The following is a 144,179-nucleotide window of genomic DNA, read 5'->3' on the forward strand; positions in this document are numbered from 1 at the left end:
AGCGTTTCACATCCACTCGACACAAACTAGATCATTTCCGGACTAACATATGGTTCAATTTTATTTCGATAATTAGCTTGTGTGTAGGGCTTTTTAGCAGTGGGAGGAAACCGAAGGACCCGGAGAAAACCCACCTACACCTTGTCACGTTCAAGCCATGAATCCACACAACGCCACTTGACTTCATGACAGACCTTGTAATTTCATGCACACGCACCCCGAGATTCCATTCCCACCCCCTTCCAGTTTTGGAGAGAGAGAGAGAGAAATGGGGTTTAACGTCCACTCGACACAAACTAGGTCATTTCGGGACTAACATATGGTTTTTAAATTTATTTCAATAATTCGTTTGCGCGTAGGGGTCTTTAGCAGTGGGAGGAAACCGGAGGACCCGGAGAAAACCCACGAGGTTGGACAGGCGACCCTATTCCTTGTCACGTACAACCGGGGTTCCAGTTTTGGACTTATATTATTTCTGGCATAGGGTTCCGTCCGAACAAGGGGTTTGGATGGCCGAATGGTTAGCACGTGCGCGCTGTATCATAGGGTCTGCCATTGAGTCAACTGGCGTGGTTCCGATTCCCTGGTTGTACGTGACAAGGAGTATGGTCGCCTGTCTAACCTCGTGGGATTCTCCGGGTCCTCCGATTTCCTCCCACTGCTAAATAGCCCTACGCGCAAACGAATTATTGAACTAAAATTGAACCATATGTTAGTCCCGAAATGACCTTGTTTGTGTCTAGTGGACGTTAAACCACTCGTATCACATATTAAGACTAAATAAGAAAATTGTTTATACATAACACACAGGTAGTTTATATATATTTTTTATTCGGTGTAAAAATAATTTTGAAGATAAATGGTGTAAATAGAAAATTGATTTAAAAATTCGAAAAGAAAATTAACAAAAATTAAGAACAAGACGTAAATACGAAGAAGATAAAATGCACTTTGTTTTGTGTATAATTAATAAATAGAAGTAAAAAGGTGTAAATATAAATATTGACATAAAAGGGGAGGGAACTCCACCAGCTGTCTTCCCTTGTCGTATCCATCAGATATTGTCAGATATCCTCTCACAGCCTCATATAACAACTCTTGATCTTCTAAGTAATTATTAGTTAGCATTAATTCGCCCGTGAATCACTCGTCACTTCTGGCAGTTATATAGAAGGATAACTCGTATTTTCCTTCGGGTTCATCATCCCTTTTTGAAAGTTTCACCGCGCACCTATCTTAGCAATGATCTCTGTGTCAAAATTATATTTTGAATGTGTTTAATCAGTTCTGTCACATATATAATAATGACTGACACCAAAATTGTCCTTTAAAGGTTGATGAGACGTCCTGTATACAAACTGTATACATATGAAAGCTCCCTGGATAGAGGGGTGCTAATCGTAGGCAGGTTGGGGTGGGGTATTTCTGGAGTCTAAAATGACCGCTTTATATAAATGAGTATTTAGGGGAATACAACCCTAACCCTTTTAAGAGGGGTAAAAGGTAAATTGGATCCAATTTCAGGGTTAGGGTTAGGCCAAATATTCCCCCAAATTGCCAAATTCTCATTTATATAAAGCGACCATTTTGGTCTCCGGAAACAGCCAAACCTCCCCAACTGGCCTCCAATTAGCATCTCACAATAACCTGGATAGTCAGCTGTAAATGACGTCACGTCAATTCCTACGTCACGGTGCTATTCTGATAAACACCCCTGTTTAGAAATGAGATGGCATATTGTTCAGGTCTATCCCACAACGAGGTTTATTGTCCAGTGAAACTCGTTATATTGTTCGCGCACACATGGTTACCCAATACACGGGACATGATGATTGGTTGATTTCCCTCCAAAGATAAATACACTGTAGGAATAGTGAAAGATTGATTCAATATTTATGACACGACATTATAATTTTGATGAAGTATCAACCTTGGTTGTGGTTGATCACATTTCTCCTGACCATATCGAGTGTAACATTCTGTTTCTATGGATTTAACAGCCGTAATATTCCCTGATCGGTAATAACACAGACTTAATAGTTGATATGGACGGACACGGGATGAACCATGGGATATACAGGCTCGCAGACGTTCAGACGACTTCCGGTAATGCCCAATGGTTAGCAACCACGATCCTTCATATTCAAGCACATCAGGTAGAGGCGAAAACGAATCGTTCATCTTCCTCTTTGTTTTAATCTTTATGTTTGAAACTTTTTCAACGGGTTTCGTTGGCAGCGCCAAACGTCTTAAAACATAGAATTGTGAACAACGGAGTGTCGCGTCAAAATCTAGCGAATAAAAGGCTTCTGGGTCTTTGGTTATGATGTAATTATACTGTCTCTTGGTTGTCAAGGTTTTATGTAAATAATTTGTGCTTAATGTATGAATAATATCCGACATTCGATTCATGGCTCGAATACCCGGATCAAGACCGGACCTGTAAAGTGGTCGATCGGATAGATCGTACTCGTAATATTCGTGTTGTACTCGTGTAAGTAACGGAACGTCTTTATTAAGAAGAGAAAATCCTCCGGTAGCGTATAACGTGTAGTCTATAAATAATCCCGTGAGATTACCCCTCGCACTTGTCTTCTCGATACAGTTGTTTATAGCTGCGGAATCCTGTATATTATTATGACTCCATTGTACGGTTGATTGCGACCCAGCGGTCGGGAAATCCGCGTAGCTATCCAGAGCAAACGCACAGATAATCAAAGACACCATGGCAGTGGACAACCACCGGTATTTCCTTAATTTAAACATATCCATAGCGGTTCGTATTGCTACCGCCCACAGAATACAAACAAACACATACACATTATGGATCAATCGTAACTCCTTGTGCCACTGCATACTGTAGACGACGATCATGGTGGTCGCTGTCATTATGACGGATACTGTCGACCATTTAAACTGACTACGATGTAAAGTCAATAGAATTACTACAGACGCAAACGCGTTCAGCACCGTCGTCGATCCATTCATGTTGAGACTTTGTATATATTCCATTGGAAAAGTTTTGCCAAAATATTTCGATGACATGTCCCGTATGAAGCTGAAGCGAATCCACTGAATAGGTGACAGGAACCAAACGCCGTAAGTCAGAAAATCGACATAGCCCCCGAGTAAAAGAGCCGCGGTTATACCGACTTTAACCCATGTGTATCTCTTCCAATAGAAGAGGAAATTCGTGATGTATTCCGGATGGTGAATAATCTCCATGACAACTAATAATATCAGCGGTAGGAGTAAATTGATTTTAACGTAAACCACGAGACCCAAAATAAACGACGAGATGATGACGCGGTAACTACTGAACTTGTTCACAGGGTCTTTCTCTATATCGGCATCCACTTCCGGTTCTTTCTGGAACCAATTCAAAACAAATATCACATATTCTATAACAGTTCCAATTTTCTTAAATTTCGGCGACCATTTTATTTTTGATTCCATTTTTTTCTCCTTAGTTACTCCCGCGTTGTCATCTTTATCAATAAAAAATAAAACTTCGGATAAAGTCAAAAAGAAGAATGGCGCCACGAGACTGCTAGCTAGACAATGTGTTCCGAATACATTGAGCTGTAAGGAGAAGGCAACAAATGCTGACGTCATTACAGCAATATCCGCCGAGTTGTAAAGAGCCCTTGTGAATCTGTAAACAGCTAATGGCAGAAGTGAAGACAAAATGGCGTGAATTACTTTACAGACCTGAAATTACACAAGAACAATATTTATAGATAATAAAAAAGATGGCTGCATGAAGGGAGGTAATAAGGTTATGACATTAAGTAGCGTCAAAATATACTCGTTACAGCTATTGAGATCTTCTTTAATGAATATCTCGTCTTCATTCGTCACGTTAATACAACAAAGTTGGACATTAAACCATGTTTCATTCCATAGAACCGAAAATGAAATGGGGTTTGACGTCCTACTATTCTGCAACGACTGGGATAATGAAGAGGGGTTTATGAGGGAATTTTGGCCGGGCAGTGGCGCTACGGCTTACTCCGAAATCAAATTCCAACTGCCAAGGGATTTTTGTACGTGCACGTCAATGTGTACACGGGGTATCGCTTTTTGGCTCTACCCCAACGACTAATCGTTGTCCCTTGCTGTCGGGGGCGGGGGCGAATAGTTACCGCGTGCGCATTGTATCAAAAGGTATGTCATTGAGTCAACTGGCATGGTTTCGATTATCATTACCCGGTTGAACGTGACAATCTCGTAGGTTTTCTCTGGGTCCTCCGGTTTCCCCCCACTGCTTAATACCCTTACAAAAAAGCTAATTATGGAAATAATATAGAACCATATTTTAGTCCCGAAATGACCTAGTTTGTATCGAGTGGACGTTAAACCCCCTCTCCCCCCCCCTCTCTCTCTCTCTCTCTCTCTCGCTGCCAGACCGTCTGTCCTACACCACTGACTAAAGGAACCACGTGGGAGAACCCTGATGACCTTTCTCAACTAACACAGGGATCGAACCCGACCCTTCATGGTTAGAGAGTGAGATTTATAATTATATAGTGTTTGGACAATGAATTAAATTCTTGTTATTTATTAGTTCCACTGTTATTAACCGGTGACTCAGTGCTAACAGCCCTTCATCCCACGATTCTCCCTTTTCAGCGTTACACTTCAGACGATTCGATAAACCAATGTATATAGCATTAGCTGTTGGCCGATAAAGTTCCTCGGGATTTTCAAGCGTGGCTCCTCCTTGTAAGGGTCCAGATTTTCCGGCGTGGCTCCCCTTTGTCAGTGATGCAGGACGGAGGGCATGACAAGGACAGCTGTCTACTCCTTCGGATGAGACGAGAAACCGAGGTCCATTGTATACATTGGAATGCACGTAAAAGATCTCTTGGCAGATGGAATTCGATATAAGAGTAGGCGATAGTGCCGCTGCCCGGGCAAAATTTCCCTCATAGCACACTGTATGGCGTAGGCCTATGCCCGTCTTCATTAGCCCAGTATAGGAGCAGAACAGTAGGACGTTAAACCCCATTTCATTTCATTTCATTTCCTTGTAAGTGGCGCAGGACAGAGGGCCTGCTTCTAGTCGTTTGGGTGATCAGTAGGCCTAACGCCACTGTCCGGGCAAAATTCCCCTCGCAGCATACTAAATGGATATTCGTCTTTATTAGCCGTGTTGGACATAAACGTGTACATTACACCCATTAAATGTTTAACGGTTGGATAATCTAATGATATCAATATACAGCACGAGCAATCTGTTTTATTTCCGGTTGACTGGCTGTCTTGACGACATCTATACGGCAACATATTGTATTAATTCAATTGATCATAGACACTTGTAGAAATCATTCATGTCAACCAATTATTCTGTGATGATAACGTTTGATTGTGTTGTACCATCAGCAGAACAGTAGGACGTTAAACCCCATTCCATTTTATATCTAGGAGCCACGGTGGCTAAGTGGGTAAGACGCTGGCTCGCTAGCCTGGAGGTCACGTGTTCGATCCCTGGATTGGCCGAGAAAGTTCATTGGGATTTTCCGACGTGGTTTCCCCTTGTCAGTGGTGCAGAACGGAGGGTCTGACAAGGACAACTGTCTAGTCCTTCGGATGATACGAAAAACCGAGGTCCGGTGTACACATTGGCGTGCACGTAAAAGAACCCTTGACAGTTGGAATTCGATATAAGAGTAGGCTGTAGTGCCGCTGTCCGGAGAAATTGTTCCTCATAACATACTGTATGACATATGCCGCTGCCAGGGCAAAATGTCCCTCATATCACACTGTATGACATATGCCAGTCTTCATTAGTCCTAATGCTGTTAACAGTAGGACGTTAAACCCCAGTTTTTCGTTTGTTCTCATCAAGCAATTATGTAGTAACACCAGACAACACTCTATATATAATATTGTGTACCGATGATCTATAATTAGTAACATGTTATTTTCCTACTAGTGTAAACATGTAATATATATCTATATAACACGTATTGTCTGGTCAATATATCTATATAGAAGATGGTCTGATCAATCTCGTACTATTGTTCATCTTCTACTTGCTCTCCTCATCGCCTCATCCAAATAACCCTACTCCTAACTCATCAACAGAGAGAGAGAGAGAGAGAGAGAGAGGGAGAGAGAGGGGGGGCTTAATGACCACTCAACACAAACTACATCATTTAGGGACTAACATATGGTTCAATTTTGTTTCCATTATTCGCTTCCGCCAAGGGGTCTTTAGCAGTGGGAGGAAACTGGAGTACCCAGAGAAAACCCACGGGGTTGGACAGGTGACCGTACTCCTTGTCACGTACAAGAGGGGAATCTTGTGATTTAGTCCCGAAATGACCTAATTTGTGTCAACTGGACGTTTAACCCCATTTCCCCTCTCTCTCCTCCCCCTCTCTCTCTCTCATAAACTTATAAATGTCAGCCATCTTGTACAGAGTTAAAAGAAGGCTTTCGCATTACCCCCGTGAAACAGATTGCTACTACTTCTCGTCCAAGTAACTGTAATAATCTGATAATCAAATAATCGCAATGTGTCGACTCGAGGATAAACACAGGTCGAGAAGAATATTAAAATATTTTTAATTAACATTGACTTTAGATAAACAGTCGATCTGTATAAAATCCAAATATAGAATTCAATTAACTTCCAAGTATTAACAAAAAAATCTATTAAACTCGCACACTCGATTAAATAAACTTTACCGTGTGTTATTTCATCGGTCTAGATTAAAATAAGGGTGATAACTCGTCAAAATCTATCTCTCATTTCTTAGGTCTAAATGTTAAGGTCACTTGCAGATTTCGTCAAGGTCAAGAGATGTAAACATGGCTAGCGCTAACCCTAGACCTAGCCCTAACCCACAATCCTCGGCAACAATCACGTGCCTTAACCCTGTTTGACATGGCGAAATCTGTTGGTGGCCTTAGTATTAGACCTGGCCGTCAACTTGGCCTATTACATATTTTTGAACATTACGTGTTAATGGAAAGGAGTCTAGTCATTTCTTATGATAACAAAAGCCGTGAATTTTATTTTTTTTTCATAAACAATATTTTTATTCAGGATGTCTGAATGGATTGGGGAACAGGCTTAGCCTATGTAAAACCCCTCTCCCGGGGATACCCTTGGGACTCATGTTTTTATGCATCTTGGGCGCGATGTTCTTCGAAAAAGTCCAAGCCTCTGCCAATTGAAGTTAAACTGACATGAAACATAGCATGTTTGTTCCATAGACAATTGCGCACTAAATGATTACGATTTTTGATGTGACGTCACAATTACAAGATGGCGGCGATGAAGCCATGCTCCGTGTCTGGTCCAAAATCTATTGAACCTGTTATAAACAGATTAAAATAGCTGACGCCCCATTTCTTTATTGGCAGGATCCCAGGCCTTCACCCGGGGGCCTGTAATTCGATACCATATGTGGGGGTAAATGACGGCGACGAAGCGTGATGGGCGAACATGCATACAGACATCTTTGATTTTGTTTATATACATAGATAAACATTATATCAACGATATTCACGCTCCTTTCCATGCGGACACCCATTTCCTACGACCGTACTATGTCGATCACAAACCGAGCATGAAGTCCTCGCAGACATCTTGGAATTATTCCTCTCGCGCTCCTGCCCCGCCACTTACCACACCATGTCTGACCTACGTACGAGCGTATTATATAGAACAGGAACGCAGGATGACGTCATCGCGGCCATCTTGGAATTGTCACGTCATATCAAGCATGCCAAATTCCATGTCAATCGTGAAGCCCTGGATTATTTTTACGGAACAAGAAAAACAAAAAGATGGATGATGCGTGGGGTCCAGATCGTGCTCCAAAAATGTTTATATATATATATATATATATATATATGTACGTATATTTTGAAGTATATACTTACCAAGAAACTGTTGACCTTTAACCCCATATACCTCGTGAGATATAGAAATGGTGTAAAGAGGTAGGGATACAAGAAGGATCTCATACTGTATATACCGAGACTATATTCCTGATCCTCCGCGGCTGTAGTTCGGTTCAGTGGTAACGGTGGTAGATATTCATACATTCTAAAACCATATCCATTAACAACAGAATGTGCAACTGAAAAGCAAAATGTTTCGTTTTTTATTCAAATCCATCATAGTTCTAATTACATGAGCTGTCTGAAGTGATTAAGGAATGCTTCACATATCATATTTTATCTCAGAACATGGAACGACAGGCTGTGAATGTTCGGGATCAATTCAAAAATAGCACATTGGTTTGTCGCTCTCACTTCCACCTTTTGTCTCTCAGTCAACTGTTTCGGGAATTACATTTATTTCAGTTTTCTCAAACATTTTTATGGAAGAAAATTACATTATTTCAACTTTCCATCAATAAGCTACAAATAATGTCATAATATGACATAATATGTAGTAAGTGGGGTTGGATGGCCGAATAGTTAGCACGTGCGCGCTGTATCATAAGGTCTGTCATTGAGTCAACTGGCGTGGTTTCGATTCCCCGGTTGCACATGACAAGGAATAGAGTCGCCTGTCTAACCTCGTGGGTTTTCTCCGGTTCCTCCGGTTTTCTTCCACTGCTAAAGACCCCTACGCGCAATTGAATTATTGAAATAAAAGTGAACCATATGTTAGTCCCAAAATGACCTAGTTTGTGTCGAGTGGAGGTTAAACCACATTTCCCTCTCTCTTAAATGCAAAAAACAATATTTGACCAATCTGAACTTAAAAATGTTTTTGCACATAAAGTGTTTATAACAGTTTTTAAAGTAACTATTGAGGCGGATGGGTGATGGGGGTGGGGGTGATGGGTTGGGGCGTGGGAGCGGTGTGTGTGTGGGGAGGGGGGGTAAGATATCTGTGTTTTTATCACCAAGGAATGATTAGATATGACGTTGAGATATGTTGAAGTTATTGTGTTCATTAGATATGCATCAAAAGTCTTTTCTAGTTAAGGGAGCCACGGTGGCTAGGGGGTTAAGACGCTGGCTCGCTAGCCTGGAGGTCGGGTGTTCGATCCCTGCATTGGCCCGGGCAAAATTTCCCTCATAGCACACTGTATGATGTATGCCCGTCTTCATGAGTGGACATAGCCACCGATCTATACACGGGTGTTGAACCCACGACCCCGTGTATAGTACAGAGTCAGCGCCTCATTCGCTGAGCTACCGATCTATACACCGGGGTTGAACCCACGACTCCCCTGGTTAGTACAGAGTCAGCGCCATATTCGCTGAGCCACCGATCTATATGATACACACTTGACGTGATCAGAGATCAATAATGACTAGCATGTATTATTGAATAATTTACAACATTGATTATTATCTAGAGTTTCTATGTTTTATTACGAGTAAACGGAAATCAATTAACGTTAAAATGAATTATTGATCAGTGTAGAGAATATTCATGTTTAATTAATCTTTTAATTTAGATTGTACGTCATGCTGGTTTATAATTGTCATATGTATGAGAGAGAGAGAGAGAGAGAGAGAGAGGGCTTATAACTAGAAAAGAAATGAAATGAAATGGGGTTTAACGTCCTACTCCTATACTGGGCTAATGAAGACGGGCATACGCCATACAGTGTGCTATGAGGGAAATTTTGCCCGGGCAGCGGCACTATCGCCTACTCTTATATCGAATTCCAACTGCCAAGGGATCTTTTACGTGCATTCCAATGTATACGCGTGACCTCGGTTTTTCGTCTCATCCGAAGGACTAGACAGCTGTCCTTGTCAGGCCCTCCGTTCTGCACCACTGACAAGGGGAAACCACGTCGGAAAATCTGGATGAATATTCTCGGCCAATGCAGGGATCGAACACCCGACCTCCAGGCTAGCGAGCCAGCGTCTTAATCACCTAGCCACCGTGGCTCCATGCTTGTACCTAATTCCAACTGGCAATGGTTCTTTTACGTGCATACCAATATGTACACGGAACCTCGGTTTTTTGTCCCATCTGAAGGACTAGTCAGTAACATTGTGATGTTATTGATATAATCCTACTGATCGTTCGTCTTTAATCATATGACTGGTTTAAATGAAGGAAAGATGGCCGTCATGTGAACTCGTGGCCTAATAGTTATTTATCATACAATCATCCAATAATTCACTGTATTTGTCAGACGTGAAATTAGTAATATCACTGGGACCACAGCTAATTAACCCATGGGGAGGTCATATCCTCGACAACTAGCCAATCAATACAAGTTTGCCGGGATCCTAGTATTGATGTGTGGGGTATCTGTAATAGATTGACCGTTAAATTCCCTAGATACACTTTCACAATAATTGGTTCGGCGAATAAAACTTGAACAGCTTTAATTTAGTGAATTCTTTTGGGAGGTTCGAATAATATAAAACTAGTTATTGTGTAGATGGCGGGTTTAAACTACTGTGTTGTTATCACAACCAAGATTCCCTCTTCCAATACGGCTAAATTACAGAGATACGGGGTTTTTTTTCTATCAATCTGGGGGTGTAGGGTGGGGTGTGTGGTGGGGTGTAGGGTTGAGTTTGGTGGTAGGGTGGGGGCGTAGGGTGGGGGTAGGGTAGGGTAGGGGGTGTAGGGTGGCCGAATGGTCCAGTGCGTGGGCGTCTGTCATAGAGTCAAGTGACGTGGTTTCGATTCCCAGATTTTCGATCCCTGGTGTGAGTGTATGTGGCTAGGAGATAGGGGCGCCTTCTCAGCCTCGTGTATCTTCTCGAGGTACTATCCGCCCCCCCCCCCCCACAGTGTGCACTAAGATAATAAAAATAATCGGAGGGAGTGTATTAATTTACCAACCTTCAACTCCCTGGAATACTTCATCCGGGTGTAATATCCACCAGTTCTTTGGTTTCATGACGTAATGAACACGTGACACCATATTGAAAAATACCAGAAACCAAGGCAGCCATGTTGGTAGTAAAAGCTTTGAACCGGTTTCTTCTGTAACTTTAAAATTATTTTTGTGTTTTCTGTTAGACGTTGAACGATCCGGGGTATCAGTGCTTTGATCAGTGACATGTTCGTCCGCTTGATGTTGTGTTTGTCGTTCTTGGAATAGTCTTGACGGTACACGAAACGCCTTCTTTCTTCGCTGTGTCATTCTGAAATCACATATAGGAAACATTATTTTAAGTGCATTGCAAACTAAAGGAAGGCAATCCTCTTTGGTTCTAGGGGGTAGTATGGCCGAATGGTTAGCACGTGCGCGCTGTATCATAAGGCCGGTCATTGAGTCAACTGGGGTGGTTTCCATTCCCCGGTTGTACGTGACAAGGAGTTAGGTCGCCTGTCCAACCTCGTGGGTTTTCTCCGGGCCGGTTTCCTTTCACTGCTAAAGACCCCTACGCGCAAGCAAATTATTGAAATAAAATTTAAAAAAAAACATGTTTGTCCCGAAATGACCTAGTTTGTCGTTAAACCCATCTCTATCTCTCTCTTTCTCTCTCTCTCTCTCTCTCTCTCTCTCTCTTTGGTTCTATCTAATTATTGGGGAAATCGCGGTGACTCAGTGAGTATAAGGCACTGGCTCACCAACCAGGAGGTCTACGGTTCAATCTTGGTGTTGGTCTAGAAAATTCCTGGGATATCCTAGTGTGGTTTCCTCTTGTCGGTGATGCAGGATGTTTTACCACTGCGCTATCGTGTTCGCCACGGTGCCACCGTGTTTACCACTGCGTCATCGTGTTTACCACTGTGCCAACGTGTTTAATCACTGCGCTATCGTGTTCACTACGGTGCCACCGTGTTTACCACTGCGTCATCGCGTTTACCACTGTGCCACCGTGTTTAATCACTGCGTCACCGTGGTTACCACAGTGCTATCGTGTTTACCGTATCTAACTGTATGAGAAAAGAAATCATCGCGGGGGTTTAATAGTAGACACACCATATATGTTTTTTAACTTTAATCAAATACGAATAGTAGGTTACTCAAACAACATCACAACTAGTGGTTAACATTTATTCAGCTGTCGTATTTAGTCATTTGTTTTATATAAAAACATTTTATATATGAGAGAGGAATGTTCTCACCCTGTCATATTTATCAGAATAATATTCCAGTATTGTATCAATACAATCATCTCGTTTTACACAAATTGTCCGGGCCATGTTTCTCAAAATCTTAACTAAAGATAAAATCCAAATTTTAGTAGATTCTTCAATTTTGATTGGCTAAGCACTAAAATCAATCTAATATTATCCAATCAAATTACTAAAATTTGGATTTTATCTTAGTTAAAATTTCGTGAAACAGGTCCCAGGGTATTCGAACGGCTATCGGGGGATTGGATGGATTAATGGTTAGCACGTGATCCCTGTATCATAAGATCTGTCATTGAGTCAACTGGCCGGGTTTCGATTCCCCGGTTGAACGTGACAAGGAGTAGGATCGCCTGTCCAACCTTGTTGGTTTTCTCCGGGTCCTCCTGTTTTCTCACACTGCTAAAGACCCCTACTTTGAACCATGTGTTAGTTTGTGTCGAGTGGACGTTAAAACCCATCTCTCGCTCTCGCTCTACCAATCCCTTTCTCTCTCTCTCCCTCTCTCCCTCTCTCTACCCTCCCTCTCTCTCTACCCCTCCCTCTCTCTCTCTCTCTCTTTCTCTCTCTACCCCTCCCTCTCTCTACCCTCCCTCTCTCTCTACCCCTCCCTCTCTCCCTCTCTCTCTACCCCTCCCTCTCTCCCTCTCTCTCTCCCACTCTCTCTCTCTCTCCCTCTCTATGTCTCTCTCTCTGTCTCTGTCTCTCTCCCTCTCTCACTCTCTACCCCTCTCTCTCTCTCTCTCTCTCTCTCTCTCTCTCTCTCTCGGTTATCAAACCAAAGAAACTAAACGTCTAGAAAGGAACAGGTTATACCATTGAGAGCACGCTAGAGATACCCTGACAGCTGTAAGGTCAAAATGTCCCTTAAAGCACACACCATTTTCATCATCCCGGTTGATGCAGGAAAGTAGGAAATAAAATGAAACAGGGGTTTAACATCCTCCTGTCCTCGGCCCTTATTCACCAAAACTTAAACTAATTTACAACCGAAATTTTAAGAAATACTGCAACTTCATTGGATATATGCAAATTGATTTTACTGGTCAGTCAATCGAATTGCAGTATTTCTTAAAATTTCGATTGTATCTTAGTTTAAGTTTTCGTGAATAAGGGCCCAGCTCCTAATGGGCTAATGAAGACGGGCTTACGCCATACAGTGTGCTATGACGAACAGTTTGCCCAGACAGTTGCACTACGGCTTACTCTTATGTCGCATTCCAAGGGATCTTTTACGAGCACACCAATGTGTACACGGGACATTGGATTTCCGTGCCAAACGAACGACTAGATAGCTGCTGTCCTTAAGGAGAAAAGTAGGACACTAATTTACCTGTACATTAATACACCTGGGAGTATGTGTTTATAAGTGGCAACAGGTAATTATAAATAAATATTATTATATCTATATTCTTTGATCTGTTATAATATGTTTATATATACGTTCTAGGGTTACACTTTAATAAAAACGCCGAGTTCAGGTGGGTACTCGAGTATTATATTCCATTGATAGAAATTGAATTACACCTTTATTACCTGGTGACATTGATTAAATATAGATAGATATTGATTATTATATTTATTTCACCACATGTCTGCTGTCTTGTATTTCTATTATTATCATCGACATGTTTCTAGCATTGCCCGTTTTTTGTTTTGTTTCTATCTGTGTTCTCTGCTGTGACATCTTTTGTAAATGAAATGAAATGGGGTTTAACGTCCTACTGTTCTGCTCCTATACTGGGCTAATGAAGACGGCCATACAGTGTGCTATGAGGGAAATTTTGCCCGGGCAGCGGCACTATCGCAGACTCTTATATCGAATTCCAACTGCCAAGGGATCTTTTACGTGCATTCCAATGTATACACGGGACCTCGGTTTATCGTCTCATCCGAAGGACTAGACAGCTGTCCTTGTCAGGCCCTCCGTCCTACATCACTGACAAGGGGAAACCACGCCGGAAAATCTGGATGAACTTTCTCGGCCAATGCATGGATCGAACACCCTACCTCCAGGCTAGCGAGCCAGCGTCTTACCCACTTAGCCACGTGATTCCCCTTCTCTATTATTAATGTTTTACTTCAAAAGAGAGGGTACGTCAGGCTGGTTTATAATTGTCATATGTACGAGAGAGAGAGAGAGAGAGAGAGAGAGAGAGAGAGATGGGTTTAACGTCCATTCGACACAAACTAGATCATTTCGGGACTAACATATGGTTCAATTTTATTTCAATATTTCGCTTGCGCGTAGGGGTCGTTAACAGTGGGAGGAAACCGGAGGATCCGGAGAAAGCCCACGAGGTTGGATAGGCGATCCTATTCCTTGTCACGTAAAAGCCGGGAATCAAAACCACGCCAGTTGATACAACGCCCACGTGCTAGCCACCCTCTGTGCTAATGAAGACCGACGTACGTCATGCAGTGTGCTGTAGTGGAAATTTTGCCTGGATTGCAGCACTACAGCCTACTCTTATATCGAATTCCAACTGTCTAGGGATCTTTTATGTGCACGCCAATGTTTACACCGGACCTTGGTTTTTCGTCCCATCCGAACGACTAGACAGCTGTCCTTGTCAGGCCCTCCGCCCTGCATCACTGACAAGGGGAAACCACGCCGGAAAATCTGGATAAACTTTCTCGGCTAATGCAGGGATCGACCACCCGGTTTCTAGGCTGGCGAGCCAGGGTCTTACCCACTTAGCCACCGTGACTCCCTTTATAAAAACAACTGACATGATAGGATTGTAATGGTAAAATTGAAAGTTATCTCAACCTTTTGGCAGTTCAATGGATATTCATTCATATTTTATTTGTTAAAACTAATGTGATAATGGCGATGAGTCAAGTGCCAACACAGAAGTATTTAAATTATCATTATCACGGTTCACGGGAAACACGACAAATGGTAATGAAAGGGACATTGGTCATTGACAGATGTTCTTACGTCACTCAACGGCCACTGATATTTCCATACGAAACATACGCTGTCTGTGTACAGTTAGCTCTCCTTGAGAACAAACACGAAGATAATTAACCGACATTTTAATACATACATCTACGTTTTTGGTTGAAAACATTTCTAGAATTTTGAGTAGCATTTTTCTAAACATGTTTTTTTTTGTTTAGTCTTTCTGTGTAAATGACATATGTAAAAAAAATTTGGAAATGCATAACAAATTAGTACACTAATCTTTCAATATGGTGGCCATTCAGGGCCAAGGTCTATTCTCAAAGTACATAGATCGCTGTGTGCGCCCGTCTTCAATAGCCCAGTCGCTGTGTGCGCCCGTCTTCAATAGCCCAGTCGCTGTGTGCGCCCGTCTTCAATAGCCCAGTCGCTGTGTGCGCCCGTCTTCAATAGCCCAGTCACTGTGTGTGCCCGTCTTCAATAGCCCAGTCGCTGTGTGCGCCCGTCTTCAATAGCCCAGTCGCTGTGTGCGCCCGTCTTCAATAGCCCAATCGCTGCAAAACCGTAGAACTCTAAACCCCATTTCATCTGGCTGTGATCAGATAATGATATTTCATCTGTCTGTTCTGTGAATCAATGAATTGTTTACATATTGACTGTTATTTTAAGTGTTCTATTGTTTTATTCTGTAGGGAGTGTGTGCTTTCAATCATTAAATGTATGTTTCGCGTTTCCCTACGATCAATACACGAGGTGTATTTTTATTCCTAGAATCCTCTATACCAAGTCGGTATGTAAATACATCGTCCATTATAAAATATATTGATCCAACTTGTTCTTTATTATTTACAATAAATTCAATTCGTTTGGTTAGCTATTAATTAGGAGAAATAATCATAGGGCATAGGTCAATTAAATGAAATAGGGTTTAATTTCCTACTATTCTGCTCACTAGTCCGCGAGTTCATTAGTCCACCGATATCTATTATAGGGGTTGGGTTAGGGTTAGGGTTAAGACACACTAGTCCGCACCGATATCTATTATTAGGGTTAGGGTTCGGATTAGGTTTTTTGATACCCATATTTATAGTATTTCTTATAGCGGCAGACTAGAGAACCCGCGGTCTAGTGAACCCCTCTCCCTGCACCAACCGGGCTATTAATTATTATAAATGATAAGCCTATAACGGTAAATCTCTTTCATCTTTGGGGTATATTCTATGCCCAGAATAACTTGCGGTCTGAAAGTCGGGTGGCTTTGGATATGTATACAGGGGAATTTGGGGTTATTCTTCTGAAAGTTTTTCTTTAAACCAGTAAAGGGTTATTCTTCCAGGGTAGGGTTTTTTTCCAATGAGAAAACATGATATAAGGTTTTTCTTACTGGAATTCTGGGATATTCTCATTTTACGTACATGTAAACATAGACGGTTTATAAGCAAGATTAAGTTCTTTTTCTTAGGTTATTTTCTTTAGTCTTTTTTTCCTCAGCACTTCCTTAGTCTCGTGCTTTATCATATAACATATATACTAAATGAAATAATATGAAATTGGGTTTAATGTCCTACAGTTTTGCTCCGACTGGGCTATTGAAGACGGGCATAGCCATACAGTGTGCTGTGAGGGAAATTTTGACCGGGCAGCGGCACTTTGGTCTACTTTTACATCGAATTCCAACTACCAACAGATCTTTTAGGTGCACGCCAATTTGTATACAGGACCTCGGTCTTTCGTCCCATCCGAACGACTAGACATCTGTCCTTGTCAGGCCCTCCGTCCTGCATCACTGACAAGGGGAAACTACGCCGGAACTTTCTGGACCAAAACCGGGAGGAAACCCGCGACCTCCTGTCATATATAGTAACATAGGCTTAGAGCAGTTACAAATAATTTAGAAATGAAATGAGGTTGAACGTCTTGGTTTCCTGCTCAAACCGGGATAACGAAGGCCGGTGCGTACCATTCAGTATGTTATGTGGAAATGTTGCCCAGGCAGCTGCGTGTCTGCCTTCTCTTCGTAGGTATGCCAAGAGATATTTTACGTGCCCCTAATAAATACGTGGGAACTCGGGTTGTCGTGCAGTTTTTGATAAGTAAAATTCAGCGTCCTTTCATCACCTGGTTACGGTCAGAGAGAGAAAGAGAGAGAGAGAGAGAGAGAGAGAGAGAGAGGGGGGTGTTTCATGTCCACTCAACAAAAACTAGGTCATTTCGTGACTAACATAATTTATTTTATAATTTGATTGCGCGTAAATATATTAATCATATGTAATTTAAACTGAATATTGTTGTATGTATATTGTATCACGTTATCCTGTTTTATTATGTAAATATAGTATTGTATTTCTAGACCGCTGCACATGGACAGATTTATTTGTGTGCTACTGAAGTATGTAATAATAATTATTATTTTTCCAACAGGTTATATATATGTTTATAAATTCTGACGTAACCCATACATTCACCATTTTAACAGAATTTCCAGAACCAGCGAGAACCATTACGCATTCCGTGTGTTTAAAATAAACCTTTATAAATGTTAATCATACATTATACAAGAGCTAAATCTAAGTCTATTGCAGGTCTTTCTTTAGGCCTAAAAATGTTATCTAAATTATTAATTAGACATTTATTAACCTATCCAGACCATAATCAACTCTAGATGGCGTCGCCTGAAATCTTTAGTGGATTATGAGCTGATTTACTGCATAACTTTCCTTTACGATTAAATGATTAAATGGATAATTGAGACTATGATTTTTGTTGTACCGACTTTAGTAATGATGGCCGAGACTAGGCGGAAATTTCAATCGATTAATTCTTGGGTCATAGTGGATCAATTTGAATGGAATTTTCAGCAAATTGCCTTTACATTATCTAGTTTTTAGCTATTATAGTGAGAACTGCCAGCTCTTTATCTAATCTTCCATAATATATCTTTAGTTAGAATAATAGGTTTTAATATTGTGTTATTCTCAACAAGCATTACACTTAATATCATGTGTAATAGATATTGTCCCAACTTTTTTATCTACACGGGGCCTCTGTCTTTGTCCCATCCGGAAGACTAGACACAGTCCCTTGTAAGGTCATCCTTCCTGTAATACTAACAAGGCGAAATCACGCTAGATATTCCCGGGTAACTTGGTCCAATGTTGAGAAGATTTGTCGGTGCACTGGCCAGATACAACCCAGGTGTTGTCCGAGAAAGTTGCTCGGAATTTGTCAGCCTGCTTTCCCCTGTCATGAAAAGCTTCTAGTCTTCCGGAAGGGACGAAAACCCGAGCTCCCGTGTTTTTTATCATTGGCAGCATGTTAACAATTCCCGGACAATGAAATAAGAGAAGACGGTAGAGCCACTTTCAAGGGGGTCCGCGGTGGTTCGGTGAACAGGAACTGGCTCGATGGTTCGATCCCCGTGTTGGTCGAGGACGTTCGTGGGGAAGTTCCAGAGCCAATGACAGTTTCTAGCCGTTCAGATGTGACGCAAAACCGAGGTCTCGTGTATACACTGGAGTGCACGCGACAGAATCCTTGACAGTTGAAATTCGAGATACGAGTAGACTCATTAGCCCAGTCGACCGCACAGAAATGCAGGAACATTTCATTTCTACTGGCAGGAGTAGAATTTCGTTAAAGTTAGAATTTCATACTTTCTAAGAAAGTCAAAACATAATTATTTCTATGTCTTTTGCTCAATAGGTTGTCAACTCACTATTATACGATCATAGGTGTCATTCTCACACTTAAAACTCATTTACACCGGAAATAATAACACAATTACCTCCCAATTACCTCACTTGTTTTGTATTCTCCACCATGGAGTAGCTATATTCAAACGTTTGAACTTGAAGAGGAAATTGATATTTTTGCCAATTTCTCAACTGGCAATAGTGAATTATAGGATTAATAGGATTATTCTTTAACAAGGTAGGACTGTTTATAGATACCATCTATTTTAAGGCTTTTTTTTAATAAATTTTTAAAAAAAAGCGTAAAAATATGAAATTGCAACTTTGATATAGCAACTGTATATTATAGAGCCGGCTAGTGCGGACAAGCAGGATATTAAACTTCATTTCATTCCCTTCCAGTTTACTTTCCGTCAACTTTTAGGGGGGTTGGATGGCTGAATGGTTAGCGTGCGCGCGCTGTATCATAAAGTTTGTCATTGAGTCGACTGGCGTGGTCTCGAATCCCCGGTTGTACGTGACAAGGAGTAGGGTCGCCTGTCCAACCTCGTGGGTTTTCTCCGGGTCCTCCGGTTTCCTCCCACTGCTAAAGAGCCCTACGCGCAAGCGAATTATTGAAATAAAATTAAACCATATGTTAATTTGTGTCGAGTGGACGTTAAACCCCATTTCTCTCTCTCTCTCCGTCAACTTTTCGTCCATTTATAATTCTGAAGTGTTCTTTAACGTGCACGGTTTGATGCAGAAAACTAAGACATTAAAATTCATTATTCGAACCTCGTCTTCGTTAGACAGACCGACTGTTGTGGAACGGAAGAGAAGGACGAGCAAACATTTTATTTTGGTGAAGTAGTCTATAAAAAAATGGAAGATCAACACCATTTTATTTCATTGTTGTGAATTATTATATTCCCTGTCAGAAGAAAACTAAACTTACCTTTTGAAAGGTATATAAACTGTTTCCACTTTTATCTGGGTTTAAATTGTGAAACCGTTCAACGTGTGCTTTTATCTTGTTCCTAGTTAATCACAGACACGGAACAAAGCAGAAGTCTTTTAAATATACACGAGTTATTTCCTCTCGTTCGTTCGTTCGTTCTAGTCCGTGATAAAAGCCTGTTAAAACTAAATATAACACTATAGGCCTGATACAGTCTGTTTTCACCTCACATCTACGTCACAACACTCGATCGATAATACATAGTAAAAGAAATTGTCGGTTTTGACAATGGCACTAAAGCTAATGCGACTTGTAAACTTGTCAGACGAGGTGCGTTCTATATAACCTCTTTACTGGATAATCGATAATAAATATATGCACAGTTTATAAACAATGCTCCGGTGCCGAGTTGGAGTCTTGTTCATCCATAAACAATATAATACACACGAACAGGGATTACCGTAATAGCCTGCCCAATAATCATAAAACTGAGTCTAAGAATTTATCATGTCTTTTCTATTTGTTTTGGAAGCGTGCCACTGAAAATTATACCATTTAGAATAGTGTTAGCTGATAATCTAGGCTCTATGTGTTCGCTAATTGAACTGTTATGTCGCAGACGGGTAAATTTAAGGTGGTTACACGTCAATGTCCACGAAATGACAAATAGAATATCGGTAATTCTAATCTTGTTTGAATCACGTGATGGTGTTTAAAAAGAGAAGATATAAACACGAAAGCGATCATATTGCCCCGGTGTTCTATGCGTCACTGTTTGTGTTCACCATGCGTGGCTAATTAATCTTTTTACTGCTCTGCACGTTCACAATACCGGGGACTTTTGGCTGTCATCTTAAATGTTGTTGTAATATCTTTAGCATGAGAAATTGAAATAATATAGCGTCTTCTAGAACAAACAGAGTCAGTGTTGCGGAATAGGTCGGCTTATAATAATAGACAATTATATGGATCTTGTAGGAAATTAATAATTTGTTAGACGGTAAAGCGGTGCTTTATGTACAAATGGTTGCTTAGAACGAATGACAACAATCCAATTCATAATAAATATAAGCTGGGTTGATGTTGATTTTATTATTTCTTGAAATATAAACAAACGCTTAAATGCGCACATGGTGAAGGCTTCTCTGTGGTATAACAATACGATTGTATAGTGTAGAATTCTTTAAAAAATGTCATTTGTCGGAAAATAAATTACTTACACGTTGATTAAGTTGAGCGTTATGAATGGTAATGCACGGGCAGTGTGTTCAGTCAAAGCGGCATATCGTTTTAACTGGGTCGACGTTATGTGGTTATAAAGTGCGGCTTTAACCGCCACAGACTAGGCGGACAAAACGCTGTCAAAGCAATATTTTCGTTTTTGTACATCGCATGATGTGTGTGTGTGTGTGTGTGTGTGTGTGAAAATGTAATCGTTGTGCGTTTGACAGTTGTGAAACAGAGTAGAACGTCAATACGAAATAGTATACTCATTTTTGAAAATGGTGGTTTATTCAGGAAGTAGAATGTTCTCTGTGTGCAGGGGGGGGGGGGGTGGCCGAATGGTTAGCAAGCGCGCCCTGTAACATACAGTTTGTCATTGAGTCAACTTGCGGGGTTTCGATTCCCGGGTTGTACGTGCAAGGAGTAGGGTCCCCTGTCCAACTTCGTGGGTTTTCTCCGGCTTCTCCGATTTCCTCCCACTGCTAAAGACCCCGAGGAGCAAGCGAATTATTGAAATAAAATGAACCATGTGTTGTTCCCGAAATGACGTATTTGTCGAGTGGACGTTAAAACCCCATTCCCCCTCTCTCTCTCTCTCTCTCTCTCTGCAAACATTTGATGACCATGTAGTTTTATAATGCATGAGGAAATTTAGATTTCTCAGCTGATCACAGACTAGTGCGATTTCTGTTCCAGTTATCTTCTCCTGAATGTTTCATATTGTCATATCGAACACTTAAAGATACATTCCCGCGTACAAACTGGGTGATTTAATGGTATATATGTACTAAAAACATATTCAAACTAATTAATTTGTCATAATTATGCTTCAAATCCTTCTCAAACATTGTAATTGCGAAGGAATGTCCTGCTATAAAAGTTCGACCAAACCAGGTCATGTTTACGTCACGTCTTGTGAGTCAGAGGAGAATTCATTGCATACATAAGACGATGTAGTCTTTATAAATCGCTTACTATTTATTACAAATATCGAATCCTAATTAAATTCTCGGATTACCCACTACCCGCGTCTTTTTCCGTCATTTTTATCTCAGAAAGTATTGTACGTCTAACTCTTCATAAAGTTTATCAACTTGTACATCAAGCGCTCAATGTTCGCTTGTGACCTTTGACATCACGCGTGCAGAAGTTCATAATCGTCGGGCTGTTGATTAGGGGAACCCTTACATTTTTGTCCTGTATACGCTCCATGAGTGTTTTTCGGGGAATCCAGTATTTTTCTAGTAAGATTGGATATCTCTACTTTCCATATATACCAAAATTGCCATACTTTTATTGGAAATAACCCATCTTTAATTAAAGGGGGTGCAGCTCTATTCTTTTGAACCATAAAATAAACGAAGCCGGGTGTAAAAGCACATAATAAACATACATTATGCAAGAGTTAAATCTGTCTATTGCAGATCGTTCTTTAGGCCTGAAATGTTATCTGAATTATTAATTAGACATTAATTAACTTATCCAGACCATAATCACATCTCGGTGCCATCGCTAGTCTGCGATCTTTAGTGGATTATGAACCGATTTACTGCATAACTTTCCTTCACGATTTAACGATTAAATGGATAATCGAGACTATGCTGTTTATCGTACTGACTTTAGTAATGATGATCGAGGCTAGGCGGAAATTTCAATCACTTAGTTCTCGGTTCATAGTGGATCAATTTGAATGAAATTTTCAGCAAATTGCCTTTACATTATCTAGTTTTTAACTATTATAGTGCGAACTGCCAGCTCGTTATCTAATCTCCCATAATGTATCTTTAAGTGTCTATAAAAAGGGATTCATATCCAATTTTGAATTTTATTTTTATTGTAAATTCTAATCAATCTTGTTCAGTGAAATACGTGAACCGTACAAATTGAACGACAGTCTTTTACGCCTGCTTTGTCCATTCTACATGGTTTTTTTTTTTGTTGGTTTTTTTTTTTTGGGGGGGGGGGTGAATTTTTGAATCAGTCATTTTTAATTACATGTACTTCCACATAGTCTTGAAGGAAATGTTTTTCTTTAAGCATTACGAATGGATGGAACTCGAAATCATTATGTCCATAGAATACACGACTCGTGTAGTGATTTTAAAATGTTCATATTGTGTCTTGTATAAATATTGGATACATGTATTTGGTTCCTATATTTTCACAGTAAGATAAAAGATAATAACATCAATATTGATTGAAATGGACCAGTATTGAATTCTAATTCCTGTGTTTAATTTCATGGATAATACTGAGTTAGAGTTTGAGCTCCTTTAACATCTGAGAGAGGGGTGGTGCTATATCACAAGGTATGTCATTGAGTCATCTGGCGTGGTTTCGATTTCCCGGTTGTATACGTGACAGGGGGTTGTGTCGCCTGTCCAACCTCGTGGGTTTTCTCCGGGTCCTCTGTTTTCCTCCCACTGCTAAAGACCCCTACACGTAATCGAATTATTGCAATAAAGTTGAACCATGTGTTAGTCCCGAAATGACCTAGTTTGTGTCGAGTGGACGTTAAACTCTCCCCCTCCCCCTCTCTCTCTCTCGTATTTTTTGACGAGAAGATCAAGATGACAAGATGATGTCAACTGAAATTAAATAAGCATAAAAATAACGAGTGTATGTTAATGATTCGTATGTTGTAACTGTCATTTGTCCGAGAAATTCGCTACTTTATTGACTCGACACCTGTATCGTTGAATTCACGCTAAATCGTTTAAACGACCCATTTCTACATTTAAAAAAAGTTGGAACGATCATGATTTTTTAAGTTTTGGGACTTGTCAGCTTACTGTCAATGTTGTTAAAAATATTATGATGCCTTTTTTTATATACTGCCCCCACCTCCACCCCCACCCCCGCCCGAAACTTTAGAATCTGGTTTTGTCCTTGTGCAATAGAGTGACACTAGCCAGGTGATGTAATGTCGGGTGTTTTGAGATTATAAATACTACTATATTATTTCGAGAATTCGCCTCATAATGTGTTATCGTTCTGGCTGAGAGATTTATATCCCCTCAGTCAGGGGTGGGAATATTTATCTCGACTTAGATTCAACTCGGAATCGGCAGTCGTGGCAACTCGGACTTGGCAGTCTTGGCAACTCGCAACATCAATGACGTGTTTACGCAAAAATAAATTTCATTGAAAAAAAGGCAACTGCATGATAGGTCCACTGGTGGCAAAATAGTGGGCTAAGTTGATTTGCTGGCTTGTTTAATGAACTGGCCACTTGAACAGGACTTGGACTTTGTGAAGACTTTGTGACTCGATCGACTTGACTCGGACTCAATGTCTCGCGTCTTGTTATCACCTATGCCCTAAGCTACTAGATAGGTATATTATTATACATATAATGAACGGAAATATACCACTGGAAAATTAGACACCGTATAAATTGTGCCCGTTTAAACTGTTTGATCATTGTTGACATTTTTCGGGAAACATCAAATTGTCCACAGCACAGGGAATTCAACTAAGTTGCAAGGATATGTATATTGAATATTCCCCTTGGTTTATATTCATTGTAAATTGATAGAGATTGTCTAATTGTCCAACAGCAGTTAACATTGAATCGGTCTGGTGGATATTTGTTAATTTAATTTTGTACAATGAATAGAAGTAGTCGACGGTCTTGACGTAATCTGAATCGGGCTAAATGCCCTATACATATTATCACAGAGCCAATTTTTCAAGTTTTCTGAATTTGAAATTCGTTGGCTTGAAATAAATATCCAACCTAACACTGTTCTACAACAGTGTTTTCAATGAAACAAATTACACCCGCTTTTGTGTAATATAGAAGTGTAATTTATAAAACACCCTTGAGGTGTAATGCTAAATCTACACCCACGGATGTAAGCTATTGAAGTGTACCATTAAACTGTCTTATAAACCTATAACGGTAAATCACTTTGATCTTTGGGGTATATTCTATGCCCGGAATAACTTGCGGTCTGAAAGTCGGGGCGGCTTTCGATATATTCAGGGAAATTTGGGGTTATTCTTCTGAAAGTTTTTCTTTAAACCTGTAACGGGTTATTCTTCCAGCGTAGGGGTTTTTTTCTATTAGAAAACATGATATAAGGTTTTTCTTACTGGAATTCTGGGATATTCTCATTTTACGTACATGTAAACATAGACGGTTTATAAGTAAGATAAAGTCCTCGACTTCGGTTATGCGGGGGAAGACTTCAGAAAAACCCTTCGACAGAAAACCTCGGTTTGCCGGTCTCGGTTTTTCTTTTTCTCTGGTTATTTTCTTCAGTCTTTCTTTCCCCAGCATAACCGACGTCTCGTGTTTTATCCTACACATAATGCAACACTTATCCTAGTGTAGTGTATCAGGCAGTTTACACTAATGGAAGTGGCAACTTTGATGTAATGTTATACACTATTTTAGTTTTATCAGTTTACACCACTAAAGGTTAGGAGTTACCCTAACTTACGTGGCAGCTAGTTGCCACTCGAATTGGTGTAAACTGCCTTATTATTTTTAACAGTGTGGCTGGAATATTCGATAATTTGCAGAAAATTGAAATCTTACTCAGTTATCTCCCTTTATACCTGATAAATAGATTTAGATATTAGATTGCTACTTAGATTAATCATCTTTGGCTTTGCAGTTAGTTTCCAAACTTTTATTAAGAAATACAAGTATTTTGGTGTGTATATTAAAATGATACTTGTTGAAATGTCGTGCTTTTAGAATAAAGCCAGTGATTGGTTCCCATTAAAACCGTGTTCAGTCCCGTATTTAATGTGTTTTTGGATGTGTTTTGGTGGGTGAGTATGTTTGATGTGTTTTGGATGGGTATTTGAGGAGATTTTTGGGTGTATATTACAGGTGTTTTGGATGGTGTGTTATGGTTAGGGTATTTTAGGTGTTTTTGATGGTATTTGATGTATTTTTGATGGTATTTGTTGTGTTTTGATGTGATACATGTCCAATCTAACAGATCCAATCCTTTGGTCATAATATAGGATAGGCTGTTTCAGTGTCATTTAGTATGGAATACAATTCCTGCTTCATAAAGACTAGAGATTCCTAGTGAAACCATCGCCCAGTAATTTTGTATAATTGTGAATCAATTTGAGTCACGAATTAACTAGGTACGAATCAGCCAGGTTATAAAACAGCTCACATTCTGTAGGATATCGACTGATTAGTTCTTGACATTTGTATATACATGAACCACCAATCTTCTGGGTCCACATGAATAAATAATTATGGACAAATTAGTGTATTAAAGAATCGGACATTACGTGTACATAAAGGACTGTGGAGTCTAAGGCTTTTAACAAGTCTGTAACAAAAAGATCGGCTAGCCAAGATCAGATTCAGATAAGGATGCATGACAGTGGCCTCCCCTCTTTCACCTGGACATGTATCATGTATTCCAACTTACTTTTTTGTTATTGGTCTCTTCTCTATAAAATCCCTTCCAAGCAACCCTCAGAACAATGGCCCGAAAAATCCCTAGAGTGAGATTAGGTCTAATCAAATGAATGCCCTCAGAGGGGGTAGGTTTTTTTCTATACAACCCCCATTCTCGACCCCTCTCCATCCATCCCTCAGTTACATGTAGTATTAGTGCCTTCTCTAACCCCACCCCCCTCTCCCCTCTCCCATTAGTGGGGGTCAATCCCACCTTCCTCTCCCGTTAGTGGGGCTAGCTTTTTTAGTCATTCTCTACTTACAAACAAACAAACAAATATCTAAATAGTTTATATCGTGTTTCTTTAACCTGTACTTTAATCTGAATTTGATTGACTACAATTTCACCCATTTATACCCTGCCGGAAATAAAAATTACATGTACATAAGGCATAAGACACACATACATGTTCATGTACAAGCTGCAAGGCACAGCTTCTCATCTTTTCTGTGCTTTTTTTTTTAGTTAATATATTTTATGCACATGTTTTGTACAATGTACAACCAGAATCTTTAATTCTAAGCCCAGGCGAGGCCTATGAATAAATATATGTACACACAGTCACACAGCTAGGCCAGGGCGTAGGGCTATGAATAAACTAAAGACATGTACTATCACAAACAATTTTAAATTTTTAAATTTCAATCCGGATCATCTAGTTCTTCTTCATACAGAACCTTAACGCATAAAGTACACGAATCACAGCAAACAAAATCTAACTGAAACTTCATATCGTCTTTGGTTAAAACATAGTATCCACTGCAGCGGCATGGATGAAGAAGGTTATCATCATCATCATCTTCAAAATCTCCTATCATAACCTCATCTTGTATCGGCCAGTCTTGAGACAAAAGGCGTTGTTTTAAAACGATATCATATCTCTTTTTTAGTTCTGTATCACTTAAAATTTTCCATGCTTTGTCGATCTTAATAAAAGTGTCATTAGAATTGGACGGCGAGGTTTGTTGACGATCTCCAGTTGCGTCAGGCAGTGAATATTGTGGTGGATTTTCTGATGGCACGGCCTTATCGGGGTGATACTTCTTCACTAGTCTTATGTACGACCGCCTTAATTCTTCTGTTCCAGAAAAATCACCACAATCTAGTATACTGTAAAAATTGTCCATGATTAAATTAGACCCCACGTGGTCTCATAAACAAAACAAATAACAACAGAAATCGCAATACAGAATCAAAGCAGCCATGCTTGATCTTCGTAACTAACCGAAAAATTCTCTGAAATATATATTTGTTACCCTGAAATTTGTTATTTACTTCTTATACTCCAAATGATATTCTCATATTAAATTAATTTAAATATCAAACTACATTCTGCTTTTTGATAAATTTTATTTGGATTGCCAAATATCAACTTCTGTTTATCACTTAGTATAGCCTATTTTTCGCCGCTTGAAGATGAGAGTTGTCTCCCTTGGACACATGTTTCCGGTTGTAAAGTTGAAGTCGACTTTACTTGAGAGGAAAGATGGGGTTGAATGAGCTACTGTATGGGACAAGAACCCTGTTAACTCCGCATCATGCAACAAATATTTTCCTAGCTCTCGCATATTTTATTCTAAAAACCACGCCATTTGTTTGCACGTATTTATTTTATGATTGCACTCTAGCTTTGGTAAGTAGAAGTTTTGTTTCGTCTTCGAACCTTTTTTGGGTAAACGTAAACACAAGCGCATTAAAATTTCAAGGTGACACTTCATTAGTGCAATAGTGGCTTCCCTCGTCACAGTCGGTTACTCCGTTACGTAATAAAACAAACGGTGGTTAGTCGACGTGGATCTTTTACAAAAGGTATTGTTGAAATAATTAGATTGCTTCAAAAGGTCATTTTAGGGCCCAAGTAATATTTCATTGAGCCCTATAAGACGTCAAAATGACTCAAAAGCTATGTTGAATGTTTAAATATATTGTAGATTTTTAATAAAAATGTCATCATCATTTATTATGCAGATTTGTTGGACGTATTTTGATTTTCTTTTTCCATGTATAAATAAACGTATTTTATGATATTATATTTGCAGCAAGAATGGGAATGGATAACATTTCTGGGATGTGTTATTGTGTTAAAGACCAAAAAATTAGGTAAATATACTATGCATAGAGTCTTGCAAGCTAAGGGTTTTTATTGATCTGTCACTGTTTTTAAAATTAAAGAAAACTAGAATTATTCGCTTGTGCCATTTGTAGATATTGCGCAATGTAATGAAGATTTGCATATATCACTCAGTGTGCTATGTATGAGGGATATTTTGTCCTGTCAGCAGTGCTAGCTAATACATGTAGCTATGGTCGGTTCTTTCATGTGTCTTGATTTCCAAATGTACAGTGAGATATCTTTCAGGTGCTGTCATTAGTAGGCCTACATGTATACTATAGGCCTACACTGGAAATAGTTGGCCTATGCTGTACACTGGAAATAATAGGCCTACATGTATACTGTACATTGGAAATAATAGGCCTACATGTATGCTGTACACTGGAAATAGTTGGCCTATATTGTGCACATGACCTTGTTTTTATTTTCCATATTATCTGAACAACCAGATGTGTTTCTGTGGCAAGCCGTCTGTCCTGCATCACTGACAGGGATTTACCATTACATATATATAAATTTGAAAAATTAAATTTTGATATTTTTTTTAAAACTTTTTATGATTTATTTTTCAGCATATTTTGTCGACTACATACACACAGCGTGTTTATTTTCAAAAATGTTAAACACAGTCATGTTTTTTAAAGCCAACCCCATGTATGGCACAATATATGGAGGTCTCTGCATATGTAAGTAATCATAAATTATATTTTTTTCTATTATAAATTGTCGTACCATTTTAGTTTACTCCAGTCTGTGCTCATTTGATGAAAAGTTGGGGTCACGGTGGCTAAGTGGGTAAGATGCTGGCTCGCTAGCCAGGAGACCGGCTGTTCGATGCCTGCATTGGCCGAGATTGTTCATCCAGATTTTCCGGCGTGGTTCTCCCTTGTCAGTGATGCAGGACGGAAGGTCTGTCAAGGACACCTGTCTAGTCGTTTGGATGGGACGAAAAACAGAGGTCCCATGTACACATTGGCGTTCACATAAAAGATCACTTGACAGTTGGAATTCGATATAAGAGTAGGCCATAGTGCCGCTGTCAGTGCAAAATTTCCCTCATTTCATTTCGTATCATTTTAGTGTACTCCAGTCTGTACTCATATGATGAAAAAACAAAATTCATTCAACTTGAGTTTACAGATCTAGTGATTTTATGAATGACATTAATGTCTTATTAAGATAAATTTTTGTTGAAAATTGCTAATAATATTTGGGGGGTTGGATGGCTGAATGGTTAGCGTGCGCGCGCTGTATCATAAAGTCTGTCATTGAGTCGACTGGCGTGGTTTCGAGTCCCCGGTTGTACGTAGCAAGGAGTAGGGTCGCCTGTCCAACCTCGTGGGTTTTCTCCGGGTCCTCCGGTTTCCTCCCACTGCTAAAGACCCCTACGCGCAAGCGAATTATGTAAATAAAATTAAACCATATGTTAGTCCCGAAATGACCTAGTTTGTGTCGAGTGGACGTTAAACCCCATTAATCTCTCTCTCGCTAATAATATTCATTTGATGACATTACACAAAATGACCTTAAACAACTTAAAACAGAAAGCTTGATAGTTGATAAAAAATTCATTTTTCAGTACATTTTATATTCCTGCCAGAACCAAGTTATGCTGGACCTGATTATATCACCTATTTTAGAGGTCCCCATCTTGAGGTAAGTTAAGCTCTTAGGTCTGGTCCTACTATTTATATAGACAGAAATATTTACATCATCAATATACACATCTATGGAAGCTAAATGCTTACTTTTAATATTTTACACCACATTTAATAGTTCGTTAAACCAGAAAGTATTTTATCTGTTAGAGACATAAACTACTTATTGAGAAATAACGAGTACCCAAAAAATTAGCTTTTGTAATAAACAATATTACCAATAAAGCAGTTTTTAACCGTAGAATTTTAAGATTTTTCTTACAGATTTTATGAATCGCCTTGTAGACATTAGGTGTAGGATTTTGGCTCGTCAATAAAATATTTCTATCGCAAATGCGTTGACCCACTTTTCCTTTTGTGATGCTGGAAGGTTGGATGGCCGAATAGTTAGCACATGCGCGTTGTATCATTCCTCGGTTGTACGTGACAAAGAGTAGGGTCGCATGTCGAACCTCGTAGGTTTTCTCGGGTATACCTGTTTCCCCCCCCACTGCTAAATACCCCTACGCACAAGAGAATTATTGAAATAAAATTGAACCATATGTTAGTCCCGAAATGACTTAGTTTGTTTTGAGTGGAGGTTAAACCCCATCTCTCTCTCTCTGTCTCTCTCATGTATAAGTAAGAATTGCTGAGATGTACTAAATATTACTATGATATTTTTACAGGAAGAATTAGAAAGGGACAGAAGAATAACGTGGGTTGTAGCATTTTACGCTGCCTGGTCACCACCTTGTGTTACATTTGCACCAATCTTTTCTCAAATAAGCAATGAGTAAGTATTGTTTTAAATATTCTTTGTACTAAAATATTCACTGATTAAAACATCAAGAATAAAGTTTATGGTGATAAGTCTATATAACCCCTGACCCCTGAATTACCAGAATAGAGGTTAGGCTATATTTTTTTGTGTCACCTTTTATATTAATTTTAAGGCCATATACAATTAAAAGTTCTTTATTAAAACAAGGCTGCTTCAAAAATCATTCCATTTTTTAAAGATACATTATGGAAGATTAGATAAACAACTGGAAGTTCTCACAATAATAATTAAAAACTAGATAATGTAAACAGGATATGTTGAAAATTTCAGTCAAATTGCTCCAATTTACACCAAGTAAACAATATTTTAAAATCACTGTAGCCTTGATTGTCATTGATACCACTGTCACGATAATTAATAAATTCTCGATTATCCATTTTTGCGTTTAAACATCAAGGAGCATTGAACAGCAGATCAGATAATCGGACATCGAGAGTTGATTATGGTCTTTTCATGTTAACAAATGTGTAAATAAAGTTTACATTGATTTTTATTCTATTTGACCAGTTTTAAAAAAAAACCAGACAATTTTATAATATAACAACTTTTATTGTTGCAGGTATCATTTAGATAATTTAAGATTTGGTAAGATGGATATTACAAAGTTTCCTATTATTGCTGAAAAGTAAGTATTCGACCATTCAAAATACACATTTTTCTTAAGAAGGGACCAGAAATTTTTCAAGGACGTCAGACCCTAGCTAGACTTGAAAAATCCTGAGATTCTTTTTTGTCGACACCTAGAATGTGGGTGTTTTGGCTACAGCGGCTCCTAAACTTCCAGACATTTGGTAATTTTGTTTTCGTTCTTTGAGCGACACGCTTCAAAAAGACCTACGTCTCCATTTGGAGTAGGATAGCTTGGTCTTTGCCCAATTGCAAATAGATTGACGGACATCAATTTTTAATGACGTCATAATGCTATGATGGCAGTAATGAAGTTGTATTTGCTTGCTGGTTTCCTGTTCATATGGTATAATCGTACTTGTGGATTGACAAATGATGTGAATATTTCAAGATGGCCACGATGATGTCATGGGTTATATAGTATTATCGTACTTGTTTATATTTCAGATTTAAGGTAGATTGTACGTCATGGTCGAGACAGTTACCAACGGTCATCTTATTTGAAGGAGGCAAAGAAAAAATGAGACGACCGCTCTCAAAGGGAAAACAAACAATTAAATTTACATGGACCAAGGTAAGTTAATTTTAATACCATTTAATACAAGTTGGGAGCCGTGGTCAATCAGAGAGTAAGCCACTGTTCACTAACAGGAGATCCTGCGTTCAACCCCGGTGTTGGCTGAGAAATTGCCTGAAAATTTTTCAGCAAGACTTCCGCTTGTTAGTGGTACAGCATATATATATATATAGAGGACCTAACTAGGAGAGAGAGAAATAGGACTTAGCATCCACTTGACACAAACTAGGTCATTTCGGGACTAACACATGTTTTAAATTTATTTCAATAATTTGCTTGTGCGTAGGGGTCTTTAGCAATGGGAGGAAACCGGAGAACATGGAGAAAAACCACATGCGACCCTACTCCTTGTCATGTACGACCTGGGAATCGAAACCACGCCAATTGACTCAATGACAGACCTTATGATACAGTGCACACGTCACGTGCTAACCATTCGGTCATCCAACCCCCATTTCTAAGAAATCAAGAAAGCTAATTGTATGATCCCCAGATGTCTGTTGTTATTTTTAAACACTAAAACAAATATTACCATGTTTGTAGGAATCTCCAAAAGGTAGGATGACATTTCTTCTATGTTTTGTTTTTTTCAGGAAAGCGTGATTCAAGAATTTGACATGAATCAGATTTATGGTGATTGTAAAAAACATCCATTATCAAAACAGAAGAAGGAGAATTAGATCTGATCAAATAAAATACTCAATTTTATATAAAAACTTCCATTTAATATTGTATTTATCATTCATTCATTTCTAATTTTTATCTGATGAGTTTTTGAATGTCATTTCCATTTTTCCAAAAATATCAAATTTTGTGCAACTTAATCTACGCTACAGACTACTTAAATTAATTATTTAATTTAATAAATAAAATCAAAATACCAACGCCAGATAATGTCCCGCGTTGTATTCCATCAAATTAAAAAAATTCAGCAAAACTTAAAAAGGGCATTATGGGAGATTAGATAAAGGGTTGACAGTTCTCGCTATAATAGTTAAAAAAAAACAGATAACGTAAAGAGAACATGTTGAAAATTTCAGTCAAATTGATTCACTCTGAACCGAGATATTAAATTTGCAGGGGGATTCCCCTGTCCCTCTGTTGGTGTTTACATGGGGATTCCTCTATCCCTCTGATGATGTTTACAGACTTAAATCTGGGGTTTAGCCCACATGGCTTTTAGAGTTCCTAATCATATTTTTTTGTATTTGATTTTAAATATACGATATTTATAACAGATGGAAGTAAGATATCTTGGTTACTATTGGTTACCATAGTAGTTCAACACTCTTAAAATGTCAAGTAAACAATTGATTTTAAGACAGTTTAAGTAAACTTCTTTTCTTGAGGCATTAGGGCTGTTATAATTACCTGAAAGTATAATTGTATAGATTATTCAGTAGTATAAAATACTAGATGATCTTGTATAAAATACTAGACTAAAATGTCCAGTATAATTGTATAGATTATTTAGTGGAATGAAATACTAAATGATCTTGTATAAAATACTAGACTAAAATGTCCAGTATAATTGTATAGATTATTTAGTAGAATGAAATACTAAATGATCTTGTATAAAATACTAGACTAGAATGTCCAGTGTATGTAAATATGATGTGGATTGTTGATATGAGTGTAGTTATTGATGAAGAATAAATGTTTTAATATATATATTTAATGGTGGTTTTATTTGTTTCTACATCTATGATAAAAGAGGGGGTTGGATGGCTGAATGGTTTGCATGTACGCGCTGTATCATAAGGTCTGTCATTGAGTCAACTGGCGTTGTTTGGTTTACCTGCTAGGTTTCGATTCCCTGCTTGAATGTGATGAGTAGAAGGTTCACCTCCAACCTTGTGGGTTTTCTCCTGGTCCTCCATTTTTTTCCCACTGCTAAAGACCCCTATGGGTAAGCAAATTATTGAAATAAGGTTGAATAATATGTTAGTCTTGGAATGACCTAATTTGTGTCGAGTGGTTATTAAACCCCATATCTCTCTCTATGATATAACTAAAAATAAACATCTTTGTTCGTTGGCTCAGATTCTCTAAGCAGGAGTTCCAGGTTTATTCCTGGCTTTGGCTGAGAAAGTTCCTTTAAAAATTTTGGGATGGTTATGGCTGAGAAAGTTCCTTTAAAAATTTTGGGATGGTTAATGAAGTATGACTGGGAGGGCGTGGCAAGGAACAACAAAAGTCTGGTCGTTAGGATGGGACAGATGGAATTCAATGAATAGTAGTAAAAACCTTGCTGTTCGAGAAAACTGGTACATCATGTGACCATAGAAAACAATAACTATATGTAAGTCTCAAAATTATTGGAGCCACGGTGACTAAGTGAGTAAGACACTGGCTCGCTAGCCTGGAGGTCGCGTGTTCGATCCCTGCATTGGGCGAGAAAGTTTATCAGGATTTCTGACGTGGTTTCGTCTCGTCAGTGGTGCAGGTCTTGTGTACACATTGGCGTGTACGTAAAAGATCCCTTGGCAGTTGGAATGCAATATAAGAGTAGGCCTTAGCACTGCTGTTCTGGGAAAATTTCCCCCATAGCGCACTGTATCATGTATGCCTGTCTTCCTTAGCCCAGTCGGAGTAGAACAGTAGGACGTTAAACCTCATTTCATTTAAATACAGTCGCGGCAGAACCGTGGGACGTTAAACCCCCATTTCATTTCATTTATTATTAAAATCTTAGTGATGTGTAAAAATGGCTGTCTGTCCGTTTGCATTCATAAACAATACAATCTCTCTGATCATAAATATCAATAGTTTGACATCATTTCCACTTTTTAACAATTGACTGATGTAATGAAGTGACATATTATAAAAGATCTTGTCAAAGTTTGAATCAATCAAAAAGACAACCTGTTGATTAATATTAGATATCATATGACAGATATATGATATGTATATAAAGTTATGTCAACCGATTGATATTATGATATTATGACATGTTATGTAATTTATTATCCCAGTATTGTAATCAATAACATTGTGTATAATATTCACCTGATCAGGCCAAATCAATATAATGTTTAGTTCTTCAGGCCACTTCAAGGTCTTGATAAACATAGCCACTTGAATATCATAAACAATCATTTGGTTACAATGTCAGATCTTAAAGTAAATAAATCTCTAACTCAATATCATCCAAAGTCTTACTCGTAAAACACAAATTATTTGTCAATTTAAATTTAAATCAACATTGATTTTGTGGTCTTCCTGGGAAAAGATGGTCTTCTGATTACCAATATTTAAGACATTTGTAACATATTCCACACGTCATGTCAAATGGTGACCTCATATGCTTATCTTGAGAACATGGGCAATAGACTGGAATAACCAGATGCTAGAGATTGCCATTCGGTTGAGACTTCTGGTGTATTTTGCCAAACATAACTGATTTGAAATGAGAGTAAAAATGGAAATGATTGAATGTAGATCAGTAAATAATACATTCATATTACATTATCATATACGTTGCAACCCATTTGTGTCAATTTCTAGGTCCCAAATATTAGCAATTTAGCTCCTTTAAGAATTCAACTAAAAGCTTTTAGATAAGAGCGACCAATCAGTTATTTAGTTTTTAAATTAATTTTTCTTCCTCTCCCAAGAACTAGGAAGTCAAATTTTACTAGGTGTTCTTGAAAAACAAAACTTCAACTTGTTATGGCCTCACAAAAGGTAGTAAAAGCCTTATTGTAGCCTGAGGCTGATTATGATCTAACATTACCAGGTAGATTAATATGACCAAGTTTACAGGTATCTTACACCTTGCAGACGTAATAAACAATATCCTACCATAAATAAAAAAAACATTAAATATGAATTTATTTTGCAAAGTTTTTGTACCTTATCAAAAACAATTGACAGTGAAAATGTTGAAGTAGAAGCTCTGATCTACAGTGTAAAATATTATACCAATACTACATGAGTGTAACACCCTGGCCCACCCCTCATTCATCATTGTCCAGTTGTTCATCATAAGGTTTGTCTGTTAAGAGACGTGGTTTCAATCCAAATGTTGTACACGAAAACGTTGTCTGCCTAACCTTATAGGTTTTCTCTGGTCTCCTCCTACTGCTACAGTTCCCCCTCCCTCCCCCACTGCTACAGATGCTATGGCTTGGGCAACATTGACTTTAACCACATCAGCTAAATTCCTAATCTTTGTCACATATATTCTGTGAATCGGAACCATGGTATTTGACTCTTTGACAGGTCATTCAGCCCCCCCTAACCCACAAGAGAAAAGAACTCTGAGAATGAAAATCAACATCATTTATTCATTTCTATATATTAATTAATCACACATTATCATATATACTCTATATATACAATTTCTATAAACATTATAATCCCTGAATACATGTAAATTACTCAAATTATTTCATTCATTTCCCATAATATCATCTATTAGTTGATAACCTCTCATAAGTCAAGCATCTGTGTGTGTCTGACGGAGGGAGGGAGGGGTGTGTCTACAAGTAGTCCATGGTGAATGCTGTAGATCATATGACTGTTGATAAGCTTTCATAAGTCAAGCATCTGTGTGTTGCAGGGAGGGAGGGGTGTGTCTACAAGTAGTTCACGGAGAATGCTGTAGAACATATGACCTGTTACCTATGCAAGTTGTTAGTGTGTCGGAGGGTGGAGGGGTGTCTACAAGTGGTCGAACGAACATACTGTAGACTTTATGACCTGTTACCTATGCAAATCGTGTTCAGACAGAAAAGGAGTCAGATTGCCTGCCTAACCTTGTAAGTTTTTCGCAGGCACTCAACCCTAATTCGAAAAATAAATACAGTATTATATATTCATCTGCTAACATGATGGAAATTTTATTTAATACATTAAGAAGGGGTCATGTATGAATTTTTTTAATAATCTGCATAGTCGGAGGAACAGGAGAGCGGATCACATCAAATCCATGTAGTGCGGTTCACTCGACACAAAGTAGGCCATTTCAGGACTAACATATGGTTCAATTTTATTTCAATAATTCTTGTAGGGGTCTTAATTAAGCAGTGGGAGGAAACTGGGGGCCCAGAGAAAACCCACAAGGTTGGACAGGCGACCCGGCTCCTTGTCATGTACAACTGGGGAATTGAAACCACCCCAGTTGACTCAATGTCAGATCTTATGATACAGCCATCCATCCTCACTTGTCACATACAAATGTAGGAACAAAAACCATAACCGTTGTCACACTTGACGATATGAAGATGCCTCTCCAGATGTATAAAGTTTGCGGATTAATGATAAAAATCCAAATCGTATTAACCTGTTCTTCCTTTCTTAAAATACTAACTCTGGAATTCCTTAAACATGAATATAATAATAACATTTATATTGGTTGGTGAGAGTGAAGACGGCTCTCTCGATGACCTTTTATAAGGAAAACAAAAATGAAATTATGCATAGTTTCATGTCGATGGAACTCGAATTAATGGAGTTTTGAGCTATGAGAGAAATTTTGCTCGAACAAGGGCACTACGTCCTACTCTTATATCGAATTAGTTTGCGGATAAAGGATGAGACTTCAAATCCTACTGATTTCTTTTTTAAATGCTAACAATTATTTTTTTAAATATGGAATTCTATGTTCAAACATTATCTGTGATCTGTGCCATTCAGAAAATTCACAGATATTTTCAAATTATTATTTAAAATAAATTACATTAGTATTTATTCGTGAGAGTTTTAAAATGAACATTTGATCATTTATATTTGTTGGTCCGAGTTATAACGCCCATATAAACTCCTACATTGTTTTAAAATGATAATTTGACATTTGAGCAACACAGATAGACATATTGGACTGTTGTTTAATTTTTCATATTAAATTCTTTCAATAAAGCACCAGCTATAACGAGCCGTTGAATTTCACTCGTTCCCTCGTATATTTCCGTTATTCTAGCATCACGATAATGTCTTTCAGCAGGCATATCAGTCACATAACCCATTCCACCCAATATCTGAATACACTGAAATTAAAACAAACAGTATCTTAAAACACAAGTCTGGGAACAAAACATGTTATCATTATATGTACATGTAATTCATTCAGGAAAATATAATACAAAATAATTACCACCATTAAATTTCTAGATAAAAATCCTATCATTATTAATTAAGTTATTTTAAAATAACCTTTTGGGTTGACTATAGCAAACATAACATACAAACAAAAAAAATTCCCTTTTATTTTATAGATTTATAATAAACATAAAAACATAATATGGAACACAATAACTATTTGAATCAAAGCGACATTTCGTAGAGAGAGGTTATCTATCAAACAAATGATGAGATAACGTTGAGATAATCCTTAATCAAAATAGTAATTGTGTCAATTGCTGCTCAAAGAAAATAAATATTTATACTAGACACACTTAACCAGTTGGGTGTTGTGTCAATTACGTTTATTAACAACAAGCCACACCTCAAGCCAAACATCGAGCAACACATCAAGCTTGTCACTCGATATCATAACTATATGATACATTTAATGTAAAAATTCTACAAACCTGGTGAGCTATATATGTAGCTGCCTCTGATGCTGCTAATTTGGCCATGGCAGCTTCCTACAAAACACAAGTAATATTGTAATTAATAGCGGTCAAATTCTAATTTTACAATTCAAATGATTGATTTCTAGATTTTTATTAAATTCATTAATTAAAATTTCTAGAATTTGTGAAACTTTCAAATAAATCTTCAGTTCTGAATACCAGTTGACTTCATTCAATGTTTTTGAAGATAATAATATGTTCATTTATAAAGCACTAAATTCATAAAACATTCTAATGGCGTGTATCTCCGTGATTAAGTAGCTAGCTGGGTGACTCAGATTCGATCCCATTGTTGGCAGAGAAAGCTCCCCAGGTTTCCCCCTGTCAGTTGTGCAGAACAGAACAGAACAGGGCCAAAAATCGTGGTCTGTTGTCCTATGTACACATCGGTGTGCATGTAAAAGAATCCTTGATTTTTGGAATTTGAAATAAATAGTAGGCGATAGCGCTGCTGTCCAGGCAAAATTTACATCAAAGCACATGGCAAGGAATAACCCTGCCTTCATTAGCCAGGTTGGTGAAGAAAAGTATGACGTTAAATCCCATCTCATTTCACAACATTATTAAGTTTAGATGAACATTACCATAATATAAACTCACCTTGGTATAAGGTCTACCAGCATCTTTTAATAAAGCTGCTTTATAAGTTAATAATCGAGCAGATTCTTGTTTTACCTCCATATCAGCTAATTTCATCTGTAATACAAAATATTACTTCATGTAACAACAAAATATTACTTTACATCAAAATATAACTTCTCATCAAATTATTACTTCACAACAATTATTATTTAACAACAATATATTACTTCACATTAGATTATTACTTCATGACAATATATTACTTCACATCAAATTATTACTTCACAACAAATTATTACTTCACATTAAATAATTACTTCGCATCAAATTATTACTTCATATCAAAATATTACTTCACATCAATATATTACTTCACATCAAATTATCAAAATATTTCTTTGCATCACATTCATCATTTCACTATACAAATAGAACTGGGTGTAATGCATGAGTTACCATATGCCTTGCTACTATATCGAAAATCCGATACCACTTAACATTTTTGTGAGTAATGACTGGACGATCCAAACACTCGATCATCCTTCAATACATCCATTACTCACTATCATCCAGTCTCAATGCTTCAAGTAAATCTAAACCAGTCTGTGAGAAACTTGACACAAACTACACCATTTCAGGACTAACATATGGTAAATTTTATTTCATTAATTCTCTTGCAGGTCCATGTAGGATCTTTACCACAGGGATCGAAACCATGTGACTTGATTCAATGACAGACTTTCTAATATCAAATACACCAGTTAGACCACTTGACCAGCCAAATACACCAGTTAGACCACTTGACCAGCCAAATACACCAGTTAGACCACTTGACCAGCCAAATACACCAGTTAGACCACTTGACCAGCCAAATACACCAGTTAGACCACTTGACCAGCCAAATACACCAGTTAGACCACTTGACCAGCCAAATACACCAGTTAGACCACTTGACCAGCCAAATACACCAGTTAGACCACTTGACCAGCCAACCCATTTTCATTTAAAACATAACTCTATAATGTTTACTCTTACCTGTATGGCTTGCATTTTTGATATAGGAGAACCGAACGCTTGTCTTTTTGTTGCATAATCTATAGCGCAATCAATAGCAGCCTGTAAGATACAAAATACCTGTATTACAAAACATTTATATATCACCTGTCTTTACCTGTTCCTCGATGTGCTTTACATACAAAAAGTACTAACAAAATATCAGATTGACAAAATAATTTCAAATAAAACATAAATTGGCTATTGTGTAAATCAAGGTGTATATATAAATATTTACCTGACCAATACCTAAAGCCTGACTAGCTATTCCTATTCTTCCTGCATCTAGTGTTTGCTGAAATACAAACAATATTTTGTAAACACTTCCAATTTCTAATTGTAACATTCTAATTCACATGAATACCTGTGAATTAATTAAAGACGGTATATAATCAGGTGCTAGACGGAAAAGTAGTTCAGCTGTTCAAGGTGCTAAGGGCTTTAAATTATCTTTAAAGTCCATTAATTATACTTAAGGCGTTAAAACTTCATTTAATTTCATTTCATTAAATATGCACAATTATTGCTATTTTTAAATATGTAAAACTTACCACTGCTATTTTAAAATATGTAAAACTTACCACTGCTATTTTAAAATATGTAAAACTTACCACTGCTATTTTAAAATTTGTAAAACTTACCATGGCTATTTTTAAATATGTAAAACTTACCACTGCTATTTTAAAATATGTAAAACTTACCACTGCTATTTTAAAATATGTAAAACTTACCACTGCTATTTTAAAATTTGTAAAACTTACCATGGCTATTTTAAAATATGTAAAACTTACCACTGCTATTTGAAAATTTGTAAAACTTACCATTGCTATTTTAAAATATGTAAAACTTACCATTGCTATTTTAAAGCCGAACCCAGGTTCTCCGAGTAAATTTTCTTTTGGTATTCTACACTCATCAAATATAAGATTACATGTGGACGTCGCTCGGATACCCAACTTATCTTCTTTCTTGCCTAATGTTAAACCAGGAGTTGGTTTAGGTACCAGAAAGGCACTGATTCCCTGACAAAAACAAATATAAAATTACATGTTGACGTCGCTCGGATACCCAACTTATCTTCTTTCTTGCCTAATGTTAAACCAGGAGTTGGTTTAGGTACCAGAAAGGCACTGATTCCCTGACAAAAACAAATATAAAATTACATGTTGACGTCGCTCGGATACCCAATTTATCTTCCTTATTGCCTAATGTTAAGTCTACGAATTACAAAATTGAATTGAAATGTTAGTTTTAATGACCATTTCACTATCCTTTTCTCAACAAACAAACAAGACATGCTATCATCGCTGACATCTTGGAACTGTGACGTCGTATCAAAAATCACAGTCTGTTGATCAAAGCGCAATTGTCCAAGGCAAGATTCAAGTCGATCGTAGATATAGTTAAACTGGTGGAGCCACAAGATGTGTAAGGCTTAGCAACCATTTCCAGGTTCAAAAATGTTTGTGAAGATGAAAAGACAGGTAAAACATAAAGAGTCATTTATTACCTTGTGTTTCATATTTTTATCTGTTGTGGCGAAGACCTGAAAAATTGAAATAAGGAATATGGTACATTAAAACAATATCTACCCTTACTTATTGTATATACATATTATCATTTTTTATTTCAGTATACATGTAGATATTTTCTGACAAACTGTAATACACGATTAATATCTACATGTCTTTAAGACTGTTGAACATGGTTAATTTACTGTAGTTTGCAGACACAAAATCTTCAGTTTTCCCTACTATACCTCTGATATACTCATGTATGTATACTCATTGGAATCTATACTAATTGATCCAAATGAACTGACCTCCTACCAGAACAGAACTGTTGTAGTCACTTTGGAACTAACATATGGTACGATTTTATTTCAATAATTCACTTCCACATAGCGTTCTTTAGCAGTGGGATGGGACCAGACATTCTGGAGGTCACATTTTGAGACTAACAATATAGTTAAATCTGTAATAACTTACTACTGTAGCTTCAGATTCATAACCATTTGTAATCCATGATTTTGTTCCATTTAAAACCCACGAATCACCATCTAGTTGCGCTGTTGTTGACGCTGCTCCGGCATCACTACCATTTCCTGAATAAAACAAATGTACAGTACACCAAATCTAAATACCGACAAAATGATTGACAAATCATTGAAACAATGGGAAAATATGATTTTAGATTAAGGTGCTACATGTACAGTAAATGAATTATTGCCATGTGTGTGTGTGTGTAGCGCTTGGACAAACAGAAACCACTGATCTCTCTACAGTCACATTTATAGCTGTAAACTATTTCAGCATCAATTACTATTTGTTTGACTCTGGGAGTTCGATGTGGTCTACGAAGCAATATTTTCAAGCTGTTTTGAAAATAAGCTACAAGCTTCCATGTAGTATCGGGGAATCATGGTTGTCAATGGTTACAAGTACCAGGTATTAGAGAAATCCTGGTTGTCAATGGTTACAAGTACCAGGTATTAAAGGAATCCTGGTTGTCAATGGTTATAAGTACCAGGTGTTAAAGGAATCCTGGTTGTCAATGGTAACAAGTACCAGGTATTATAGGAATCCTGGTTGTCAATGGTTACAAGTACCAGGTATTATAGGAATCATATGGTTGTCAATGGTTACAAGTACCAGGTGTTAAAGGATGGAGGTATAAAACTAGTAAACTGTTCCAACACATAATCCTTATAAGTAAATGAAATGAAATGGGGTTTAACGTCCTACTGTTCTGCTCCGACTGGGCTAATGAAGACGGGCATACGCCATACAGTGTGCTATGAGGGAAATTTTGCCTACACTTATATCGAATTCCAACTGCCAAAGGAACTTTTACGTCCACGTCAATGTATGTACGGGACCTCGTTTTCCGTTCCATCCAAACGACTAGACAGCTGTCCTTGTCAGGCCCTCCTTCCTGCACTACTGACAAGGGGAAATCATGTCGGAAGAAATCAATTAAAACACTTATATGGATATTCTACTTCTGTGTGTTTATTAACATGCTAGGTTTCAACATCTTGCATCACATTTTTGTTAACTAATTATTATTTGCTTGATAATGATACCTGTACGTGTATTGAAACGTAGCATGTTAACTTCAGAAGTAGTATATCCATATGTTATTTTCCCAATCATACAATGCAGCACATAGTCCTTATTTCATATACATAGCTATATTTATTGTTGTCATGTTGAAGAATAAATAAATATATAAATAAATAAATGTTTTAATTTTCTTCCAACACAAGGCGAAAGAGAGAGAAAAATGGGGTTTAACATCCACTCGCCACAAAATAGTTCAATTCGGGACTTAAATATGGTTTAATTTTATTTCAATAATTCACTTGTGCTAGGGATCTTTAGCAGTGGGAGGAATTCCAGAAAACCCATTAGGTTGGACAGGTGACCCTCCAAAGACGTAAAAGAAGAAGGTGAAAAACGATTGTCGTTACCTGGTTCACTTAAAGCAAAACATCCGACTCTGTCACCGTTTAAAAATGGTTTTAAAAATTTTTCTTTCTGTGCTGGAGTAGCAAAATTTTTTACTGGACCTAGATACAGAGACTGAAAAATAAGAAAACAGGTATCAATAATTGTAACGTCAGTTAACACTCAACTACACCATGAATAACTGACCCTCGGTATGAAATCAACTACACATTCACAGAACTAAGATGAAATAATAATAATAAATAATAATTGATTTATATAGCGCCAACAATTCAACTCAGCCAGCTGACTCAGCCAGCTGCTCTCGGGCACTTTACGTAAGTACAACTAATATAAAATTACAACAATCACAACACATTAATCCATTAAAAAAACAAAAAACAGAGAACATTATTTAGTACACATGGTAATAGTCTGACACAAACACAGCTAGAACCGTATTCAATCAGTTGTAAATTTGATTAAAAAGTTCGGTCTTGAGATACTTTTTAAAACCTTTAATAGAATTTGCACTTTTGGTTTCGTTTGATATTGAATTCCATAACTTCGGAGCACCGACGGTGAAAGATCTATCACCGCAGTTGGTTTTTGAAAAGGGCTTAATAGAGAGGTTGCCTGATTGTGATCGAAGGTTTCTGCAAGGTTTATTGGTGATGAGAAAGTCTCTAAAGTATTGTGGTGAAGAATCGTCAATTAGAGCAGAATACGTAATAGACAGTATTTTAAAATTGATATGTTGATGGACTGGAAGCCAGTGGAGATCTTTCAGAATTGGTATTATATTTCCATTTGGTGTCGTCTTGGTTATGATCTGGGCAGCTTTATTTTGAAGTTTCTGAAGTCGTTTGATTTTATTTTCAGGTAGATTGTACAAAAGTGACCAATATCAGAGGGTCTTAGTTTTTAAGCTTATGTTTTAGTTAACTGCGATTCTCATATCAACAATTCACAACTTTCTACCCAGTAATCTACTAGAACTAACCATGCCTAATAGATTCTGGATATGTTGAAATATTCAGATCAGATTAAGAAATGATTGTGTGATCAATTAAACAAAATGATTTCATTACGACTTCAAATTAGTTTCTTTTTGCTAGTATTACAAACATTCATTCTATTATTTGACTGAATTTAGATTTTAGCTCCATGTAGTTCTTAAAGCGATATTATGGGAGATTAGGTAAAGAGCTGACATTTCTCGCTATAATAGTTTTAAAAAAATAATGTAAAGGGAAATTACTTCACTCTGAGCCGAGGAATACTCATTTTAATAACACTGTAGTCTCGATTGTCATTGTTACCGTTATTACGATAATAAACAATGTCTCAATTATCCAGTTTTACGGTTAATCATGAACCACTATTGAATCGTTACGCAAATCGGAATAAAATCTGTTGATTGTTAAGTAATGTCTAATTAATAATTTATATAGCATTTAAGGCCTAAAGAAAGACTTGCAATAGGCAGATTTGTAGGACTATGTGTAGTGTTGGGGGAAAAATATCGACTAAGCAATGATAGAGAGAGAAATGGGGTTTAAAGTCTACTCGGCACAAATTAGGTTATTTCGGGACTAATATATGGTTTAATTTTATTTCGATAATTCGCTTGCGCGTAGGGGTCTTTAGCAGTGGGGGGGGAACCGAAGGACCCGGAAAAAACCCACAAGGTAGGACAGGTGACCCTACTCCCTGTCACGTACAACTGGGAATTCGAAACGCCAGTTGACTCAATGACAGGTCTTATGATACTGCGTGCACATGCTAACCACTCGGCCACCCAACCCCCCTGACTAAGCAATGATACTGTCTGATATTATCTTGAAGAGGACAAATAGTTCACTTAATCACTTACTATTGTCCTTATCAAGAATAGTCAAAGTGCATCTATCTTTATTTTACTTTGAGTGAAGACTGTATCACTACAGGCCCGGGACGATATATCACATTGAACACTTACAGCTGGCCCCTGGATCCATTCACTTGATTTCATATATTATTATTATTATTATTGTTCGATTTATATAGCGCTTCATTACACGTGAAGTGTTTCTAAGCGCATATCACAAACATATACTTCAAACACACAAAAACAATCAAAATCAGGAGAACATAATTAAACACAGCTGCCTGTTAGGCGCTATTATTCAAAGGTTTATATCCAACAAATCAACCGGCTAATCTCTATATTGAACTCAGTCGAGGTATTACCTGATGAACACCTACACCAAGTAGAGTTCAAAAATAAAAAACGAAGTTTAAAAGAATCAGCTTCATTAACAAAAATTAAACAATCAAAAACTAAACAGATAAATCAAATTCAAACGAAACAAATAAAACAAAGAAAACAGATCTATTTTTCATTTCGTTTTTTTATACTTTCGATGGCCTACACTACATGTAGCGATAGTTCGCGTCAGGTCACGAGCGGCTTTTGACCCTATGACATCAGGATTTGATTAACCAATCGGCATTGATGTTACTAGTGGATTTTCCACAGTTTTGTACAAAACACGTCCAAAGCTCGCTGTAACAGGCTGTTTCATTAGCTAGTGCATCACACTATTCAAAGCACGTCCATGATAACAACTCTTCCAGATCCTAGTGTAGTAAAGACAGTAAAACAAAATTTTTAACTAGAAAAACCGAAACGAAATAGGATCTGTGTTATAATCAGATTGGGGGCCTCCGGTATTGGTGTAGAATAACATTGTCACTGCCATAAGCTTTACTTATCCAAACTATTCTTAACCATTCGTCGCCATCCTCCGACTTAATCTTCCTCTGGTTAGGGATTGTGAGGGGCCTAACAAATAGTACAGTCTAGGGCTTCTTTAATAATCTTGTGTTTTTTTTGTTTATTATTTGCTTGCAATGACTCTGTAGATTGTGTTGTGTCCGCATGTTTGTCTCATGGCTATTGTTTATGTGTGGTGCAGTCATCCTGTACTGAAATGACTTTTACCCAAAACTTGACAGAAATTATTATTAATACTTACATTATTTACACTCATAATACATCCGAGTGATGCACATCCTCTACTGATCTCTTCCATAGCAACAGAATAAGCTAAATAATCCAGTCCAGTTCCTCCATCACTTTCTTCTATATCAACACATAATAAACCCAATTCACCCAGTTTCTTTACCTAGAAATATATCAAATGAAACAGGGTTTAACGTCCTACTTTTCTGCTCTGACTGGGCTGATGAAGACGTGCATATGCCATACAGTGTGCTATGAGGGAGATTTTGCCCGGGCTGTGGCACTATTGCTTTTTGCCTGAGCAGCGGCACTATTGCTTACTCTTTTATATCGAATTCCATCTGCCAAGGGTTTTTTTTCTGTGCTCGCCAATATGTACAAGGGACCTAGGTTTTTCTTCCCATCTAAATGACTATAAATATGTTGTCCTTTTATAGACCCCCTGTCCTGCATCACTGACAAGGGGGAACCACGCCGAAATAACAGATGGTTCAATTTTAGCAGTGGGAGGAAACTGGAGGACCCCGAGAAAACCCATGAGGTTGGTCAGGTGTCCCTACCCCTTGTCCACTACAACCGGGGAATCAAAACCACGCCAGTTGTCTTAATGACAGACTTTATGATCTAAAGCGCATATGTTAAACCAACCCCCCACCCCACCCCACAAGTTATAGATATATAGAAAATAGTATCAGGCATTCCATTCAAGCTGTGGCGGATTGGGTGGCCGAATGGTTTACCATGTGTGCTCTAGACCATAAAGTCTGTCATTGAGTCAAGTGGCTTGGTTTCGATTCCTAGTTTGTATGTGACAAGAAGTAGGCTCGCTTGCCAACCTCATGAGTTTTCTCTGGGTCCTCAAGTTTCCTCCCACCACTAAAGAACTCTACACGCATGTGAATTAGTCAAATAAAACTTGAACCATATGTTAGTCATGAAGGCTGAAATGACCTACTTTGTGTTTAGTGGACATAAAACCCCATTTCTCTCTTTCTCTCTTGCTCCATGTAAGCTACTTGCATAATTGGTTATAGTGAGCATAAATTGAGTTCCGATACAAAACTAGAATCTTTATATCCTGAAAAAGTGAACTGAATATAAACAAAGAAACTCACATGTTCTACGGGGTATCTGTGGTCTTTATCATTTTGACCTGCTGTAGGGATCAATTCATTATTAGCAAAACCAGCACATGTCTCTTTCAATAACTGATGAGTCTCTGGTAAATCAGCTGAACTACAAACATGTCTACAGCCAATCTCTGGAGATAAACAAAAATCATAAATTCTCCTTTTATTTCTTAAATTTTACTATAATTCACTCAGATCATTCAACCTTGCCATAAAAACAAGTACAAGTGTGCTGTGTACTGAGCATGATGCCATCAAAAATCAAATCTGTAAACCTAGGTACAATTTTTAAGGAACAAGATAGTTTCATATTGATCGTACAGGTACTTGAATTGGCATAGACTAAGGCCTTTTTCAAACAGTGTCATCACCAAGACAACAAGAAGAACAAGATGAGTAGCCCTTATGTCTAAAAGGTACCAGGAGAGTAAAAGGTTTAACGTCCACTTGACACAAACTGATTTTTTTTTTAAGGCAAGTCTATAATGTGTTTGGTTTGTACACTGTTTCTCTTCTCAAATTTAGTGATCAATCTTCTTTTCTTAATTCTAAAGACACCTACGCGCCAGCAAATTATTGAAATAAAATTGAACCATGTGTTAGTCCTTAAATGACCTAGTTTGTGTTGAGTGGACGTTAAACCCCATTTCTTTCTTTCTCTCTCTTAATTTATTCAGAAACTGAAATGAGGAATGAAGAACTTTCCTAAAGTAAAACAAGATTCTAAGTGTGGTTATGAAAATGTTTCTACTTTTATGATCGTCTGTTGCTATAGATAGTCCCAAAATGGTTTGTGTCGAGTGGATGTTAAATTCCATCTCTCTCTTTCTCTGTTGCTATGGCCCTTTACTTGTCTGTGTCAACTGGGTAATGCAGACAGATATATTCAGGAAAATTTTTTCTATTGACAGCGACGTTTTCATCTACTCATCGTCGTATTTTAACTTCCAAGGGTCCTTTTATAATTATGTGCATGGAGATGGACTTAAGTGACTTTGGTATTCCATACCATTCAAACGTGTTCATTGACAGACCCTTCGTTATGACACAGTGGAATCCTGGGTAATTGTCTGGGCCAACACCAGGATCGAAATCCAATTGTCTTGATTAATAAGCTGACCTTCACTCGCTTGATCGGGGCATGCATGGATCCCAATAATTGCATGTTGTTTCTTGTTCCTCAGAGAATCAGTTCAATGAAGAAAGAAAATATTGGATAAAATGTTTGATTTCTGAAAAGTATACATAGCATGTGACAGAAGTCAAAAGGCAGTGGCACAGATTGATTAGATAACGGTCAACAAACCGTGGTGGCAACGAAACATTTTTACATAACAATTTTCTTGGACTTAAACCTCCAAAATAAAAAGTAAAAACTATTTTTTGGAACTCAGAAACATTTTCTTTAAGAAGAGTATAACTTTTTCTGTTCTTGCATACTTGGGTGGGTGATTTACATACTTGTAGTACACTGCAACAAACTTCTAATAGCAGACGGCTTACAAAATTTCACGATGCCTGCCATTTTGCTTTTCTTGAATAACCAGTCTGAACACTGTGTAGCTATTTCTGTTTATTTTTCTGTCTGGATAACCGTTCTAAGTAATAGCTAAACGTATTCTCATGAAAAGAAAACTCAAAAAAGGGGAAATAACTCTCAATGGCAGCTTATTAATGTCAAAATAATTGTAATCTTAATATTGATAATACAAAGAAACAGTGTGTTTATTTGTGAAAAAGAAATTTAAAAATTGTGTTCATCTCCGCTTGAGTAGAAAATACAATTTAGTAGTCTTTCAGTTCCTAAATTACGATGCTAGTAGGAATACTGGTTAATCAAGACAAAATTCAATAACAACAGGAAGTGAAAATTGGTTAGAAAATAATAACAATAATTATTTATTGTGAAATATATTCGTAGTGAAGGTAATAATCTGCTAGTGAATTTATTTATGTAATTCCAATTTGGATATAAACTCCATAATGATATATTTAAGTAAGATTGAACTGTTTTAAGGCTATCAATGTCTAATTAATAAAAACACTAACAGATTCCACTGCACTGGGGCCACTGGGCTCACACTCACAGATGTCAGATCGATTGGACGTTCCCTGATTGAATTCCCAACCTGACCTCTAAGGGTCTAAATTGAATAAATACAAGATATTTTGGGTAACCACTCGCCTGCTGCTTATGATTCTATTTCGACCAATCACTAATAGCTGAAATAGAGAACAAATTGGGGTTTAAGGTCCATACACAAACCAGCAGATCATTTTGGGACTAACACATGGTTCAATTTTATTTCAATGATTTGCTTGCATGTAGGGGTCTTCAGCAGTGGAAAGGAACTGAACAAAACCAATGAGGTTGGGCAGACGACTGTTATCTTTATCACGTACAAGCAGGGAATCGAACCCACACCTCTTACATGTATAACTCAATGACAGACCTTATGATTTCACACACATCCTTTAAACCATTTACCATAGTCATTCAAGTCTTAGCCTCACTTCTCCATTATTAAATTTTGTTATTGAATAGCAAAAACTGTTCTAATCTACTTAAAATCGGAATCATCCAATGGCATTGAGAGTGGATTATGGTCTTGTCATGTTAATAAATGTCTAATGATTTATGTAACATTTAAGGCCCAAAGAAAGCTCTGCAAATTCAGTTCTTGCATAATGTATGTTTAATTAAAGAATTAAAGCAAAATGTTAAGACATGACAATCCTGTAATCAACCCTAAATACCGGCAACAGACACATTTTGCTTGCATAATTTCTCTTTAATGAATAATTTTTTACTACTGTTAATTCTTTTCTCTAACTAATCAGTTTCCAGTAACCCATAATATTCATGTATTAGAAGTTTACGGTATGCTGCTATGGGTTGTACCTCATCGGTTCCTACAAATAAAGATGAAAATACAGCTAATATAACCATAAATAGTATGTTAGATAACTTGTTGGTCGTGGTGTGTGCTTCATGTTGTATATAAAATGTCTGTCTATTCTTGTGACCACTACAGGGAGAATTTATTCAAGCATATCTTAATAAAGAATCACAGATAATAGTTAAATTAAGTTCACAGCCATTAGGCTCCAGATTATCTAATTCTGTATTTAGATATACTAGAATGAATTCTACCTGGTCATGCATGTGCATGTATTTTATGCCTGGTGGTGCATGCTGAATGTACTTGTCATAATTTTCTTATTTATCAATAAATGTTAGTCTTTAATATTTTTCGAAATGAATTTAAAGAATTTATTTACATACATGTACATGTACTGTCTTAATGTAAGGATTAATTTCAGTGTTTTCTTTTGTACTTATTAATTAATTTGGTGTCCCACATGGTTTAGTATCTGGACCAATGCTCCTCAGTGTTCATTGTGCTGGTGAGATGTCAGCAGGGTGGGGGGGGGGCTAATTGAGTCAGTGTTCTACAGCATGCACTTTATGTTAGAAGGTGTGCATGTACTATATATCCCGAGGCATAGTCTTAATTCCAGACAAACAAGGCCTTGGTGTTAAATTGTGTGTTGCTATATACCAAATCTCCAGAAGAAAAAGTCTTGATTGTTAAATACAATGAAATGCTTTTTGAGCACATTTATTTTTGATAGAATGTTTTCGAGCATTCACTTTTATCACAGACATTATTTTTTATTCTTTTTCATTCAAAAGATTCACTTAATGTTTACTACCTTTGTTTTTGATATGACAGTTTTTGTGGTTTGTGCAATATTTTGTCCGACTTGGAATTTAGTAAAAAGTTTTTTTGTTTATATAAAAGTTTATTTAATTTTAATTTCTGTATGATACTACCTGTATTCGGTATGTTACTACCTGTACAGGTACATGTACCTTGGCTGTAAACTTTGTGTTAAACATGTTCTTATCGCTGTAAAGTTTACATCGTTGACTTAGCAACAAATAACTTTTACAAATGACCATATTAGCCAGAATTAGATAAAAATTGTCAGTTAATATACAGAATGTGTATTAGTTATTTAAAATTGTTAGTAATCAGCCAGTAGTTATTAAGTAGGTGTTATGTCACTAAGGTGTTAAAACGGTGACTATTGAATGATATACACTACTCTTGTCCAGGTTTGTGTATTCAATAGTGATGGGTGTTATAAATAGTGTCATCTTTTAAAGCTAGTTACACACTTGCTAATTAATGACTACTGTATTTTCTAAACACATTATATACATACTAAACATTAGTTTAGAATAAGGAATTAATTATATGATTTGATAAAATATTGCGCATCCTCATTAGCCCAGTAGGCGCATATTTCATTTTTGACAAAAGTTGTCATTACTAATAGGCCCAGGTTGATAAGTCAATGATATCAGCTTACCAGTGCATGGGTAGCGTACAATGTGGACATTTTAAATTTTTAAGGCATTATTTTATAAGTAGTAAAAATTATAGATATTACATTAAGTTAGGTCAATCGATAGTAATTATTGGTTGTTTGGCCCTTATTAAATAAAGTACGAGTACTTTTTATTTTTATATAATTTCCCCCCACCCTTCAAGATCAAAAGTTTAAATTAGTCTGACCCTAAAAATGAAAATTGAAAAACTTCTTGCAGATGTTTTCATCTCTCGTTTCTGTTTCAAATTTAAGTCTCCTGTGTGAATAATGTTCATAATGTATGTTATGTTTATAATTATTTGATTTAATTAATCACTCATTATAACATCCTTGATGTATTCAATGGCTCTGTACATATATATATATATATATATATATATATATATATATAATATATATATATATATATATATATATATATATATATATATATATATATATATATATACAAATATATACAAAGATGATCGAAGTAAATCAAATAAAAAAAACCAAATTGTTACTTACAGAGTCAATCTGATTACAATACAGATCTATATTTCGTTTTATTTTTTTATACTCTCGATGGCCTACACTACATGAAGATCTGAAGAGTTGTACTGGAAGGTCACATCAGGGGTTGAACTCGCCGTAACAGACCGTTTCATTGGCTAAAGAAAGAGAGAGAGAAATGGGGTTTAACGTCCACTCGACACAAACTAGGTCATTTCGGGACTACGTTTCATTTGCTAACCCCTCACTTAACCAAAAAGCTGGTAATATAACAACTCTTCCAGATCCTAGTGTAGTAAAGACAAATAAAACAATATTTTGAACTATAAAAAATGAAATAAAATAGAATCTGTGTTTTAATCTGTGTTTTAAACAGATTGCTTACAGAGTGTTCTTTTGTTTTTAGACTTTTCTTGTAGCTTTCCAATGAAGCGCCCACTCAGATTTCGCGGTAGTTTTTTTCCAGATTATCTTACATTGATTACAGTTTAAATTGTTGCACATTGAAGCTACAAGTATTCAATCTAGTTTAAATAAATTGTTGCACATTGAAGCTACAAGTTTTAATTCTAGTTTAAATTGTTGAAGCTACAGGTATTAATTCTAGTTTATATTTGTATTGTAGTTATAGAAGCTACAAGTCTTGGAGATTTCAGTGAGTTAGGTAACAAAAGGGGAAGCAGCTCAACCAATCATAAGAATAGTGATACATGTAAAAATGGCCAGTCCAGTTAAACTCAGTGAAGTCGTTTTAACTGGTCATAAAAATGATTTAGCTTTTATCAAGAAATTAGCAGGTATGTATTATAATTCACTGTAAAACTACAGGTAATATTGATATCATTCCCTTGTACAGATGAAAATGTTTGACAAAAACAGATTATGTGTTATTTTATATACATGTACATAATGTTTACGACCAGTTAAAATAGTTACTGCAGTTATATGGCTGTAGTCATTGAGTAAGTGTTATGTCACTTAGGTGTTTAAAGAGAGAGAGAAATGAGGTTTAACGTCCACTCAACACCCACAAGGTTGGATAGGCGACCCTACTCCTTGTCACGTACAACCGGGAAATCGAAACCACACATGTTGACTCAATGACAGAACTTATGATACAACGCGCACATGCTAACCATTCTGCCATCCAACCCCCCTGTGTTTTAAAGAATGTGACAATTGAATAATGTACAGAAATGTTTGTTTTATAATATGATTGTATCCATGAGTAATACTGAGTTGGTCGTTGATTATTTTAGATTCGTTGAAAGCTGGTAATCTAGATGTCTGGTTCCATGATCCGTCGAGTAATGAAAGAGGCGCAGGACAAAGAAAAAGTCAAGCTATTATGGGCTGTAAGGTAAGGAAATGATATAAGGTCTAATGTCTTGTTTATCAGCACCGATCAACTTCTATAAGTTTTGCCTTGACAGCCATGTGAGGCCTACACAAACTCCAACTTCAGGAGATCATTAACATGCTCCTAATGCTATTGTCACCACGATCCTTCAGGACCTTATAATTATCCCTCTATGGTTGAATTAATTATGGGTTACCTTAACACTGATAGAACATCTTATTAGCATAATTATCCGGTTTCCTCCCACTGCTAAAGACCCCTACGCGCAAGCGAATTATTGAAATAAAATTAAACCATATGTTAGTCCTGAAATGACCTAGTTTGTGTCGAGTGGAAGTTAAACCCCATTCCTCTCTCTCTCTATTGGCATAATTAATTCAACCATAGCGGGATAATTATAAGGTCCTGAAAGACCGTGGTGAGACTATACACAGGGCTTCAGTTTTTCATCCCATCCGATTGACTAAATGTCATTCTGGTATCAGCTATATGTATCTGCACCAACCAAGCTAATTGTATACACATGGCTTCAGTTTTTCATCCCTTCCGAATGACTGGATACCTTTCTGGATTCGGTTATGTATCTTTGCCAACAAGGCTATAGAAGAAAGGAATAGACCAGACTGTGTGTACGACGGAAATTTTGCCACAGGCTACTTTTATTTCCTATTTCAACTGTCACAGTTTCTTTTATGTGTAAATGTGCCATCAGAACCACAATATTTTCCTCCTTGCCATTCTTCTATCCTGTACTACTAACAAGGGGAGAACCATGGTGAAAAATCCTGAGTTACTTACTAGGCCAAGACCATGTTTCGAAACCCTGGACCTCTTTGTTATCGAGCCAGCGCCTTACTAATTGAGCCACTGTGGCTCCTAGTGCCCCGGGGATCACGTGACTAAGTGGGTAAGACGCTGGCTCGCTAGCCTGGAGGTCGGGTGTTCGATCCCTGCATTGGCCGAGAAAGTTCATCCAGATTTTCCGGCGTGGTTTCCCCTTGTCAGTGATGCAGGACGGAGGGCCTGACAAGGACAGCTGTCTAGTCGTTCGTATGGAACGAAAAACTGAGGTCCCGTGTACACATTGGCCTGCACGTAAAAGATCCCTTGGCAGTTGGAATTCAATATAAGAGTAGGCCGTAGTGCTGCTGCCCGTGCAAAATTTCCCTCATAGCACACTGTATGGCGTATGCCCGTCTTCATTAGCCCAGGTTAGGAGCAGAAGAGTAGGACGTTAAACCCCATTTCATTTCATTTCCTAGTGCCCCAGGTACACAATTCTGTAAATTGAAAGGCTGATTCACCATATCTATTATCTTTTCAGATTTTTGCACCAGTTTTAAGTAAAGATTCTGTCCAAGAAAAGAGTTTTAGTGATGAACTAGCTTTAGCCTATATTTCTAACTCTGCTATTTTCCCTGTTGGTCTGAGTTCATTCCCTGAGATATCAGCTGTTTTAGATGTTGGATCGTAAGTTATCCCTCCTTATTTTCACATCATATGATATAATACCAAAATGCAGAAGAAATGTTGTTCTGTGTCTGTTTTGCAGTGGCGTGATTGTATGTCCCCAAGGCTCAAGTCCTGAGAAATAGAGAGAGAGAGAAATGGGGTTTAACGTCCACTCGACACAAACTAGGTCATTTCGGGACTAACATATGGCTTAATTTTATTTCAATATTTCACTTGCGCATAGGGGTCTTTAGCAGTGGGAGGAAACCGGAGGACCTGGAGAAAACCCACAACTCCTTGTCACGTACAACTGGGGAATCGAAATCTTTACAGCAGACTCAATGACAGTCTTTATGATACAGCGCGCACATGCTAACCATTCAGCCATCCAACCCCCCAAGTCCTGAGAAATTGGAGAAAAAAAAATATTTTAAATATGTAAAAATAGGTGAAATAAACTTATTAAAACTAAGTAGGTCAGTTAATTGTACACCAAAGTTAACATGGATAATATTTCAAATTCTGAAAGCTTAAATTTTAATTTCACCCTTTGGATGGATAGTGCCCTGGAATGAATACCTAGTGTCAGTGACGCACCTATCACCATCTGTGCACGTAACGTCTACTTTCACACAGAAACAGTTGTCAAGATTGAAGGTGTATCTGACATTTTTAACTTTGTGCCGGACATGAAATCAAGTTTTGTTTATCGGCCTGTTTTTCAACAAGTTGTTCAAATGCTAAAGGAATCAAGAATTTAATTCTAAATTTGATGAAATAATAGTTTGTGCATTATTCAATCAATTTAATAAACTATAACACATACTTATGGAAGAAAAATTACCGATTTTTTTAGGCGAGTATTTATTTCGAAGAGTATTCTCTCAAGCTTGAAAACGTTGATAGAATACTCTTCCAAACGTCACCTAAATAAATCAGTAATTATTCTTCCATAAGTATGTGTTATAGTTTATTGCTCTATCCAGTTACTAAATGCTTTTAAAGGAACATCAATCAATTAATTTCAGGAAGTTAATTTTAGCTCGAATTAATTGGATATTTGTTTGTGAAGATTCTGAATATAATGACAGCATCAGTAATTTGATGAAGAGTGTAAATCACCAACTTGAATTAATGAACAACATGGATACAACAGTTGAAATAGGAACCAGTAACTTTATTGAAACTCACGGCATGGTAATCAGCGCCAATCAATTTACTCACACAAGCAACGACTACGAACGAGCGATTTCACCGCCCAAATCCCCGGAGGTTCAGGATACTCAAACTGTGGACTTCTGGGATCTCCATTTCAAGAATAGAACGCAAGTTAAATGGACGGAATTCCGGGACAAGTTTCAACAAGACTACAACAGTAGAATCGCGGAGCTGTTTACGGAGGATAATCAGAAGTTATTTCGTAATTTAATGTATCAGGACATCTTTGATTTGCGTAAGACCGTCGAACGAAAAGTTTACGATAAATTCTGTAATGATAATCCCTACTCGGATCCTCACTGCTTCTTTAATCAGCTACAGGAATACGTCATAGCTCACATATCGTTACGTCAAGTATTCAACATGGACAGTACGCTTCGAATCACTACCATTCAAAATCTAGGTAAGTCAACTCAAGTATTCAACATGGACTCTACGCTTCGCAAATACCATTCAAAATCTAGGTAAGTCAACTCAAGTATTCAACACGGAGGGCCTGACAAGTACAGCTGTCTAGTCCTTTGGATGGGATGAAATACTGAGGCCCTGTGTACACATTGGCGTGCACGTAAAAGATCCCTTGGTAGCTGGAATTCAATATAAGAGTAGACCGTAGTACCGCAGTTCAGGAAAAATTTCCCTCATAGCTCACTGTATGGCATACGTCTGTCTTCATTATCCCAGTTCGGAGCAGTACAATAGGACGTTAAACCCCATTTTATTTCATTTCATTTATGTATTCAACATGGACTCTACACTTCATAAATACCATTCAAAATCTAGGTATGTTTTATGAAATGAAAGGAAATGGGGCTTAACATCCTACTTTTCTACACCAACTGGACTATTGAAGATAGATCTTTGCCATTCAGTGTGCAATGACGGAAAATTGGCCTACGTCCTACTCTTGCTTCAAATTCCAACTGTCAAGGGTTCTCTCACGTGCTCTACAGGTTCACAGGACACTATTTTTTGGCCCATCCAAACTACTAGGCATTGGGTAAGTTTTGTGACGAGGCTTCGTGTGGATGGCATGAAAACACGAGACCAGAGTACAAATTGGTAATGGATGTAAAAAAAATCCCTTGGGTGTTGGAATTTGAAAGTGCCGCTGTCTGGTTAAATTTCCTTCATAGCACACTCTGTTGCGTGTGCTCATCTATCTTCATTAGTCCAGTAGAGCATAACAGTACAATGTTAAACCCCATTTCATTTCATGTCTCGTGATTTCTGGTAATTTCGATCTTTGCTTTAACACGTTTGAACTGATGGACCATGTAAACCTGTGTCTGGGTTCAAAGTGTAAAAATACATGATATTTTAAAAAGATTTTGTTTTGTATTTTGCAGGTAATTTTTCGTTTCCAGCGATTGTTCGTGGTTTAACAGATATGTTAAAAGATGAAGATCCAAATATTCGTGCTGTGGCCGCCATTGCTTTAGCTAAATCAGGTTAGAGATGAATTTCAATATAGAAATACGTTGATTAACATCTTATTTTAGTGTCTTGTATCAGAACTTGTATTGATTTATATATATATTGCAGGACTTGGGTTGGGGGGGGGGGGGGGGCGGAGGTCGTCAAGTTGTCTAAAACGTCCAGTTTAGATCATTAGATCTTTCATTGGTGTCATTTAGATGCTATAACCTTTGATATAATAGTAAGTGCAGGGGGACTTCACCACACATAATTTACAAAAAAACAAATATACGGACAAGACATATTACGCAGAACTCACAAACAAACGCATAATTCAAATAAAGTGAATGGATCCGGGGGCTAGCCGTAACCGTCCATTGAGATCCATCAATCCTTGAAATAATCATGGTAGTTGTACCTGACTAATGACATTTTAAATTTTGTTCCGGACATAATGACAGACGCTAGAGAAATCATGTCTGAATTAACACCTGACAATATCTGTGACAGGTATCTTATTTCCAGGCTTGGTCCACCTGATGCTGTGTTGTTCATACAACTGATGACCTACATCAGATACATAATCCCTTAAGTTATCAAATAAATAATCCCTTAAGTTATCAGATAAATAATTCCTTAAGTTATTGCTTTTTTGTTTACAGTGTAAATTGTTTTCTTTTATATGAAAGAATCGTCTCGATACTGTGTATAAGTTTATGATATTTATATTTTATAGGAAAGAATCGTCCAGATACTGTGTATAAGTTTATGATATTTATATTTTATAGGAAAGAATCGTCCCGATACTGTGTTTAAATTGATTCGTATTCTAGAAGATGAAGATAGATTAGTTCGTGAGAGTGCTTGTCTGTCACTCGGATATCTTAAAGCATCTAAAGCTGTCAATCATGTCGTTGATAGGTGGTAAGTTGTCTCTTTACTCTCATACATCCAGACGTTTTCTACATTACACTATATATCAGTAAAACCTTCTGTCATGTCACATACATCCAGACTTTTTCTACATTACACTATATACCAGTAAAATCTTCTGGCATGTCACATATATCCAGACGTTTTCTACATTACACTATATATCGGTAAAACTTTCTGCCATGTCACATACATCCAGACGTTTTCTACATTACACTATATATCAGTAAAACCTTCTGCCATGTCACATACATCCAGACGTTTTCTACATTACACTATATATCAGTAAAACCTTCTGCCATGTCACATACATCCAGACATTTTCTACATTACACTATATACCAGTAAAACCTTCTGTCATGTCACATACATCCAGACGTTTTCTACATTACACTATATATCGGTAAAACTTTCTGCCATGTCACATACATCCAGACGTTTTCTACATTACACTATATATCAGTAAAACCTTCTGCCATGTCACATACATCCAGACATTTTCTACGTTACACTATATACCAGTAAAATCTTCTGGCATGTCACATACATCCAGACGTTTTCTACATTACACTATATATCGGTAAAACTTTCTGCCATGTCACATACATCCAGACGTTTTCTACATTACACTATATATCAGTAAAACCTTCTGCCATGTCACATACATCCAGACGTTTTCTACATTACACTATATATCAGTAAAACCTTCTGCCATGTCACATACATCCAGACATTTTCTACATTACACTATATACCAGTAAAACCTTCTGTCATGTCACATACATCCAGACGTTTTCTACATTACACTATATATCGGTAAAACTTTCTGCCATGTCACATACATCCAGACGTTTTCTACATTACACTATATATCAGTAAAACCTTCTGCCATGTCACATACATCCAGACATTTTCTACGTTACACTATATACCAGTAAAATCTTCTGGCATGTCACATACATCCAGACGTTTTCTACATTACACTATATATCAGTAAAACCTTCTGCCATGTCACATACATCCAGACGTTTTCTACATTACACTATATATCAGTAAAACCTTCTGTCATGTCACATACATCCAGACGTTTTCTACATTACACTATATACCAGTAAAACCTTCTGTCATGCCACATACATCCAGACGTTTGGTTAACTCGTGCGCATTGGATCAGAAGGTCTGACATCGAGTCATGTGATGTGGTTTCAATTCCCCGCTTGTATGTGACAAGTTAGGGTTGCCTGTCCATCCTCGTGGGTTTTCTTTGGGTCCTTCTGTTTGCTCCCACTGCTAAAGTGTTAAAGACCACTATGCACAAGTGAATTATTGAAATAAAATTGAACCATATGTTAGTCCCGAATTGACCTATTTCTCTCTCTCTCGTTTCCAGGCCCTTCCTTCTGCACTGGAATATCTACCACCAGGAACTTTCTCGGCAAACAACAGGATCCTGGTTACCGAGTCAGCTCCTTATAACTCACTGGTCATGTCCATCCGGTCTTTTGTTTTAGGCCTGGCAAGGGACAATGTATAGTCCTCCAGATGGGACAAAAAATACAAGGTCCTGTATACACATTGGCATGCACGTAAAGAAACCTTGACAGTTTGAATTCTTTATGAGAGAAGGGCTAAATTTCCCTCATAGCACACTGTATGTCGTAGGCCCGTCTTCATTAGCCCAGTCTGAGCTGAACAGTAGGACGTTAAATCCCATTTCATTTCATTTCTTTTATTCTTTTGTTTTAGTCATATATGACGATTTGCCAGATAATTCTCATGATATGAAGTAAAGGAATTTTATCAAAAAGTTTGTCTTTTCAGTTCAGAATATTTTACTAAACATGTGTTCTGGTTAATTTTTCAGGCGGAATGATCCTATATCTACTGTCCGTGAAGCAGCATCATTGGCTTTGAAGCGTATGAATATTGAAGAGGCTCAAGAATGTATTAAAGTGACGGAAGTATTGTCCAGTGAAATGAAAGCTTTAAGACCGCAGTAAACGTTAACCGTCATGATTTTATTTTTCTGGTCATGGCTCGATCATAGATTTTATTTCTATTACTATCCGTCCCCTAATGCTCAAAAAATCCAAATTTATTTTGTTATTTTTTTTTTAAGAAGTACTTTTATTGTAAAAGTAACAGCAAATCCATTTCTAGAGAATGTAATACCAGATATATTTAACTCTTCAGACCATTTTGATTTCCTCTTCTTCAGAAACACCTGTAAAAATAGTATAAAAACACCTGCAAAACACCTGTAAAAATAGTATAAAAATACCTGTAAAAATTTCCTTTTTATTTCTTCTGGAAAAAAACTAATATAAAAACCAAAAGTACTTGATTGTGCTGTTCAAAGCTTCTAGTTTCAAATTGTTAAATTTTGAAATTTTAAGCAAATTATCTTTCGAATGATTGATATTAATATATTAATAATAATTTATTTATAGAGTGTCTATAATCCAATTTTTTTTTTCTCTATGGCGCTATTACATTATGGTAAAAGTACAAAATAAAAATATCATGAACCAAAAACCATAACAACTCTAAGGTGTATACAAAGCTTCTCAAGAATAAGATTTAAAAAGACACCAAAGAAACACCTATCATCATTGAACCATTAGAATAAAATATGGTATGAAATAATAAAAAGCAATCTCTGAAAACGTTTATGCATTTAACAATTAAAATGGCTTTGACACTTAGACCACCTTAAATCCCCTTAACTAGGGTCACTAACTGCCCGATAACCTAGGTGAATCTCTTAAACCATTAAATGTCAATTTCAATTTGAATCGGTACATTTCCATAGAACTCCTTTAACATTTAGACCACCCTAACTCCATCGCCAAAGTTGCAGTTTGCGATAAAAATGTGAAAGTAGTGATTAAAATTTTATTTTGCAGTACTGGCGATTCTTTTTGCGAACTGGCGGAAAATATCTAAAAATCCTACTCTAAATTAATCAACTGGCTGTAAATCTTGATCGCGTCAATGAGTAATACTAATCAGTTGTCTTGGATTAATGATTAGTTGATTGATAATTGCCAATGTCTAGGGTTGTACTGGTATTAATATAACACTCTTTAAATTTTCTTGAAGGAACTGGAGTAGTCAATATATACATTTACCAGGTACTGAACGGTAAAACAAGGAATGTTGCTCTACCCATCCTTTGATTGCAAGGCCTAGATCTAAACAAAACCCATATCGACCACTTGCTGGAAGAAATGAAACGATCTATGCAAGTAAACATCATAAATTTAATAGGATTAAAGAAGTCATTATGAAAACTTCTTATGTTGAGGTTAAGGCATTAAATCTTTATATTTGTATTTTTACACATGTTTAACCCTTTTGTTATTTGTTCACTATGGTAACCAGCTTACTGAGATTAACCCTTTTGTTATTTGATCACTGTGGTAACTAGCATACTGAGATTAACCCTTTTGTTATTTGGTCGTCACTATGGTAACACGCATACTGAGATTAACCCTTTTGTTATTTGGTAACTAGGTACTGAGATTTTAACCCTATTGTTATTTGGTCACTGTGATAACTAGCTTACTGAGATTAACCCTTTTGTTATTTGGTCACTATGGCAACTAGCTTACTGAGATTAACCCTTTTGTTATTTGGTCACTATGGTAATCAGCTAACTGCTATAGATTTTCTAATAATAAACCGAAACTGTTCTGCTCCATCTGGGCTAATGAAGATTGGCATATGCCACAACGTGTTTTATGAGGGATATTCTGCCTGGACAGTGGGGTTACGGCCTACTCTAATATCGAATTCCAACTGTAAAGGATCTTTCACTCACTGAGCTACTGCAGTTCCCAGGCACCTTATGACAACGTGTGATAAACTGGTTAGCTCATCCCGCGTATCGAAAGGGTTAATTTACTCACTGAGTTACCACAATTCCCAGGCACCTTATGACTATGTGTGATAAACTGGTTAGCTCGTTCCTTTAGTGAAAGGGTTAAATTTATTTTTTGTTAATTTATTATTAACAATTTATGTTTGGTGAAATTAGATTAGATTTGCTCAAATGAAAATGGACATATTTCATACTCAAAATATTCTTTTATGATTCTTTCAATCATCGAACCATTCCACTGGAAGTAGAACTTGAAAAAAACACTAGCAAGACTTCTAGTACTGGAAATGTATCTAATTGCACTGTCAATGTATAGTTTGTTCTGACTGTGTTTTGTTGTGTAGTTATCCTGTAATATCTGTTTGTGGTATAAATGTTAAATATTTTGGCAGAATTATTTTTGTTGATATATATATATCGTAAAATGATAGTGATTTATCGGTAACTGTTTATTGGTATTGGTAAATGTTTATCAGCATTGATATTGGTAACTGTTTATTGGTATCAGTAACTGTTTATTGATATTGGTATCGGTAAGTGTTTATTGGTAACTGATTATTGGTATCGGTAACTGTTTATTGGTATTGGTAACTGTTTATTGGATATTGGTAACTGTTTATTGGTATTGGTATCAGTAACTGTTCATTGATATTGATATTGATAACTGTTTATTGATATTGGTATTGGTAACTGTTTATTGATATTGATAACTGTTTATTGATATTGATAACTGTTTATTGGTATTGGTAACTGTTTATTGGTATTGGTAACTGTTTATTGGTATTGGTAACTGTTTATTGGTATCAGTTACTGTTTATTAATATTGGTAACTGTTTATTGATATCGGTAACTGTTTATTGGTATCAGTAACTGTTTATTGGTGTTGGTAACTGTTTATTGATATTGGTAACTGTTTATTGGTATCAATAACTGTTTATTGGTATTGGTAACTGTTTATTAGTATTGGTAACTGTTTATTGATATTGGTAACTGTTTAATGGTATAGGTAACTGTTTATTGGTATCGGTAATTGTTTATTGGTATCGGTAACTGTTTATTGGTATCGGTAACTGTTTATTGGTATTGGTAACTGTTTTTTGATATTGGTAACTATGTAATGGTATAGGTAACTGTTTATTGGTATCGGTAATTGTTTATTGGTATCGGTAACTGTTTATTGGTATCGGTAACTGTTTATTGGTATTGGTAACTGTTTTTTGATATTGGTAACTATGTAATGGTATAGGTAACTGTTTATTGGTATCGGTAACTGTTTATTGGTATCGGTAACTGTTTATTGGTATCAGTAACTGTTTATTGATATTGGTAACTGTTTATTGGTATCAGTAACTGTTTATTGATATTGGTAACTGTTTATTGGTATTGGTAACTGTTTAGTGATATTGGTAACTGTTTATTGATGTATAAAAATGTTAGTCTGTGATATTTGATTAGTTTCTAGTGAAACAGTTTTGATGTGGTTTTTTTTATTATTTAATCAGCCTTTGCTATATTTAACTATATTTTAAACCTATTTCAATTATATATATACAGGAACCCTAATTTAGTCTGGGTAACACCCTAAATCACACCTAGTTATTTTATATATTTAATATATTATGTTTGTTTATGATGTAGAGTCGTAGACGTACCAAACTTAATAGTATATATGGTATATATGGACTAAAAACATATTCAAACTAATTAATTTGTCATAATTTTGCTTCAAATCCTTCTCAAACATTGTAATTGCGAAGGAATGTCCTGCTATAAAAATTCGATCAAACCAGGTCATGTTTACGTCATGTGACTTACCTCTCTTGAAAGTCAGAGGAGAATTCATTGCATACATAAGACGATGTTGTCTTTAATCGCTTACTATTTATGACAAATATCGAATCCTAATTTAATTCTCAGCTTTATCCACTACCCGCGTCTTTTTCCATCTTTTTTATCTCAGAAAGTGTTGTGCGTCTAACTCTTCATAAAGTTTATCAACTTGTACATCAAGCGCTCAATGTTCGCGTGTGACCTTTGACATCATGCGTGCAGTAATTCCTAATCATCGGGCTGTTGATTAGGGGAACCCTTACATTTTTGTCCTGTATACGCTCCATGAGCAATTTTCGGGGAATCCAGTATTATTCTAGTAAGATTGGATATGTTTACTTTCCATGTATACTAAAATTACCATACTTTTATTGGAAATAACCACCCAATAAATACTTTTCTGGGAACCCATCTTTAAATACTCATAAAATACAGATGTGACGTGATCCTTTGATGTTGGCATACCATTATTACCAATAATACATAATACATTATTTATACTAGTTGCACATGCTGGATAGTGTTTGTGGTGTAAGTTGTTTATTGGTCTTGTGCAAGGTATATAGATATAGCCCTCATGCTAAACACACTCATACAATATCAATATATTAATTAATGTCTGGCACTCCACCATTAAACTATACACAATGCCATAAGATAATATTTCCGGGCCACACTCCCACATTTTACTGACCTACCAAGTCCGCTGAAACTTGTACAATTTGACACCTAATGAAAAAAATAATTCCAAATTGATTAGCAATCAATGGAATATGCTCAATGTTTTAAAAAAAAAAATAGCTCAAATATCTTACAAACCCAATACATGTATTCCCCCACTTCAAAAGTATCATATGTAATGTTTTATCATAGAATGAATGTAACCACTTTGGCGTCAGTAATTGTTTTTTAATCTCTGTACAAGCTACATAATAATATTAATCACTTTATTTTAAAGGTGGAGACTTTCTTACATTTTGCTCCTTTAAAAACAATCTCATCGTGTATAATATCTTTGTATGTTATAATATTGTAATGATATCTTTTTGTTGATTTAATATGATCAAATTATTAAATGTTTATGAGTGTATATGATATTTTTATTCATCTATTAAAATTCTATCATGTCTATCAAGTTTGTTTTAAGCATCTGCTTAAATGAAATGAAATGTTGTATAAAATGGACTAATCAAGGAGGGCACATGCCATACAGTGTGCTATGAGGGAAATTGTGTCTGGGCAGTGGGACTATGGCTTACTCTTATCTCGAATTCCAAGTGCCAAGGGATCTTTAATGTACACGCCAATATATACACGCCAATGTGGTTTTTCATCCCATCCGGCAGACCTTTATGATCAAAGAAACTGGACCTCCCAACCCAGATTATTATGAACAGAGATTAAATAATATAAAACATGACACTTATATCCAGGCGAGATCTTCCGTTATATAGAGGGGGGTTGGATGGCCGAATGGTTAGCACGCGCGCACTCACTCTCTATCATACGGTCTGTCATTGAGTCAACTGGCGGGGTTTCGATTCCCCGGGTGTACGTGACAAGGAGTAGGGTCGCCTGTCCAACCTCGTGAGTTTTCTCCGGGTCCTCCGGTTTCCTCCCACTGCTAAAGACCCCTACGCGCAAGCGAATTATTGAAATAAAATTAAATCATATGTTAGCCCCGAAATGACCTAGTTTGTGTCGAGTGGACGTTAAACCCCATTTCTCTCTATATCCAGGCAATATATGGAGTTTATTACAAGCAATATGTTTCCTAAATCGTATTTCATTCGTTATTGGCAAATAACAAATAATGAAATAGAATGAAACAAAAGGTATTTCTTTATTCGGGATTCAAATTTTGAAAAACAAGACAGAACATGTTACTTAATTCGGGATTCAAACAAAATTATTATTTTTTCTTGTAAATTTCATATCATCGTTATCCATTTGTCAAGTAAACTATGTCAGTCATGTATAAAATGAAATGGGGTTTATCAGAATAAAAAATCAAATCCAAAAACATTGAATTTAACTGAATAAATATTGTTTAAATTAAAACGAAGAATATAAATTAATAAGTCGTTTATAAAAACACAAATTTCTATAATTTTGTGTAATTTATTTTGAATATCACAGTTACATATTCAACTGAATAAAATAATGTTTAAATTTATGAAATGAATAAAGTAGTTTTAAATTAATATAAATACATGTAGTGTTAAATTAATAAAATAGTTTTAAATTATTATACAATAGTATTAAATTAATAAAGTAGTTTTAAATTATTATACAATAGTATTAAATTAATAAAGTAGTTTTAAATTGTGATCTTTTAGAGGCATTTAGTAACTGGATAGAGCAATAAACTATAACACATACTTATGAAAGAACAATTACTGATTTATTTAGGCGAGTATTTATTTCGAAGAGTATTCTCTCAAGCTTGAAAACGTTGATAGAATACTCTTCCAAACATCACCTAAATAAATCAGTAATTGTTCTTCCATAAGTATGTGTTATAGTTTATTAGTTTTAAATTATTAAAGTAGTTCTAAATTAATAAATAGTTTAAATTAATATAAAACAGTTTTCAAGTTAATAAAATAGTATTTAAATTAATAAAGTAGTATTTAATTAATAAAGTAGTGTTAAATTAATAGTATTAACAAAATAAAGTGTTAAATTAATATAATAGTATTTAAATTAATAAAGTAGTGTTAAATTAATAAAATAGTATTTAAATTAGTGTTAAATTAATACAATAGTATCTAAATTAATAAATTAGTGTTAAATTAATAAAATAGTATTTAAATTAGTGTTAAATTAATACAATAGTATTTAAATTAATAAAGTAGTGTTAAATTAATAAAATATTATTTGAATTAATAAAGAAGTGTTAAATTAATAAAATATTATTTGAATTAATAAATTAGTGTTAAATTAATAAAATAGTATTTGAATTAATAAAGTAGTGTTAAATTAATAGTATTAACTTAATAAAGTAGTCTTTAAATTAATATAACAATAGAATGTGCTATATGAAAATTAAAGTCGAAAATACTTATTAATCTCCAATTATAATTTTAACAAATAACTTGAGGTGTTGAGATGTATTGAACATGTATGAAAGCATTCTATCCATTTCGAAAACATTGAAATACGTTATAATTAGGTTTCTTACAGCTGGGACATCCTTCTTATTTGTCAGTTATTAATAAATAAAAAAGAATAGCTTACTTGACAGACAGACAGTAAAAATATGAAATTTCTAGGAAAAAATAATAATTTCATTTCAATCCTGTTCTGTCTCGTTATTCGTTATTCAAAATTTGAATCCAGAAAAATGAAACGCATTCTGTCTCTTTATTAAAATTGTTCAAGCTCGAAAAGCAAAATGGATTGTTTAATGACATAGAAGTGAAAAGAGTATTTTTTACTGCCAAGCCATCCTTCTAGTGGTGGGAGAATAACTAATTCTTTTTAAAATCCTTCAAACAAAAAATAGTTAGAGAGGCGAAATGTGCCGAAACAAAGAATCTGAAGAAGAAAAAACAAAAAATGTATTTTTCACATGGACGGCTAATGGCTGTAAAATTTGGTAATAAAAATGCCTTTTCCCTATATAACCAACGAGAAACTCGTAAAATGTGACTTTTACTGTTTCTTTTATATGGTTTTCGATGTCTCTGAATTTAAAGATAATTTCAAAAATCCAACATGGTAGAACTTTAAAATGGCAGCCAAAATGGAATCCAAAAAGACGGAATTTAAGTTAATCGTCGTTTATTTCTGTTGAATATGCCGTGTAACATGGGTGAAATTCCAAATTGCTGCTAAAATGAAATCCAAATTGCCAGGATTTAATTAATCGTAATAAAATGGCATTTTTTCCGTATAACCAGCGAAAATATTGTTCGTGTGGATATTGTAAAATAAAGTTTTCGGAATTACTGAATTCAAAGTCGGCTTCAAAAATTAATTTCCGATAGGATTGTCACACATCAAATTTGTGCGTAAGCTCGAAACACCAGGACAAACTAAAGAAAACACAAATTTACAGTCAGTTTTTCAAAAGAAATATCACACCGGGGAGGAGCGAACCACACCGGACCCCCATACAGTGGGAACCTTTCGTCCCCGGGTCCGTATCTGGTATAATCTACACCGATAGTAAACACAGGTTCATTTATGTCTGTTATTCATTTCACAAGTTCGTGCAATTGCCATGGTAATACTGTTTTTCGCCAGCAATGGACACTATACAATAGATATATGATACCTAGGACGGGCTGATCTCTTTCCCGTGAGGGGAACGACGGGGTTCTCTCCAACCAGGTTCGTAATTTTTTTTAATAAACCGACTGTAAATGGCGCTTTCTAGACTGTATTCTGGTGTTTTTAGCTTATGCATATATCTTAAAAACTCATGAAAAACGACGCAAGTTCATCACCTACGCAAGAACAATAACCAGTCTAGGGAACCCTGAAACTACCATACCCCTTTGCGGTCCATCCCCGAAAAATGCAGGGAACGATAGGACGTTAAAACATGTTGCAATTTCCAGCTTTACTTGATTACTTTAATTATCAGTAAACATATATACGCCGTATAAAATGAGAATTCGTATATTATTTTACAGTTATAAAAAGAAAATGTTTCCGTTTCAGCCAATAAACAATTTATTGTTACGCCGTGTTGCAAATTTCCGTATTACACGGTAGACCTTATCTTATCATACAAACAACTGGTATTTATTTTACAGGTATAAAAAAAGGTTTCCGTTTTATCCAATGAACAATTTATTGTTCATTCGTGTAGAAAGATATGATGTTAAATGTCTTACAAATTAACATTTGGTATATTAGTCATACATGGAAGTTTACGTTTAATTGAGAAATCCACTAAACAATTTATATTTATACTGAAAGGAAAGTGCTACAGGTGGTATGCGATATTTAAATGTTGTTTAAAGGGTGAGGGGGTCGCTCCAACTGGGCGCGAAATGTGTTTGAAAAACTGTATGTAAATAGTACTTTCTATGGCATATCATGGTGTTTCTAGCTTATGCACATGTTTAACCTGTGGCAATCTTAACAATTCATCTCAAACAAAGTAAATTCATGACTGACTGGGGGGGGGGGGGTATCTACGAAATAACATTAATTATGTTAGAGACCCTTGAAACTACCATAATCCTTTTCAGTCCACGGATCGCATAACCATTTTTGATCTAATATTAGGGCATAAATTCTTAACAACTACATATAAAACAACTTTTAATCCCGGTGAAGATAGTGCAAAGATACACAAAATGAAGAAAATTGCACTTGAAAAGGGAACGCTAAACATATGTTTGGAATTCTTAAATTTAATTTTGAACCCAGAATAGAATTCAGTAACCTTATTAGATATATTTAAAAGCAATATCCAAATAGAAATATCCCCATTATGGATTCTATTTTGATTGCCGTTTTAAATTTATAACATCTCAGCAGCAGGTCATTGACCAAGGCCCACACAAGTACCGCCGAAGGCGTGTCACGAGCTCGGTCCGAGGGGGTCTTTGGGGCTCTCCCCCCAGGAAAATTGTGAAAATTGACAACCGCAAACCCATTTTCCAAGCCTTTTAGACCAAATCAGAAGAAGGCAAATGTTTGATTTCCTGATACACTTAGATAACAGAATGACTTAAGAGCACTAGCATTAGATGAATATGAGAATTCTAGTACACTTCTTTTTTTGTGTTGTTTGTAATTTTGTTCCTATTTTTTCTTTCTCCTGTCCTGTCTCCTGTCCTCTCCTTCCTTCTTTCTTCTCCCCCCCCCCCTCTCCTTTCTTTCTCTTTTCTTTCTCCTTTCTCTTAGGTGGGCCCAGTTCGGCACTGAACATCTGGGCTATTCAAATTTAGTTTTAAGAGTCAGAATTGAACCCAGTATATAAGACAAATTACAAGCCATATCCAACGGACGAAAATGACGATTAATGAAATATCCACCATTATTTTATTTTTTTGTGGTGGGGTATGGCCGAATGGTTAGCATGTGCGCGCTGTATCACTGTATCATACGGTCTGTCATTGAGTCAACTGGCGTGGTTTCGTTTCCCTAGTTGTACGTAACAAGGAGTAGGGTCGTGGGCTTTCACCTGGTCCTCCAGTTCCCTCCCACTTCTAAAGACCCCTACGCCCAAGCGAATTATTGAAATAAAATTCAACCATGTGTTCGTCTCGAAATGACCTAGTTTGTGTCGAGTGGACGTTAAACACCATTTCTCATACAATGCGGTCGTATAGATGCTGCAGTCCTCCCATCACCTTTATCCTCTTTAACCCACTCCATCACTGTAAAGTTGATATCGTTGAGTAAGCAACAGACAATGTGTGAAATAGCTTTATTTAACGTCTGCTTCCACCGACCTGATATCGCAGACAACAGATAACTTTTATAAATGAATATATACGTCATTTTATAAACATATTGTTAATTATTAGTTGATTAAAATTGCTAGTAATCAGACGGAAGTCAATAAGTAGGTGTTTGGTCTCACTAAGGGGGAGAGAGAGAGAAATGGGTTTAACGTCCACTCGACAATGACTAGGTCATTTCGGGACTAACATATGGTTTAATTTTATTTCAATAATTCGCTTGTGCGTAGGGATCTTTAGCAGTGGGAGGAAACCGGAGGACCCGGAGAAAACCCACGAGATTGGACAGGCAATCCTACTCCTTGTCACGTACAACCGGGGATTCGAAACCACGCCAGTTGACTCAATGACAGGCCTCATGATACAGCGCGCGCATGCTAACCATTCGGCCATCCAACCCCCCGTCTCACTAAGGTGTTAAAACTGTGACCATTGAATAAAACACAGGTTTGTGAATTCAATAGGTTTGTGTATTATAGAAAGTCACGCCTTTCCACCAGTAGTCACATCTTGTACAGCTATTTACACACCTTATAATTACTAACCAATGATCACTTATATGAATTAATGACAAAAATTATCATCACTGAAAGGTCCAGGGTCCTGTTTCACGAAATTTTAACTAAGATAAAAATCCAAATTTTAGTAATTTGATTGGATAATATTAGACTGATTGTAGTGCTTAGCCAATCAAAATTGAAGTATCTACTAAAATTTTGATTTTATCTTTAGTTAAAATTTCGTGAAACAGGACCCCCAGGTTCAGTGGTGGGTAACAGTTTCACACGTAGTAGGCAGAAGCATCATATAAAACTTTGCAAAAACATTGGACTGCAAATTATAGTCATGCTTAAAGATGCATTATATAAGATTTAGACAAAGAGCTGGACATTCTTGCTATAATAGTTCGAAAATAGATATTGCATAATGAATATACTGAAAATTTCATTCAAATTACTTTACTCTGAGCCAAGTTATGATTGTTTATTATTGTAGCAACAGTACTTGACTTACGAGCCTTAGCCTTGATTGTCCATTTTATTGTTAAATTTTTAAATCTTGCAAATGCTTAAATCCATTGAAATCTCAGGCATCCGATATTCTAGAGATTTGATTATAGGCTTGTCATGTGAATAAATGTCTAACATCTGAGAGAGAGGGAGAGAGAGAGAGGTGAGGTTTAACGTCCACTCAACACAAACTAGGTCATTTCGGGACTAACATATGGTTCAATTTTATTTCAATAATTCGCTTGCGCGTAGGGGTCTTTAGCAGTGGGAGGAAACCGGAGGACCCGGAGAAAACCCACGAAGTTGGAAAGGCGACCCTACTCCTTGTCACGTACAACTGGGGATTCGAAACCACGCCAGTTGACTCAATGACAGACTTTATGATACAGCACGCACGTGCTAACCATTCGCCCCATCCCCACCCCCTAATCTAACATCTGAAGTCAAACTAAAGATCTGCCTCTTACATAAATACATTTTTAATAATTTCATTTTATTCATCACTCTCATCTACTTCTTCTATTACACACATATCGTCATGGTAACCAGAATTTCCATCAGGAATTAGTTTTTGCGTTGCCTCATTTCTACTCAAACTTTTATGGAACAAGGGATTAAAATATGAAATAATCCAGCCAATCAACAACACCGAAAGCAATACGACCCCAAAATGCCACGCAAAATGACAAGTTGCCAGCATCATATCGTCATGGCTGTCTCCGTGCCATTTTTGCGCTCCGAGTACCGGATTATACAAAACAAATCCTATTTCCCAAAACCAGGTTCCTTGTAGTATCAAACAGAAGCTGTGCATTAACGAGGGTAAGATATGCGAGGGGTATCGCATCATATAGATCACCGCGAACATGGAAGCACAGATCACATACAGCAATAATATATGTAGCAAATTGTCCACACCAGTTCGACCGTGTAGATGAAATTTAAATAAAATAAATTCCACGAAATAGGCCGATGCCAAACTTATATGGTTGATATACACAGAGAAGGTCAGATTGAAATGAGTCAAAATCTCTAAAACGCCATTTAATCCAAAAAATAAGTACATCGTCATATGTTGTTCGTTCATAGGATCGTGTAAAATTTCGTTGAAATTCTTTGCGTGCATTATTGTTCCGATAAAGCCGACTAAACACATTAAAACTTTTACGCAGGGTTCCACAGGAAAGTCTTTTAATTGCTTACAACAGGACCCAGCAGGATACCAGGTCGAACTTTTAAACCTTCCCTTGCTGTTTCGACATCGGTGATATCTACGAAAAGATTGTACAGTCTGCCACAGACCAAGGGCAAAGAAAAAAGATCCCGGGAGAGCGTGACCTCCGAAACTTCCCATTTTACAATTGTCTACAGATCTGTAAAAAATTACAATTGTTAAATTTTATTCCCATATTTGGGTACATGGATATTTCATTCAGAAAAAACAAATCAAAAAGGGTTTTATTTAAACAATATTTTTATTCATGGTATCTGAATGGGATTGGGGAACAGGTTTAACCAACGTAAAACCCCTCTCCCTATGTTATAAATATTTTAAATATATATATATAGAGAGAAATGGGGTTTAACGTCCACTCGAAACAAACTAGGTCATTCTGGGACTAACACATGGTTCAATTCTATTTCAATAATTTCAGCAGTAGGAGAAAACCGGAACACCCGGAGAAAACCCACGAGGTTGGACAGGCAATCATACACCTTGTCACGTACAACCGGGGAATCGAAACCAAGGCGGTTGACTCAATATGCACATGCTAACCATTCGGCCATTCGGACATCCCCCCCCCCCTCTATTTTCACTAGTAAGTGTAGCAGAACCGCAAACTGTAACCCAGGTTTCATTTAATCTTGTGTACCTAGCGCTAATTTCTTTCACATTCGTTTAATATCAAATCTTCTTTTAAAAATTTGTTAAAATCATTTAAAATCACCCAAAATAATGGAATTTGCACCTGTGTCCGGTTTAAAGCTGACTGATTAATTTTGATAATGAGTGTTCGGTTTACAAGTATTTAATTCCCCGACCCCTGTTCAAAAATTAATCATTATACATCAATAATCAATTGATTTGTTTTTAGTTTTTAACAGAAATTAAACGCCTGTTAACTGGACACTCATTATCAAAATTGAATGGTCAGCTTTAAACTGGACACAAGTACAAATTATTTTAAAATGATTTATAAAAGATTTTTACGAATTTTAAAACAAAGATTTGATATTCAATGAATGTGAAAGAAATTAGTGCTAGGTACAGAAGATTAAATAATACCCTGGTTACAATGGCACCACACAAAAGCAAAACATAAAGAACCTGTGGACACGACAAACTTTGCAAGAAATAAAGTGAATGGATCCGGAGGCCAGCCATAAGCGTCCAATGAATTTTAGTTTTTTATAATTATAACACAGAAAACAACCCTAATTTGTGCATGACAATGTACTTAACGGGTGCTTTAATTGCAGGATTAAAAAAAATGTAATAACGCTTACCTGTTATGGTCAACTGAAACTGTAGAGAATGTTCTAGTTAGGTAACCACCAGTGGAGGTGTATCCAACTTGCCGTGAACATTAAGCGATCTGTGAATCTATAATAAACACCGTTAGCAGTAAACATGTAGTTATATATAAATAGCCTAGTGTTGGTATGACAATCTGATTAAAATACAGATCTATATTTCGTTTAGTTTTTTTATACTTTCGATGGACTACACCACCTGAAGATCTGACAAGTTATAGCGATATGTCACGTCAGGGGTCAAAAGACTGACTTTTGACCTATGACGTCAGACATTTGATTAACCAATCAGCATTGATGTTACTAGTAAATCACCCACAGTTCCGTGAAAAACACGCCTAAAGCTCGCCGTGACAGACCGTTTCATTGGCTTATCCCTGAGACCATTCAGAACACGAGTTAAATAACAACTCTTCCAGATCCAAGTGTAGTAAAGACAAGTAAAACGAAATTTTGAACTATAAAAACGAAACGAAATACGATCTGTGTTTTAACCAGATTGTGTTGGTATGGCGTACTTTCTCATCAATCAATCAATGAAATCATATACGTTTAACTGTTCTGCTCCAATTAACCAGCTTATTAAGACTGTCATACCCCCATTCTACACACATACAGAGAACTATTCACTTCTAGACTAGACCTGAATGACCATCATATCAAAACATTACTAATGCAATAATCTCTGTATAAGCTAAATAATAATAATAGTAATAATAATAATCACTTTATTTATTTAGAAGGTGGAGAATTTCTTATATTTTAAATCTGTCATTGAGTCAACTGGTTGTACGTGACAAGGGGTAGGGTCATCTTTCTCCGGACCCCCCCCCCCCCCTGCTTAAGACACCATATGTTAGTCCCGAAATGACCTAGTTTGTGTCTAGTGGACGTTAAACCCCATTTCTCTCTCTCTCTCTCCATGTTCCAGAAGCAACGGCCACAAGTTTTATTACATCTAGCCGATGCTAAATTAGTCGGACATTCACGAACTTATAGGAATGTTATCTCTCTTTACCACTGACACGTGAACAATAGCATTGTCCAATCAGAGGTTGTGGCACAAACACACTCAAATCAAACACGGAAAACTTGACATTGAATGAACCGTGAAATTTGCAACTCAATTATCACAGGTAGACATTTTAGTTGGAAAGCGCGAGACTTGGTATTTCCGATAATATTTTCTATCAAGGAATCTGAGAGGTCCCCAGCTGGGTCAATAGCCAATCGAAATTAGTGACGAAGTATGCAGGGTATTATGGGAAGGGCTTGTTAAAGCGAGATCAAGTCTTCTAATGAAGATACTACAGCGCCAACATTATATAATAGAAAGAAATTAAATGAAATGAGGTTTAACGTCCATAGAGTGTATTATGAGGGAAATTTTGCCCAGACAGCGGCACTACAGCCTACTCTTATATTGAATTCCAACTGTCAAGGGATCTTTTGCATGCATGCCAATGTGTACACGGGACCTCGGTTTTTTGTCCCATCCGAACAACTAGACAGCTATCCTTGTCAGGTCCTCCATCCTGCATCACTGACAAGGGAGAGAGAGAGAGAAATGGGCTTTAACGTCTACTCGACACAACTAAGGTCATTTCGGGACTAACATATGGTTTTAATCTTATTTCATTAATTCGCTTGCGTGTAGGGGTCTTTAGCAGTGGGAGGAAACCGGAGGACTCAGGGACAAACCCACTAGGTTGGACAGGCAACCTACTCCTTGTGAAGTACAACCGGGGATTCGAAACCAGGCCAGTTGACTCAATGACAGGCCTTATGATACAGTGCGAACGTGCTAACCATTCGGCCATCCAACCCCCTGACAAGGGAGAACCACGCTATAATAGAAAGACACAGATGTCTACCCACTGCGCCACTACGCTTCCCGTTTTATCGAATATAAAGACATAGACCTTTTACCGTATTGACAGGCTTTTATTTACACATGCACAAACATTTACATAATAATTTGTTCATCACAGACATCAATAATATATCTAATTAATCACAGACTTTAATATGGCCTAATAAACAACCAAGTGGTATTTTCAGAAACTAGGGAAAACCAAAGTTGCCACAAAAAAACCTCAAATGGGAATAAGAAATCTGGGCATATTTAATAATGACTAAATCTAGCTAGATTTAAACTTTCATGGCCCAATAGCAATGAGAGCATTGAATAAAATAATAAGAGTTTGTAAAGTTCTGTTTTACAACTGGTGTTCCACAAGGATCAGTGTTGGGCCCCTGATAATATGGTTAATGTCATAGTTTATATGGCAATGTTAAAATAAGATATGGTCATTTAGACAAGCACACAGGGGTCTTTAGCAGTGGGAAGAAAACAGGAAACCCAGAAAACAGGGGACCTAGAGAAAAAACCCAAAGTTGGGCAAGAGACCCACCTGGTGATGTACATCAAAACCATACCACTTGACTCAATGACAACCTTATCATCTAAAGTGTAACCCAACTAAACTAATAGCTATATAATTATATTTCAAATACTAACACCAGTTTATTGTTTAATACCATTGACTTTGATTATAGCCAAAAATATTCAAAATAAAATGTAAATCTAAACTAACTTTGAAAATAACCAAAAATGTTGAAAATAAAATGTAAATCTATCTATATCCCAGTTATTCATATATTAAGTAGATTCAATTGGAGAACAAAAAAAAAGCCAAATGGAATGCTAATGAAGAAGTAAAAGTGGAATGCTAATGAAAAATCAAAAACGTAATGCAATAAACAAATTGCCTATAAAGAAATAAAAATTATTATGGTATTACAAATCAAAAATTAAAATATTACACTGTATATTTGAAACAGAAACAATAAAAAAATACAATAAATATATAAATTTACTAACATTAATAGATGAACACAAAATGGTTTGATAGCAGATTAATTACGTCGAGTTAAAGATACATTATGTAAGATTTAGAAAAAGAGCTGTCCGTTCTTGTTATAATAGTTCAAAAATAGAATATATTGAAAATTGAATTCTGTGCGAAGATATCAGTATGTGAAGATGTAGCGCAGATGGTTTATTATAGAAAATTTACTTGACAATCGCGACTCAGTCTAGATTATCCATTTTTAAATTAAATTATTAAATGGCAATTTTTATAATCCCTATAAATCGCAGTCATCCGATGATCTAGAGAGTTGATTATAGGTTTGTCATGGATAGGTTAATTAATGTCTAATTATAGGTTTGTCATGTTAATAAATGTTCTAACCGTTCTAATCTAGTTAAAATTTCGAGTATCTGATGTCCATGAGAGTTGATTATGGTCTGAATAAGTTAATTACTGTCTAATTAATAATTTATATAACATTTCAGACCAAAATAAAGACCTGCAATAGGCAGATTCATCCCCTGGATAAAGCATTTTTGATTAATGTCTAATTCATAGTTTATAAAACATTTCAGACCTAAGGAGAGACCTGCAATAGTCAGATTTAGCTCTTGCATAATGTATGTTTATTATAAAGTATCTTTTACACATGATTACATACAACAAGAATAAATAACTGTTAATTATTGATTTATATTATTCCTAGGATACTAAAACAAGCTAATGGTTTCCCTTCATTATTCAAATATAGACAACAAACAAGCTTAAATTTTTCACATAGAGAAAACAAACACCTCTTAATTATTCCAAATGTACATCTTACAAATGTATTGGTTCATGACCAAAAACAAATCATTACAAAGTGATATTGTTGGTTAATATCGGTAATGCTAAACTAATAAAGGTAATAGAAGCTTATTTAACCAATTTCCTACTGCAATATTTTGATGTTGAAGTCTGCTAATAATAAATTAAAGATACATTATGGGAGATTAGATAAAGAGCTGGCAGTTTTCACTATAATAGTTAAAAACTAGATAATGTAAAGGGAATTTGCTGAAATGTTCAGTTAAATTGATCCACTATGAACCAAGATTTTAGCGATTGAATTTTCGGCCTAGACTCCATCATTACTGAAGTCGGTAGGATAAAAAACATAGTCTTGATTATCCATTTCATGATTAAATTATGAATGGAAGTCGAACAGCACATCGGAACCTAATCCAATAAACAACGCAGGCTCTCGATGCCACCAAGAGTTGATTATGGTCTGGATAAGTTAATTAATGTCTAATTAATAATTTAGATAACATATCAGGCCTAAAGAAAGACCTGCAATAGGCAGATTTAGCTCTTGCATAATGTATGTTTAATAACGGGGTTTAACTAGGGTCATTGCGGTACAAATATGGTAAACTTTATTTCAATAATTTGCATGTGCATAGGGGTCTTGAGAACCCTGAGAAAACCCATGAAGCTGGGTATCCAAATAAGATATATTTTGGACGTGTAAACACATCATATTTGATTAAGATATTTAGATAATAAGATGAACAAAAATAAATATAAATAAATCTTGTTACAGTTAAAATTTTAGATTATAAGTTGATTATATTTAATTAGATGTATTCGATGAAATAAATAAATATTAAACTGTTTTCAACCTTATAAATACATGTAGTCCATAATGACATTGAACATCGCTCAGTAATAAATACATGTACCGGTACTCCGGAATGTCATGGAACATCGCTCAGTAATAAATACTCGGTAGTAATTAATGTATATCATAAAATCATGTCCTGGGGTTTTCCAGTTGAATTAGTAAACAGATATCCCCAATATCATTCCGCTCCACTCCACTAACCCCTGGGTTAATCTATGGGGGAGTAAATTATCTGCCCTTGATGATTGTGCTATTTTTATTGACCAATCAAAAACATTGTTAAATACAAAGGAAGTTGGCAAAGGGAAGTAACAGTCATCTTGTTGCAAAAACGTAAGCAATGAGGCCAAGACTGGTCTGTAAACTGTTTTTTGATTGGTTCGCAGATAATTGGAATATGTGAATATCCCCTGGATGAACCAAGGGTATAAATGAGTAGAATGGAATAAGACCACTTGGGAGACCAAGGATGGTAAACACTGAAGATTGGTGGATCTCCATCGGATGTCTGACCGATGTTTCAATATATTGATCGTACAGTTTTAATATTTAATAAGTTACGTCCGATATAACACACAGTTATGAGATTCTTTTATGTACCATTTATAAATAAATCTCTCTATATGGTTCAAGTTTAAAATTTGTCTGATATATTATTGTATTAACATATTGCAGACTTCCAACAGAAGTTACATAACACAACACAGTTCTAAGGATATATAACTATCACTAAATTATATACACAACATTTTATAACACGACACAGTTCTATGGATAACAATTACTATATCATATACACACAACATTTCAACAAAATATCACTGGTCGTTATCAAGCATCACTGGTTGTTATCAAGCATCACTGGTCGTTATCAAGCATCACTGGTCGTTATCAAGCATCACTGGTCGTTATCAAGCATACAATTTATTTTTATTTTGGGCCAATCTGATTAAAATACAGATCTATATTTCGTTTCTTTTTTTATACTTTAGATGGCCTACACTACATGAAGGTTGTGGAAGGTTGCATCCGAGGTTATACAAGCGGCTTTTGACCATATGATGTCGGACATTTGATTAACCAATCAGTATTGATGTTTCTAGTGGACTACCCACAGTTCTGTGAACCTCACGCCAAAAGCTTGCCGTAACAGACCATGTCATTGGCTAATCCCTCACATCCAGAACATGTCAATGATAACAACTCTTCCAAATCCTAGAGTTGTGAAGACAAGTATAACGACAGTTTGAACTATAAAAAAAACGAAATGAAATGAGATCTGTGTTGTAATCGGATTGATTTTGGGAGGGATTTTCTTGATAACGACTGGTGAAATATTGTTGAAACATTGTGTGTATAATAAAGTGATTGATATTGATTTTACTGTATAATTAGCCTTTATCATTGTAAACCAACAACAGACGTTATCTTTCTGCTGCTTGTATCATCCAACTGATTACGTTGATATCAAAGTCTTTCTTACAAATCAATGGGCAATTTATAAATAGAATAAACGAAACATTTTACAAATATCAAAAATAATAAATTACATAAATTACTCATATATCAGAAAATCTTTATACATTGGAATGACAAAATAACAAGAAATATTTTTAAATTCAACAATATTAATTTTTATATGATCACAAGAATACACAACAACAACCTTTATATAGATTTATATATAATTTCTTTAACCAAAAAAAAAAACCCAATAAAAATTTATTAAGAGACAGGAAATGTTGAAGATGTTCATAAGGAAGCAATGTAATTAAAAAACACATCTATATTTCGTTTCGTTTTTTTTTAATACTTTCGATGGCCTACACTACATGAAGATCTGATCATGACGTCAGACATTTGATTAACCAATCAACATTGATGTTTCTAGTGGGTTACCAACAGTTCCGTGCACCTCACACCAAAAACTTGCTGTGGCCAATCCCTCACATCATCCAGAACACGTCAATGATAACAACTCTTCCAGATCCTTGTGTAGTAAAGACAAGTTATACGAAATTTTGAACTATAAAAAACGAAACGAAATAGGATCTGTGTTTTAATAAGATTGATAAGGAATGTTATACAGAGTATCTCGTACAAATATTGATTTATATCAGATATACACACGTAAACAGAATTAATAAAACAATTATTGCGTTAACATACTCAAGCTAGGAGATATACTGGTATATGAAATCATGACAATAAATGTTTTTAATTTCAAATGATATCGCATCTTTAAACTAAAATTAAACTTGACTAAAGTAGGGAATTCTTCACAGTTTGCTTCACTCCTTGAAAAACAACTTGTACATACGGCTCATAAATTTGAATAAAAAAATGTTCAAACCACAGCGATCACTTAGCATATTTGAACGTGTCCTATTAATTTAATAGCCAAATCAAAAAAGGATTTTAACATATGACTTTAAAGACTTTGATCACCACTTAAGTATTTTTTTACGGCTGATGAACTTAAACCCCCAAAATATATAAAAAAAAATCATACAGCACTGATCGCTTGGCATATTTCAACGAGCTCAATGTATTTATATAGTCAAATCACATACAAACAACAACATTATTAAAATTAACAACAGACAAAAACTTTGAAAACACTAATGCTTTTTTAAATTTTCACATTTCATCAGACAAGGTAGGAAAAGCCTATCCCATGTCATGTTCCTGAAGCAACTACTGCGTGTTTCATAACATCTGGCCGTTGCTTGTTTACTTCACAATTTCCAAACTTATAGCTATGTTATCTACAGACATGGCAGCTGTAGCATCCAATCAGAGGTTGTGACATCGCGACCTCCACGGAAACCTTGACATTGAACGAACCTTGAACTTTGCAACTCGATTATCACAGGTAGACATTTTAGCTTGAAATCGCGAGACCTGGTATTCGCGACGATTGAGGAATCTGATAGGCTCACAAGTTGGGCTTGTACCCAATCGAATTTAGTGCTGAGATATGTAGGGTATTGGCGTGAAGACCTTGATAAGATGTATGTAGTTAAAGCGAGATCAAGTCTTCTATTGAAGATGATCCCACTGTTGGTTTTATGGATGTGTCAGATTTACTGAATGTTCAGCGCTATAGAAAACGATTATTATCATTATTATTATTAGTGAAGCATGGATGACATTATCAGTTATTTATGAAAATTAATCTTGTATGAATTAATTAATGAATTAATTAATGACAATCTACAATCTATCTATTACAGTTGTTAAACAGCTGTTTTATCATTTTATCATATCTACTCTGTTTTTCTTTCAATCGCTTCATGTCAATTATATAATGTTTAATTTATACGTTGAATATTTTACATTTAACTTTTTATGTATCGTACAAGGAGTATAAATGACTGTTTCCTCTTATACAGAACATTATTGGTGTGTTCAAAATTTTTTTATTTAAAGGCGACATGATTTGTTGAACTGAGCATTGTTGATACTCTATTGATAGTAGATAATGTATAAAATATCTGCAATGGCCAGAGTTCTCCTTTAATTAATTTAAACAATGTCATTTGATGATGATGATGATAATGATAATGATGATGATGATAATAATAATTGTAGCCAATAGGGAATGCTTTAAGCAATATATACATATATATTAAAAAGAAACAAGTCGGAACTGCTTACTTCAATACAAGTAATTATACATGGATCTCCAAGTGGCAGTTAGCGAATGAGAAACCCATTAACAGAATACAACTTTAAAGGGAAACAGAGAGAGAGAGATAAATGGGGTTTAACGTCCACTCGACACAACTAGGTCATTTCGGGACTAACATATGGTTTTTAATTTTATTTAAATAATTCGCTTGCGCAAAGGGGTCTTTAGCAGTGGGAGGAAACCGGAGGACCAGAGAAAACCCACGAGGTTGGACAGGCGACCCTACTCCTTGTCACGTACAACCGGGGATTCGAAACCACGCCAGTCGACTCAATGACAGACTTTATGATACAGCGCGCGCACGCTAACCATTCAGCCATCCACCCCCCACCCCCGTTAAAGGGAAACAATCTCTGATTTAATTTATAAGTACAACATTTCAACGCGTATCTTTGTTAAGTACAACATGTACAAGACACGTTTTCCCCTGAACTAGGAATGCGTGTTCTGGATAGAAACTAACATTTATAACTATTTACACCATTTTCAATGAACAAAAAAGCAATGTTCTTTTTAGAAACACAGCCTGTAAGACATGTTTCTGACCTGTGTGACGTTAATGGTTTGACATAAGACATGTTTCTGACCTGCTAGGGTTAGGGTTAGGGTTGGGTTGTTAATGGTTTGACATAAGTATAATAAAACCAGAGATTTGTTCCCATAATCAAACATGTATAGAATGTTGTGTTGCTAACCTGATATTAAATATTGTTCCCTCTACTCAAAATATTGTTCCCTCTACTCAAAATATTGTTCTCTCTACTCAAAATAAACAAAATATTGTTCTGTGTACTCAAAATAAACAAAATATTGTTCCCTGTACTCAAAATGAACAAAATATTGTTCCCTGTACTCTAAATATTGTTCCATGTACTCAAAATATTGTTCCATGTACTCAAAATATTGTTCAGTTTACTCAAAATATTGTTCCATGTACTCAAAATTTTTTTAAAAACAAATTTTGTTCCGTTAATTCAAATAAACAAAATATTGTTCTGTTATGTGCTCGCTTAAACTAAAGTGACTATACTATACAAAACATAAACATTGTTTGATATCAAAGTGAACACATCATATTTGATTAAGACATTTACATATTAAGATAAAAACAATAGCCACCCAAAGCTTGGAAATACACCCATACCGAAGCTTCGTATCACCTGCAGCATAACCGAAACGATGTTTAACAAATTTGATGACTCGAGAACGGAAAGTCACTGAACACATATTATTTGATATAACATCAAAGTAATATATTCCAAGAAATAAAATAATATTTAAAAATTATACAAAACATTATGTGGCTTTACAAAGTTATTATAAATACACCAAGCTATCAAACTGGTTATAGAAATTATAAATACACGAAGCTATGAAATTGTTATAGAAATTACGCAATTACTATAACTAACATATAAATATTTCCTTAATCCCTTCAAACTCTAGTGCCTGAAATATGCATTAATTTTATGAGCACCTTTATTGACCAATCAGCAATCTTGTTACTAGAATTTTCTAAGTCTGTTTGGGCACCTTTATATTGACCAATCAGTAATCTTGTTATTAGAAATTTCTCTAAGAGTCTATTTGGGCAATATGCTTAATAACCGTTAAACCATAACGAACTATCACTTAAAATAAATATCCATGAATTGTGTCATGGGATCTTGTTTGTCCCTATATTCAAGGGAATAGGCCGCCATAGTACAAAATAAAAGTAGACTTAACCACACATGCTCAAGCCATCCTAGCACTTTGTACAATGACAACTTGGATCTTCAGGTTGCTGAAGGGTTAGGGAGAGCGGATTACTGAACACGTCTCCATGATAGAAAGTGAAAGTAGAATTAACCGCACATGTGAACACGTCTCCATGATAGAAAGTGAAAGTAGAATTAACCGCACATGTGAAAACGTCTCCATGATAGAAAGTGAAAGTAGAATTAACCGCACATGTGAACACGTCTCCATGATAGAAAGTGAAAGTAGAATTAACCACATGTCTTACTTGTACTTTGTATAATACTGTCCTAGATCATCCAGGTACAAAGGGTTAGATAAAAAAAATAAATTGTAAAAATTGAGATTACAATAGAACACGAAGGTTACACTGCACCGGCCCTGTACACGCACTCAAACCAAAACATCCTGCCCATTAATAGGAGAGAGAGAGAGAGAAATGGGGTTTAACGTCCACTCGACACAACTAGGTCATTTCGGGACTAACATATGGTTTAATTTTATTTCAATAATTCGCTTGCGCATAGGGGTCTTTAGCAGTGGGAGGAAACCGGAGGACCCGGAGAAAACCCACGAGGTTGGACAGGCGACCCTACTCCTTGTCACGTACAACCGGGGATTCGAAACCACGCCAGTCGACTCAATGACAGGCTTTATGATACAGCGTGCGCACGCTAACCATTCAGCCATCCAACCCCCCCCCCCATTAATAGGGCCTAGGGTTGTTACATCAGATGGATCAGAGTGTAGTAGACAAACAAGATATTTTGATTTGTGTGAAGAGAGCTGTAAGGATGAAATGTGTCAGATCTCACTACCTTCTTTAATCAATTTTCTAATCAACTTTTACTCAAGATAATAAGTACCCGTACTTAAATTTTATTTTGTACAACTTAAATATTACTTAATACATTTCCATCACTTTCTGTTTTAAGATAAAATTTGTAAACAATATTTTTGTTTTAATGTAATCCATGATTTCTAGAGACTGTAATTGATGGAAATCTATTTCCACTGTGAATAGATACCACGAAAGGAGAATTCCAAAAATATATCACAAGTAATATTATTGACCCTTTAGCACTGACTGCCCTGATTTCTTGATGAAAACTAGGGAACACCGATACATTTCATTCCTTTATATCTCCGTACACCCTGAAACTACTGATATATTTCATATCCCCGAACACCCTGAAACCACTGATATATATCATATCTTTATATCCGTGGACACCCTGAAACCACCGATATATTTCATATCTTTATATCCATCCCTGGACACCCTGAAACCACTGTTCCTTATACTGCCTCAAGATAGTTGTTGGAGGCGCCACCAATATTCACATGTGTAGGGCGATCTAAGCAGCCCTAGTTTCCAGTGGTTTAATTGTAGGACCGTATAATACATTTTAGAAGTGTCACAGACCTTCACATGAAGCTGGGCTGTGTAGGGCGATAAACAGCCCTAGTTTCCAGTGGTTTAATTGTAGGACCGTATAATACATCTTAGAGGTGTCACAGATCTCCACATGAAGCTGGGCTGTGTAGGGCGATAAACAGCCCTAGTTTCCAGTGGTTTAATTGTAGGATCGTATAATACATCTTAGAGGTGTCACAGATCTCCACATGAAGCTGGGCTGTGTAGGGCGATAAACAGCCCTAGTTTCCAGTGGTTTAATTGTAGGACCGTATAATACATCTTAGAGGTGTCACAGATCTCCACATGAAGCTGGGCTGTGTAGGGCGATAAACAGCCCTAGTTTCCAGTGGTTTAATTGTACGATCGTATAATACATCTTAGAGGTGTCACAGATCTCCACATGAAGCTGGGCTGTGTAGGGCGATAAACAGCCCTAGTTTCCAGTGGTTTAATTGTAGGATCGTATAATACATCTTAGAGGTGTCACAGATCTCCACATGAAGCTGGGCTGTGTAGGGCGATATCTAAGCAGCCCTAGTTATACGGACATCCAAGTGCTAAAGTGTTAAAATTAGTTTTAAATCTAAGGCTAAGTAGACAAAAGTTTAAAGGTTCTAGCCCCTGTTTTAAATCTAAGGCTAAGTAGACAAAAGTTTAACGGATCTAGCCCCATTTTTAATAATTATACTTAATAAAATATACCAACTAAAAAATGGACCACAAAATCCTAATGCATTCATTTCATGTTGAAAAATTGTGAATTTGGTTATAAGATGTAAAATAGATTTGAAATGTAGATGAAGAATAAAGGTTTTACGCTAGGGTTTAAATACGTAAATTAATCAACTTGATTCGATAAAATAATAAACAAGTTAGATGGTTTAAGATCTGAATCTTTCTATTACATGGTTTTTCTTTTACCTGATTCGTTTAATTTTGTCAAACTAAGTTCGAATATACCTTAAACTTTCTTTATATATTCAACTTGATTCAATAAATGGAATAAATATTATCATGGGAATCTATCTTTAAGATATTCAACTTAGTTCAATAATAAAAAGGTAAAGAATCTTTAAATAATCTATCAATAGTAAAAAGTTAAAGATTCCTGGTTTATATATTCAACTTGATTCAATTAGCGTAATTAATATTTTCGTGGGAATCTATATTTTACGATATTCAGATTAATTTAATAATAAAATGTTATAGATTCCTGGTTTATGATTTATCTTTTGATTCTTTCTTCACCGCCTGTTGACTTGTATCCTGAAAACAATTTAAAATAAAATGAATACCTCTTTGAATTACTTGAAAACTTTTCTGTATCATAAAGATAGGGTGCCAGGCAACAAAAAATACGCCCACAGCAGGTAAATCGCCTGAGTTGTCGCATATTTATTCTTTTGTTGGTAGTAGTGGTGTGTGTGTGTGGGGGGGGGGGGGCATTTCCAGACAATATCAGATGATAAATGTAGCCTGTAGAGAGTCAACAAGACATTGTGTGACGACGGACGGACTGACCCGGCGACAGCAATATACAACCACATTTTCATGTAGGCATATACAAATAGAAAAGAATTCTGTATGTGTGGGAGAGAGAGAAATTGAGTTTAATGTAATATGCTTGAGCATAATGGTGCTAGTCGTGGGAGGAGAAACCCCACGAGATTAGGTAGATGTATAAGTTTTAGATCCAAACTACGCAACATGTCTAAATGCCTATAGATTAAAGTGCACGCGTTAGACCAAACTTTTCATCGCCAAGACCTCATACCTGCACCACCGACAACAAGAAATTAAATTGAAAAATCCATAGGCAGAATCATTGGAGACGATCTATACTCACTCGAACTAACACAATATGGTGTTACCATACTTCATATTATGTGTTTCAGTGGGATGATAAAAACCCCTGTATACCCAGGCAGTTGGCAGATCAGATAGACCTGTATATCCAGACAGGTGACCCTAGTACAGATCAGATAGACCTGTATATCCAGACAGCTGACCCTAGTCCAGAGCAGTGTTAGAATTAAGGAATAAAGAAATATATATTACCTCCATTTCCCTGCCCTTTGTTTCTATTGGTAACAATAACGAAGCTACTGTGGCTATTAAACACATAGTACCATATATAGATATAGATAAATACGGTGACGTCTTCAATAAAACCTACAAATATATACACATAATATACAATATACAAGCAGGTATTCAATATACAAACATAATTACAATGAAATGAAATGAAATGAAATGGGGTTTAACGTCCTTCTGTTCTGCTCCTATACTGGGCTAATGAAGACGGGTATATGCCATACAGCGTGCTATGAGGGAAATTGTGCCTGGGGAGCAGCGCTACGGGCTACTCTTATATCGAATTCCAACTGCCAGGGGATCTTTTACGTGCATTCTAATATATACACAGGGCCTCGATTTTTCGTCTCATCAGAAGGACTAGACAGCTATCCTTGTCAGGCCCTCCGTTCTGCACCACTGACAAGGGGAAACCACGTCGGAAAATCTGGATGTACTTTCTCGGCACACAATTACAAGCGGGTCTTTAATATACACTTAATACATGCAGCTCTTCAAACATAAAATGAAATTGAAATTGAAATTGAAATTGAAAATGAAAATGAAAATAAATGAAGGACTAGACAGCTGTCCTTGTCAGGCCCTCCATTCTGCACCACTGACAAGGGGAAACCACGTCGGAAAATCTGGATGTACTTTCACGGCACACAATTACAAGCGGGTCTTTAATATACACTTAATACATGCAGCTCTTCAAACATAAAATGAAAAAGAAAAGAAAAGAAAAGAAAAGAAAAGAAAAGAAAAGGAAAAAGGAAAGGAAAGGAAAGGAAAGGAAAGGAAATGAAAGAAAATGAAATGAAAATGAAATGAAAAGAAATGAAAAGAAATGAAATGAAATGAAATGAAATGAAATGAAATGGAAATGAAAATGAAATGAAATGAAATGAAATGAAATGAAATGAACTTAGAGAGAAATGGAAATGAAATAGGGTTTAACGTCCTACTGTTTTGCTCCGAACTGTCTAAGAGAGTGAAATGGGGTTTAATGCCCACTCGATACAAGCTAGGTCATTCAGGACTAACACACGGTTCAGTTTTTTTTATTTCGATAATTAGCCTGTGCGTAGGGGAATTTGGCTATGGGAGGAAAGTGGAGGACCCGGAAAAAACCCATATGACAGGCCATATGATTTAACGCCCCCCACAACCGGTCTAAGACAGGCATATCACATACAGATTCCTCTTATTCTAACTTTCAACTGTATACAGAGAGACAGAGAGAGAGAGGTGGGGTTTAACGTCCACTCGACACAAACTAGGTCATTTCGGGACTAATATATGGTTCAATTCTATATCCATAATTCGTTTGCGCGTAGGGGTCTTTAGCAGTGGGAGGAAACCGGAGGGCCCAGAGAAAACCCACGAGGTTGGACAGGCGACCCTATTCCTTGTCACGTACAACCGAGGAATCGAAACCACGCCAGTTGACTCAATGACAGACTTTATGATACAGTGCGCACATGCTAACCATTCAGCCATCCACCCCGCCCCGCCAACTGTATACAAAAGACTTTGGGTTTTTGTCCTGTCTGAACTACTAGACACTTTTCTTGGCCAGGCCCTCCATCTTGCACTAATGATGGAGGAAACCCAACCAGAAAAAACCTTGGAACATCTTGCTTAGTGAGGCAGCACCTCTTCCACTGTGTCACCATGACTACAATAACACAATGAAATTGCCATGTTATTTGAATAAGATTATAATATAAAAACTTTACCTGTGCTACAAAAGGTGTAGCTATAGCCCCTATTCTTGCCATACCACTACAAGCACCCAGACCTAAAGCTCTCATTGATGTAGGATAAATCTAAAAAACACATTTTATATTTTATATTACTCTTAAAAATAAATAACTATGAAACATAAGACAATGTCAGGCATAAATCTAAAATATACAAAATACATTTTACATTTCATAATACTCTTATAACCAGCGGCTGCCAGGCAGGATACGCCCACATTTTCGAGAGACGGATAGAGAACAAACTAAAAAGAAAGTGATTTTTCGTACAATCAGGGGCCATAATTCAGGAAGTTACGTTCCGATATGCGCGAATATCGAAAGGAACCGAGATCTTTGGGTTATAAACTTACATTTCAAGTTTCATCAAAATAGGATTAAAATTGTGACCTCTATAGGGTCCACAACCTTGATATACAATGTACCATATTTTTACGCTATTTGAGAACGAAGGGCGTCCATTTTGTCTGTCAGTTTTGGGCCGATTTTCACGAAATTCGAACTCAGCCGTCCTTAGGGTGTAACGGTGAAATAATAATACGTTTTTTTAAATCGGATAAAAATAATGACCTCTATAGGGTCCACAAGCTAAAAACGCGATTTTTCGTACAATCAGGGGCCATAATTCAGGGAAGTTACGGTCCGATATGCGCGAATAGCGAAAGGAACCACGAACTTTGGGTTATAAACTTACATTTCAAGTTTCAACAAAATCGGATAAAAATTGTGACCTCTATAGGGTCCACAATCTTGATATACCATATTTTTACTCAGCCGTCCTTAGGGTGTAACGGTGATATAATAATACGGTTTTTTAAATCGGATAAAAATTATGACCTCTATAGGGTCCACAAGCTAAAAACGTGATTTTTCGTACAATCAGGGGCCATAATTCAGGAAGTTACGTTCCGATATGTGCGAATATCGAAAGGAACCGAGATCTTTGGGTTATAATCATACATTCCAAGTTTAAACTAAATCGGATAAAAATTGTGACCTCTACAGTGTTCACAAGCTAAAAACGTGATTTTTCGTACAATCAGGGGCCATAATCCATGAAGTTACAGTCCGATACATGCCAATATCGAAAGGAACCGAGATCTTAGGGTGATAAACCTATATTTCAAGTTTCATTGAAATCGGATAAAAATTGCGACCTGTAGACTGTTCACAAACAATTGTGGACGGACGGACGGACGGACGGGGGCGACAACAATATATGTCCACATGAAAATGTGGGCGTATAAAAACAAATAAATATGAAACAAAATAATAACGTAAACAAGTCCATACATAAGACAATGTTAGGCATAAATTTTATGGCGGCATATTAGATCCAAAATTCTAAATTTGAGTCATGCTGTCGTCTAACTTGAATCTTGAATCTAATATACTGCTATACAATTGACGATTTACTGCTAATTATGTTAAAACAAACAAGACAGTGTAATTAAACATAACAACATCTTTACCAGCAATCTAATGCTAGGTTACCACTGTAGGACGATCCGTTACGATAGAACTGTTCCTTTTGAGTCCACGATCTGGTAAGTGCAGATACATTCGGATATGTTTCGATACGATCAACACGATTGCTACGACTAAAAACAATATATAATAAGATCTGATAGGATCATACCGATTTCAATCATAGCATGAGGTAAATTCAGAACCCTCCTTTACGACTTGTCAATCAACTTAATTAACATCGTCAAGGCTTTGTCTAGTCTTGCTACTTTCATGAAGGGATATATCCCTAGCCCCCATCTTCAAAAGAAGGCTTGATTTCGATTTATCTTTGTACATCTTATCAAACCCTTCATGTAATACTCTGCATATTTCGGCAATAATTTCGATTGGGTACAAGCCCAGCTTGAGAGTCTATCAGATTCCTTGATCATCACGAATACCAAGTTTCGCACATTCCAGCTAATATGTCTACCTGTGATAATCGAGTTGCAAAGTTCAAGGTTCGTTCAATGTCAAGGTTTCCTGGAGGTCACTATGTTTGATTTGAGTGTGTTTGTGTCACAACCTCTGATTGAAAGCTTCTGTTCACATGTCTGCATTAAAGGGACAATAACACTCTTGCTGGCTTTAAAGCTCCAGAAAATAAATAATATCTCTATCTAAGTACTAGATGTTTATGTGTCCTACCTGTTGTGTAAATTATCCATTACATCCTATTTTACTTGTCCAGAGGGTTCGAAAATATTTTTAAATCAAAGTTTCATTTGAAAAGGTTTACGTTAGACGTTTCAAACCTTAATGTTGAATTTTTCAAAATTTTTAAATACGGTGTGTTAAGATGAAATTTGATCATCAATTAATTGAAATATTTGTTGACCAGAATAAAGATTGGGACATATTATTCAGTTACAACAAGAGTGGTATTGAGCCTTTAAAGGGAGATAACGTAGCTATACGTTCAGGAATTTCTGACTACTCTAGCAATGGTTAGATGCTGTCAAACTCGCCTTCGTTACTTCAGGAACATGCCTATCCCCATGATATCTTGTGAGAGAAATAATAATCTGATTATTCTACTTTACCTCAGGTGTATAGACGTATGCCGCTTGAAAAGCACCAGAAATAAACGCTCTAGCTACAAACAGGAACAGCGTTAACCATACTCTGTTAATATATAAATATTCAATTAATCAAGGTTTTACACAGATTAAGGTGGGATGGATGCCTGAATGGTTAGCACTTGCAAGCTGTAACATAAGGTCTGTTATTGAGTCAACCAGTGTGGTTTCGATTCCCCGGTTGTACGTAACAAGGAGTAGGGTCACTGGTCCAACCGCGTGGGTTTTCTCTGGGTCCTCCGGTTTCCCCCCACTGTTAATGACCCCTACGTGCAAGCGAATTATTAAAATACAATTGGGTCGTGTGTTAGTCCCGAAATGACCTAGTTTTTGTTGAGTAGACGTTAAACCCCATTTCTCTTTATCTCACTCTCAAGCAGATCAGATGAAACTTTTTGATGATAAGGCATTCACAAGATATCACGAAATGATTATTATCAGAAATCACTGATGTTACAAGAACCATATCTCTAGAAATCATTAAATCGTCCTCCATTTTCCTCCAAATGCTGGGGGGTTGGATGGCTGAATTAGCGTGCGCGCGCTGTATCATAAAGTCTGTCATTGAGTCGACTGGCGTGGTTTCGAATCCCCGGTTGTACGTGGCAAGGAGTAGGGTCGCCTGTCCAACCTCGTGGGTTTTCTCCGGGGCCTCCGGTTTCTTCCCACTGCTAAAGACCCATATGCGCAAGCGAATTATGTAAATAAAATTAAACCATATGTTAGTCCTGAAATGACCTAGTTTGTGTCGAGTGGACGTTAAACCCCATTTCTCTCTCTCCTCTCACTTCTAAAGACCACTGACTCTCAAACGAATGATTGAAATAAAAGTTATTGTTCCATGTTAGTCCCGAAAACATCTAGTTTTTGTCATGTGAATGTTAAACTTTATTTATAACTATGAACTATGAAATGATAAATGAAATGATAAGGGGTTAACGTTCTGCTGTTCTGCTCCAACTGGGCTAAAAAATACCAGCACACGTCATACAGTGTGCTATGAGGGAAATTTCACCTGAACAGCGACGCTACAGCCTACTTTGATATGTAATTCCAACTGCCAAAGGATCTTTTACATGCACGCCAATGTGTACACAGGACCTCGTTTTTTTGTCCCATCTGAATGACTAGACAGCTGTCCTTGTCAGGCCCTCTGTCCTGTATCACTGACACCAGGAAACCACGCTGGCTGGATGAACTTTCTCGGCCAATACTGGGATCGAACCCGCGATCTCCAGACCAACGAGCCAGAGTCTTACTCACATAGCCACCGTGGCTCTCTTATGTAATATGGTTATTTTTTTTATTCTGTTTACCTTTTAGTGCAGATATTAACAAGTAGAACGAACACAGTAAAAACAAAGAATTGGAAAGCCATCGTCTTTTTTCTCCCTAATATATCTATAATAAAAACTGTTACAAAAAGACCTGAAAAATAAAACAACAAAATAATATGAATGGGTTTAAAGTCTGGTCAACATGAAACTGGAATGGGTTTAAAGTCTGGCCAACATCATGTTCCTGAAGCAACGACCGCAAGTTTTACAACATCTAGTCGTTGCTTCAATACTCAACAATTCCCGAATTTTTGCGCTCGTTGTGTTTACACGTGACTAATTAGCATTGTCCAATTAGAGGTCGTGGCACATAACACACTGTAAACAAATATGGGGGCCTCCATAGAAAAAGAAATAGACAAGTTTACAGCCTTTGTTGATCAACCATGATTTCCAGCAACCTTGACATTGATCGAACCTGGAACTTTGCAACTCAATTGTCACATGTAGACATTTTAGCTAGAAGCGCGAGACTTGATAATTGTAACCATATTTTTAACGAGGGAATCTGATAGGATCACAAGCTGGGCTTATACCCAATCGAAATTAGTGCTAAAATATGCAGGGTATTGCGTGAAGGGCTTGATAAGATGTACGTAGTTAAGGCGAGATCAAGCCTTCTATTGAAGATGGGCCAACATGAGACTGGAATGGGTTTGAGGTCTGGCCAACGTTTGCTATTTTGAGACTAACATATGATTCTTTCGCATGGTCACATGTGTAATGTATGTGAGGGAGAGTTTTGCCAGGAGAGCAGCACTTCTGTCTACTGTTCTTTGGAAAGGGCAGAGATTAGGCCAATAAACCTGTCTAACATTTTGGATATTCATCACTTTATTTTATTTATTAAAGATACATTATGTAAGATTTCAAAAAAGAGCTAGCCGTTCATGCTGTAACAGTTCCAAGATAGATAATGCAAAATGAATATATTGAAACTTTCATTCAAATTACTTTATTCTGATATTCTGAGCGAAGATATTACCCTTTGAAGGTTTGACAAGATGTGTGCACTGATTATAACCAACGTTATTCGAAGCTTAGCCTTGATTCAATATTATTAAATTAAATCATTAAATGGCCAAACCATTCTAATCTGCTTAAAATCGGACCAATCCAATTGCATCAAGAGTTGATTAGGGTGTGGATAAGTTAATTAATGTCTAATTAATAATTTAGATAACATTTCAGGCCTAAAGAAAGACCTGCAATAGGCAGATTTATGTAGCTCTTGTATAATGTTTGTTTGTTTATTGTACAAGAACCCAAATCTATCTACAGAAATTAGATACAAACCTGGAAATTTGAAGAGGGGGGGGGGGCTGTAAACATATCACCTAATTAACATACAAGAACTCTATAAAATTGAGATACGAACCTGGAAATTTGGAGGGGGGGGGGCTGTAAACATATCACCTAATTAACATACAAGCACTCTATCTATAAAATTGAGATACGAACCTGGAAATTTGGAAGGGGGGGGGGGCTGTAAACATATCACCTAATTAACATACAAGCAATCTATCTATAAAATTGACATACGAACCTGGAAATTCAGCAAATGTTGTCCATGTTAAATCTCTATAATCATCAGTAGTTAAAGTTTTACATTCTAGAAAACATTTAGGTTCAGGATTTCTCTTTACGTCGGTACCTGTAACAAAACATCATTTCAAATTATACAACAACATAAAACACAGGGTACGGAGGGATGAGAATTTATACAATACCATAAAACACAGGGTACGGAGGGATGAGAATTTATACAATAACATGAAACACAGGGTATGGAGGGATGAGAATTTATACAATACCATAAAACACAGGGTATGGAGGGATGAGAATTTATACAATACCATAAAACACAGGGTATGAAGGGATGAGAATTTATACAATACCATAAAACACATGGTATGAAGGGATGAGAATTTATACAATACCATAAAACACAGGGTATGAAGGGATGTGAATTTATACAATACCATAAAACACAGGGTATGAAGGGATGAGAATTTATACAATACCATAAAACACAGGGTATGGAGGGATGAGAATTTATACAATACCATAAAACACAGGGTATGGAGGGATGAGAATTTATACAACATGAAACACAGGGTATGAAGGGATGAGAATTTATACGGAAAAAAACACTAGTTTATATACACATGCAGATAGGGCTGTACGATATTCTCGATATAGTCATTTATCGCGATATGGTATTTTCAGACCCAACTACGATATAATGTGGCCAAAAAAGCGTTGATATAGTGGTTTATCGAATATCGCCAAAAACTTCAAATATCGAAAAAAATTATCTTAAAAACAGATAATAAATACACTATACAGCAGTGGAAATTAGCCAACGGCAATAAACTATAATAAAACTAATGTTTTGAGAATCGTTAAATGTTGAAAACACTTGCGCTGTGTCCGCTGCCGTTTTTCACTGTATCGTGTATGCGTTACTTTTACTTTGTTTTTAGTCGACAATAAATTGTTAGTTGTTACTACATGTAAAGCTTAGGCCTACTAAACGCCTGAAATTTCCCACGATCGCGGCTAATTACCAGGCTATAAATAGGTTGTCATATTTTTAAAATAAAAATATTTTTAGAACACTCTACCAAATTTAATTTCTGAAAGCAAAAACAAAACGATCTATAAATAGATTACTGTCAGTGTTAGGCCAGGAATACCGCAGCCAATCGAATGCTTGAATGGAAGATAGTCCGGATCATTTAGTATTTGTTAAACTGTTTGAATTTACAATTACAAGACTTGAAGACCGCATCTACTTACTTCCGCTGCACGTGATATTTGAGAATTTTCTTACACAAGGTCACAAGCAGATGCTTTTTAAATATCAGCGGTTGTATTTAATTTAATTATATGTACAGGCATAAGTAATGTCCCCTGTACGTTATTGTGTTTAAAGGCATTAAAACATTTTTATCCAAAAAGGATGTTGTCTTGTTCATTTTAATAAATCTATATTATAAAAAAAGCAATGTTTAAAGTGTATGAATAAAGCAATTCTTACCCACAATTCTTACTCACACTGTAGTCAGCTTTAATGCATATATATTTAATTTATTTAATAGCAAAGTGACATTATTATTAAACAACGCGATATTTAACTATATCGTTGAAAAAAAATGCCAATATCGATATCGTCCCTTTTTGCAATATCGTACAGCCCTACATACACAACAGCATTTAAAGAAGTATTGTCTTATCATTATAATCAAATATATTTGTTTGATTGTAGGTCTATCCAGTGATTGTAGGTCTATCCAGTGATTGTAGGTCTATCCAGTGATTGTTTTAGATATAAATGGGTTGGTTTTTATTGTGGTCAATCACTAAACGCCACTCAAGGATTTTAAAAATAAATTGAATTGAGCTTCTTCTCTAGCTGAACTTGTAAAACATTATTCCACAACATAAAACACAAGGTATATACCGATAGTATATTCAATCCTTTAGAACTAGGTGCATGTAAATATTAATTACTCTAGCCAGTTCCTCGAAGGAAAGAACAATCATATATTTCATATCAGTATAATAAAGAGAGGAGAGCGAGAAATGGGGTTTAATGTCCACTCAACACAAACTAGGTCATTTCGGGACTAACACATGGTTCAATTGTATTTCAATAATTTGCTTGCGCGTAGGGGTCTTTAGCTGTGGGAGGAAACTGGAGGACCCGGAGAATACCCGTGAAATTGGACAGGCGATCCTATTCCTTGTCACGTACAACCGGGGAATCGAAACCCCGCCAGTTGACTCAATGACAGACCGTATGATACAGCGCGCGCGTGCTAACTATTCGGCCATCCAACCCCCCTAACAGTATAATAATAATATCGTCATTTATAAAGCGCGTTAATAATGAAGAAAACAGTTTCTAAGGCGCTGTTGGTTTTTATATTCACTGATTATTTACAGATCAGGGTTTTGAAAAAAAGAGTGTTATGAATTGAGATTTAAAATGGCCCAGAGTAAATCCCTGGACAGCCTGAAACTTGTCAGAAACTACTGTTCATTAGACTGTCTCAAACCACCGGAGATATGTGAGTAAATCTTCCGGTTACAGGGCAGTAAACTTCTTCTTGAAGGGATGCCATAGCTTTTTATATCACTCGAGGGGTTCCAAGTGGTTTAACGACTAAAACAAGACAACTTCATCACACAACCCACAAATAAAATAGAATTTGATTGTTTGTATGTCAACTGGGATCGATATAAAAATATATATACAGCTTCTACCAAGAATATAAATTATATTAATTGATAATTACCATGGCAACCATCTGGATTTTCAAACAATGCTGTTGTAAGTAGAACTATGCCATAATAAGAAAACGCACAAACTAACCTGGAAATTAAAATGTTTGAATTAAAGTTGTGATCATATGAACCTGGAATGATATATTGTTTAAAGGGACTATCCCAATTTGAACAGAGTCTACAAAATAAAAGTCTGAGTACGTATGAAATTTAAACGCCAAAATATAGAGGAATATTGTATATACCCCTTCTCAAAATTTCAGCTCAAAATATTGAGTCGTTTGGACGTGAACTTCAAAACTGCTTATCCGGACATGTAACCCTTTTAAGATTTCGGGTCAATTTTTCGAAGGGCGACCTGATAATCGATTCCCAATCCTTTTGAGGTTTATACAGTGAATGACCCATGTGCTATACTTGATAACGAAAGGTAAATTTCACAGACACATTATTTTTATAAAATAAAAGTCTTGGTTTTATCCAGACACTGCATAATACTGCTTGGGACGCTGGTTTCCATTTCCAGATGAAGATTGACGGGTTTAAGTTGTTTGAAAACGTATCACATATATTGAGTTAGTTGCTCGGCCCTAAGGTAGAGGCTTTTATGGGATTTTAACCCAAAATTAAGCAGTTTTATTCTCTAAAATATTATCCGGATTGGCCCTTTAACGTCCGACTGTTCTGCAATGACTGGGTTAATGGAGACGGTCATACGCCATGCAATTACCGTGGAAATGAAATGAAATGGGGCTTAACGGCCTACTGTTCTGCTCGATCTGGGCTAATGAAGACGGCAGGCATACATTACACACAGTGTGCTATGAGGGAAATATTGCCAGGATATAGCGGTGATAGAGCCTACTACTATATCGAATTTCCAAATGCCAAGGGTACTTTTACGCATCTAGACCATTCATCCAATTCCAGCTGGCAAGGGTTTTGTTACATGCCGATAAATAACATCTTGGTTTTCTATCCCCTGCGAATGGGGAGAGAGGGAGAGAAATGGGGTTTAACATCCACTTTACACAAACTAGGTTATTTTGGGACTAACATATGGTTCAGTTTTATTTCATTTATTCGCTTGCTAGGGGTCTTTAGCAGTGGGAGGAAACCGGAGAAAACCCACGTGGTTGGACAAGCGACCCTACTCCTTGTAACATACACCAGAGGAATTAAAACTGCGCCAGCTGACTCAATGACAGAACTTATGATATAACGTGCACATGCTAACCATTCGGCCATCCAACCCCCACAAAACCCTTTCAATGATACAACCATATTATATTTACCATATAATCCATAATAAGACTGTTGTTACTCGTATTTCTGGTATAAATAAATCTTTATACTGTCCTCTTTTTATATTCTGGAAGAAATAAATAGAATTAACACAAAGTTACTAGAGATAAAATAAATAGAATTAACACGAAGTTACTAGAGATAAAATAGAATTAACACAAAGTTACTGGAGATAAAATAAATAGAATTAACACAAAGTTACTAGAGATAAAATAAATAGAATTAACACAAAGTTACTAGAGATAAAATAATCGGATTAAAAGACAGATCCAGGTGATTAGTGAAATATGACATTTCACTGAAATATTTCACTCCAGGTGATTAGTGAAAAACTAGTAAGTGTTAATAACAAACCTCTGTGACTGGTTCAACCAGTTTCCCAGCAGGCATTGGCTTTCCATTCTCTCTTGCTACTCGTTCTAAGGTAGCGACAGCTTTATCATAATCTCCTCTTGTTACATCGTACCGTGCACTTTCTGGTAACCACTAGAATATACATAAAATATACATAAATACACACAACCTCATTTGAACATACATTATGCAAGAGCTAAATCTGCCTATTGCACGTCTTTCTTTAGGCGTGAAATGTTATTTAAATTATTAATCAAACATTAATTAGCTTATCCAGACCAACTCTCGATGGCATCACTATTTACTGGATTATAACCAGGTCTGCTGCTTCTGATTAAATCAAAAAATGGATAATCGAGACTATGGGTTTTTATTATCGAACTGACTTTAGTAATGATGATCGAGGCTAGGCCCAAAATACAATCTCTAAATACTAGGTTCAGGGTGGATCAATTTGACTGATCATAAAGTCTGTCATTGAGTCGACTGGCGTGGTTTCGAATCCCCGGTTGTACATGACAAGGAGTAGGGTCGCCTGTCCAACCTCGTGGGTTTTCTCCGGGTCCTCCGGTTTCCTCCCACTGCTAAAGACCCCTACGCGCAAGCAAATTATGTAAATAAAATTAAACCATGTTAGTCCCGAAATGACCTAGTTTGTGTCGAGTGGACGTTAAACTCCATTTCTCTCTCTCTCTACCAATTTGAATGAAATTTTCAGCAAATTCCCTTTACATTATCTAGTTGTTAAACTATTATAGCAAGAACTGCCAGCTCTTTATCTAATTTTCCATAATGTATCTTTAAAAATACATAAATACACAGGTGTATAAGACAGGTATCTTATTTTTTTTTATAAACAATATTTTATTTAATATTAGGATTGGGAAACAGACAGAGCCTATATAATCTCTCTTATACTCCAAGAGGTATGAGATAAAGCAATGAAGGCTTGTCACAGACATGGAAATAACGATTCATTCTTCCTTTCACTCAAATTCTAGGGTAGATTATCACAATCAAAATGGGGGGGGGGGGTGGATGGCTGAATGGTTAGCACTTTATCATTGAGTCAGCTGGCATGGTTTCGATTCCCTGGTTGTACATGACAAGGGGTAGGGTCGCCTGTCCAACCTCATGGGTTTACTCTGGGTCCTCCGGTTTCCTAACACTGCTAAATACCCCTACTCGCAAGAGAATTATTGAAATAAAATTGAACCATGTCCCGAAATGACCTAGTCTGTGTTGAGTGGACATTAAACCCCATTTTTCTCTCTCCCTTTAATGAAATTAAATTAAATTGAATTTAAATGAATTAAGTATAATTTATACTCTCTCTCTATCAAAAATGGCTGCAATTTACATGCTAACAATTCTTATTACACACATAATTCATTTATTCTTCACTCAATCAAATTATTCATTCACCTAATAATTCATTCATTCTTCATTCGATCAAATTATTTATTCACCTAATAATTCTACTGTCTGTAATTGGTAATTCTTGGACAATTCATATAACGATTATAAATTTACCATAAATAAACATCTGCAGTTGACATCAATATCTACAATTTATGTCGCTAAAAACTCTCATTTTAGTTTGAAAATCGAATATTTAAATAGAATAATGACAAAGAAGTAGGCTTTATCTATTTAATTTCAATTTATCCTGATTCAACCAGATTCAACCAACTGTAACTAACAACAGGTAGATCATATCAGTTAGATTTTATTTAAACTATAACAATAAATATTGATTGATACAGGTAGCTATATGATATATACACCTGTTAATTCTATATTATTTAGTAATTAATATAATATAGTGTATTTATGGGGTATAACTATAAGTTGAATCATCATATTTTACTGTTTTTCCAACCTCCATCCATAAATAAATGGAAGCGGCATATAAGACAAATGTTTTTCAACTCTACGATAGCAATCTATTATTGAGATGTATACATGAGGTTTAGTCTAGTAAAAACACAGATCCTATTTCGTTTCGTTTTTATAGTTCAAAATTTCGTTTTACTTTTCTTTACTACACTTGGATCTGGAAGAGTTGTTATTTAACTCGTGTTCTGAATAGTGTGAGGGATAAGCCAATGAAACAGTCTGTCACGGCGAGCTTTAGGCGTGTTTTGCAAGGAACTGTGGGTAATCCACTAGTTACATCAATGCTGATTGGTTAATCAAATGTCTGACGTGACCTATCGCTATAACTTGTCAGATCTTCATGTAGTGTAGGCCATTGAAAGTATAAAAAAACGAAACGAAAAATATGTCTGTATTTTAATCAGAGTGACATGAGGTTTAGTCTACTTTAATTCTGTGCTAATGTATGTCGGGGGGTTGGATGGCCGAATGGTTAGCACGCGCGTGCTGTATCATAAGGCCTGTCATTGAGTCAACTGGCGTGGTTTCGAATCACCGGTTGTACATGACAAGGAGTAGGGTCGCCTGTCCAACCTTGTGGGTTTTCTCCGGGTCCTCTGGTTTCCTCCCACTGCTAAAGACCCCTACGCGCAAGCAAATTATTGAAATAAAATCAAAAACCATATGTTAGTCCCTAAATGACCTAGTTTGTGTCGCGTGGACGTTTAACCCCATTTCTCTCTTTCTCTCCCGCTAATGTAGGTTAAAAAGATGACCAATAATATTAATTCATGTAAAATAATCAGTTAATAAATTTAAGACTAACTTTAGTAATATTCAAAGTTTTTTTCTTGGTTTATTTCAACCAGTTTTTATTTCAATATATACAATAAATACTAGACAATACACAATCGTACATGGTAATAATATTACAATGAATGTTACTAAAAATAGAATCAAATATATTATTGGTTAATTAAACTGATAACTAAAGTAGAACTCTCTCAAGACGCGACACAAGAATTAAGAAATTACTAGAGATGGCAATGGGAAAATTTCCACATGAATATTTCGGAAGAAAGAATCTATTTTGATGTATTTCTAGGGTTTATGGCTATATTTTGAATGGGGTTCTGTTTTTGAATAGGAGTTATATATACAAGCTATCGGTAATTATATATAGAAATGTCAACAAGTTTATGTATTTGAATACAAAAGTTTGACTTTACCATACAAGAGTTATTATTTAGCAGAAGATGTCACTCGACAGTTGGAAACTGAGAATTATTGTTTCAGGATGTAATTTTTTATCTTTATTCACATATATGTCTATGTGGAGTACTAGACACAGGCCCAACTTATACCCCCTAAAAATATGGTACCTATATAAAGTGTTAAATATATATCACACATTATATGAAATGAAATGGGATTTAACGTCCAGGGTTCGTACACTAAAATGTGAATGAAATTCCATGACTTTTCCATGACTTTCCAGGACCAAAAAGAGCATTTTCCAGGACCAAAATTAGAGCATTGCACTGAAGTTTGTCTACGCATGTTTACTGAATTAAATCTGCACAAATAAGCTAATCTACATCGTCATGCAAAGAAATCAACTTCTTGCAAATTATGAAACTTTTATTAGTAACAGTATTCACTTAAATTACCAAATAAAAGTCAGGCTACAATCTGAGTAGTAAATGTTATCTTAAAGCATCAAGTACTTTAAACAAAGTTCATTTATTCACTGTAAACAAATTAATCCAAAATAGAACAGAGAACAAAACAATGTCCGATACATTAACTAAATTAGTTTGACTTATATTTTAATAATTTCTTCATCCAATTTGTCCAGTTCAGATTTTTGGACTTTTGCCGATTCTCTGTGGCTATTGGATTTTGCAATTAAATGTCTGATTTCAGTTTTGTCTTGCAGAACTGTCTGACATGACTAGTTTTTTATTTATGTCAACATTTAAAGCTCCCCCAACAGACTGAATATGATCTATGACTTGTCTTTGCGCAATAAAAGATTTTTCGTCCATATTATCTTTATAGACCTCTTTATTTACAGAAAATCCACGCTCAACAGATGCTTGTCCATGTGACAAGATTAAAAGTAACTGAATGACAGACGAAATGTTACTATATTGTTGTTTTGATGAGAAGCAGTTATAGAAAAGATTATCAACTCGTTCTTCTTTATAATTGAAATCTTTAAACAAAGAAGAATATCCTGGTAAATCTTGGGTCAAAAATGTAGAAAATTCATGTTTTATTGTGTCACATTCTAACTCATTGATCTTTTTATGATCAACAAGAATGCCAAGTATTCTTTCCAATTTCTCTACACAAAAATCTTTGTCATTACACATTTGCCTAGGATCTAAACATTTCATGCACCTCACAAGTGTATATTTCAGGGGACATTTTTCTTGGATTTTAGAAATCATTTTGATAACTGAAGCCCTTGCCTGAGCTCTTATGTCTAGAACTTGTTGTTCGTTTACTTTTTTGTCGGACACAAGTGATTTCAATAGTTTATTTCCCACAAATCCAATGTCAACTTTCTTTATTTCACACTGATTATTTCTGTCATTTATGTCAATCTTCAGTAATGAGTAAGCAGTACCCCCACTTTTACTTAGTACATCTGATTTAATCACCCTTCCCATTAGCCCCTTCAACAGCAGATACAAGTCCTCAGCTAGAAATGGAATCATGGGTTTGTCAGTCTGATACAAGGTCTTGTGCAGTAGAAATAAAAGTTTATTTTAACTTCTAAAAGAGGGTCTTTTAACATTTCCACAATCGTTTTATATGACTCTGTTTTGTGGTTGGTTATTTTTTTCTTGTTAACTTGATCAATGTATTTTCTAAGTAATGGAATGATCTCAAGGGCTCTTAAAGCTACTGGTAGATTTTCTAACCATCTGTGTTTACAAAACTTTAAAGCATAAACATGATTATCAGTTCCTATTAATTTTTCATAGTCCTCCCTGCGAGCAGGTGTGTCCTTGAACAATATGTAACAACTTCTAAACAAACTGTCAAGATTCCACTCAGAAGTTGAAGAAAAGTCCTTGAATGCACCGTGAATAATATGGAGCCCACAGGTTCCTATATTCAAGACTTTACTAGAATAATTAGTTTGTATATAATCAGAAAAGAGATCCCAAAATTTTAAATTAACATTAGGTCCATCCATAGACACTTGTACAAGTTTAGACAGGTTCAAATCTTGAACAGAATCGGTAAAATGTTCTAAAAGTTCATGTGATGCAGCATGGCCAATAAACTTGGAGTTATAGTATTGAGTTATCACATTATCCCTATCCCAGTACCTCACATGTATATCTAGCTGTTTATTTTTTGTTTTGATATTCAAACTTTCATCAAAAAGGAGTACAAAAGAATCTTTATTCTTCACACTGTTTTTTAGCAAATCTGAAAAATGGGGTGCTAAACCAAAGTTGCAATAATAGGCCATCTTCTTTTCTCCACAGGTGAATTTCTGTGCAATGTCGCTATCAGGGAACATTTTCTTAAATAATTGATCAATACCTTCGTTTGATTTATATCAGTGGTGGTTTTCTATATTGTGCAGAGTCCACAATATCTCGGATTTTATTGTATCTTCCTTTGAAATGAAGAAGTCAATGATTGGGATTTCCTACTTTCGGTTTTAGTGCCAAAACTATCACAATGTGAACTAGAACTTTCTGTTGAAAGTTCAGTTGTACTACCCCCTGTTTGACCCGAAGTTGTACTACCCCCTGTTTGACCCGAAGTTGTACTACCCCCTGTTTGACCCGAAGCTGAGACAAAAAACTGACCAATAGGATTCTGACCACACTCTTTTAATTTTCTGTAATTAACTAAATGTTTTTCGCCCTTCATGTGGCTCTTTACAGCTGCTTCCCCCATATTAGATATATCAAAGGACTTCTGTCCTGACATGCGCAACATCAGGCTTTTCGTGAATTAGTTTTGTCACGCATTAACCATGAACAGAAATCGGTTTTTGTCATCCAACAGTCTTGAAATGTACATTTACCGGGCATTTTAATATTGTAGTAGTTAGTTGGGTATATCAAACAGAATTCGTCACGCTATTCGAAAGCAAAAACACAACTAGTTGAACTGACTAGCAGACGAGTAACTGAAAGGGAGATAATTCAGCCAAGTCTGTGAGACTGCTACAGGACGTAGTCCAGATTATCAAGCCAAAAAATTGATTGTCAAGCCAATGACTGTTGCGTCTGGAAAAAAAAAGACTACGAAAGTTTGTCTACTCTTGGATCTATTTTTCTCTACCGTGCTTTTCTTTCGTATAAGTTTTACAAATTGAATAAATGGATCAAATTTCGTAGAAAGGGTGATTACTGGACGGAGGTGAAAATTTCATGACTTTCCATGATAAAATACTTATATTCCAGGTTTTCCAGGCCTGGAATTTTCATAGGTGGAATTCCATGACTTTCCAGGTTTTCCAGGAAGCGTACGAACCCTGAACGTCCTACTAGGCTAATGAAGACAGGCATACGTCATACATTCTGCTATGGGGGAAATCGAAACCACGGCACTTGACTCAATGACAGACCTTATGATGCAACGCGCACACCATTCGGTCACCCCCGACCCCGACCCCTATACAATTGTATACATACATACAATAATAGATATGTATATATACTTAAAGCACAACTTATTGAGGAGAATAATAGATATATATATATATAGAGAGAGAAATGGGGTTAAACGTCCGCTCGACACAAACTAGGTCATTTTGGGACTAACACGTGGTTTAATTTTATTTCAATAATTCACTTGGGCGTAGGGGTCTTTAGCAGTGGGAGGAAAAGTGGAAGACTCGGAGAAAACCCACGAGGTTGGACAGGCGACCCTACTCCTTGTCACATACAACCGGGGATTTGAAACCACGCCAGTTGACTCAATGACAGGCTTTATGATACAGTGCGCGCGTGCTAACCATTCGGCCATCCAACCCCCCAACTTATAGAGTAGAATATATAATAGATATATATATACACTTACAGCACAACTCATCGAGAAGAACAACAGAGGTAGTGCGGAGAGACCTAATAAAGTACTCCAACCATATCGTGGCATCACAACTAATGCTAATAAAACCTCAAAACACGCTCCTAATGCCCAGAATATCTGAAACATAAAAATATATCTAATAAAACAGGCTCCTAGTGCCCAGAAGATCTGACTGAAACATAAAACACATATCATGACAAGAAAAATGTATATAATAATAAATGGGTCATTTACTGTATCCTCAAACATATACAGTATGTTTATATGATCTACCTGTTGTTAATTACAGTTGGTTGAATCTGGTTGAATCAAGATAAATTCAAGTCAAATAGATATAGCCTACTTCTTTCTAATTATTCTATTTAAATATTCGATTTTCAAACTAAACTGAGAGTTTTTATACAGTGTGGGGGTTGAATTTCAGGGCTAAAACTTCTATATAGATTGCTTTTGTGTAGGGATCTTTCTAATGCTCTCTAAGGTAAGTGGAAATTTTTTCGGGTCAGCAACGCTACAGCCTACTTGTTGTTCCGGGACAGCGGCGCTACAGCTCTCTTTTTTCGAATTTCATCTGTCAATGGTTCTTTAGTGTGAACGCCAATGTGTACATGGGACCTCGGTTTTTCATCCCTACCGAATAACTAGACACTAGTTGTCAGGCCGTGTAATATCTAGCCAGCATCTTACTTACTGATCTACCGTGGCTCACAATACGTAAAATAAAGAAAGAAAGTGATGATACCTCTACTAAAACTACACATCGAGCTCGGGATTTTGAAGGTAAAAATTCAGAATATAACGTTACACTGAAAGCAAAAAAAAAACAGTAAAAAATATCTTAGATTAGGTACAAATATAAATTGGGTGTGGAATCTGTTGTACACCGAGGCTGGTATGTTCTAGTCTAAAGTGAGCCTGGTATGTTCTAGTCTAAAGTAGAAGAGCAAAACTAGTACATGTATTTTCTAGTCTAAAGTACCTGGTACATTCTAGTCTGAAGTACTACAGCGAACCTGGTATGTTCTAGTCTAAGGTACTAATGTATATATCATATCTGGTATGTTCTAGTCTAAAGTAGTGAACTAATATTCTGTAATAATTTTTTTCTACGACAATGTTTGAAATTTGAAGGGACCTAATAAGGGTTCCAAGTATTTGTTCTGGGACCTGGTTTTTTTTTTCGTTTTTTTTTTTAGCCAATCCGAACAACTGACTCCCAGAATCAGATTCCAAACTCGCAAGGATATTCTTCAAAAGTTTTTGAATCTGAAGCGTATATATTTACAGTGCCTTGATAGTTTATAACATCAATCTGTACAATATGAACTTACGATTGTGGTGCACCACCGATACCAAAACCAACTAAACCCCTGAGTATCAACATCCAATAAAAGTTGGGAGAGAAAGCGCTGAGAATTCCAAAATAACACGTAAAAACGGAACACAGAATTAATTCCTGAAATAAAGAGAAATGTCATTAAAAAAGATTGTAATTAAAAAACGAGAGCAAAAATCTAATTTAATATGGCTGTCTATACAGGTGCTATTTTGAATAATAGTATCCTGAAATGATGTCACAGTAGGATTCAATTCTTACTGGTCCAAGGCGTTAAGATGGGGTTGGAGGTTTAGTCAATGAAATCTTGTACCTATTTGCCCACCCGACCAAATACTGTCGTCATGAAATAGACACAAATATAGATCAGATTTGTGGATATTTGATGAAGTGAATCAAGAGAGACAGAGTGAGAATGAGATTTCACGTTTACTTGACACAAACCAGGTCATTTTGGGACTAACATATAGTTCAATATTATTTTAGGAGTTTTGTCTTGGTAGCCAACTGGAGGACCCTGAGAAAACCCACGAGATTGGACAGGCGACCCTACTCCTTGTCAAGTACAAGAGGGGAATTGAAACCACGCCAGTGAACTGAATGACTGACCTTATAGTCTAAACCGCACATCTTAGACGATTCCGCCATCTAGGCACTCTGAGTAAATCGAAGGTCACATGGATAGTCTAAATAATGGTAGAACCGTTCTGATTTGTTAATCTACATTTTAAATCATAGACTATCTTGTCATTAGTAGTTTTAAATATATACACTGTAACCCAGGTATCATTTAATCTTGTGTATCTAGCACTAATTTCTTTCATATTCGTTTAATATCAAATCTTTGTTTAAAAATTCATAAAAATCGTTTAAAATCACCAAAAATCATCTAATTTGTACTTGTGTCCAGTTTGAAGCTGATTGATTTACAAGTATTTAATTTCCTGACCACTGTTCAAAATTCAATCATTATACTTAATTAATCAATTGGGTAATTTATTTTTTAACAATGATTGAGAAATTAAACACTTGTAAATTGGACACATTAAATGATATATGGTTATTTTAAACAGTTTTTACGAATTTTTAAACAAAGATTGGATATTAAACGAATGTGAAAGAAATTAGTGCTAGATAAACAAGATTAAACGATACCTGGGGGTTACAGTGATAGTAGCATTATTGAATGTGCATTAAAAATTCTAATTATTATTTTTTAAGCTATTAAAGAAAGGGATAGATTACTCACCTTTTTTCTTCCATACTTATCACAAATACTGCCCCATAAACTAGATGACAACATCATACCACAGAATACAACCTGATATATAGAAATATACCACAGAAATAAAACCAGATATAGTATTGCTGGTGACATCACTTCAGTTGAAGTGGAAATGAAATGAAATGAAATGAAATGGAGTTTAACGTCCTACTGTTCTGCTCCTATACTGGGCTAATGAAGACAGGCATACACCATATAGTATGCTATGAGGGAAATTTTGCCCGGACAGCGGCACTACGGCCTACTCTTATATCGAATTCCAACTGCAGAGGGATCTTTTAAGTGCACGCCAATGTGTACACAGGACCTCGTTTTTTCGTCCCATCCGAATGACTAGACAGCTTTCCTTGTCAGCCCCTTCGTCCTGCATCACTGACAAGGGAGAACCACACCGGAAAATCTGGATGGACTTTCTCGGCCGATGCAGGGATCGAACACCCGACCTCCAGTCTAGTGAGCCAGCATCTTACCCACTTAGCCACGTGATCCCCCCAGTTGAAGTGGAACTAAATAAAGCTATTGAACATATATTCAGGGAATATTACTGACATTTATTTGAATACCGTACGGGAATTAAATATGAAAAATAACCAGGTGCACCTATTTTTTTATTACACATGAATTTGAATATCTTGTTGACCATGATTTTTAATTGTGGTCTGAAAATGCCGGCTTAAATAATGTAAGAGTTATGTCCCTTTATTTTCGGGAGAAAATGTCTGACAAGACATATTTTTAAATCCCATCACTGATTCAAGGGGAAACGTTTGTTATTCTTGCATCCTACATGTTTTGCCGGAATATATCTCATAAATCATTGAAGACATATCAAACTTTGTACATACATCAACCTACTAAATAGTAGTTGTTCCTTTTGGTAATTAAAATCTCTCAGTTGATAATATTTAAGGTTACAGAAATAAGTTTTGTTTTTACCGTTGTTATTGACGCTTCCTGTATACCCTTCAACTGCCATTCACAATGTAACGCTGGCGATAATATCGACAATATCATCATCTCCATAGCATCGGCCATCTACAATATAAAATATACAATCAACAGCTATTTACTATACAGGGTAGAGAGGACATAAAAACAGTTTTTCTATCCCAAGTAAGTGCAGCTAGTCAAGGTCAGAAATAGATTCAGAAATGAAATGAATTGAAATGGAGTTTAACGTCCTACTGTTCTGCTCCGACTGGGCTAATGAAGAAGGGTATAGGCCATACAGTGTGCTATGATGGTAATTTTGTCCAGACAGCTGCTCTACGGCCTACTCTTATATTGAAATCCAACTGACAAGGGATCTTTCATGTGCACGCCAATGTACACGGGACCTCGGTTTTTCATACCATCCGATCGACTAGACAGCTGTCATTGTAAGGCCCTCCGTCCTGCACCAGTGACACGTTGAAACCAATCTGAATAATACCGATTAACTTTCCCTGCCAACACCGGGATGGGATCGAACCCACAACCTCCGGGATCGAACCCACAACCTCCGGGCTAGAGCCAGCGTCTAACTGAATTAGTGACTCCCGAAGAGAGAGAGAGAGAGAGAGAGAGAGAGAGAGAGAGAGAGAAATGGGGTTTAATATCCACTCAACACAAACTAGGTCATTTCGGGACTAACATATGGTTTAATTTTATTTCAATAATTCGCTTGCGCGTAGGGGTCTTTAGCAGTGGGAGGAAACCGGAGGACCCGGAGAAAACCAAAGAGGTTGAACATGCGACCCTGCTCGTTGTCACGTACAACCGGGGGGGCTCCCGAATAGATTCAGACTAGGTACTTTCTTTTTATACTAATCGTAAATAACTGTATTTCCAAAACAGCAAACATCATTTGAAAACACTATAACTATGATATTTATATGGACATTTTTGTCTGAACAGTGGTTTTAATTTCTGCCATTTAATTCCAAATGTCACGATTCTTTAACGTGCACCTCAACATTCACAAGGGATGTTAGATTTTTGTCCCACCAGAACAACTAGACGTTTTTTGCATGCATCCCAAAATTCACAAGGGACGAACAACTAGACGTTTTTTTGCCATGTTGTCTATCCTGCCCCAGCCTATAAAATCCTGATGAACTTTCTGGACCATCATGGTGAGTGAGCCAGAACCTCACTTAATTAACCATCATGGTTGTTGTTCTTATTGTTTAGGGAGGGTGGGGGTGGATGGCTCAATGGTTAGCGTGTGCCTGCTGCATCATAAGGTCTGTCATTGAGTCAACTGGCGTGGTTTCGATTCCCTGGTTGTACATGACAAGGAGTAGGGTTGCCTGTCCAACCTCCAACCAAGCCTTGAAATAACTGCTAAGGTTCAGCCTGACATCATGTCAGGCTGAACTGATTTTTGGCCGGACATTTCAGATTTTCAGCCTGACAAATACTTTATAAAGTATATTAAACCAAAAAACTGTTGAAATTTACTATGTTTATATATATTATTATACATACATCTATATATATATTTGTGACTGTCGTTTGTCTGTCTGCCTGTTCGGGGTTGGCGGCTACACTAGGTCTGCCCCAAGTCTGAAATTTAGGGTATAGGGGTATCTCGGACCGGGGAGTAACATAGGCCAGGTGGCGTTAGTCTACCACTTCCGGAGTTATGACCCCCGAGCGAAGCCGGTCTGTTCGGGGTTGGCGGCTACACTAGGTCTGACCCAAGTCTGAAATTTGGGGTATAGGGGTAGCTTGGACCGGGGAGTAACATAGGCCAGGTGGCGTTAGTCTACCACTTCCGGTTTCGGAGTTATGACTCCTGAGCGAAGTCCGTCTGTTCGGGGTTGGCGGCTACATCTGCCCCGAGTCTGAAATTTGGGGTAAACGGGTAGCCCGGACCGGGGAGTAACAAAGGCCAGGTGGCGTTAGTCTACCACTTCTGGTTTCGGAGTTATGACCCCCGAGCGAAGCCGGTCTGTTCGGGGTTGGCGGCTACACTAGGTCTGCCCCGAGTCTGAAATTTGGGGTATAGGGGTAGCTCGGACTGGGGAGTAACATAGGCTAGGTGGCGTTAGTCTACCACTTCCGGTTTCGGAGTTATGACCCCGAGCGAAGTCTGTCTGTTCGGGGTTGGCGGCTACACTAGGTCTGCCCCGAGTCTGAAATTTGGGGTATAGGGGTAGCTCGGACCGGGGAGTAACATAGGCCAGGTGGCGTTAGTCTACCACTTCCGGTTTCGGAGTTATGACCCCCGAGCTAAGCCGGTCTGTTTGGGGTTGGCGGCTACACTAGGTCTGCCCCGAGTCTGAAATTTGGGGTATAGGGGTAGCTCGGACCGGGGAGTAACATAGGCTAGGTGGCGTTAGTCTACCACTTCCGGTTTCGGAGTTATGACACCCGAGCGAAGCCGGGTATCCTGCTAGTTTATTAATAAAATAAATTGATGACTCATAACCTGGAGTTTTAAGTTTTTATATGTATATATGCAATACAACTTTATAGTTCGTATAATAATGTCATTAATCTCTTTGGTGGGGCTGGGGACTAAATCCTAAAAATTCTGATTAAGATTCAAATAAAGAATAGACATCTTGAGTTGTCATAAATGGTTCAGAATCTGCCAAGTCATTTTTGATCCACTTTTCTACGGTTCTTGTTTGTAATTTTTGAACTGGCGACGGCCCCCGTTTAGAAGTGTCTTGATGAGAGACATTAGACACAGTACCAGTCTTTGAATTTTCTGGAACGGTCCCACTAGCCGGGATATCCGTGTCCGAGGGTTGGGAAAAGTAAGAAGTTATTTTATTTGAAATGTTTTCACGCCATTCACAGCTCTTCTATTTACATTCACATCGGAAGTGTCCAACAAAGTGAGATATTTTCGTATAAAAAGTCTGTCCCTAATTACATCCATAGTCAACTTGAACATTTTCTTGTAAACTAATTTTAAAATATTATTACTTTTATTACTAATAATTTATATAATTACATGTCATGTTAGGTGTGATTTAGAGCTAATCATATACGAAAGTAACGCAAAGCTAGCTACGAGACTCGAATAACCAGTGTAAAAGAGCTGATTCTCAATATTATTCATTATTTTATCTTCACGCGGCCGAGAGAGATACATGTATAAATAATAATAATTTTTACTATGACTCGGGTCGTTGATATAACCAGCGTAAAAGAGTCGATTCTAAAAATTATTGAAGATTTTATCTGCATGCAGCCGAGATATAAATAGTAACATTTTCACTATGACTCGGGTCATTGATATTTTTGGTCCTGGACTTTCGAGTCTAATAATAAATAGCGATCGACTCAAATATTTTTGGCTTAATGTTTTACAAAAACACGGTCGGACAATTATGTCCGGACGAAAGGCAATTTGGCCTGTCAAAAGGGGTCAATTCGCCCGGACATTGTCCGTGTCTGGCCGCTTATTTCAGCGCTTGCCTCCAACCTATAGTGGGTTTTCTCTGGGTCCTCTGATTTCCTTCCACTGCTAAAGACCCCTAATTGAAATAATACTGAACCATGTTAGTCCCGAAATGTCCTAGTCTGGGTCGAGTGAACGTAAAACCCCTTTCTGTCTCTCTCCCTCTATTGTGTTTAATGTCTGCTTCCACCGCCGAAGGCTATATCTCAGACAAGTTGTCTTATTTCTATTATCATAGTGGACGTGCAGGAGTCTTTCACGTGAGAGGAAACCAGAGTACCCAGAGAAAAGCCACATGTACCTACATCAGGGATGGAAACCATGGTTAGTGAGCCAGCCCTTATGAGCTACCATGGTTACTGGGCCAGTCCCTATGAGCTACCATGGTTACTGGGCCAGCCCCTATGAGCTACCATGGTTACTAGGCCAGCCCCTATGAGCTACCATGGTTGCTGAGCCAGCCCTTATGAGTTACAATGGTTACTGAACCATCCTGGTTCCCTATAAAGAAATAAATTTTTTTCAACAAGGTACAAGTTGCATAACTCGAAAATCAATGATTTCATCTTTTATTAATAAGTCAGTTTTCCGTTTAAAAATTTATCTTTTGTAAAGAGAAGTAGACACGGATGGCAACACGGTGTAAAAACAGCAATAACGTGATGAGATTACAATAATCAATATCTGTCGTACTGTAGTCAACATCATCATCCAACGTGTAAAAACATTTGTATAGTAAAGATTGTATCGATTTAACAACCAACCAATATATAATATGTCATCTATTCATCATAATTCACACAGTTATATATCCTGATTGATGGATGATTTATATTTATACCAACTTTATCAGTTAGTAGTGAAGTCCTACTCTCACTGGGTATACAGTTTGCTATGAGAGATATTGAGTCAGGACGACGGCGCTACAGCCTACTATTATATCAATTTGTATTTAAAAGTAATGGGCGCACTCTACGACTGTTCTGCTCCTAACCTGGGCTAATGAAGACGGGCATACGCCAAACAGTGTGCTATGAGGGGAATTTTGCCCGGGCAGCGGCAATATGGCCCACCCTTATATCGAATTGATTCCAACTGCCAAGGGATCTTTTACGTGTACGCCGATGTGTACACGGGACCTCGGTTTTCCGTCCCATCCGAACGACTAGACAGCTGTCCTTGTCAGGCCCTCCGTCCTGTATCACTGACAAGGGGAAACCACGCCGGAAAATCTGGATGAACTTTCTCGGCCAATGCAGCGTCTTACCCACTTAGCCATGTGATCCCCCACTCTTGTTTAAATGATGCTACATAAAAATTAATAATTAATAATGATAATACTAGCTAATTTCATTAAGATAGTGGAAGAACGAACATTTTAATGTAGCTTTTTTTATTTGCTGCTTAAAAGTAATCAATTGACAAAAATCTTTAAATGGATACATGCAAAAGGCTATCAAATGCTGAAATTTTCACCTAAAATACCGTGATGGGTAAACTAAATGGACTGAATGTTTTATACCCACATTTACAAATGTTGAATTAATTAACTTATAAAAACTCCTTTGTCGTAGTTCTTGCCTAATATTTTAACATATTTGTGTAAGGTGGCTGTGGAAAGGATCCTGAACCTGTGACTTGATTGAATGTTCTGTGCATCTAATTCTGATCTGTTTCGATTAGATTCGCTACATTTTTTAAACTCAGTCATTATTAAAGTTAATAATGTGTTGTCTTGTCTGCGAACATATTTTTAAAATTATATATAAATGATGTACATTACCCAGCATGTCATGACATTAACAACGGTAATAAAATTAAAGACAAATGAAAAATTCAAATTAGTAAATTTTATCAATAATTTCACTATAATATTTCATGCCTTTTATAATACAATGCTTTGTGTTAAACGTGCTACTGTTCTACTCCAACTGCTTCAAGACTATAAAGGAAATTTTATCCAATCTGATCGAACACTGATCATATTTTGTTTCGTTTTTACTTGTCTTTACTACACTAGGATCTGGAAGAATTGTTATATAACCCGCGCTCTGGATGGTATGAGGGATTGACCAATGGAACTGTGGATAAACCACTAGAAGCGTCAATGGTGATTAGTTAATCAATGTCTGACCTCATAGGGTCAAAAGCCATTTGTATGACCCCTGTCACGACCTTCCACTGCAACTGGTCAGACCTTCATGTAGTGTAGGCCATCAAAAGTATTTTAATCAGATTGAATTTTGCCAGGACATAAATTGAATTCCAACTATCAAGGGATCTTTTACATACACACCAAGGACGTGTACACAGGACCTCATCCAAACGACTAGAGACTGATCCTTGTCAGAACCTTCATCTTGCACAACTAATAAGGGGAAAGCATGTCGGGATCGAATCTGGGACATCCTCGTTAGGGAGCCAGAGCCTTAATCACTATTTATCCACAATATTTTGAAGAAATAATCAATAAATGTTCCTGTTGAATCAATATGATAGCTGAATCTCAATAATACATCTGATTCAATAAGATAGCTGAATCAGTCGTACAGTAGAATCATTAAGATACCTGTAGTAGAATCAATCGGATAGCTGAATCAATAATATATTTGAATCAATAAGATAGCTTAATCAATACGTCGATGAATTCACTTTAAATAAAAATCAAATTTGGAATAAAATTAATCTATAGGAAATTTTTAAGTAGTTTTTGTATTAAATTGTGCATGGAAGAGTGAATATAGGTATTTATTAACGTTGAACATATTGACGCAATCCAATAAAATCATACGAACATAAACTGAGTATGACTAACGACATACATGTACCGTAGGTGTTGATAGTAATGGTACATTAACTAAACAATAAACTATCAACCAGCATTCCGCCATCGGGTTTCCTAAAACTATAATCAGGGATCTTACAGGTGGAAAAGTTAACGAGGGAATGCAAATTACGCTCCCAACAAGTTGTGTACATTTAAAGGGCATATGGCTTCTTTCAATAGGAACCGTAAAATAATCGAAAATGGGTCTATTTAAAGGGAGAGAGAGAGAGAAATGGGGTTTAACGTCCACTCGACACAAACTAGGTCATTTAGGGACTAACGTATGGTTTAATTTTATTTACATAATTCGCTTGCGCGTAGGGGTCTTTAGCAGTAGGAGGAAACCGGAGGACCCGGAGAAAACCCACAAGGTTGGACAGGCGACCCTACTCCTTGTCATGTACAACCGGGGATTCGAAACCATGCCAGTCGACTCAATGACAGACTTTATGATACAGCGCGCGCACGCTAACCATTCAGCCATCCAACCCCCCTTCTATTTAAAGGACATATTAATGTATTTTATATTTAAATCTCCATTTTAATTTCTAATCAATTCTGTTCGGTGAAATAATCGTGAACAGTTCAATTTGAACGGAAGTTATAACGCCTGCTTAGCCTATTCTCCACGTTTTTTGTAATATTATTTTGTCGTTTGTGAATCAGACGTTACTAATTACTTATCTTTAATTATCAACCATAAAAATATAAAACTTGTGTAGGCCTACTGATTTTAAAATGTTCATTATGTCTTAAATATTGGATATTAGTATCCTATATTTTTACAGCAAGATAACAACATCAATATTGATTGAAATGGACCAATATTGCATTAAAAATTGTGTTTTTAATTTGGAATTTGGGGAAATTTGAGTTAGAGGTTGAGCTCCTTTAAGAAAGGTTTACAGAAATATATTTCCTGTAGATAAATTAACATCCCAAAAATATGGGGTGAGGTCGAGTGGTTCAAGGTGTCTGTCATTGAGACAAATGGTGTGGCTTCCATTCCAAGCTTTCCGGCGTGGTTCCCCCTTGTCAGTGATGCACGACGGAGGGTCTGACAAGGACAGCCCTCTAGTCATTAGAACGGGACGAAAAAACGAGGTCCTGTGTACACATTGGCGTGCACGTAACAGATTCCTTCACAGTTGGAATTTGATATAAGAGTAGGCCTTTGTGCCACTGTCCGGGCAAAATTTCCCTCATAGCACACTGTATGACGTATGCCAGTCTTCATTAGCCCAGTTGGAGCAGATCAACAGGATGTTAAAACCCATTTCATTTTATTTACATTTCATATCAATTCCAAGCTAGTATGTGACAAGACTAAAAAAAGCCTGCCCATGGTCCTTCTTTATGAATTTAGTCAAAACATATGCCGCGTGGAAGGCCGAGTGAAGTTTGAGACTTAGACAGGTGGTAAGAGATTAGGGTTTGGGTTAAAAACCTCAATGGCTGATCTAATCTGAGCAAGTCTGGAAACCATGGAGATGTGTTCTAGGCATAATTGACATTGTTTTATCAATCTATTTTAACCAAATGTCTCTTTAAAAATAAAAGTACCCCAAAGTGTTAATGCCTCTTTAACTACAGTGATTAATAAGTAAAATTAAACGCATAGTTTATTCAGTACATACCCATGCAAATCCAGTCAAAACTGACAATTTCACTTGAAACTTTCCGAACCCAATGGTGTCAATGGCTTCCTGGATTGTAAAAGTTTCTGAAAATAAAATATCAACGACATTATTTACAAGGTAACGAAAACAGGAAACTTATCTTGGAACATCTAATAATTTGCGTGTGGTGCATTTACTAATTTAAGTAGAAATAGAAATGAAAAGGGGTTTAACATCTTATGTTCCTGCACGAACCCAGCTACAAGGGGATGTTCTTCTGGACAGCACTGTGTCTGCCAACTCGTCGTTGAATTCCAATAGTCAATCGAGTTTCTTTACACAGGACCTCTGTTTTTCGACCGATCCAAAATGTCTAGATTTTGTTCCTTGAGAGGCTCCCCTTCATGCACCACTGATAAGGGGGGGGGGGGAAATGACTCTGGAAAATCATGAGTAACTTTGGCGAGCGCCATTAAGAAATCATGTTAGACTTTAATAATACATATTTCACATGAAATAAAGATTCCAACCAGTACTCAAAATATTTTGATAATGTTTTATGGGTTTTTCATTAAGTTTTAATCCCAAACTGGTCCGTGTCAGAGAAGAAGGGTTTGCCATCCACTCGACACAAAGTTAATGAATTGTTTTTTTGGTTTTTTTCAATTATTATTCATTTACAGTGGCAGTCCAAGTCGGAGGAAACCAGAGGATGAGGAGAAATGACACAAGTTTTCAGGCGAGTCGACACCTTGTCACGTCAGTTAGCCTACAAACTTGGGATCTTAAAGCACACCACTTGACACGATCTTAAATCTTATGATCTAAAACGGATGCATTAAAAATCCAGGTCACCCATCCGCCTAGACATTTCGATTCCAACAAAATTATTTCTGTATTCAATTCATGTCTGCTCTATATATAAATCAGGTTTATCTTTTGAAAAAGGATTTACAAAAAATGATATATTTCATAATGAAATGAAATGAAATGGGGTTTAACGTCCTACTGTTCTGCTCCTATGCTGGGCTAATGAAGATGGGCATAAGCCAAACAAAGTGCTATGAGGGAAATTTTGCCCGGGCAGCGGCACTATCGCCTACTCTTATATCGAATTCCAACTGCCAAGGAATCTTTTACGTGCATTCCAATGTATACACAGGACCTCGGTTTTTCGTATCATCCGTAGGACTAGACAGCTGTCCTTGTCAGGCCCTCCGTCCTGCATCTCTGACAGGGGGAAACCACGCCGGAAAATCTGGATGAACTTTCTCGGCCAATGCAGGGATCGAACACCCGACCTCCAGACTAGCGTGCCAACGTCTTACCCACTTAGCCACCGTGGCTCCTCGAGTGGACATTAAACCCCATTTCTCTCTCTCTAATTCATCACCATTTACTACTTACTTGTTGCGACTGTTTCAACTGGTAGATCTGGTCTACTACTTTCATCTGGCGGTACGTCTTTATTCATTTCACGATACATGTCTGTGATGTCCATTTCAACTTTATCTGCGTTATCATCTCCATGGAGATCCTCGTAAGAATCTCCGCGTCGAAATCTGACAAGCCTTGAAAACATTTTAGAAACGTTCACAATATTTTCAATCAACCAGTAACTACACAGTTAGTACCGATACCGTATCATATAAGTGTTAACGACAGTAGGTCTACGGTGCATCAAATTGTCTACATCACGTGTATAACTGAATCTAGGCCCTATTGTTAGTCGATTCGACAGGTTAATTAATATTATCCCCAATCTTATTGATGCTTGAAATTCACATTAATTAAATGAATTATCGATCGCCACTAAATAAATCATACATTTATATCAAACTAGTCTAAAATCTAAAATTCGAATTTAATTAATTAAAAACTTGGCAAAAACTATACTGTCAATCACAAGAGCAGTAGGCAAATCCGCTTTGCTTCTAATTCAAATTGCATCATCAATAATAATGACATTTTCATTTAATTTTTCACTTAATTACTTTGCGAAGATCAGAACTTGGAGTTTACACTACCATCCGTCGACCTTCTAATAAATCAACTTCCCCATTAACAGAATTTATAACATGTCCGTTGCACGATTACTACATACATTTGGCCTAGCATAATAATTGCCGATTAATTGTCGTTCAACATCAGTTTTGTCAAGTGGCAGTTAGCTGAGAGTAATGTAGTGAATTACCGGTTCATTCTAAACTATAGGCCTACAGAACCGGAGTAAATCATAAACTTCTTTCTTCTTGCAAATGCATGTATATCCGTATAATCTTTAGACTTAATTCCATCCGATTTTACGAATAAAATGCATTACAATTATAACAGTTATAAGTGTATAATCGTCGAATGTCAAAACACTGCCATCTGTCATTAATCGAAAGGCAAAGGGCAATGAACTCCTTGAGAAGGGAGACAACTACATTTAAGACACGCGACCCAAGGACCTTCATCAATTCAAAGTCCGTCAAAAAGGTTTTAGATGTATCGGTGAGTTTTATATAGGGAGCTTATATAGGGACAGAGTCTCAAAAAATAAAAGTCCTCGAGTACGTATGAAATTTAAGCTCCAAAATATAGAGGAATGGCGTATTTACCTTGTCTCAAAATTTCAGCTCAAAATACTGAGTCGTTTGGACGTGAATGTCAAAACTGCTTATTCGGACACGTATTAACCCTTTTAAGATTTCGGGTCAATTTTTTCTTTGGGTGACCTGATAATCAATTGCCGTTTCTTAAGAGGTCTATATAGTGAATGACCCATGTGCTGTACTTGATACCGAAAGATAAATTTCACTTACCTTTATGTACTGTCTTACACTTTGTATAAAATAAAGTCCGGTTTTAGCCAGACACCGTATAGGCTAGACTATAATAATACGTATAATATTGCTTGGGACACTGGGGGCAGTTTCACAAAAGTGCGTAACTTTAAGAAAAAAAACTACATTAAGAAAAACTTACGAATTATTTACGCCGGTTTCACAGAGGCCGGCGTAATTATTTTCTTAAACTTTTCTCGTATCTTTTTTCGTAAATACGTCACGAATGGTCGTGACGTCATGTTGCGTCACTTCATTCAAACTTCTTTAAACATTCCCACGGTCTGAATGTTGATAATGTCGGCATTGTAGCCGTAATGTTTGATTTGATCCTTACCTTTTGAAACATAAACACGAAATGATATATTCCTTATATATACGCTAAGATTTAGCTGTGTATTTATGAATAAAATGCTATTTTCATGCCTTTTGTTTACCTGTTTTTGTTTGCTACGCCATAGCGCGTGACATAGTAGCATACGTCGTCTGTCAGTCTGCCAAAAGCCCAAATGGAGATTAAAAAGCGTAAACAAAATTAGAAACGCGCAGCTCTCGTGGCTTCAACCCAGTATCTTTGAATTTTATCTTACTATTTTAAAACTGTAACTGAAATGGTTGAAATGTAGTCCGGGAGCTAGGTGGGTTTTGTTCAACATGGAAGGTGCGGAAGGTTTGGGATGCTAGTGATGTATGGCTGGGTTAGGAGACCCCAGAAACCCAATTCTTAAGTTGCGGCAGTGGTGGGTGTGGTAGGGGGAACCACCAATAGTACCCCCCAGAATTGGTTTATTCAACATGGAAGGTGCAAGTTCCACTTCAGTGGCATTTGATAGAGGAATGTGCCCTGAATTAAGAAATATAACTTAAGAATGGGATTTGTGGTGGAAAGGCCACTTAAGAAGAGGTCAAAGGTCATCAATTAGCAATTTTTTTCCCGTTATCTGGTGACCTATTCCAGGTATATTACACAGAACTACATGGGCATGTTTCATACTGCTAGGACAAATATGAGATATAAAATTAATGACATAATCTCCAAATTAACGAGAATATCACTTGACCCCCCCCCCCTCGATAATTAAAATGTTAATCAATATGAAAAGTGTGCGTGAGAAACCAAGCCTAAATTGTACGGAATGATATCAGAAATCATTATCATCAACTTAAGAATGAAATTCCTAGTGGTGGGTGTAATTTAGAAGAGAATAATGCTGGTTTGCACCGAGTGACCCCTTAGAAATTTAATTAACATGAAAGGTGGGACATTGGATAAGGGTGTAACATGTAGGGGATGATCATAGGATTCACGACCACAATCTTAAGAATGAATATGTTGGTGGTAAATGAACTTAAGAACTGCAGATGTGATCAATGTCCATAAAAAATCATTGTTTACTTCCTGATTTGTCAGCGCTTCCCGACATCTTTCCGACACAAGATGCCCCTTTTAATTTGTTGTGATACTTCTGATTCGCACGGAGGAATCATGTTATCATCTATTCCCTTTAGTGTCTCCAGAAGATTTGTATATCTTGCCTTTGACCAATTACGTCTTCTCAAACACAATGTGGCGATGCCTGTTGAGTAAAAGCATTACTTGTACCTTAGTTATCAATGATATCAGCGCCTATTGATTTGATCCTCATCTGCTAGCTTTCATCTACCCATCACCGAAAATCCTCTCTGAGCCGCTTTTAGAAGCTGTGCATATAGACGAACCTTTCATTTTCTGTGAAAAGGAAAGGTTCGGTCATATGCACAGCCTGTAAAAAACACTGCGGCTGGAGGAAAATCTCCCAACTCAACAGGCATCGCTACACAGTGTTTGAAAAGACGTAATGTCAAGGGAAATATATCTTCTGAAGAAGCTGGAGGGCATCGGTGGTGGCATGATTCCTATCTGCGCATCGGAAGTACCACGACAGATCAAAGGGGCATTTTTGGTCGCAAAGATGTGGGGAAGCGCTGAGAAATCAGAAATTAACCACCACCCATCGCCAGAATATGATAGTTGGGAGTTAAGGGAAAAGGAGGATGAAATCATATTGGTTTAATGGTCCTGAATTTCGGGAGTCATTGGTTAAGGAGGACAATGAGGAATAAGGAGTCGATCAGGATACCTCTCATGATGACCTCGACATTGCTTCCTCTGATGAAAACAGTTGCGTCTCCTAAGTTAGGTTCTGGTTGATTGGGTCTTGATTGATGTCTGCAATAACATGACATAGATCAATGTTTTAAATGATCATTGGAACGAAGGAAGTGGGTGGAAATTAATGTATCACTATTATCATCAGAGATGAAGAGGAAACTTAACATTCCGGCCTATTTTACTGTTTGTCAATGATTTTTTATGGGCATTGATCACATCTGCAGTTCTTAAGTTCATTTACCATTCTTAAGATTGTGGTCGTGAATCCTATGATCATCCCCTACATGTTACACCCTTATCCAATGTCGCACCTTTCATGTTAATTAAATTTCTAAGGGGTCACTCGGTGCAAACCAGCATTATTCTCTTCTAAATTACACCGACCACTAGGAAATTCATTCTTAAGTTGATGATAATGATTTCTGATATCATTCCGTATAATTTAGACTTGGTTTCCCACTCGCACCTTTCATATTGATTAACATTTTAATTATCGATGATGGGGGGGGGGGGGGGGGTCAAGTGATATTCTCGTTAATTTGGAGATTATGTCATTAATTTTATATATCATATTTGTCCTAGCAGTATGAAACATGCCCAAGTAGTTCTGTGTAATATACCTGGAATAGGTCACCAGATAACGGGAAAAACGTTCAGAGTAAAATCGAAAAATTGCTAATTGATGACCTTTGACCTCTTCTTAAGTGGCCTTTCCACCACAAATCCCATTCTTAAGTTATATTTCTTAATTCAGGGCACATTCCTCTATCAAATGCCACTGGAGTGTAACTTGCACCTTCCATGTTGAATAAACCAATTTTGGGGGTACTATGGGTGGCTCCCCCTACCACACCCACCACTGCCGCAACTTAAGAATTGGGTTTCTGGGGTCTCCTAACCCAGCCATACATCACTAGCATCCCAAACCTTCCGCACCTTCCATGTTGAACAAAACCCACCTAGGTCCCGGACTATATACTGTGTGTCTTGTCCGCGGCATTATCTTGTGTATTTGTTGAGTGTGCCCCTAATATTATAATTACTAATATATGTTGCGGGGTTGGGTTTTTTTTGTACGTTCGTGTTCTATTTTGATATCGTATATTGCTGCCGGTTCGCTCGTCCGTCACGTAAAGCTAACAGTAACATATAAAATCTTTGAATGGTTAATGCGTGCGCGTGAAGGCAGAAGGTTTGCCGTTGGGCGTTGAGTCAAATGTCGGGGTTTCGATTCACGGCTTGCACGTAACGAATAGTATAGTGTCGCCTGTCCAACCCCGTGGGTTTCCCCTGGGCCCTTAATTGTCCTCCCACTGCTAAATAAGAAATAAGACCCCCGACTGCAAGTAAATTATTGGAATACAATTGAACCTTATGTCAGTCCCGAAATGACAGTTTGGTGGCGTTATAAGCACTCCTTCCCTTGGCGATACCCACGTCGTAACATCTAGAGTAGCAGTTGGATTTTTCAAAAACATAAAACTGTGCTGTACGGTTTCAGTTTTCTTTGAATGTAGATTGTTTAATGATCTATGAAACTATCAATCTGTTTCACAGAGTATTAGGAAAGCCTTCTAATATCTCTGTAAAAGATGACTGCCTTCAACACATCACGTCATATCACACGTCGTCAATCATTGGCTCAATGGCTCGTGCATTGTTTACATAATTCGTTACTGATTCAAGCAGAATGGCGCCTTGTCCATTTTAATACCCATTTACACTCAAATAGGAAATAATTTTTACCTACAAATACTTCAAACGTCTTTATTTATTTTTCTAATACATAAAAAAAAAATGTTTTAGAATTTAATTTGTCGGAGGAAAAATTTAATATTTGTGGCTCATTAAGTCGCATCGATGTCATCTTTATCAGTGATTGTCGCGGCCTAGCGAATATTCACTGCTGATCAGTGTGTGAAACTATGTGTAGTAGATCTACCCCTTTAATCGGAAATTACGGAAATTACGGGAGTTAAAGGCCGGTAACTGTTTTGTAATTAAATGAGTACAAAATCTGCTGAAAGGAAGTCCTTAGAACCACCCACTGGCTGGAGTCAGAGACGAAGGTATCAGTAGTGGAACCATTTTTAATAAGACACCATTCGTCAATAGCCTACCAAACAATGTCAACATCGGCCGATCAGAGATCGTTCATAATGGAACGTTAAACCCCATTTTATGTCATTTGTTTGTAGAAATTATTTTATAAACTTTATTTTGCAGTTTGTATCCACGTGAAGTATTTCTGTGAAACAGGATAGTGCCACGTAACCTATTCCATTAATAAACCACCTTCCACCCTTACGCATTACGACTTTAGGTGACGTTTTGATGTAGAATCACCAAAGGGTTCAATTTGCGTTTTTTCCAGGTTTTTTGTGAATATTTATGTATTTGAGATGGAATGATAACAGGGTTACGAGATTGGTTATCTCGAAATTTAAGTCGGGTAGTTAAAGTTTCTTATGGTGAACTTCGTTCATGCTAGAGTAAGACGTACAGTAAGTTGCTTCATCTGTGTTAAAAAGCGTTAAATTCAGCGAAACCTGCCGGGGAAGTTAGAAATGAAATGAAATGAAATGGGGTTTAACGTCCTACTGTTTTGCTCCGAACTGGGTTAACGAAGGCGGGCATACGCCATACAGTGTGCTATGATGGTAATTTTGTCCAGACAGCTGCTCTACGGCCTACTTTTATATCGAATTACAACTGTCAAGTGATCTTTTACGTGCACGCCAATATGTACACGGGGCCTCGGTTTTTTGTCCCATCCGAACGACTAGACAGCTGTCCTTGTCAGGCCCTCCGTCCTGCATCACTGACAAGGGGGAACCACGCCGGAAGTGGAATAGTCTAGTGTCTCCGGACAAATAAAGGGTTTTAACATGTGTGACACTGTCATAAAGCCTATCTTACCCCCGTCTTTGGTAGGCTATTTAAAACACACTTTTATCATACTCTAGTCTTGAGGGTGGGGGTGGGGGGCTGGGAGAGGCCTCAAAAGTGGAATAGTCTAGTGCCCCACTCCATCTAAACCCGGCACTGCCTCTACCGGATTCAAGCGGGGGAGAGAATACACGTTTCAGTTCATACAATCGTCGCTGTTTTCCAGATACATTCGCGGAACTCAGAATAATGAACTTGATCTATAATCATCATACGGAGCGATTTTATCAATATATCTATAAATATGCTAAAATATGATTGAATATATCCAATTTGCTGGGACAAATACAAATAAATTATAATTTGAATCCATCATAATAGATAAACGGGTTTTACTAAAGGTGTCAACTTGATAAGAAAGCTGAAATCATGCTAATGGAATGATTTTTTCTGACTAACTATCCCTGTGGTGTATCATAGGCCATCTAAACCCGAGTCACGACCATTGTGCTCCTTTTTAACAAGACTTAACCGTGCACCCTATCCCTAACACCGCAAACCCAATCTGCATTTCTCGATATATGTCCAACGTTCTTGGATTTATTATGGAAAATCAGACCCAGGGATGGACCAGGAATGCATCAAGGTGTATACCTCTATGCACGAATGGGAGGCCCGGGCCCTTATTCACGAAAACTTAAACTAAGATACAATCGAAATTTTAAGAAATACTGCAATTCGATTGGCTGACCAGTTTGCATATATCCAATTTGCATATTGGTCAGCCAATCGAATTGCAGTATTTCTTAAAATTTCGATTGTATCTTAGTTTAAGTTTTCGTGAATAAGGGCCCCGGTGTTGTTCTCAGGGAGTTTTGGGGCCAGTCTTGAATTTACGCCGTTTTAGATACACAATTGGGGCTATTTCTTTATATATTTTTGACGGTTTGGTACTCGGGATACACTTTAGAAATTAGCTAGAGTGGAGGCCCTTTAGGAAGCCCGGCTTAGAGGCCCCCATTCGTCCTTGGTCAAACCTGGAAGCCATCGTGGAGATATGTTGTGGGAGTAAGAGTGGTTAACTGCGTATACTTACAAATTATTATCTGATGACGTCATCCCACATAGTCTGTAATCTGCTAGTAGTATCCTATTCTTGAAGTGAACCGCATCAAATTAAAATGATGCTTTATCACGGTCTATTTATCATATATTATCCTATGGATTGCTATAAACAAAGTCAAGCATATGAAATAAAAATAACGGGTTCAGCAGGGTCTACAAACAACATCTTATTACATTTGATAATAGTTTGCTATATATTAAATAAACCACACACAATTACACTCATACCTGATCAACACACACCTGAAACACACCTGATCAAAACACACCTGATCACCAAAACATAATAATATACACATTCAGCATCCTGATCAGAACACCCGTTTGTCCTTAGTGATAATTCCCTTAATCTTAAAGAATAACATCTAGATATTTAGTTAAATTCGCAAAAAGGTCAAATATCCACCCATTCTAAAACCAACTAATGGCTGTTTTTATATTTTAATATTTGCTTTTATCGTTTTTATTTATGGACCTAGTTGGTTGGTTAGAGCAAGCTGTTGTTCACGTTCAATTTGCATCCAGATAAGAACCAATATATAAATAAACCATATTATGTATCTAGTCAGCATGAAATACACAATAATCAACATACATCTGAAACATGAATTAATTCATATTAAAATACCATTCCATTCTCTTCCGTTTCGTTTAATATTGTTTGTTTTTGTCTGATAAACAAGATGAAATGAAATGTGGTTTAACGTCCTACTTTTCTACACCGACTGGGATAATGAAGAATGGCATACGCCATACAGTGTGCTATAAGGATATTTTTTTTTACCTGAGAACAGGACTACGGCCTAGTCTTATATCGAATTCAAACTAGCAAGGGTTCTCTTACGTGCACACCAATGAGTACACGGGACCCTTTGTCTAGGAAGAAGCACGTCGGAAAGTGTTGAGGAACTTTCTCGGCCAACGCCGGGGGGCGGGGGGGGGGGGGCCCGATTGACCCAGTTTCTAACTCACTGAGTCCCCGAGGCTCCCTTTATAGTGCACGTTGCAATAAAACGTATGATAAACGTTTTAACAAATCATGAGAAACAAAAAATCGTAAATATATTTTTTTTTAAATTTTATTAACCGGGAACATAATTAAAAAAATAAATATATTGAATGGAAAACATTATGGAAATAATAGAGACAGAATCTAATTAGTATATCTAATTATTTAATTAGTATATCTAATTATTTAATTAGTATATCTTAATTATTTAATTAGTATATCTTAATTATTTAATTTGTATATCTCAATATTTAATTACTATATCTAATTATTTAATTAATATATCTAATTATCTAATTAGTTTAATTAGTAATTATTTAATTATTTAATTAGATTATTTAATTAGATTATTTAATTAGATTATTTAATTAGATTATTTAATTAGATTATCTAATTATTTAATTATTATATCTAATTATTTAATAAGTATATCTAATTATTTAATTATTATATCTAATTATTTAATTAGTATATCTAATTATTTAATTAGTCTATCTAATTATTATATTTAATTAGTCTATCTAATTATCATATTTAATTAGTATATCTAATTATTATATTTAATTAGTATATCTAATTATTATATTTAATTAGTATATCTAATTATTATGTTTAATTAGTATATGTAATTATTATAATTAATTAGTATATCTAATTACTACTATGTCTAATTATATACACAGAAATTAAACTAAAGTGGTTTAACGTCCTACTTTTATGCACCAACCGGGATAAAGACGAACATACGTCATGTAGTCTGCATTGAGAGACATTTTGCCCAGAAAGCGGCGTTTCGCTTAATCTTTTTCAAATTTCGACTACAAAGGGCCGGTTAGTCACGCGCTGGACCACAAATTAGGAGATCTCGAGTTTGATCCCGGGTACGTGCTTGGAAATTGTCCTGCCTCATATTGGTGCTGAGAGGAGGAACTGGCAAGAAACAGCGTCTAGTCGTTCGGATGGGACGAAAAATCGAGGTTCCGTGCACATGTGAACATAAATGAACCCTTGACACAAAAATGGGTGTCAATCACGGACAACTAGAGTTTGTTGCCACGCCCCCCTGATGCCAACTACCTGTCGTTATTTATATCAATAATCCCATGTAAACGCCTGGTTGAATCCGCACGCACTATACCACGCTGTGAATAGACAACTAAGATTTGCCCCCCCCCCCCTGATCCCAACTATCTGTCGTTATTTATATCAATAATCCCATGTAAACACCTGGTTGAATCCGCACGCACTATACCTTTGTTTTGTTTTGAAATAAACTGAATTGTATTGGTGAACATATTCATTGTGTCAGATTCTACGCGATAACAAGTTTCCCTCTTAAACATACATTATGTAAGATTTAGATAAAGAGCTGACCATTCTTGCTATAATAGTTCGAAAATATATAATGTAAAATGAATAATTTAAAATTTTCATTCAAATTACTATATTGCGAGCGAAGATATTAGCCTTTGTAGGTTTGACAAGACGTGTGTAATAATTTCAACCACCGTACTGGTTGTTCGAAGCTAAATCTCGTTCCTCGATTTTTAGCTTAAATCAAAATATGGCTGAACTGTTCTAATCTATTTAATATCGGAGAAATCCGATGCCATCGATAGTTGATTAGGCTTGGATAAGTTCATCAATGTCTAATTAATAATTTAGATAACCATTCAGGCCTAAAGAAATGCTTGAAATAGACAGATTTACCTCTTGCATAATGTATGTTTAATATGATTAATACAATGACGTCATTATTAATGTTACGTCATAATGTATGTTTAAAGATACATTATGTAAGATTTAGACAAAGAGCTAGCCATTCTTGCTATAATAGTTCGAAAATAGATCATGTAAAATGAATAATTTGAACATTTTATTCAAATTTCTATATTGTGAGCGATTTAGTTCTTGTACAATGTATGTTTAAGTAGATAATGGTAATTTGGGGGCGTGGCATTACATATCGTATATGGGGGCGTATCTATTAAGTATATCAAATCACGAGATAGGAGATCCACATAGTCACAAAAAAGCATTTGTTGTTGAGAACACTTTAAATCTTAATAACGGTTAGAGATTGTCATATGTGCATAACTCACGTACTGGGGTCGCGATTCACTGCAAATTACCCAGCAAATAAAAAATACTATATACTTGGACAAATATCGTTTATGTGTGCTTGTTTTATTTTCTCAACAAAAACTGTTTCCTCGTCGATGTCTTAACACAACTGCTTTCTCCAACGCAATGTTTTATCAACACAGCTTTTTCCTCAATACTGTTTCCTCAACATAGCTGTTTCTTCAACACAACATAGGTTTTCTCCACGTTGAAGTTTTGTCAACACAGCACTTTACCCAACACAACGACAGTTTTCTCCACATTGAAGTTTTGTCAATACAGCAGTTTTCTCAACACAACAACGACTTTCTCAACACAACAACGACTTTCTCAACACAACAACGACTTTCTCAACACAACAACGGCTTTCTCAACACAACAACGACTTTCTCAACACAACAACGACTTTCTCCACCATCAGGCTCTTTCTCAACAACACTGTGCTTTTTAAACATAAACATTATTTTTTTCTTAGACAAGATTGAGGAACAGGCTGGGCCTATATTCCCTACACAACAACGGTTTCTCCACGTGGCAGTTTTATCAACACATGCATTTCTTCTTCGTCCGTATAGGCGGCGCTAGTGACACCGATAATGAATTTATTTTAGGAGAATAAGCGACGATTAGGTCAATCATTTCATGTAATATTTTAACAACATGTCCAGAATTACCGTTGATAACCTCAGCGTAAGGAGCGTTTATATGTTCCCCTAATTTCTGGGCTTTTTCTGAACAGATTTGTTGTTCGTATGCAGAAGATGTGGTACCCACTAACATGGTACATACTATATCATTAGGACAGAAGCATTCCAGCTCATCAACCCTGTAAAAATACAAGAAAAATACATTTCTTAAAGCGATAAATCTAAATGTAGAATTTTACATATGGACCACTAGTCCGCGGGTTAGGCTGGTTTGACCTCTGGATCTCTTGACCATGACAAAACCTTTAAAATCTTCAGCAGGTTTGATCCCTATACTTATTTATAGTATGTTGTATAGTGACAGACTGTAGTATGCGCCCCCCCCCCCCACGTACATAACATGAGTGTTTTCACTTTTACGGGTATTGGTTTTTTTTTTGTTGTTGCGGGGGTGGGGGGTGGTGGCTGAATGGTTGAGCACCTGCGCGCTGTATCATAAAGTCTGTCATTAAGTCAACTGGCGTGGTTTCGAATTCCCGGTTGTATGTGACAAGGAGTAAGGTCGCCTGTCCAATCTCATGGGTTTTCTCCGGGTCCTCCGGTTTCCTCCCACTGTTAAAGACCCCTACGCGCAAGCGAATTATGGATATAAAATTAAACAATATGTTAGTCCCGAAATAACCTAGTTTGGGTCGAGTAGACGCTAAACCCCATTTCTCTCTCTCTCTCTCTCTTGTTGGGGGTGGGTGTGGGGAGGGGGTGTGGCGAAAGGATTACGACGTTCGCGTTAGATCATAAGGTCTGTCATTCGGTCAAGTAGGGCGGGGTCTGGAAGGGAGTGGCGGTGCTCGGTGGCATTTTTGCTCAGAAATCATAACGGCTAGATATAGATTTTACCAATAGAAAGGTTCAGATGCAACCCGAGATCGAGAACTAGAACGAGGCGATTCCCTTTCGGCATGCTACGTCATCAGTTCCGTGGGCTTCCTCCATGGCGACAGACGAACTCGCTCGTGAAAACGCCTTGGGCCCTCTGAAGTCGTAAGTGAATTCCCTGGTGGTTTAATTCTATTTTAGACAATCTTTTTCATAATTATACCGAAACACATCCCTTCAAATATACCAGTTTGAATAAAAGGCACTGTTTGACTGGTCGAATAAAAGCGAAATGATAAAACGAATCGACACTTTCAAACAGTGCACTTTCTGCTCTATTCAAGTGAACTGACCATCGCGTTTGTCGAAAATGTGGATTTTTCTGAACAGTAAAAGTGCGTCACGTCTTCTGAGAACGACGACGACTTCACCTCGTTCTCGTTCGCGTTCTTCGAACGCATCTGCACCTCTCTAATAGTAGTCGATTCTCCCCATAAATGGAGAGCCACGGTAGCTAAGTGGGTAAGACGCTGGCTCGCTAGCCTGGAGGTCGCGTGTTCGATCCCTGCATTGACCGAGAAAGTTCATCGGAATTTTCCGACATGGCTCCCCCTTGTCAGTGGTGCAGGACGGAGGGCCTGACAAGGACAGGCTGACAAGCCGAGGTCCCGTGTATACATTGGCATGCACCTAAAAGATCCCTTGGCAGTTGGAATTCGATATAAGAGTAGGTCATGATGCCGCTCTCCGGGCAAAAGTTCCCTCATAGCACACCGTATGCCCGTTTTCATTAGCCCAGTTTAGGAGCAGAACAGTAGGACGTTAAACCCCATTTCATTTCATTTCTCTATAAATGACAGGTCGAGTTGTCTAGCACGTGGACGTTAGATGATAAGGTGGGTCATTACGTCAGATATCTTACCAGCTCACGATGTTATCAAATGTATTTTCTTTATTTTTACTGAATAAAAACAAACAGCCATGAACACCTCTATAATACGACGCCGTTATACTTCGAAACTTTTCCTGTCCTGAAATAGATTGTCCATTTAAACGTAAAAGTATTAACTGACGATGGGGTTCTGATCCATTAAATATCACAACCGTCCGATGATCTAGCGGGTTGATTATAGGCTTGTCATGTCCGTCGTCCAATGGTCTAGAGGGTTGATTATAGACTATTCATGTCGGTCTTCCGATGGCCTAGAGGGTTGATTATAGACATGCTTTCCGATGGTCTAGAGGGTTGATTTCAGGCTTGCCAATGATTAAATGCCTAATTACATAACATTTGAAGGAAAAAATAAAGACATGCCATGGACGGATATTAGCTCTTACACGCATCTTTAACCGTCGTTGTCAAGAGAAGGCGTGGTTTAAAGCAGTCAGATAACAAAACAAAGTCGATCCCTTTAGACTAGGTTGATAGGTTATCTTGAAGATTAAAACAAAAGATGACGCGATAAATTCTCGTGATTAGATCGAATCATGTGATTATTGGCCGGTTTTAAAATCTTTCATTTTGCAAAACAAAACAATTATTCCTTTTTTTAAAAAACAATATGATTATCTGTAATAATATTATGGCGTTTACCAGTAATCGTTTACAGATCCATAGTCAAGCAAAATAACACCCGAAACAATCGAAATCAACATGAATTGAATGTGTCTGTTGAACAAATTTAGTAATAAGTCACAACCAGGTTGCAAGGTATGGTGTATGTCTAGTCCATATTTAGAATCTAGGATAGCATTAGGTAGAACCCACACCACCTGTCATATCAGCTATATACCTTTACCTTATTTGAGAACGAGGAGAGAAAGAGAGGGGGGATTAACGTCCACTCGATACAAACTAGGTCATTTCGGGACTAACACATAGTTCAATTTTATTTCAGTAATTCGCGCAAGCAGGGGTCTTTATCAGTGGGAGGAAACAGGAGGACCAAGAGAAAACCCACGTACAACCTGGGAATCGAAACCCCGCCAGTTGACTCAATGACAGACCGTATAATACAGCGCGCGCGTGCTAACCATTCGGCCTTCCACCCCCCCCCCCCCTTGAGAATGAGAAAGATTTGTGACTAACGTTACGAGCTTTTATACAATAAAAATAGAAAAAGAACCAGAACTATAGCTATAGTTTTAGTATCGCCATTCTGCGCTAGACTAACATCTCATTTACGACTGGCCCTTCTTGCAAGTTTCTTAAGACACACGTGTCTGCGATATCACCTTCGATGAAAGCGGACGTTAATCCTCACAAACGAACGTCGATTACAAACCAAAACAAGCACAACACAAATTACAGTGACCCACTTACCGCCAGTATCAATAACTTTAGCCAGAACCTTTTTACCGTTTCTCATACACTCGACTTCGACATATCCATTCTGTCTATATGTTATGCAAGAACAACCATGTTCAATATCATCTTGTTTGGATAGAGTTCTAACAAACGTGGATTTACCCACGCTTACATCTCCAAGTAATATTATCTTTACCCGGTAGTCGTACTCGCCTTCCGTCGTTCTATTCATATTTATATTTATATTATTCCAGTTTCGTTACACCTAAAACAAAGAATGAATGGATGAACAACGGGGGTTGTCTACGATATCTTTCTTAGTAGAAGTGGACGTTAAAGTCCAGAGACAAACGAACGAAATGAACAACGGGCATGATGAAGGTGAGCATACACTATTCAGTGTGCCATGAAGTCAACTTTTCCCCAACTTCATGGCACATCAATTGATACCGTTTCACACCAATGTGTGTACAGGGCGATTAGACACTGTTGGTCGCCCTGCCCCGGTCCTGCGCCACTGACACAGGGACAACACGTTGACAAATCACCTAAATAGAAATCTCTGATAACATTAGTAGCGCGGAATAGTGGCACAATCCAGCGTCTTCTCCCAGACTGGAAATCACGGTGACTCACTCAGGAGCGGGGTTCAGGCTTCGATATCCGCGTTGACCGCGAAACCTCATTGTCATGTTACACCATTGGTTCTTGATGTTGATGACAACAACGGTTTAACTCCATAGACTACTTTTATTCTTCTAAACACATTATGTACAAGAATCCTTAGTTAATGACTCCTTAGTTAGCTTGTATTGTGTGGCCTTGGCTGACGACTCTTGTATAGATCCCGGCTTTTAACCTCTTGGACAGTGATCAGATGTCCAATCCTAAAGGTCAGCCCCACGCCCACACACTGTGGCCTTATTGGATAGCCTTTAATCGAGGATTGACTATGCTCTGATTGGGTACAGAGCGTTAGCAAATCTGCTACCGACTGGTGGTGGCGCCTGAGCTGCACTGTCAAAGGTTGTCAAGATGATTACACAGCTGGGCTATTGCATATAATGCCTGATAAGCTTTCTGTACAGGTCAACGAACATCACATAAATCAGACTAAACCATCTGGTAATGGATCGGCCATCTTGTCTTTGGTGATAATAATACCCCGCTTCCTCGTGTCATAAGGATATTTGATTAATACCGCGTTCATGTGTCAAAGGTGATATGATAACGTTTCCACAATATCATCCTATTGCGCAACATGGAGGACGTAGGACTTCGCAAGCAAAGGTGTGTCGTTTGTGATCCCGTGTACACCACTGGTTGGCGTTAGGGTGGCCTAGTGGGTCGCCCTTCGAGATGAAGCTGGTCGCTCACCTCTGGCTCTCTGTCATGGTTTATATCCCTAGTGTGAGCGTGTGGCTTGGAGATAGGGCCGCCTTCTCAACCTCGTGGGTTTACTCTGGGTACTCCGGTTTCCTCCTACAGGACAGACCATTGCGCATGCGCTAAGATAATAAAAAATAAGACAACTTGTCTGCGATATCCCCCTCGGTGGCAGCTACGTTAAACAATAATAAAAGAACAAATAAAGCATTGGCAGAACAAAGAGTAGGCGTTAGTACCGGTGTCGGGGCAAAATGACCCTCTTAATACACTGCACCCCCGGTGACAGTGGACTATTAACGGTAACTTATGGTGTTATTCCGTGTAACTATTAATAGTAAGTGTCTAGAATGATCAAATCGTCAACACACTCGGCCTATTTCTAGAATGACCAACTTGCATAGCCTTGTCTAGAATGACCACTTTGCATAGCCATGTCTAACATGACCAACTGACATAGCCTTGTGTGAGATGATCGTCCGACCTTCACCTTCAAGCCTCCATTTACTGCAGAAAGTTTTAGGAAATAAAATGAAATAAAATGGCGTTTCATGCCCCAGTGCTCTGCACCGACTGGGCTAGCGTCAAGGGCTAGGTTACGTATACGTCAATGTGTACACATGACCTCGGTTATTCGTCCCATCAGAACGACTATACGTTGTTTCTTGCCAGTCCCTTCGCTCTGCACTACTGACAAGGGGGGGGGGGGGGCACGTAGGAAATTCGGTTAACACAGGGATCGAACGTCTTACTGAATTAAATGGTTAGGGTTGCAATAACAAGAGGGGGGGGGGCACACCGGAAATTCCCGATGAACTGTCTTGGTCAACGTCTTACTGACTGAGTTAAAGGGGTTAGGGTTGGAATGGCAAAGGTAAAGGTTAAAGGGTTATGGTTTAGACCCTCTTTCCATGTACAGGTAAACAGGGCTTAGAATTAGGGTGGCAATGGCAAAGGTTAAAGGAGCTAAGGCCCGAATGACAATGGCACAGGTAAACAGGGATTCGAATTAGGGTGGCAATGACAAAGGTAACAATGGTACAGGTAAAACGGACTTAAAATTAGGGTTGCAGTGGCGAAGATTAAATGGTTTCGGGCTAGAGCTGCAATGACACACGTGACAAATATCAAGACTAGAGTTACAATGGCCCAAGTGAAAAAGATTAAAATGGCAGGGTTGTAAACAGGGTTGAAGTTATAGTTATTACCTAAATTACAACCAAACAGCTTCTGTAATCCAATCACTGTTTTATGTTGTTACAGGCGTCGTGATGAGGACAGAGTATGCTTATAGCTTAGCACATTGCTATATATTAATATGTCTGAGTGAGGGTAATTAGTCCTTCATCCAGGTACATCCCAAATAATCACCCAAAGATTACATACAATACACTTATTGTATCAATTAATATCTAAAATAACGGTTCATCTAGAATAAATGAAATGGGACCAACGGCATACTACTCTGTTCCGACTTCTAGAATAACACGCCAGCTATCAGTACTCTCACAAAATTACTCCAATTTTCCATATAATTTTTTAAAAATCTATTAACCACCACGAGCTCCGAAAAACGTAATATCTGATGTACCGACCCGTTATTAACGACGACGAGTTCACAGGAACATATCTGATGGGCTATCATCCATGACGTACCGATACATTATTAACGACGACGAGCTCACAGGATCAATAACATATCTGATGGGTTATCATCCATGTGGGTAGTGGTGGGTTATTGAACCTCAGATCAGCTGATCAATGTTTGTTCTTAATATAATATAATATAAGCTGCATGTTTTTATATGACAACAACTGATAACGATGATAAGATTGCGGATACGACCCATTGGCTGCTATAAATAACTTTGACGTCATTAGTCCTATCTTAATTTGTTTTAAAGATGCCGTCCCCGGGTACAGACTGACTGTGTGATTTTATGATATATTTGAACTAAAACATGTTCATCTAGGGAGAAAGTTTATTGGGTTTTTCCGACGTGGTTTCCACTTGTCAGTGATGCAGGATGGAGGGACGGGACAAGGACAGCTGTCTAGACGTTCGGATCGGAGGAAAACACCGGGGCCCCATGTATAGATTGGCGTTGGAATTTGATATAAGATTAGGGCATAGTACCGCTGCCCGGGCACACAGCACACTGTAAGGCGTATGCCCGTCTTCATTAGCCCAGTCGGAGCATAACAGTAGGACGTTAAACAGTGCCCTTTTTTACTGCTGAAAGTGCCTTTTCTCAGACTCAAATATGTCCGTTCCCAACCCGTTGTAGGGATCCCAAATGACTCAAACCATCGACTCAAACACACCAGTCTGGGAAATAGCTCTTGGAATGGCTACAGATGCAAGGTAATGACGGATAATTTTCTTGCCCCCCCCCCCCTTTCAGCGGCGTGCCCCGTCTCTGCGGTCAATGCCTTCATTTTGCAGCCCCCCCCCCCCTTTTTAGAATTCCTAGATCCGCCCCTGCATGTAGCGTACTTTATAGAAATGATTTTCTTAGGAAATGTATCTTTAAATAAAGGGAATGTATCTTTAAATAGTATCTATTAAATAAAGGGAATGTACCTTTAAATTAAGCCACAAGGACTATTGTTATCAAATGCAAATAAAGTGTTGTAAAAAATGCAAAAATCAAACACACTGACGACGTCTATGGATATTTGTATAATGACTATTGATATATCTGTAGACGAAAAACACAAAAATTGGGTATAGCTCTGTCCCTGGTGGGTTGGAAATGGACCAATATACATAGGTAAAATCATGTTATTGAAGTGATGGTCAGGCCGAATTTGAACAAAATATGTACAAAACGTGGGCTGTATTAACAGAGAGAGTGAGAGAGAGAGAGAGAGAGAGAGAGAGAGAGAGTTTAACGTTCATTCGACACAGACCAGGTCATTTCGGGACTAACATATGGTTCAATTTTATTTCAAAATTGGCTTGCGCGTAGTGGTTATTTAGCAGAGGGAGGAAACCGGAGGACCTGGAGAAAACCCACGCGGTTGGACAGTCGACCCTACTCCTTGTCACGTATACAAGAACTGGGACAAAAATCCGAAGTCCAATGTAGCTTATATCATTGGTAGAAAACTATCTTGGCAACATTTCTGTCATGGTGCACTACGTGGCGTATGCTTGTCTTTATTATCCCGGTTGGGGCAGTGAAGTAAGACGTTAAACCCCATTTCATTTTATCTGTAAAAACTGAAGTATCTCTTTACTTAAGATACAAGTATTTCATACCGAATGATTCAGTGTTCTGGTTACATGTTGATTGTATGTAACGTCATTGGCGATACATCACGTGATGGTACAACATATAGTACAATCTTATCTATATTATCTTACAGGCAATACAGATCATATTAATAATATATGTAATAGAAAATGAATATTTCAGTATCAGATTTACGTATAGGCCTGGCAGACTTAAGCCCAAGGCTACAAGATCTGGAGGGGACCTCCGGTCAAGGGTTAGATCTAATTGATAAGGCCAACTTTAAGACACAGAGAGCTATCTACTATGACAATAGACCTCTGCCCGTAATGACCACCATAATCAAACATTAGTATACTACTTTATAATGTGGTTCAAACCGTCTGAAATATTTCATACACACAGCCTACATAAACATCTCAGAATTCTCGAACTATACATAGTGTTTGTTGACTAAAATCGTCAAAAAATGACGGTCAAATAGGTTCGTGTCTGTAGAGAGACAGCGTATCTTTCGTATGATTTCTAATGATGACGCTGGTAAAGATGATATCGATACCCTCGTTATCAGTCGGTGAACATCGTGATGATCAAGTTCTCATATCATTTTATAATAACATTTCTGCACTGAGTATACACTGGCCTGATATTTATAGACACCCCTAAAAATAAAGGATAGGATGACGCTGATGATAAATGTCTCATTTTTTATTCGGAATTGAACGGGGTTGAGGAGAGAGAGAGAGAGAGAGAGAGAGAGAGAGAGAGATTTGAAACCAAGCCAGTTCATCCAATGACATACCTTATGATACAACGCGCACGCTCTAACCATTCCATTGAAACAAAGGTAAAGATAGGTTGCCAGGCAACGAAACATAGGCCCACCAGCTAAATCGTCCGGGCAGTCAACAAGAGTTGTCGCATATTTTTACTTTTGTCGGTAATGAAACTCTTTATTTACTAAACTCGGTTGGCTTACCCTTACACAGAGGATTCTTTTATCTAAATTCCTATTTTATTGAAAAATCTCTTGTTTCCAAAACGGATTTTTCCCCGTTCACAGACCAGTAAATCTCTTTTACTTCAAAAATACAAATCGGAATCCATGAAACGTACTTTTCATTATTCTGCATGTCTTTTATGGAACAATCTGCCTTTTCATATAAAGATGTGTAAAAATGTTGAAAATTTTAAGATTAAACTGAAAAGTCATTTATTTTGCACACTGAAGGAACCATAATATTCAACTGATGACATACTTATTATTTTTAACTTGCAACTGCATTCTATTTTATTTTGTGTGTAATTATAGTGTTCTTCCTATATTTTACTTGTATAATGTATATGTTTTTTTAGTTTGGGAGTTTGGGAGTGACTTATCAAACATCCCAATTTAAATTTTAAATTTAAATGATTTTAAATTTATCCTGATATTTCATGTATATATCGTCGATGGGGAGTCAAAAGGTCGTATCTGGCTTTTTTTTCGAAATTCACTTTCTTACTTCTTCAGAATGAGGATTTTCTTGCGCATCTTTTCATCTTGTTGTCGTATTTCTAAGCCAATAATAAGAGGGTTTATAGATATTGTTTCAAAATGTCGTATATGGGGTGTTCCAAAAAAAAAAAAAATCAAAAAAAATATTAAGAGTGAAAAAGTATTTTTTTTTTAAAAATCAACTTTGTGTCTAACCAAAGTATTACCATCAAACGAAAAGTAGCCAGTATTGTTTTATAGTTAAATATGTATTATAGAAATGAAATGAAATGAAATGAAATGGCGTTTAACGTCCTACTGTTCTGCTCCTATACTGGGCTAATGAAGACGGGCATACGCCATACAGAGTGCTATGAGGGAAATTTTGCCCGGGCAGCTGCACTATCGCCTACTTTTATATCGAATTCCAACTGCCAAGGGATCTTTTACGTGCATTCCAATGTATACACGAGACCTCGGTTTTCCGTTTCATCCGAAGGACTAGACAGCTGTCCTTGTCAGGCCCTCCGTTCTGCACCACTGACAAGGGGAAACCAACGTATTATAGAAATTAATGTTGAGCGTCTACTGTGTGAATTCTATGAAATTGAAGCAGGTAAAGGTGAATATTTTCCTGAGATACGTCTTTGCTGTATAAAATTGAAAATAACTAGCTTTCACTCTTTATTTCTACACTACATGCTGAGCTTGATACGTGCGGATAGTTACATATTGTTTTAATGGCTACACATACACTTTGTACAGAAATATTTAAGAAAAGCTTCAGAAATACGACATTTTACATACGACATTTTGACGTGACGGTTTTATTAGACATTTTGATTCTTAACCTCTGTGTGTTTTTTGGCTCTCTGAAGTATAATATGAAATATAATAATATGAAGTATAAACATACATTATGACGACACATTAATAATGACGTCATTGTAATAATCATATTAAACATACATTATTCAAGAGCTAAATCTGCCTATTGCAGGTCTTTCTTTAAACCTGAAATGTTATTAATGTTATTAATTAGACATTAATTAACTTATCCAGACCATAATCAACTCTCGATGTCATCTCTAGCCTGCGATATTTACTGGATTTGAATCCGATTTGTTGCCAAACGCTCATTGATGATTTAATCCAAAAATGAATAATCTAGACTATGTTTTTGATCGTACCGACTTAAGAGATGATGATCGAGGCTAGACCTAAAATTCAAAAGCTTGTATCTCGGTTCAGAGTGGATCAATTTTCAGCAAATTGTCTATACATTATGTAGTTTTTAACTATTATAGTGAGAACTACCAGCTCTTTATCTAATCTCCCATAATGCCCTTTAATCTATCTTTGCTTTAAAAACCGTTTTATTTCTTGAAGATTCTCTACCACTATAACCTCGTCTACTCATAGTTACGGTTATCCAGTCTCTACCACTATAACCTCGTCTACTCATAGTTACGGTTATCCAGGATCCTCTACCACTATAACCTCGTCTACTCATAGTTACGGTTATCCAGTCTCTACCACTATAACCTCGTCAACTCATAGTTACGGTTATCCAGGAATTTCAGAAAAGCATGTAATTAGTAGATTTTGTTATATCATGTAATTAGTAGTTTTGGGTATATCATGTAATTAGTATATTTGGTGACAGCATGTAATATCAGGTATATCATGTAATTAGTAGATTTTGTTATATCATGTAATTAGTAGATTTTGTTATATCATGTAATTAGTAGATTTGGGTATAACATGTAATTAGTAGATTTGGGTATATCATGTAATTAGTAGATTTGGTGACAGCATGTAATATCAGATGTTCATTAAAGAGTGTAAGGGGGGATGGTTGGCCGAATAGTTAGCACGTGCGCGCTGTATCATAAAGCCTGTCATTGAGTCAACTGGCGTGGTTTCGAATCCCCGGTTGTACGTGACAAGGAGTAAGGTCGCCTGTCCAACCTCGTGGGTTTTCTCCGGGTCCTCCGGTTTCCCCCCACTGCTAAAGACCCCTACGCGCAAGCGAATTATTGAAATAAAATTAAACCATATATTAGTCGAGAAATGACCTAATTTGTGCCGAGTGGACGTAAAACCCCATTTCTCTCTCTCTCTCTGCTTTGTGTATTAATACCCGCCTCGTGCATGACACCCACCACTATTATCTCTATACAGTCATGTTTGAATATTTCATCGATGACGACAGGGGATGTTAGTCAGTGGTCTACCTCTACCTCCTGATTAGTGAGGGGATGTTAGTCAGTGGTCTACCTCTACCTCCTGATTAGTGAGGGGGTGTTAATCAGGGGTCTACCTCTACCTACTGATTAGTGAGGGGATGTTAGTCAGTGGTCTACCTCTACCCACTGATTAGTGAGGGGGTGTTAGTCTGTGGTCTACCTCTACCCACTGATTAGTGAGGGGATGTTAGTCAGTAGTCTACCTCTACCCACTGATTAGTGAGGGGATGTTAGTCAGTGGTCTACCTCTACCCCCTGATTAGTGAGGGGGTGTTAGTCAGTGGTCTACCTCTACCTACTGATTAGTGAGGGGGTGTTAGTCAGTGGTCTACCTCTATCTCCTGATTAGTGAGCCAGCGTCATCCTCACCCAGTCAACGTGTGAGTCACCGTGATTCTCCAGCTGGTATCTGAATTATCAGTAACAATATAAATACAGATCTAGATCTCCAACTCCTATCTGTATTTAACAATAACAATAACAATACAGTTTTATACATCCTATAATTTATTACAGATTAAAATCTTTTTTCCACTTTTCTAAAAGTTCTAAAGTCACAGAACTACCTCCACAGACTATAACCAGAGCATTGGAAACGGTGCCAAGTTTTCCTTCTTCTTGAAGTCTTTGTATAATGTTACTATAAATAGCAGCCAACGTGGCACCACATGCTGGTTCTACTAAATACCTATGGTCATCTGAAACAAGACAACATTTCAAATTTTAACTTTTATGATATTATTCTGTATCGTACTAACCCACAATGTACCCCGCTTTCAATACAATGTATGTTGTGATCCAGAGGGGGGGGGGAGATGGGATTTAACGTCCACTTAGGTTCATTAGCTGTGGGGGGAAACAGGACAACTCGGAAAAAACAGAAGCTTTACTCCTTGTCACTTACACACTCGGAATCGAAACAACGTCACTTGACTCAATGACAGACCTTCTGATCTAAAGTACAGATCTGTTATCACAAGTTTATAAATTTACCTACTATATTATATGAACATTTTAATCCAGCAGGTGTATTTTTGTATTGTCCACTGCGAGCGGTGTTGATAAAAAAAACTCGAATGGACCCAGCTACGTTAATAGATATACGTCTACACATTTTGCCATATAAATAAGCTTTGCCATTAGATAGGGTTACATGGTCTGTAAGTTGTTGGCCATATAACTGTTATGGTCTCTAGACTTAGATTCATTCAAATTAAAAAGAAGCCGATCAAAAAATATCAGGCAAGAGTTGTCAGTGGCTTGTTATGACAATATAGTTACCTGCGAATTTAAGACAGGCATTAACAGCATCTCTATCAGGAACTACAACTGATAATACGGGTGGTTTCTGGATTTTATAATTATCAAATGTTCTTGTACTAACTGTTAATGCTCCTAAACATTTAGCTACACTGAAATATAAACAATAAATAAATGACAGCATGAAATTAATGCGATCTATTACATTACTATTAATTCATTTGATATATCGATATAATACTAGTAATTAATGCGATCTATTACCAGTAATTATTGTCGCCTTT

General features: G+C 36.9%; 7 protein-coding genes across 10 annotated transcripts in view; 2 read left to right on the forward strand and 5 right to left on the reverse strand.

The window, feature by feature from the left end:
- Window positions 1-811: 811 nt before the first annotated feature.
- On the reverse strand, window positions 812-19,913 carry LOC126824545 (uncharacterized). The gene is made up of 4 exons (XM_050553778.2): window positions 19,575-19,913; window positions 10,793-11,097; window positions 7,900-8,099; window positions 812-3,711 (listed from the first exon to the last, which is right to left on the reverse strand). The coding sequence occupies exons 2-4, from the start codon at window positions 11,094-11,096 to the stop codon at window positions 1,894-1,896; spliced, it is 2,322 nt and encodes a 773-aa protein (XP_050409735.2). The 5' UTR covers window position 11,097; window positions 19,575-19,913; the 3' UTR covers window positions 812-1,893.
- Window positions 19,914-27,658: 7,745 nt separating this feature from the next.
- On the forward strand, window positions 27,659-33,710 carry LOC126823206 (thioredoxin-related transmembrane protein 2 homolog). The gene is made up of 8 exons (XM_050551857.2): window positions 27,659-27,872; window positions 28,279-28,339; window positions 28,925-29,038; window positions 29,932-30,008; window positions 30,679-30,785; window positions 31,393-31,458; window positions 31,908-32,034; window positions 32,631-33,710. The coding sequence occupies exons 1-8, from the start codon at window positions 27,726-27,728 to the stop codon at window positions 32,715-32,717; spliced, it is 786 nt and encodes a 261-aa protein (XP_050407814.1). The 5' UTR covers window positions 27,659-27,725; the 3' UTR covers window positions 32,718-33,710.
- A 2,596-nt stretch (window positions 33,711-36,306) lies between these two features.
- LOC126823205 (short-chain specific acyl-CoA dehydrogenase, mitochondrial) lies at window positions 36,307-49,394 on the reverse strand. Its single transcript, XM_056102012.1, has 12 exons — window positions 49,298-49,394; window positions 47,822-47,967; window positions 46,720-46,869; window positions 43,723-43,834; window positions 42,239-42,354; window positions 41,761-41,796; window positions 41,102-41,272; window positions 40,489-40,545; window positions 40,233-40,313; window positions 39,216-39,311; window positions 38,571-38,627; window positions 36,307-38,027 (listed from the first exon to the last, which is right to left on the reverse strand). Exons 1-12 carry the CDS (start codon window positions 49,359-49,361, stop codon window positions 37,869-37,871), a joined length of 1,245 nt encoding a protein of 414 aa, XP_055957987.1. The 5' UTR covers window positions 49,362-49,394; the 3' UTR covers window positions 36,307-37,868.
- A 300-nt stretch (window positions 49,395-49,694) lies between these two features.
- Window positions 49,695-58,994, forward strand: LOC126824179 (uncharacterized). Its single transcript, XM_056101665.1, has 8 exons — window positions 49,695-49,762; window positions 50,678-50,791; window positions 53,355-53,526; window positions 53,989-54,089; window positions 55,414-55,559; window positions 56,570-57,162; window positions 58,109-58,210; window positions 58,915-58,994. Exons 3-8 carry the CDS (start codon window positions 53,448-53,450, stop codon window positions 58,992-58,994), a joined length of 1,101 nt encoding a protein of 366 aa, XP_055957640.1. The 5' UTR covers window positions 49,695-49,762; window positions 50,678-50,791; window positions 53,355-53,447.
- Window positions 58,995-66,971: 7,977 nt separating this feature from the next.
- LOC130013118 (transmembrane protein 45B-like) lies at window positions 66,972-73,629 on the reverse strand. Its single transcript, XM_056101666.1, has 2 exons — window positions 73,129-73,629; window positions 66,972-66,975 (listed from the first exon to the last, which is right to left on the reverse strand). Exons 1-2 carry the CDS (start codon window positions 73,614-73,616, stop codon window positions 66,972-66,974), a joined length of 492 nt encoding a protein of 163 aa, XP_055957641.1. The 5' UTR covers window positions 73,617-73,629.
- Window positions 73,630-83,426: 9,797 nt separating this feature from the next.
- Window positions 83,427-120,673, reverse strand: LOC126823516 (synaptic vesicle 2-related protein). Of its 3 annotated transcripts, XM_056102055.1 has the most exons (17): window positions 120,521-120,673; window positions 119,734-119,897; window positions 118,345-118,430; window positions 110,418-110,516; window positions 109,446-109,517; window positions 108,192-108,316; window positions 107,603-107,666; window positions 106,852-106,977; window positions 99,913-100,044; window positions 99,549-99,625; window positions 98,265-98,341; window positions 95,507-95,614; window positions 93,940-94,051; window positions 92,588-92,669; window positions 90,012-90,101; window positions 88,252-88,365; window positions 83,427-87,459 (listed from the first exon to the last, which is right to left on the reverse strand). In XM_056102055.1, the coding sequence occupies exons 1-17, from the start codon at window positions 120,526-120,528 to the stop codon at window positions 87,412-87,414; spliced, it is 1,584 nt and encodes a 527-aa protein (XP_055958030.1). In that variant the 5' UTR covers window positions 120,529-120,673; the 3' UTR covers window positions 83,427-87,411. The 3 variants fall into 3 exon arrangements, with proteins under 3 accessions (XP_055958030.1, XP_055958029.1, XP_055958031.1); XM_056102054.1 differs by lacking the exon at window positions 120,521-120,673 and having other exon boundaries at window positions 119,734-119,908; XM_056102056.1 differs by lacking the exons at window positions 83,427-87,459; window positions 88,252-88,365; window positions 90,012-90,101; ... (5 more) ...; window positions 99,913-100,044; window positions 120,521-120,673 and adding an exon at window positions 105,650-106,055 and having other exon boundaries at window positions 119,734-119,908.
- A 22,443-nt stretch (window positions 120,674-143,116) lies between these two features.
- The window catches only part of LOC126823525 (L-serine dehydratase/L-threonine deaminase), a 7,605-nt gene continuing 6,542 nt past the window's right edge, over window positions 143,117-144,179 (reverse strand). For both annotated transcript variants that reach the window (XM_050552427.2, XM_050552426.2), the window contains exons 7-8: window positions 143,917-144,047; window positions 143,117-143,333 (exon numbers count right to left, since the gene is read on the reverse strand). In XM_050552427.2, coding sequence (XP_050408384.2) covers window positions 143,146-143,333; window positions 143,917-144,047 — 319 coding nt within the window. In that variant the 3' untranslated portion in view covers window positions 143,117-143,145. The remainder of the gene's footprint in view (window positions 143,334-143,916; window positions 144,048-144,179) is intronic.

Source organism: Patella vulgata, chromosome 6, assembly GCF_932274485.2.
Source record: "Patella vulgata chromosome 6, xgPatVulg1.2, whole genome shotgun sequence".
NCBI lineage: Eukaryota > Metazoa > Mollusca > Gastropoda > Patellidae > Patella > Patella vulgata.

Excerpts from the sequence above, each read along its gene's own strand:
- LOC126824179 (XM_056101665.1), top strand. The coding sequence starts at position 53,448 with ATGGCCAGTCCAGTTAAACTCAGTGAAGTCGTTTTAACTGGTCATAAA. Across the intron at positions 57,163-58,108 it reads CACTACCATTCAAAATCTAG|GTAATTTTTCGTTTCCAGCG; the intron begins GTAAGTCAACTC and ends TGTATTTTGCAG. Across the intron at positions 58,211-58,914 it reads CATTGCTTTAGCTAAATCAG|GAAAGAATCGTCCAGATACT; the intron begins GTTAGAGATGAA and ends TATATTTTATAG.
- LOC126824545 (XM_050553778.2), bottom strand. The coding sequence starts at position 11,096 with ATGACACAGCGAAGAAAGAAGGCGTTTCGTGTACCGTCAAGACTATTC. Across the intron at positions 8,100-10,792 it reads AGTATTCCAGGGAGTTGAAG|TTGCACATTCTGTTGTTAAT; the intron begins GTTGGTAAATTA and ends TTTGCTTTTCAG. Across the intron at positions 3,712-7,899 it reads TAAAGGTCAACAGTTTCTTG|GTCTGTAAAGTAATTCACGC; the intron begins GTAAGTATATAC and ends GTGTAATTTCAG.
- LOC130013118 (XM_056101666.1), bottom strand. The coding sequence starts at position 73,616 with ATGGGAAGTTTCGGAGGTCACGCTCTCCCGGGATCTTTTTTCTTTGCC.
- LOC126823516 (XM_056102054.1), bottom strand. The coding sequence starts at position 119,908 with ATGTTTTCAAGGCTTGTCAGATTTCGACGCGGAGATTCTTACGAGGAT. Across the intron at positions 95,615-98,264 it reads AAATCCAGATGGTTGCCATG|GTACCGACGTAAAGAGAAAT; the intron begins GTAATTATCAAT and ends GTTTTGTTACAG. Across the intron at positions 90,102-92,587 it reads CATACGTCTATACACCTGAG|ATTTATCCTACATCAATGAG; the intron begins GTAAAGTAGAAT and ends TGTGTTTTTTAG.
- LOC126823206 (XM_050551857.2), top strand. The coding sequence starts at position 27,726 with ATGGGGTTGAATGAGCTACTGTATGGGACAAGAACCCTGTTAACTCCG. Across the intron at positions 30,786-31,392 it reads TTTTCTCAAATAAGCAATGA|GTATCATTTAGATAATTTAA; the intron begins GTAAGTATTGTT and ends TTATTGTTGCAG. Across the intron at positions 32,035-32,630 it reads TTAAATTTACATGGACCAAG|GAAAGCGTGATTCAAGAATT; the intron begins GTAAGTTAATTT and ends TGTTTTTTTCAG.
- LOC126823205 (XM_056102012.1), bottom strand. The coding sequence starts at position 49,361 with ATGGCAGGCATCGTGAAATTTTGTAAGCCGTCTGCTATTAGAAGTTTG. Across the intron at positions 41,273-41,760 it reads ATAAAAATATGAAACACAAG|GGAATCAGTGCCTTTCTGGT; the intron begins GTAATAAATGAC and ends TGTTTTTGTCAG. Across the intron at positions 39,312-40,232 it reads CAAAAATGCAAGCCATACAG|ATGAAATTAGCTGATATGGA; the intron begins GTAAGAGTAAAC and ends TTTGTATTACAG.